The sequence below is a fragment of the Micromys minutus genome (assembly GCF_963924665.1).
Source record: "Micromys minutus genome assembly, chromosome: 4".
Lineage (NCBI taxonomy): Eukaryota > Metazoa > Chordata > Mammalia > Rodentia > Muridae > Micromys > Micromys minutus.
In genome coordinates, this window is record NC_137973.1 from 73,813,164 (window position 1) to 73,957,342 (window position 144,179).

The 144,179-nt window shown below is 37.5% G+C and overlaps 2 protein-coding genes across 2 annotated transcripts; both read right to left on the minus strand.

Moving 5' to 3' along the window:
• Positions 1-2,054: 2,054 nt before the first annotated feature.
• On the minus strand, positions 2,055-100,907 carry PKN2 (protein kinase N2). Its single transcript, XM_080915881.1, has 22 exons — positions 100,545-100,907; positions 61,450-61,750; positions 45,230-45,384; positions 34,679-34,796; positions 33,381-33,526; positions 33,076-33,289; positions 25,764-25,949; positions 24,796-24,905; positions 17,461-17,604; positions 17,107-17,182; positions 16,261-16,435; positions 15,923-16,049; positions 15,354-15,484; positions 15,189-15,264; positions 15,020-15,111; positions 9,714-9,890; positions 8,117-8,179; positions 7,183-7,259; positions 6,295-6,437; positions 2,655-2,762; positions 2,364-2,444; positions 2,055-2,276 (listed from the first exon to the last, which is right to left on the minus strand). The coding sequence occupies exons 1-22, from the start codon at positions 100,590-100,592 to the stop codon at positions 2,073-2,075; spliced, it is 2,952 nt and encodes a 983-aa protein (XP_080772007.1). The 5' UTR covers positions 100,593-100,907; the 3' UTR covers positions 2,055-2,072.
• Positions 100,908-123,059: 22,152 nt separating this feature from the next.
• LOC308420147 (NADH dehydrogenase [ubiquinone] iron-sulfur protein 5-like) lies at positions 123,060-123,422 on the minus strand (the record flags this gene model as incomplete). The annotated part of the gene is given in 3 exon segments (XM_080916053.1): positions 123,060-123,341; positions 123,345-123,347; positions 123,351-123,422. Coding segments are annotated over 3 exon segments (357 nt in total).
• Between the last annotated feature and the right edge of the window lie 20,757 nt (positions 123,423-144,179).

The window sequence follows — 144,179 nt, forward strand, 5'->3', positions numbered from 1 at the left end:
CACTCTTAAAAATTTAAATCTGGCTAAAATATATATATACATGTTTATATATATATATATATTTTAAACTACAGAAAAATGAGTGTTTTCAGCATAATTGTGTAACTATGCCCTGGCCACTAAATTTTTTAGTGATTGACTTCAATTAAAAAAACTTTTTGTACACTGTGTATATAACTCTATGTCAGTTTTTAATGCTAAAAGCCCATTTGAAACGTTGCTTTCTATGCATATTTCAGAACCAACAAAGGTGTGCAGACTGTACCTCAAAAGTAGTTAGTGTTTTATTTTCAGACTGTGTTAACACTGTTCAAATTAAAGCTAGACAATTGTTATTTTTTTCTATTGTTCTTTTCCAAGGCAATTACCTGGCATTTTAAAGCAACTTATAGCAACATATTGTTCCCTCTTTAGAAAATAATCTTCCAAAGGATCTTGGGAGAAAAATAATAATAGATGTGGAAGGTAATGTAGAGTATCTCTGGACAGTTTTACTTGTCCTCAGAGCACAACAACAGGCCAATGTATCCCAGAAAGGCTGCTTCACGCTCAACTCTTCACACATTCATGTGCTTTCCTGTTTCTCACTGACTCAGATTTGGACAACTGTAAGAGATGAGCTCACTGTGATTACATGGTTAATTCAAGTTAGCTACCAACTTGCTGTTCCTGAGGTATCACGGCCCTAACAGGGTAAGCACAGCCTTATCAATGATATTACTGAGCTGAGGGAGAACAATGGAGTGACAGGCTAGAGAAAAATAGTAAAAACAAACAAAAACCTAAAAAATTCCAGCCCAGTGAAGGTCATGATTTGCAAAAAGGCATATGGTAAGAGCGATAAAAAGCCACAAACGGATCCTCTGAGGATGTGTAGAGTATTTGATCAAATTATTTGTGAGACTTTTGAGGTACAGCTTTAGTGTTATAATAATTTTTTATAAAATATAGACTGTTTTATCAAAAATATTTATACATTCTGTTACAATATATTGCTTTTGCCCTCAGTAACTGCCAATATAAAATCTGGATCCAGCGGCCTAAAATGTACAAATGCACTTAATGAAAATGCTGGAGTTGGAGGTGTCAGCTTGGCCTCTGTACAAAAGTGATGATTTGGTGAAATTAAATAATATGCCTACAACACAGAATACATTACAACTTGTACATATACATGTTCACAGCATGTATACCATGATAATCTCTATGGTTTAACAAAGACAGAGTTCCCTTCTACAGCAGACACAAGAATAAGATGTCTAGGTTGAAATATGGGTTGATCAGGTTCACTGACGGTGGAAGGCCTGACTGAGCTGCATCCTCCACGGTGCCTCAACTTTGGGAGTGCACACAGTTAACATGGTGTCTTGGTTCCAGCTGCTCGGAAGTCCTCATTGTTAATGTGAAGTAAATGCTGTGCTCCTATCATTTTGCAGCCTTGTGTAATAAACAGCGCTTGTTTGGCAGGTAGCTCTGCTGGGAAGCTATGAGGCTCTGCTACATGGTTGGTAAAGTTAAGGCAATAAAGTGTTCTCACAAATATAGAAAATTCATCAAACTAGACATCAATACATTCCCATTCTTTTCTTTAAATCAAGCCACCAAAAGTGTACAAACGGCCACTTTTTTTCATATTATAGTGATTTCATTAAAAAATGCTTTAGTCAAACAGCATCGTACTATTTTATATGACCAGTAATAGCATCTGAAGCCCTAGTTTTTCTTTTGTAAAATACAGTTAAGTAATTAATCTTCCTTCCACTTAAGGCAGGCTAGGGCAATGATGGGGACTATAAAAGAGTGGTTCTTCTTCTTTTTAAAAATAGAGTATTGATGTAAAAGTATTTATTTCTAATGAATTTCCATGGCCAATGTTCACTCAGCCTAAACTCCACGAAACTGCTTTCAGTGTTCAGATTTACGCTGAAAACACTAGTCAGTAGAAAACAGTACTGTAAGCACGTCTTCATGTGCTTTATATAACCTCAGAAGCTCCTGGTGGCACAGAAAGCAAATGAAGGGCTGTGTTTTCAAGAGGTCTTCTTGTAGTCAGTCCACCTTGGTCCAGAAACTTAACACCAATCAGCAACGTAGTCAAAATCACGGAACATCTCCTGCTCCTCTTCCAAGAGTATCCTTGGTTCTCGAGGTGGAGTCAGAATAGGTGCTTCTGAGGTAAATTCATCATCAAAGTTACTAACATCTTCCCGTCCTCTAATGGTAGGTACAAATGGTGGCTTTACTTTCTTGTCCATTAGAGCACTCCAGTCGGTTAGCTAGATCACAAAACATAAACCAGCTAGTTCAGTTTACTGTTCCCAATCACTCACGTTTCATAAAAAACTTTGATCTTTTACACTTACCCGGAAAAATGGGTGCTTCTTTACATCCTCAGCATCTTTCTCACCAGCTCCCAGGCGCCGCTCAGGATTTCTCCTTAACAACTAGGAAGTTAAGATGAAACCAATAAGGAGTGACTCTCACTACTTAAAAAACTTAGAATCTTTTTTTAGATTTTTCTAAAGCATGCAACATCTATAAATTAAAAACAACTTCTAAAATTCAACTGGAAAATTCTCTTCAAGGAAAACCTTAAGTTTAAATAAAAATTAAAACAAAACAACAACAAAAACCTCTTGCTCCCAATTTCTTACCCTTCTCATTATGGAAATGGCTTCTGTAGATAAGAACCTTGGATACCTTACTTCGTCATTTACAATACTGTCAAAAACCTCTTCTTCATCATCACCAGGAAAGGGAGACTAGATGAAATAAGAAGATAATAATATATAAGAACTAAATATAAAAGCCCTAAGACAGTAAACTATCATATATTCAAAGTAGAGCCAAGATTCAGGCAATGAAATGAAACAAAATGGGACCTGGAGATGGGCTCAATTAGTGCCAGCCCAAAGTGTTGAAGCCTGGGTTCAATCTCCAGGAATAGTGTATAAGCCTACCATCCTAACACTTGAAAGAAAGAGGCAGAAAAAGGAGACGTTCAAGACTAGCCCCCACTACACAGTGTAAGTAGCTTGTGCTATCTCTGAGATACATGAGACCATGTTTCAAACAAACCAACACTAAGAAGTTGATTCCAAGCTGAGCATGGTGACTCATACCCATCATGCAAGCACTTGGGAGACTGAAGCAGGAGGAACACTGTTGAATCCAGGTCAACATGGGCTACAACGTGAGGCCCTATTTCAACCCTCCCCACAAGAAATGCAGACAATGACCCAATGGGACAAAAAAACAAAACAAAAATAAAAAAACAAAAGACCAAAACTAAACTAAACAAAGTTTAGCCAAACCATACTTTCAACAGTAAAACAAACAAAAACCAGAAACACACAAGAAAACCCTGCCCCTAGATGTACTGCAGGTGCAGGTATAGCTGCTGTTCACATGTGCTTCAAATGGTGGCTGAGAGGAGAGTTCTAACCCATGAAAATCTGAATGATCAGGAGTAGCCTTACATTCTCTGAAAAAAGTGAGCCTAAGACAACCACAGTCCTGTGCTGTGCGTTAGCCTGCCTTGAAGGCATGAACAGGAGAGCCAGAGGTCGGACCAGCCCAGATACCTCAAGCCAAGATCTAGGCTTTGAATTGGCCCAACCCAACATCTACCTTACTGCTGGAGTGCATGAAGGGACCAGTCCTGTAAATCTAAAACTATAGTATCTCCATGACACAGGGCAGTAACAGGATACAGAGAAGTTCAAGTGAGATTCCAGTATTGATAGAGTAGCGGGAGCCAGAGGCCTAGTATCAGTCAAATGAGTCATTTCAATGAACATTTGCCAGCAATGAAGTGTGGAGAAAAGGGTGTACTGTGGGACACACTGTAACATGCTACATAGATTCCACAGTAAGATTTTTTTTCCTCTGTAGGGGGGAGGTTGCAAGAATGGAGGGAGGGTTTAAGAGGAGGGGAGACGAGTTGGACTGGGGTGCATGATGTGAAATTCTCAAAGAACCAATAAAAAGTAAAAAAAAAAAAAAAAAACATTATCATTGAAGCTTCAATAATACTATAAAACTATAATGCAAACCAATAAATTTTAATTCCTTTCCTAATTATCTTCCTGTGGAGGCACTAGAAATAAGTGGAGTTAAAAGGCAACTATAATGGAATAGCAATACCTTCTGGGTGTGTTTAAAACTCAACCAATTAGAAGCCCTTTTAATAACTACGAAGCAGGAGCTTCCTCACCAGTTTGTTAACCTAGTAAAGTAGCTTGAACAGAAGAAGTAAAAAATCAACAGCCTATTAGTTCAACAAGATTTACAACAATACTTTCTGCGAAAGTCTTGGGGCATGAGGTGGGGTTTGAAACAGGGTCTCACTATATAGTACTGGCTGTTCTGATCGCGATGTAGACCAGATTGGCCTCAAATTCACAAAGATTCACCTGCTTTGGAGTGGTGAGAATAAAGGTATATACCACTATTCTAGACAGAGAGTAAATTATAAGAAAGTATATAATTTTGGATCAGAATTAAATCTTAGACTTACTTAAAAATAAGGTTTAAAAATATGGCAGAAGAATGGAGACTTAAGTACACCACAGCCTTCAGCAACAGTATCAGTTTTCTGACATCTTAGAAAGTAAGATCAATGTGTATATTAAGGCTAAATCAAGTTTTTCCATTCCAAATACCTATAGCAGCTTTTCTAAATAGAGGTGAAAAATTCAATCTGGAACTCATGTCTTAGAAAATTAACAAGGTTGGATGGAATTCATATCTGATCCTACAGCACAAAGTATATAGTTTAAAAACAGGTTCTAAAAATGTCAAGAGCAAAAAATCCCAACCCTACCTCACAAGTGCTCTGTGACATGTTATTAACCACTTTGTATCTATTAAAGACGATGCAAAATAAAAGAGGCTAATATTTACATAGATCTTTAATGAGTCGTTCTTTCCCTCCTTTTCTAGAGAATCTAGTCCAATTTGACCAACTGAAAGGGCTTTCCACTGGATGGAAGTGTTCATTATGGCTAAATGCCAGTAAGCAGCACACAGGCTAAAACTTCAGAACCATCTGACACTAAAGATGTCCATTCACTCATCCAGCTGCTAAATGATTCATGAGTTGGATGGATATACAAGGAAGGTGGCTGGCAATGGAAAACTCCAGAATATTCAATTGTTTCCAGGACTTTGTCTTATGTCGCAAAATAAATCCCTCTCAAGAAAGGTTTCAACTGCCTTGTCAAAAAATATACTCATTCTAAATCCCATTCTCATTATAATTCTTAGCAATTCAAAAAACATACGTTAGGCCCCTTATCATTTTCATTTACTTCCTGTTTCACAAATTGTAAAAAAAATTCTATAATTCAGTTTTCCCCCAAATAATTTTGTTAATATACAGAAAACAGGGAAAAGTGTTGATGGCTAATTCTGCTCTTGTTTAAAAAGTGAGTTGTAAACGTTTTTTTGGTTTTTTTTTTTTTTTTGTTTGTTTGTTTTTCAAGACATTTCTCTGTGTAACAGATTTATTTGACTTGGAATTACTTTTTAGGCCAAGCTGGCCTCAAAACCCAGATATTTTTTTGCCTCTGCCTTCCAAATGCTGGGAATAAAGGTATATGTCACCATGCCAGGTTTGTGAAAGTATTTTTAGTTATGTATGGGATAAGTGTACTTGAGCATAGATACCTGTGGAGTTACAGATGGTTATGAGCTCTCATAATAGGGTGTTGGGAGTTAAACTGGGGTTCACTGCAACCACAATATGGACTCTTAACTGCTGAGTCATTTCTTCAACACTGCAGTTGTTCTTGATAAACGTACAGTGGATTTTTCTTTATAGATTCATATTTATTTAACTGATTGACTGACTGTACATTAATTCAATGACAAGATGTTTTTGCAAGATTGGTCTCAAATTCATATTCCTCCTGCCTCAGTCCCCAAAAGTGGAAGGAATACACGTGTGTACCACTATAATACCTGCCTATAGGGTATATTTTTATTAGTCTCTTGTATTCAGAACAAAATATCAGTTATGTTCAAAATCACAAAATACAATCACCTCGCAACACTTAAATATAAGAAGCTATTTTAGTACATTCATAATTTAGTCCATTACATAAAAATCTAAACGAGGTTAGTAAAGATATTGTAGAAACACGCACGGCCAATCATTAGCACACTATGAGTATTTATAAAACTGAGTTCCTACTCATATATGAGACACATGTACATGTCTTTATAAAACTGATGTGCTTTATCCTTCCAATTATCTTCCACCTCTTCACTCTCCAATTTCCTGCTGCTTACCTCTCCGACAAGCATTTCATATATAAGTACGCCAAGGCCCCACCAATCTACAGCCCTTGTGTACGATGTTTCTGTTAATACTTCTGGGGCAAGAAATTCAGGAGTACCACAAAATGTGCTTGTCCTATCTCCATACCCCATTCCTGAAGAAGATAAATTCAAGTATTAGCAAACAAAACAAACCAACCTTGGCATGACAATTAGAAGGTATGCTTAGGGAAAAAACTGACATTGCTGCATGTGGTGATCCAACTTGAGTATACCAAGACTTAACATCAAACTACTGTTCCACTAAACACCCACTAATACTAACAGAGCTAAGAACTGTGTTTATGCAATATGGAAACAGAGATAATAATAAGCAATACAATAAAGCTACTAGTGTAGAGAGGAGGAAGCATATATTAGTCATAGCATTAAGTATAAAGAGGATATCTTATTCATAACGTGATCTTTATGCTTTCTCTTGTGATCTTTGATTTGAACTGTCTTATTTAATTCTCAATAAATAGAAAACAATCTTGAGATAGTTCCATCTATTTTTTTCTAATTCAAAATGTGACAGTTGTAAGCCTGGTGAAGTCCCTAGGCACAGGTACTTCATTCTGCACCGTCCCGATCAACAAGCTGGTGCTTAGTGCCTTCTTAATGTACTGCAGACTGTCAGCCATACAAAGAGAAGCTGAATCTCATACTGTAGTTTCTAGAGGTATTTATATCACAGGACAAAAACCTTAATGTGGTTACTGGTAAATATAAGCAATCCAAATGTTATAGTGGAAAAAAATTAAAATAAAAAAATACATTGTTTTCATACACAAATTTGAAAACTACAAAGTACAAAGAAACAACAATCTATTAGAAAAGGAATTTACAAAGCCCAATTACCTTCTTTGCAAAGACCAAAGTCAGCAATTTTCACAAAGCCTTCTGTATCTAGCAACAAGTTATCCAACTTCAAATCTCTGTTCAAGATGGAAACATGAAAATAAACCAGTAAACCAATAGTACAAAACATAATTTTTATTTTCCAGAAGAGCCCAACTTTTGTCTTTTAAGAGATGTTTTTTTAAGCTATAGCTTGGAATGCTCTCATTTTTCTTCCTTTTGTGTAGACTAAACATAGAATCAGTTTAAATACCTTTTATTCAAGTTTAAATTTTTATTTAGGGTAATTGGACTTAATCACAATTTGAAGTTTGTCTATAGACATGAAACTTTTTAATCTAATGTTTGTTTGTTTTTCGATACAGGGTTTTTCTACGTAGCCCTTAATGTCCTGAAATTCACTTTGTAGACTATGCTGGCCTCAATCTCAAGAGAGCCACCTTCTTTTGTTTCCCAAGTTCTGGGATTAAAGGCATGCACCACTATTCCTGGCCAAACCATCCCCAAAATGTATATAGGTGGATTGTCCAAAAGTAAAGGGGTGCAAGAACCATCCCATTATCTGAGAGCTTCTGTCATAAGAGCTGTTAATACTGGTGTATGGAACTGGGACAGGCTGGACCCAGCAGAGGAAGCAGCAGAATTGGATCCCCCTTCCCTTTCTGGGGTTTCCCCTCTTCGCCCGAACACACGAGCCCAGCAGGACCCAGCGGTGGAGGAAGCAAGAGCCACTCCTATCCCTGACCAGAGATCTCTGTGAGGGGCTTCCAGCACCCGCACCCAGCCTGGCCCAATCCCACATTGGGGTAGGATTCACTTATCACATGTAGGAGAAAACTAAAAAGTTGGTTAAGAATAAAATATCTTTGTTAGTTATCTAGACTTCTAATTCACATGTAGGTAAGTATTATATAAACAAGAAATAAATACTTACCTATAAACAATTTTGTGTTCATGTAAATATTGCAACCCAAGAACTACACATGCTGCATAAAATCTGTTGAAAGAATTAAATCAAATGTTTAATAAAATTCACTGCTCTTGAACCCTTTTTTATATACTTCAATGCATAATTTTGTGGTTAAGTCCTCAAATATTTATTTATTCCTACTATCTATAATATATTGTGCCATTGGAATAAATTTTAAAATTGAGAAAAGTGTAGCTATAGCACTGAATGGGATTCATTTGGTCCCAAGAGAGGATCTTGGCTTGGCTCTGTAGGAGGGACACAGTGTGCAATAGAGAAGGAGAAAACGGGCAGCAGGGCAAAGCTTTGTTAGCAAACGCAGCCCGTTCTTTCTGAGAGGAAAAAAACCACAGCGCGGATGCTGCTAGTTTGACAACTAGTATAGATAGAACCTGCTGTAGCCAATGCACATGATGGAGGTCAGGCAGCAGAGCAGGACATCAAGCTAAAACAAGCTTAAAAAAAATTCTTTAAAATGAAAACCAAACATACAAAAGTATTCCCAAATAAGTAAATATCTACTTAATATATTTTTATGTTTTTTTTATTTTGTATGTTTTATGGTATATTTTAATATGACTTTTTAAAATAAAGGTATTAACTATGTATTTCAGCCTGGCCTAAAGTCAAGATCCTCCTGTGACCATCTCCTGAAGAGAGGGTCTGACTTTGCTTTCCACCTTAAAAATTTTGATGTACTCAAAGAGATTCTTCTCCATCTTCTGCCTTTCTATGGGCACTACATGCACATAGTGCACAGACATACATGTGAGCACTCACACATAAAATAAAGGAAAATCTTCCAAGTATTAAATACTCAAAAAATGAATTATTAGTGACTTACTGCTACTGCTCAACTTGCTTTTAAAATACTTTCCTATGCATCAGAAGTAATTACTGCTTTCCTTTGTGAAAACTGAAAGCTGTGATCCCATCACTGTCTATACATGGCTAACGCTCACATGGAAAAGTCACACTGCCTACGAATGTCAGTTGATAGAATAAACAAGATAATTCAAAAGTGAAAATCAATCAAGACACTTTCATCTTTTTATTTTAATGACTTGGGACTATTCTGGAGAGAGCTGACTGGATTTCCTAAAGGTCTGTATGCTTTAGGAGAAGGAAAGAGAACAGAGAATGGCACTCTGCAGTCTGGCTTCAACAACAGAGACGACACGCTTGCTACTTAAGATGAAGAGGGCTGGAAGGGTAACAGTCCTGGGAAATAGCAGAGACACAGAGATGCTAGTTGAGATTTTTATGAGCTTCACAAGTGAAAAAACTGGTCCAGAGCTGGGTACCAGTGCTCAATAGCTGAGTGATTAGGGAAGCAACTGGAATAAAGATGTAATCTTGGTAAATCTTAGCATGCAGGATGTATATGGGAGAACTTTCCTAGGTTTCCTCTGTGTGAAAGGTATAAAATTAGAACAATAACATTTCTTACTGGAAAAGAAATTTCTTAGGGAAGAAGCAAAAATGTAAAATTCACAGGTTTGTTTTTTCTTCAGTCACAGAAAGGCAGGAGTTGTGAAGAGTGAGGACACCGAGTACTCACACAGCCCTGGGTTCAGAGAAGACGTCCGTGTGGATATGCATCATCAGGTCCCCACCTGCAGCATACTCCATCACAAAGCACACATGCTCTTTTGTTTGGAAACATGCAAAGAGGTTCACTAGGAAAGGGTGCCTGACGCTATTCACAGTCTCAAAGATTCTTTTTTCACACATAAGGCTGTAAAAAAAAAAAAAAACAAAACAAAACTTGAAATAAAATTTCTAAGTTTTATGAATTTAAAACGTATATAAATTTATAAATTATAAAAATGTCTTTTGAAGTATTTAAGAAATGTTCTATTTAGTATATAATGGTAACTGAAAATATAGTAATAAAAATAAAAGCATACATAGCAAAAATTAAGGATTATACAAATTACATGAATATATATACCTGGCACAAATGGAGCTAGTAATTATAGTTAATGTAAATTACATCACATTACTATAAATGTAAATTTAAATTAAGTAGAAATGCTAGTTATGATAGTTATAAAATAACTGGTATAACAGTTAAAATAACTTTTATTACCAGTTATTATAGTTATTTACTTATTGTAACCAAATAAGTAAATAGTTCTTGACTATGGTAATTTCAAAGACAGCATTTATAATTCATTGGCTAGAGTATTCAAGATTTTATCTCATAAAATGGAATGCTGAGACACTGATATACTTATAAAAATTTAATCTAGAAGAGTGACTAGAAAACAAAGAAAATTCTACATGTTTCAAATGGAAACCCTTTGAGAACCACACAATGCCATCAAAGAAATGTCTATAGCAACCCCTATAACTCCAGGATGGATTCTTAAACGAAATATGGCAAAACTCCCTGAATTTGGAACATTCAAGTTGCCTAAATATCAAAAGCAAAAGCAAAAGCAAAAAAAAAAAAAAAAAAATCCTTCCTTCTCCTGTAAGTATTTAATAAATTAATTTTACTTAAAACTCAAACCAAAAGAAAACTACTATATTACTCAAATGAAGACTGAATTGGCTTATTCATTTTTAGTGCCTGATCAAAATAAGAACTAATACAGAAACCCTGCTAAGAAACTATAAATTTCTATACTAAGCAAGCTTCATTTCTATTGAAACTTAGAATAAAAGAGTCAACATCTTTTTTAAAGCTTTAATAATTTTACTTTAAAATTAAGAAGTCAAAGCCAATGTGATTTCTCAGTGGCTAGCTACGTGAGTCCAATCCTTAGAACATGGCGGCTTAAGGCTGGAGGGTAAAAATTACTCCATGAACTTCTTTGACCTCCATGGGTATACCCACATATGATTATAATGATGATGATCATCATCCTAAAATATTTTAAATTGCTTACACTTTAACTTTTATTGTTCCATACAACACCGTGGCATTCCAAATGTCAAGGTAAACTAGTGATATTAGAAACATATAGTACTATTATTTCCTTTTGGGCATTTTTAAAAAGATGATAAAGTTGCCAGGTATGGTGACATATATCGCTAATTGTAGCACTTGGGATGCAGAGCCAGCCATATCTCTGTAAGCTGGAAGGCTACTTGGTTTATATAGTGAGTTATTTCCTGACAGCCATGGCAATGTGGAGAGACTTGTCTCAAAAAAAAAAAAAAAAAAAAAACCCAACCTGCCCCTCACAAAAGATGAAGTATTTTCTCTGAGTATCATTATACTATTAATGACTTGGAAACTTAAAATACACAACAATTCAATATTCCCACTTTAATATTTCTAATTACATTCACGGGTTTACTTTTTGTGCATTTGAGTATGTGTGCTGGTACATGTCCTACTGCATACATGCATATTGTCTTCAGAGGGCAACTTGTGAGAGCTGGTTGTCTCCTTCTGTAAATGTCCCAAGGATAAACTTGAGTTGTTAGTTGCTAGGTGTGCTGGCAAGAACTTTTACCCACTGAGCAACCTTGTCAGCTCCGCAGACTTTACATTCTGTATCCTTTCAACTGCTATAGAATAGTGTAAATCCAATTTCTCATTAAAACACACACACACACACACACACACACACACACACACACACACAGCCTACCCCTAGACCTATAAGCATATAATGATATTTTTCTAATAAACTGCTACTGTCTGTAATGTTTATTTTCAGGTTAAACTTATCTAGCCTTCTTTTTAGTGAAGAATGTCTTATTCCCTAAGTGACCAGTTTTGTCCAGAGTTTAGTTGCTAAAAAGATAGGAAAGAATAATGTATATATCAATTTTTAAAAGGTAGAAATCAAACTATTAATAAAACGAATGTTTTAGGATTGATTCCCATATAACCTAAAAAGTTTTGTCCCATAAGACAGACAGACAGACACATACACATGCACACACACCCAAAAAAACCCAAAACAATTTCTGGTTCTACTGTTATATTTAATAACAAGTGATAAGAGTGCGTGATGGGAAAGGTAAGTAAGTGTCAGAACAGTGGTGGGAAATTAAGTGTGAGACTGGGTGTGATGAATTTAATTTGGTTTTCATCTATAATTTATGTTAAAGAAACTGATTTGCAGTGTATTGTAATCAAATTGCAAAGTGGCACATTTCAAAGTAAAATAATATGAAAATAATATAATTTAGAGACACGTGATCAATGGAGTGGGGGTGGGCACACTCCTGCAGCCTCTACACAGGAAGGCAGAACAACTGCGAACTACAGGCCGGCCTAGGCCACATGGAGACTTTGTCTTTTGAAAACAGCAACAATAACAAAAAAGAGTAACATGGAATAACAAAGAACTTGATGGAATTATCACAAGGACAAATTACAAAGTAAAGGTAAAGAATTCTGCTTAGTTATTACTGGTTTGAGTTATTTTCTAGCCATACTTTCATTATCACTTAAAATATATACTGGCCTCTTTTTTTTTTTTTAAGATTTATTTATTTTACAGGCAATGGTGTTTTGCCCATATGTATGGCTGTGTGAGGGTGTGGGATCCCCTAGAAACTGAAGTAACAGACAGCTGTGAGCTACCATGTGAGTGCTGCCACTGAACCCACCTCCTCTGGAAGAGCAGCCAGTGCTTTTAACCACTGAGTCATCTCCCCAGCTCTAAGTGCTGTATTTTTTGAATGGATTCTTTTTCATGAGCTCTTCTAGACATGATAACATTTTAAAATTACTTTTTTAAAAATACTACCTTCCCTAAATTTCTCCAAGAATGTGCTTTATTTAGCATTTCTGAATCTCCTTTTTGGTTTTCATGTGAGATGTTTCCATGATATCTAAAACTAGAAATGTTTAAAACTGAAATAATCTGGGTCACTTGTCAATTTTTATTTAAAACTAGGTTCAATTTCACCAGGGCTGATGACCTAGAATCTGGCTCTGGTTCTAGCCTCTGACCTACTACACCTTTAGATTTGTGGTATTAAGATTATTCCCCTTGAGTTAATTAGGAAGCATCTTTTTACAATAATCTGGTTTAAAATAGTAACAATGTAGCAAAACCTATATATGCCATTAGGATAACACATGAGGATTGATTAAATACACTTTGTCAAGTGCTTGAGGCCAGAGCTATTTCTGATCACAGGTAATGAGATACAGCATAGTAATGGGTCTCAGTTCTCAATATAAAATTCATTTATGTTTTAAATGTATTGTGCATCAAAAATCTAAAGTAACTTTAGAATAATATTTTTAATAATTATGTGAATGAAATATCTGTAAACATTAAATAAGATTTTGGCATCACACCTTCGGTTAAAAAAATTTATATTTTGAACATTTCAGGTTTTAGATTTTTCTTTAGATTATGGATGCTCATAATATAAATAGTTTCTTATTGTTTTAGGAAACAAATGAGTTCTATTTTTTTAAAAAGATGCAGTTATTATTGTTTTTCAGCGTAGGTGTGAATTTCTGTGAGTTTACATGTGTGTTCAGAGTCTTGAAGCTCGTGTTACTGGCAGGACTGCTTGATGTAAGACTTGGCAACCAAACCTGGGTCCTCTGGAAGACAATCAAGTGTTTTTCATTCCTGAGTTATCTGTCTAGTCTCTGCAGAAGTACTTTCTACTAAATATCACAGGAAAGCCTTTCTGATAAACATGCCATGTTCATAAAATAACTCCACATATGTGTATGAATCATATTAAAATATATTCTTATATTTGAACCTTTTATTCCTAAAGTCCTTGTAGTTTAATAGCCAAATAAAGATGTATTCATAATTACCACTGTTAAACTCTTTGAAAGATAAGGTTGTGTGTGTGTGTGTGTGTGTGTGTGTGTGTGTGTGTGTGTGTGTGTGTGTGTGTGTATGATGTAAAAAACACAAAGTGGAGAACTGAAGAAATGGCTCAATCATTAAGAGCACTGGCTTTCTCACAAAGGACTCTGGTGCAATTTTTGTTACCCATGTCTGTAACTCATATTCCAAGGGATCCAACATCCCCTACTGCTGACCTTAGATTGCAGGCACATGATGTAGAAAAAACACTCACACACAACGAAAATAATAGTAATGATGATAGAATTTAAGCTGGGATTTAGGGTGTGCATCTTTGAACCTAGAACTAGTAGGACAGAGGCAGGTAGAGCTGTGAGTTCAAGGCCAGTCTGGTCTAATACAGTGGGTTCCAGGACAGAACTATGTACTGTCCTACTAACTGGGGGAAAAATGGATTTTAAGGAAAAAAAAAAAAAAAAAACCAAGATGTCTCAGCAGGAAAAGGTGCTTGCTGGGAAGGCTAACAACTTGAATTTGATCCTCAGGACTCACATGGTGATAAGTTGTCCTTGGTCTCTACATGTCTGCTATGTACCTCTGCATGTGTATACATATATAGAGTAAATAAGTATAGTTTTTTAATTTTAGTTTTTACTTACTCACTTTACATCCTGCTCCCTTCCCCCTCCCAGTTACCCCTTCCAACACTCCTTTCCCAGGTAACTATAATTTTTTTTATCACATAGAAGGGAAAATTCATAAAGATATATTTCAAAAAGCAGACTGTATTAACCATTGAGTTACTTGTGGATTATCAGGAAATAACATTTTATCAGTTTCACAGGCTAAAATGTGATTAGTTTTACTAAGTAAGTCACAAATCAGTAACAGCTCCATTTTAGTACTTTATAAACATTGTAACTTATTAGAGTTTAATGGGATTAGTTTAAACATTTTCCTGTCTTGGTATCAACAAACCTGGCTTAAGGGAAAGTGACTGAAAAGAAAACAGCATCTAATTTAGCATCATCAAATCTATCTAGGAACTCAGATTTATGCTGTCTGCTCTCTCAATCTTTACCCACAAGGGACAGGTTTATTTCTAAGAACTGACCTGTCTACTTCATCTCGTGCCACAATGTCCCCCTTCTTCAAGGCTTTTATTGCAAACATTTCGTTTGTGTGTTTATATTCTGCCAACAGCACCTGATATAAGAAGAAAATAATTGAGTTTTATTTGAATTTATAATCCTCTAAGTATTCCTAAAGTGCTGACAAATTACCTTTCCAAAGTGTCCTCTCCCCAAGACAGCACAGCACCTGAAGTCTTGTAGATTGAACTGAAACCTCTGCTGAGATCTGAAACAGTAATGATTAAAAATGAGGCGATCAACTCAACTACAGACAGCAGCCGAAGGCAGCGAAGCACTGAGCCCAGGCATCCCTACCTCTTCTCCTCAAGCTCCCCAACACCCCAGCAGCTTCGACCTGAGTCAGGAATGTTAAGCTCATATTCAGAGTTGGATTTTGAACGCATGTTATTTCTGTCATTCTCAATATCGAAAACAGTTTCTGAACCCTGTAAAATATCAAGTGTTCATTAAACTAGGACACTTCAGTAAACAAATTCTTTGATAAAAGTCAGAGTGATAATTCCAAAAGCATTTGAGAAAACATTTCTGATTGGCTCATTTGTTCTTATTGCTAAACAAACAAGCAAATGAACCCCCTGCCCCAGCCCATTATCTTCTTCTGATGTATGCAGCCCACTGCATTCCTTTTGGCCTATGGGAATACAGAGGCTAATGTTAACAGTGTTCCAACAGAAAGAAAGGGGCTATCTCCTATCAATTTCATCATGTGAGGAAACTGACTCATAAAATACAAACATAAAATAACCAAAAACATATAAATTCATACTTCATACTGATAATTTTAATTGAAATGTACACTTTAGCCACTATAATAGTGCTGTTTTAAGAAAAAAAATGTATAAGGAATGTTTAGAATGCCTTGCCTGTCCACATGTATCCAAAACTGTCAATTCAGAAGATTCATCTATCTCTCCAAGGGAAGAAGCACGTGGTGGGGCTGGAGGAGGTTCAGGTTCAAGATCAAAGTCCAATTTGGTTACTGTAGAATCACTTATAGAAGACAAAGCAATTTACCAAAACTGCAATGAAAGTCTTTATTTTTAACTAGCTGAAAAATAAAAGCAAACTAACGTCTTTTAAATAAGGTCAATAGTTTTGCAATTCTCCTTGGAACAGCTGGGACTAAACATAACAACTGTAACACACTAGACGCCACAGCAATGGCTATGTATGAGACGCTCGAGCCTTCTGAGACACGTACCTGGCCGGAGGTGCTAGTTCAGGAATGCGTGCATCAACCACTGGCACTGTAGTGGGCACAGGAGTCTGAGGGCTGAATGTGCCAGAATGATTTACTGTGGGAATAGCTCGTCTCACTAGCCTTCCCCAAGTGGCAATATTAATATTCATTTGAGGAGCTCTGAGAAAGGTTTTGCCTGTAGACATAGTGAATAATGAAAGCAGGATAAGTAATTTCTTTATGTATTACTGAAAGCAATAATTTTAAATATTCATAATTCATCAGATTACAATTTATGAAGAACAAATATAATTTGTATCTTAAAATCTAATGTTTCACTATTTTGTTTTCTATTAAAAGCTAGTGTGTAAGCAGAACAAATAGTTTTAAAAAATAGATCAATAGGTCAAATTTTTTTCCTAACTCTAGTATTATATGTGGGTAACATTTAAGTCATCAGTGAAAATGAACAGGACTTAGTGATGTATGAGTTTGCTTCAAATAAGCTCAGAGAGCAGAGTGGAGAGTCATGAGCTGGTTATCTCTGAGACTCAGTGAGGAAGTCAGGCACAGTGGTACATGCCCATAATCCAAGCACTTGGGAGACAGAGGCAGGGGCATCATTTTAAGGTCATCCTTAAAGAGAGCATAATCCGAGGTCACATAGGCTACTAAACTGTTGAAAGCGAAACAAAACAAACAGCATGGAATAATGGGTTCTATTATTCCACTAAAGGGTTGTTTAAATTCTCCTTTAAAAATTGTTAGAAATGAACAACAAAGAAGAAAAAGAAAACACAATTATTTTAAAGATGACAGCTGGGTTTTTCTATAAATAAAATACTGCACTTCATCTGTAGTAATTACCTTGTTGTTTGGAAAAAATTTTCTTTTGTCTTTGGAGTTTTGGTCGTCTTTCAATAACTGGATTAAAAAACGTAACCTGCAATAAATAAAATACAAATTGACATCAACACTGTAATGGGCTACGGGTGACAAAAGCTACTAGATTCCTAATCTGGAGAACTTAAAGGCATCTTAGCTACAATCGGTCCAACCCCTTCATTGTCCAGGCAAGAGCTCGAGTTTCCTTAAGGTCATGCCCTTATGCAGAAGAGCTGTCAGGAGCTCAACGCATCTGTGGCTCAGTCACATCTACATCATGATGTCAGCACACAATTTCTACTGTAGTTATGCACATTAAATAAAATACTGTATTACCTCTGCAAACAAAGTACCCTGTGGTTCCAAATAGAGACACATGCCATGCCGCTGGTTGTCTAAAAAATCTTCTAACCTCAGAAATTTTACAGCACACAGAGATCGCCAATCACGCCAATAAACTGAAATTTCCAGTTCACGTGACTAAGATAATTAAAAAAAAACAAACAAACAAACAGAAAAGACATCATTGGACACACACTTGAATAAAATATCACAAAATATATGAAATACAAATACAATAAACAAATTACACACCAAAATCACACTATTTAAAACAAAACTTTGTAATTTTTTTAAATTATGTATTACTTTTATCAAACTTATCAGTTTTAACTTAAACTTATATTCAGACAATCTCTAATACATTTCTAAAGGTCAAGGTCTGAACCCGCACTGAGAATACTCAATAATCGCAGAAGCTCCTCTTCCACTTAGAACCTCAATCTTTCAGCTTTCTCTTCTCCACATGCCATTGCCTGGGGTCCTGCTAAGATGTCTCACTCACTGTCTGCCTCAGAAAACCCACATCAAAAACCCATGACTTTGACACTCTTGGACCAGAGAGGGCATGAAACTGCCTTTCTTCCGCACTTCTGTTGCTACACACTGTATGTAACAGCCGAAAGCACATCAAGGCACTGAATTTTCACAAGATTACCAAGAGACAGTAACACAGCAGTCTATGTTAAATGGAGGTGGAAGTGTTTAACCCATGTTCTGTATAGAAAAATTTTGACTTACTATAGTTGTAAAAAGGTATATTTTAAAAAAGCAAATTAATAGTGGCTTGAATAACCAGACCATAAAGACAAGTTAAGTATATGATTTCATATCCATACATGAGAATATACTATGGTCATCAGAAATGTTTACATGAAAAACAAAATTTTAACAACTTACTACTAAATATACCTTAGACAATAGTTTATAAGTTGGAACCAAGTCATGAACTGATTTCTGCAATGTTATAATTTATGTACATTGTAATCAGAAAGCCCCAGACTCTTCTATTATTTTGTTTTTAGGAATTATGCAGATCACCCACAATACAATAGAAATGTATTTGCCTTTAGGTTCTACAGTAAATTATTTCTTTTATATAAAGATTTTCAATTTGTGAAAATAAGCATCTTATTATGTAAGTCCCTAGTAGGCATAATAGTGACTTTAAATTATTAAACTAGTTGATGAAAATGAAAACATTTATAAAACTGCAACATGAAATCAACATGAATCAAAGTGTCAGCCATCCCTAGCATCCCTGTTCAGTATGGTGACAGTATTGCTTCTGGAAAGTGGATGATGAAACGTCAGGAGGTAGGGCGTTGGTGGGAAAGTGGTCACTGGGGGTGTACAGCTGGAAGATACATTGGCATTCAGTCCTTTCTTTGCTCTGGCTGTCAGGAGGGAACAACCATCTTCTTTCATGTGCTTCCGTTATAATGTGTGTTTTCTTCTGAGTCTAAAATCAACTGGGACAAATGACTGTGAATTCTAAATGTGGGAACTATAAATTAAAGTAAAACTTCTTTTTTGAGATGATTTTTCTCATGTATTTTGTCATAGTGACAGTGTCTGGTTAATACAGACTCATTGTCACAAAAGAATCAGAAAACTTTTGATATACGATTGTAGGACTTCACCTCGTAATTAGTACGGCAAAAATACCTTGGAATTAAAACCATGAGAATATAAGTATTTTAAGATTACCAGTGGTATATTCATAATTGATTACTAATACTATTTAGATTCTATTCGTTAGAAGTTTAAGTATTTCAGGGGCTGGAGAGACGGTTCAGAGGGTAAGAGCCCATGCCCTGTGCCACAAAGAGCTGAGCTGTCAAGTGTTCCTGAGGGAGCTAGTGGGAGCTAGTAATTGCAGTGCTAAAGTTGGGACAAAGTAACAGGAAGATTGATGGGGCCCACGTGCCAGCCAGCCTAGCTAAAATATGATGAGCTCCACACTTAGTGACAAATCCTAGCTCCAAGGAATAGGTGGAACGTGATAGGTCAGGATCCATGTTTGCATGATATGCATAGGTCCACATACTTGTGAGCACCTGGACTCATGCACGCACACACATCTACAGAGTTGAAATGTCCTGAAGTACTTTTTAGAAATAAACTAAAAGAACACATCGAGGATTGGTAATGTAGATTTTGTTCTCGTTTTCAAATCAGAAGAAAGGAAGTCTACCGCCTTCTCTCCTCCTCCACTTTGTTGAGCAGGAAGTCTTAAGGATCAAGAAGATACACGAGGAAAAGGGTTATAGATGAAGCAGACTGAAGGGGCACAAAAGCCAGTGATGGAATCACGGACTGTGTAGAAGGCAGACCCAGCCACTTCAATTCTGCTCTCAAACTAACTTGCTAATTGAGCTCTCTTTCCCCCGCTTTTAGTCTGTATGTCAAGCTGAAAGGAATTAGAAATTGAGATACAGTATGGAATGTGAAATCACAGACCTAAGTCTCTTGGAGTTACACAAGGCTTTGGAGACAACAACCTTTACTTTTTGTTACTTTCTCCTGTTCCCTGTGAACACTCTTACCAAACTAAGGTTACCTATGACCCGGATATACTATCAGGATAATTTATGTCATGAATTGTCAGGTTTCTTTAACGTCTAACATCCAGTGTAATTTAAGAAAGTAGGCTAGAGGTAGAATGTGAGTTGCAAGGCACAATACAGAACAACAGCTTCTATATAAAGAGATGCCACCACTGTCTAGAATGTAAACTACAAAGCAAAGGCTTACAGAAAATTGTAAATGACAGAACAAATATAATCTGGATACAGTAAAAGTACAATTATAAGGGCTGGGCAATAAGATCTGAGTTAGGCATTAACTTCCAATACTGGCTGACTATATCAGCTAGTGCTTCATTTTGCTTTATCATGAATTTGAATTTAGAATCAAAGAAAACTGTAGGGTATGAATAAGGAACCTGTGTGGCTAGAACATAATTAAAAAACACAAGAGTCAGCTGTCTGGGTCGCTGAGGTAGAAGTGTGACGGACTTAGTGTACGTCACAATTTAATGACAGCAACCATGCACATCTGACATGAAGGGACTGCCATGACGAAGGACAGACTCCAGAATGATTGGCTAAGGATCCGGGTGTGCTTGGGAATGCCATTGCTTTTTAGAGAACACGACAGAAAGCTTCCAGATCTGATCTGCACAGTCCCCACTAGTACCTCTGTCGCCAGTGTGCTGCAGTGAAAGCTTTACTAAGCTTCCCCTCAACAACAGCAAAACTCAAAACATTTATGTGGAAGAAACGAGAGTCCATTTGATCCCAAACTTTGGAAAACTATATTCTGGACAATATACAGACATAACATTTATTATTTGTAATTAAATAAGAGCTAAACAAAAGCATTTAACACTTGTGCCCCTATACTTGTTTTCTAGGACATAAATATAAGTGCCAATTAATAGCTACTTGACTGTTCTGCATTTGAAGCAGCGCTTACTGTGCGCATCACAGGCTGCTCTAAAACTCTCCCTGGCCCCCCTTAAGTGTTGGTTTTACATGGATGCCTCACCTGGCACTTCCTGCTGAAGACAACTGTGGGAGAGTTGTTTATTTTTAGTTTTGGCCTATAGAGATACTATGAAAAAAAGTACTGGGACACAAAACTGGGAAAGTTTGAGTGCTTTGCTACACATTAAGGAAAATGAATTTCCACTACTAAAAAAAAAGTTTCATTTATGCTAAAGTTAAAAAATATTCAGTTTTGGAAAGTCATGACATAAGAAATAGTGGAATTTCCATCGGGGTGCAAGAAACAGTTATCTATTTATTGTTCTCTGGTGAATTTCTGAGGAAAACATGGGGTTTTTATTTCAAGCAAACAATTTGAGGTCAGTATTTATGAAGAGTCACCCTGTCCCAGGAAGGGTGGGATGAAGCGGGTCAATAAGGACAAGTAACTATTAAGTCTCTCAAGACTACAAGTCCCGTGTGCCTGTCAGTCCACACACTCACTCCCAGTCTCCCTCTCACTGCAGACGCACACGTCTCTCTGTCTTATGACTGTATACTTGTTGCTCCCACTTCTAACCCGAATCTATTTTCCAAACAAAACCAGTGGGTACGCTTTCCTTCTGGTTCTCCCCTCATAGTGGACTTAACATCCATTTGTCGTAATGGTGCTCCAACTGACTCCAGCCTTCTCTCTGCGTTTTAGATGTAGGTGTCTTACTCATTCTGCTAGAAACGTAAACTCTCCAATCTGAAGCTCATAATTTTAACTGACTCTAGAGAATTCAAACAGTGGCTTCCCTACATTCCTTCATTCTGAACTTAGTGTGTCGGCCTTCTTGTTCTGTCCATGTGTCTTGACCTCTTTGTCATCACTTTTTAAAGCTCTTTGTGTGTTATACTCCGTGTAACTTCTTTAGCTTTCACAGAGCCATTTAACTCATCCTCAATTTCAAACATTACATTCTCTGCTCTTTGGAAGTTCTATTACTTCTCCTTCCCGTGTACCTGAGCAATTAGTTCACCTACTGAGCAGTCAGACTTGAGGGCTTCCAGTCGTCTGTAATTTCATCCTTAACTTTCTCCTTCTGCGTCTCTGTTCTGCTGACCTAGCAGGATCATATCCTCATCTATTTTCAGAGCTCATGTTGAGCAGAATTCAGTTTTATGATCCCAAGGAAATCTGAAGTTTTCTATTTTGCCATAAATGATTTTTTAAAACCTGAAAAGAGACTTGTCTGAGAGAGCGAGAGGAATCGTCAAGTGTATAGATTCCCACCACTCAAACACCATTTTCCATTAGATTCAAATCAATGGCCTTCCCTCAAAGCCTTACTAAGGCTAAAGAAACATTCTAGTTAGGAGAAATTATACTGCTCGGAAACCTGAGGCAAGAAGACTACATGCTTCTTGAGATCAAACTGAGCTAAAAGTGAAACTCTGTCCAAACAAAGCAAAACTGAAAACCCAACAAGACAAAACAAAGACAGCAGCGACAAGAGGCTCTTTTAGTTTCTTCTACCTCTGCTGCCTATAACTAACTGGCAATAGGCCACCTCTCTGCCTGTTTGACTTCACACCACACCTCTACCTCACAGGGGTTGGCTGGTTTGTTTTGCTGACAACACATCCAGCTCCCCCCTGTGTTAGGGAGTTATTTGTTTCCCTTTTAGGGGATACTCTTTGGATGTCAGCAATCTGTCTTATTCCCACACCAGGTCCTCCGGTTAAGTGTAATTTCCTCTGTGGACAATGGTCTCTCACTTCTGATCCCTGGTTGTATAGGTCTTTTCAGTTACTTTTGATCCATAAAATACAGTCCTATTTCCTCACTTCTGTGCAGAATTTCAACTCTATTTACTATTTATCTTCTTTTTCTATAGGACTCTGTTTTGACCTATGCCAGTAACCAATGGAACAGAAGAGAATATCAAGTCAGTGACTATTGAGCCTGTGAGTTACACTGTAGCTGTGTATCTCTGTAACTATAGCTTATAAACTGCCTGCACATATACCCTAATCAGGATAAACACAAACAATGGTCTTGCAGATGGATGGGACTGACTTATGATCCCTAACCAGAGGAACTCTAGAACAAATCCTCCAAAATAATTATTGTCAAACTCTTGTGGTATCATTTTCTTTTCTATTTCCTTGCTGTAAATTTGGATCCACTTAGTTATTATAAGTTTTACTGATTTGCCTTTGATTTTTCACATACATTTTTTTCTATTGTTACTCCCATATTTTACTTCACGGCTCTCTACAGTTCTATCACTGGAACAGGTATCTATCAAGTACATGCACTTTGCCTCTTTTCCCTCACATTTATTCTTCACATAAAATCCTCAGGTCAGGTTTCTTTATATAAATTTTCCATGCTTGCTATCATGAACCACAGATATCCTAATCTAATCAAGTTATCTTCTAAGATGGAGTCACTGGGATAAAGATGTCTTAGAAACAAGGTAGTAGACTATTACAGATAGCTCTGTTGTAATAGTGAAGCCTGAAACTAATGAGGTAGCTACTGAAAAACCAATGAAGTGTAAATTTCTTCAGAGAACCTGAGAGATTTGTTTATGTTGTTCATTGGCAATTTGTACCGTAAGTCCTAGGATCCAACAATAATCAATAAATATTTGATTAAATACGAAGTATAATGACTGAATGACTCTGAACTGAGAATAAATTGTAGGATGGAAGCATTTGCTGAAGATCAGTCTGATGCTCGGGTATAGAGATTACTTAGATTAGTAAAATAATGCATATGTATATCCATAAAAGTTAACTGGCAGATATAATTTTGAGGCAAAGTCTGAACCAGGATTCTTACTTTGAAGATAAACAAGATAAATTAGAAAAACACCTTACAAACAGAAGCTAGGGGTAACTGGCAGCACTTCCACAGCTACCATACACGTTTTCATTGGTATATATAACTTCAAAATGATATCATAGATACCACTGATCTCCATATTAAATAGTAAAATTGATTTTAGCTCAAAATATAATAAAGGCTAAGTATTTTTCTCCTAGACTATGGATAGATTTAAATCTAAAATAAGGTTCTTGGCAGACTTTACTATGTTGCCTTCTGTGATATAGACATAGCCTATTTTCTAGTTATTTACATCACTCATGAGAGATTTCTGACTTACGGACAGCGAGGAAAATGAAGTGTAAGAGCTCCTCTCAAAGTCAAATGTACAAATTGTGAGAAGACAGAAGAATCACTGCAGTGAGTAGATTGTATATTATCCAATATACAATCAATACGCAATTCAACATGCGATATACAAAAAGATTATATATTATTCAATAGCTGCGCACAGCAGTGGCTTGGTGCTATAGTCACAGCACAGGATGAGAAAGGAACACTGGAGCAGCCAATTGAGGTACCGGGGGGGGGGGTGGGGATCCAGAACAGGGTCAAACCACATACATATATTGTAATATGTGCTTTTACCACCGAAGATATTTCTAGTTGACAAAAACTACATATTTAAAAATTATTGTACACAAGACCTATTTGCAGCAATCAGATATGTACCTATGTCTTAAAGACAAATTTATATACAATCCCTCAGGTGAGAAACATAAGAAATATGTGCAGGCTTCTGACTTTATAAACTTCTTGGGCTTGCTTTGGTGGCACATGCCTATAATCCCGCAGGGCCTCTGAGTTAGAGGTCAGCCTGGTCTGCACAGTGTGGTCCATGCTTGTCTGGGCATTTAGTAAGACCCTGTCTCAAAACACAAAATAAAATAACAAAACTTCTTAAAGGCTTCCAATAAATAAAAAATTACACTATTTTCAAGTTAGACGTCCTCATCTTACCCTGTCTAGTTCCAGTGTAAACTTCTGGTCCCACGACTGATTGGAAATGGGCTTCCAGCTAGTTTGACCAACCACAGTATTATCTAGCTTCAAAACAGCACAAACGTCATCTGTAATTACAATTGTAAAATTGGTTAAAGACTTTAAATTGTTAAAAGACAATTATCAATAATTTATAGCATGAAGAAACTTTTTTAATAATCAATACTGAACTGTCTGTATTTTAATTGGCTTTTTTTAGTATCAACTAAATTATCTTTTAGTTTTGATAAAAATATGCTCTAAGTGCTATTTTACACTTATACATTTAACTATTTTAACTTATACATTTAAGTTAAGAATGTATCAACTCCCCTCCGTACACATGTATCTAGATTAGTCATCTGATGTCTTCCACTATGTCTGTTATAGAGAACTTACTGCCTCACCTCAAATGATTATTTTTATTCCTCTCCCATTTTCCTCCAAACACAGGAGAGCTACTCTCTAGAATGTTCAGCTGTCCCCCGCCTTCCCTCCTAGCCTTTTCACTCTATACAGGAATGTCCTCAGCACACTGTTAAATCTCTTACTCTGGCCTTCCCAACACTAACTGCATCCCATCAAAGCTAATAACTCAGTCATTATCTATTCCAGCAAATAACTCACCCATTAGCTATGTACCAAAAGTCACCAAACCATTAAAATAACAAAGATGGACTCTACCAGGAGGAAGGCTCAATGTCTGTAGCCCTCCATTTTGATAAAAAGAGTGATTTTCAGTACTTCATTCTTTCAAATGTTTTCATATAGTCAAATTTATTTTTAATAGAGTAAAATGTGTTTTTCTTCCCTATCATAAATTAAAAAAATTTAAAATAATGGCAATTGAAATCTTTTGGTCCTATTTGGACACTTCCCATGTTTGCCCATCTCTAGCATAAGACCCTTTAGTCTGTGGCATGATTTAAAAAGCATGGTTACTGAACTGGACAAGTCATCGGTTTTCAGGAGGTTGCGACTACTTCCACTTTTACTTTTACTCGTTCTGCTCATAAAAGATGATCTGTTTTCACTTGGACTCCATCCAGGCAGTGCTACGGATGTGGCTTTTGATCGTCCCGGGACATTCTCTAGAATATCTTGGCACCCCATGAGACGAACTTCCAAAGTACCTGTTAATAAACAATTATGCAATAAGAACAATCATAATATACAAAGCCATGCCTGTTATCTGTTCAGAAAGAGCACAAAGAAAAGATTTGCTAAAATCACACAAACTCTTTTTACAGAAGATCTGTGAGGAATGTACCACCCTTCTTAACCTAAACAACCGAAAACCCTTATTTTATACAAGAAAAACCAGTAGCAGTCAGATTGGTAGGTTATAAGTTACTCTAGAACTTAGGAGGCCTTTGGGGATAGCTTATGATTCACAGAGCCTTCTATTACAGCCTGGGTATCACAAGAGACGAAAACAACAACAGAAGAACAATACTTACCAAAACTAATTCTAGGGTACAAAGTTACATAAAAACACATATAAGAATATTTCTTTCATAATCAAAGATTACATAATTATATGGCTAAAGAACATGAGGAGAAAATAAAAGTTAAATATTAGCATCCAGTTTAGATAAAAAGAATTCTTAGTGGGAATAACAGCTGTGCTCAACAGTTTTATAGTACTAGTTACACAGTACACAGAAAAGTACTGTGTTCTGTGCATAAACAAACCTTTCCTGTTCTATTTTATTTTTCCATTTGACAGGAGAGTCAAGTAATTATTGGTTATAGTGAAATAATAAAATAACCAACTTTCTAAGAAAAATAAATAATAAAGTTGTTCTAAACAAAAACAAGTAATTGTAACTAAAGCTATCTGGACACATGGCTTTATCATTGCTTGTACTAAACTTATAATTCAAAATATTGCCTCAGGGCTATTAAGAGATAGCCTATTGTTTTTTTCAGGGGGCCAAGATTCAATTCCAGCACTCACAACGCAGCAAACTGTTTGTAACTACAGTTCGGGAATATCTGATGCCCTCTCTTTCCTCCAAGTGAACAGCCTGCATGTAGTGCAAAGACATAAAAACACAACAACTAAAACACATAAAGATAGGGTTGCCATTCCACAGTCAAAAGCTCTGACCCAGGATTGTTCCTGTCTAAAGAAACTGCAAGGAGAAAAATGGAGAAGAACATGAGAGAAAGGAGGTCCAGTGACAGGCCCAAACTGGATCTAGCTCAGGGGGAGGCCCAGGGCCTATAGTGTGCTTGCAGACAGGAGCCTAGCATGGCTGGCTGCCATCTGAGAGGCCCAATGGCCCAACAAGCAGCTGAAAGAGTCAGATGCAGATACCAGCACCCAACCAATGGAAAGAAGTCAGGAACCCCTGTAGTTGAATTGGGGTCTAGAAAAAGCTAGAAGAAGTCGAGGAGGGCGACCCTATAAGAAGACCAGCTGTCTCAACAAACCTGAACTCCAGAGATCTCTCAGACACTGAGCCACCAACCAGGCGACATACACCAGCTCACATGAGGCCTCCGACACATTTACAGCAGAGGACTGCCTGGTCTGGCCTCAGTGAGAGAAGACGCACCTAATCCTTGAGAGATTTGAGGCCTCAGGAGTGGAGAGATCTGGTGGGGTGAGGTGGAAGGGTGGGGCACCCTTTTAGGAACAGGAATAGGAGGTATTGGGTGGTGAGCTGTCTGGGGCAGACCAGAAGGGGGATAAAGATAGGACTGTAAAAATGGATTAAAGAGTAATAATTTTTAAAAAAAGAGTACAAATAAATAATCTTTTTCAAAAATGTTGCTTTGCATACATTAGCTGGTCCAAGATGAGGCCACTGGCACATACAGAGTAGAGGACTGCCGGGTCTGGCCTCAGTGAGAGGAGAGGCACCTAACCCAAGAGACTTGAGTCCCCAGAGAGTAGAAAAGTCTGAAAAAAAAACTTTAATTTACAGCATACTATAGGGAATATTCAGAAAGATTTTTTTTGTCGTAATAGTAAAAGATCTCAAATGACATTCTTGTACACAGCAGACCCTAAAAATTATACAACAGACAAGATAAAACTCTTGCCATGAAGCTACATCCTAGAACAAAGCTTAAGAATGCTTACTAAGCAAGGCAAACTTTACAATGTCTGCTAGCCAAAGATCAGGTGACTTAGTTTTGTTTTGCTACATTAAAAATTAACACAGTGACACAAGAGACTTAAAATTAATGTTACAATTAGCAGACAAGGACATTAAAATAATTACATTTATATTCCATCTGTTCAAAGGTTGAACATGGAAGAAATAAAACAAAACAAAATAAAACTCCAAAGTACACAATTTCTAGAGACAAAAGGACATGTCTAAAATTAAAAACTGCACTGAATGGAACTGGTGGCTGACTAAGCACCACCACAGAAAAGGTTGGCTGAGTTAAAGACAACATCAGAAAGAATTAAGACGCCAGGGATAAGCACTGCTCATATGTGACTTATGATTTAACTTACAATCATGTAGAAAAGGAAACAAATAGGTATTTTTAAGAAGTGGCTTAAGGCTCTCAAAATTTTATAAAGCTCATGAATATCAAACCAAAGAATCGTAAAGTGTATGTTTTAATTTTTCAAAACATAATAAAAAGAAAACACTACAGGCAGCAAAAAAGAAAATAACACCACATTTAGAAGAACAGAGATTAGGATAACAGGAGCTTTCTCATTGGAAATAAGAGCAAACTACATCCAGTATACGTGACATTGTCCTAAGGGAGTACTGCTGATAATGGGACAGACTAAACTAAACAAGTCACATGCCCAAGTACGTGAGATGGATGAGTCCCACTGAACGAATGGGCAGAAACAAACTCATTAAGGTGGGAGGAGACCAGTTTGCACCTTTCCCCAAGCTTGTTAGGTAGTGGAGCAACAAGACAAGCTTGAACAGAGTGGCTACCCTTTCTCTCTTAGTTTTAAAGAAGCAACTTGTTGTGCTTGTGTTTTATTTATATTGTTGTAATTGCAAACTTCCCTAATTTCCAGTGTAAATACTCAGTAGTAAAGTTATCCTGGGGAAACTAAAAACATCTGGCTACTCCTTCAAATCCTGGTGGCTTATTAAATATTTTAGTAATTTCCATATTTCAGGGCATGACAATGCTCACCACCTGCTTTCATTTAGGGCAAAAAAAAAAAAAAAAAAAAAAAAAAAAAAAAAAAAAAAAATCCGGAGGGAGTTAAAATCTTTACTAAAATACCTAGAGGTTTCATTCTTTTATGAGATGGCATAATTACAATTGCTTATAACCACATTAGTAAAAGGGTAAAACTACATTCTTCACGTTCATAAACCGTAATATAAAAATGCAACACAAGTCAGTCTAAGAACTAAATATTTACAAGAAGTAGCTATGAATTCTATTACAACAAGTAAATGCTTCTTTTCTAATTCAGTATTGCAACAGCTATTGCTGTTTGAAAATGCGGTCTTCTATGTGTCCCAGCCTGATCTGGAGCCCTTGATCCACCTCTGTCAGCCTCTCAGGGTTGGGATTACCAGCACGCAGCACTATGCTGAGAGAAAATGTCAATAAATTCTGTAGAAAACAAAACTATAATGCAATAACAAAAACGATTCCCCATAAAAACAAAATCCAAAGCAGTCCTTCACCATGAAACCTGCTGAGAAGAGAAACTATGAAAAATTGTTTACATTTCCGTGAAAAGACACTAGCTAGAAGGATCAAAGAATGGGGGCCAAAGACAACAGTGAACAGTGGTGACACAAATGACACAGCACATACTAAGGCGAATACCAGGAGTTCCTGGTTTATAATTCCTTCTGAAACTTCTCTTGTGATGATTTAAAACAAATACCTAAGACCATCATAACCTCTAAATAAGCACATCATGTACAAACACATATTTTAAAACAGCAGAAAAAAAGGGGAAGTTGCACCTGTATAGAGTAGTTTTGTAGGGTATTAAAGACACGTAAAGATGCACACACTCACACAATTCATATACACAGGAGTGCACGCACATAAGCACACAGAAGTGCTCATGCACTCACAGCAATGCACCACTAAAGAGTCTACACATTTTATAATTCAAACAATGACATACTAGAAAAAGACAACCTGTAGAGCTGAGATTGGTGGTAAATGTCTACAGTCGCAGGACTTGGGAGAAGGAAGAGGAACAAAATCATTTTAAAAAAGGGGGAGGGGGTTGAGGGGCTGCCTGCCAGGGTTGTAGATTGGAGACCAGATAGGGACTGATAAGGGAAATCTAACAGCAGATGCCCACCATTACAGGATGCCTAACACCTGAGCAATGTGCAGACTGAGTGAGTTTTTATATACTACGGACCTCAGATCATAACCATGTCAGTGTAGACTCACCAATTATAAAAATCTGTGATTCACGCCATAACTCTACTACTCAAATGGATTACCATTAACTATAACTCAAGAATGCCATCTTGAGATATTAAGTGAGCAAGCATCAAAACATTACAACCTTAAAACACAAATGAGAAAATGACGGGGAAAAAAACCATCTGTGCCAGACTAGTTTAAGATGTTGATAGTAGGGTACCAGATGATGAATACATAGAAATTGGGCTTATGAAGAATACTCTATCTATTTCTTGTACAAATCCTGTATATGCCTATTATAATGTTTTTTCAAAAACCAGGTTGTTAATTAAAACTAATAAGCAAAAGACAAATGAGAGGATATGATTAGAAACATCTACAGAGGTCATATAGAAAAAATATCATTTGTAGAACAAATAGCAAAATGACAGATGCAAGTCTTTTGTTTAAAATAATTTTAAACTACATTAACTGACTGTTTGATCTTAGATACATGTATGTATGCATGCATGCATGTGAATTTGTATACCATATCACGCATGTGCTCAGAGGACATCTTGTGAAATAAATCATCTCACAGGCTCTCACCTATGTTCTGAGACATAATTGCACAGGCCAGCCTCATTCTCTATTAAGTAGCTTCGTTATATTCAAAAGGTTTTTACCCTTAGTTTATGGGAGGGAAATCTAAATCTTTGTTACTCATGGTGGTGCCTTAGACCACACTGGAGTTTATGCTAACATGGCGTCTCACAGAAGGTCTCTAGACAGCTTCATGAGGGAAGAAGACATTCCTAGAAAGACTAATCATAATAATAGGGGTTAGGACTTTTAGTCATCTAAGACTGATATCCTGACCTCCTAAGCAGGGCAATTTCCTTCACATGGTAATGATTCATTCAGTCACACCCATATAATAAAGTCCCAATAAACATGAGGACATCTAAAGCTCAAGAGAACTGCCTAGGCGGTGAAAGACACTGAAGTGCTAGTCAGGGCAACAGATCCTAAGAACCAGAGAGTGCTATGTTTAAGACCCTTTGAGCATTTTGCCTTTGGCTCATCTCACTCCCCCACCCCTCAGAATTAAGTTTGTAGGCTAGCACACTAACGAGCTTTCTCCTGACACTTTCAAACACATGTGTCACTATACTTCTCTCTCTCCCTTTCCCTTCCCTATGGGGCTTCCTGGCCCCTTTGGCTAGGTCCCTTCATGTCACCCTCTTCTGCTTTATTACATCTCTCTGTCTTCCTCTATCCTCTTTTAAGAGCTCTTTATCCAGTCTCATGATCCTTTTTCTGGCTTTATCTCATATACACATGCAACATACTCTGAAATCTATGTTCCCCATATAAGATAAAACATGTTATTTGTGAATCTAATTTGTATCCTTTATAATAAAGCTGTAATGGTTAAGTATAGTCCTTCATGAGCTTGGTAAATTATCTTAAGAGAATTGAGCCTAAGGCTCTGAGAATTTGCAGTCATCTGTCAGAAGTGCAGATGACCTGGAAACTCTTATATAATTAAAATGTCTGAAGTAAAGGCAAGCATATAAGATAGGCTTATAAAGGTTAACACAATTTCCAATAATTAGAATTAGAATTCAGTATATATTATGGGCCATTATTATAAATATAAATAGATGAAACTACATAGTTATAAGACACAGTTTAATGATATAAGGCATTAAAATGATCCAATTCCAACTTATCACAAAGACTCATATTATATCCAAATATACATTTCACCAAGATTGAATATGATACTTGCTTCAGACAGTAACCACAGAGAGACTGGTGATGTCTAACTTAAAATCAGACAAGCTAGACTTGACATCACTTTTTTAAAATAAAAGACAAAATAGAAGTCAATTCATGAGGAAGATATAACAATTATATGCATACATACAAAAGAGACAAAAACTTTGAAACAAACACATACAGAACTAAAAGAAGTAGAGACAGATCCAGAAACCAGAAATCTCTACCCCACTTTTAATAATGGCCCTACTAGCACAGCTAGAATAACTTGAAATCTAACAACAGCAAAGAAAATAACAAGTGCTTATCTCTAACAAGATGTAGAGAACCTTGGTATGCATTATTTTGGAGAATGTTACATTACATAACACCTGTCAAAATTTGATGACTGTTCAAATTTTAAATACAAAGAAGTCATATGAGCTAGCATGTGCATTCCTAGATATGTGTCCTTCCAGATTGAAAAGAGGTTTTCAAAACAACAACAACAACAAAACAAAACAAAAAAGGTACACAAATGTTCAGAGGTTCACAATATCCTGCTGGGTCAAAAAGAATCTAAATATCCTTATAAATGGAAAACACATGGTATAAAACTATATCATGGTCATCATTCAGTCAAAAGATGAGTAAGTATGCTCTGTGAAATAAGCCAGATAGGGAAGGCCCCGGGGTACAGAATCCCATTCTCATGAACTCTCCAGAGAAACCATTGAGACATGAAGCCAGTTAATGGTGCTGGGGCCTAGGAAGAAGAGTGGCATCAAATCAGCACTGGTTTTCTTTTGGGATGATGAGCATGTTCTAGAACTCCACAGTGGTAATAATGGTTATACTTATATTACAAGCCTCTTCTTTCTGTAAGAGCTTGAACCCTTGTGTATGCTAAGCAAGCACTCTTCCAGTGAATTATGTTCCCATCACTTCACTTTTATTTTTAGAGAGGCTTTTACTAAGCTGTCCAGGCAAGCCTTTAACTTGTAACCCTCCTGCTTCAGTATCCCAAGTAATTTACATACTGTGCCATCAGCCCATAGTATAGTATACTGTATGAACCTAAACTATAATTGAAGGACAATACATGCCTTTGACTCCAACTATTAATCCATAATCTGATATAGACAAAACAAAAGGTTACATGCTACGCACCGGTTAGCGCTGCTGGCTTGGACAGTGTGCTATATTGGTTCTGCGTGGACAGCATACTCTGTCGTGGACTCAGGGTTGGTGACGCAACAAGTGAAAGTTCTTCAATGACAACACTGCTTTTGGGGTGATTCTTGGGGAGCTCATTTAACCTTTGCTCTAGTGAATATTTTAAAAGGTCCAACTTCTGACTTGATTCATTAAATCTTGCTTGTGCCTTGTTAAAAAAAGAGAGATAGTGTTGTCATTTATGCCAGGATGTTTTTCAGATAACATATTAAACAGCTAAAAATTATTTTTAAAATTACTTCTGAAAGTGCTTTTCTGTCTGTTACTTTTCCTGTGCCAAGTAATTTCATGACATTCTTTGCACCTTCGGCTACTGCGAATTCTATCCTAAAATGATGTCTTAATTCTTCCATCCGAAGCTCAAGAGGGCTTATCACAGGTTTTGCTAGGAGAAAAAAAAAAAAAAAAAAAAAAAAAAAAAGAAAGAAAAATTATTTATTTATTGAATCATTAATCTAATGATTAAAGAAATCAGGAAAAATAAATTACTGACATTAACTTAGTTAAGTCAATAAGGACAATAGTAATAAAAAATAAAAGGTTGAAACATGGAATACTGTTTTAGCCAGCCAATATACATCTCAATCACACATCTAGCAAAAGGCTTTAGACCCGATGGCACTACGATATTTAACTTAATGTGGCAGCATTGTGGATTTCCACACTAGTAAGTTCCATAGTAGGGACTCAACCACCGCTGGCACAAAATGTCTGAGGGAAAAACCGAGTCTGCACTAATAATGTAAGACTTTTGCTCTTGTCAATATTTCCTAAACAATACAAATATTCACATTGTGTTGACACTGCACTAGTTATGATAAGCAATATGCAGATGACTTAAAAGCATATGAGAGGATACACAAATATTCTCTGCAGATACTATGATTTATTCCACTTACAACTTGAGCATCCATAAAACTGGGGATCCACTGGGGACTTGAAACCAATCTGCAGAGACTGAAAGAACCATAGCTTCTAGCTACTTCTAAAAACTAGCTCAAGAGTCCCATTGGAATTAATATAAATACACAAAGTGTTAAACAAAGGAATACTTTCAAATAGCAACCCGCTTCTTAAAGCATTAGTTAAAAAACATCTGATTGTTTATTGAAATGAAAAAAATGTTTTATACATGAAAAACAAATGGCAAATTTCTAAAAGTGACCATCCCAAGTAAAACAAAACCAACCTCCCAAACTGAAATCTCTCTTCCCCATAACCCTGAGTGTTTGCCTCTTTTCCCTTTTTAAAAGTTTTGTTTTATGTTTCAAAAGATTTGTTTTTCTATTTTATGTGCATGGTTTTTTTGGTTTTGGTTTTTTGCTTCTTTTGCTTGCATGAATGTATGTACACCATGGGAATGGCTGACGCCCACAGAGGTCAGAAAGGTTCTTGAATCTCTGGGATCAAACCCAGGCTCTCTGCAAGAGAAACAAGTGCTCTTAACTGGCAAGCTGATTCTCTAGCCCCAGTTGCATCTTTAATAATGACATTTATGCTTGTAAAAGACAACAAAAATTTAAGTGTACTCCATCACCATTATCAAAGGCCAGCTCATTGGTCTGGACGGCCTGAAGAATCTGCATTCGGATGACTTCTATTTTTGTCTTGCTATCCTGGAGCAGTTGCTGAGCTGTACCATGGAGCTTCCGATCCTATCAAAAATAAAAAGGCAAGCAGAGAGGAGGATAACTCTTTCTTATATTCTGAAGAGATCAACTGATAACCTAGCAATTAAAAGGGTTAAAAGAACTATGCACACTCTAATAATAATGATGTTTGTTTGTTTTGAGACAAATACTTACTATGAAGCCTTTGTTGGCCTAGAATTGAGACTCACCTGCTGCCTCTGCCTCCTGCAGTGGAGGAATTAAAGATATGTGCCATCACATCCAGTTTCTAATAAATAACCACACACACACACACACACACACACACACACACACACACACACACACACACAGAACATGCCATCAAGACTTTAAAGTGTTATAGAAAAACAACTTACTCGTTTAGATAACTTGAGAGAACATAAATGAATCTTACAGATTGACTGACTGATTACATTGCTGGAGACTGAATCCAGGGTCTTATGCATAATAGCTGAGTACTCTACCATTCACTTAGCTATGTCTTCAGCTACGGATCTGACAGGTACAAAGTGTCTGATTCATATATAAATATAGCAAAATGACCACTATAGACAGAGTGGTATATCTATAAACTTCTAGGTATGCTTTTAATGTATGTGTGTCCTAAAGGAACCTAAAAGCTATACCTCTATTATATTTTTCAATGCGCATTATTATTAATTCTGTGATGCTGAGCCTTATTCTGCACTGAGCTGAACCCAGTCTCACAGTATATAATATTAACTAGTTCTTAAGCTATACTTGACATCTCTATAGACCTATTCATCTGTTCTAAAAACCTGTAGTCCAGGACCCACTTCTTCCCATTTCTCCTCTCACCTTGTCCTAACACAAAGGTTCCATTTATTCAACTTTCTCTTCAAGGGTCCACATACAAATGAGATCACACAGCATTTTTCTTTCAGAACCTGGCAAATTTCACTTGACGTGAAGTTCTTCGGGTTTAGGTATATTTTTACAAATATAAAAATGTAACGTTTAAAATTAAAAATCATTTATTTATTCTGGTTTCTTGAGATAGTTTCTCTCTATAGGCCTAGCTGCTCTGGAACTTGATCTGTAGATCAGGTGGCTTCAAACTCAGAGATCTGCCTGACTCCGCCTCCCAAGTGCTGGGGTTAAACGTGTATATCATCATATCAAGTGAAATATTAAAATGTATTGTTGGTGGTGGTGGTTAAGTGTGTGTGTGTAGGCATGCATGTGGTGATCTAAGGACAACTTTTGGGAAGTAGAACTCTTGCTATCATGGGATCCTAACACTGTGCTCAGGTCATGGTTGCGCAGCTAGCACTTTCACCCACTGCGTCATTTTACGTGCTCCAGAATCTCCCTTTTAAAGGTCTCACAGTTCTGTGATCAGTGAGCTATGTGGTTTTGAATCGGATGTAGACCATTTGTGCTACTATATGAGGTAAACTTCTGCATGGCTCATAATTTTTAAAGTGTGCAGTTAATATTATGCATTGTTGCAGTAAATATTATAAAAGGAAATATATATATATATAATTTTTTAAATTAAAGAAAAAAGGTGATATGTGGATTGATGTTAAGATGATACATGATCAGACAGTAGAGAGGTAGGCAGGGAAAAGGTAGGAAAATGGAAGAGGAACAGAGATTGGGGGAGGTGATCAAGATGGAGCTGCAGAAACCAGACCTGGATCCTGGTGGGTTAGGTAGAATTGAATATTTTAAGAGATTCTATAGGTCTTATATCTTTTGTAGAAGGGCAGTTTGTATCTTTGTCTATTAGATGTAATAATATGGTATAGAGTATTTGTGGATTGAGAGTTTCATATATAAACTGTATGAAAAGCTACCAGGCAATAGAGTCATGTTTGTGCTGGGTGCTGAGGTAAAGAAACACGCCGGGGCAGAAACACCAGAATGGGATGAGCAAACCACCTGGGAAGGGAATCTCATGGAGAGTGTAGCCCGTAGACCAAGTGACAAGAGACCATGTGTTTGGCTCCAAACTAGAGTCAAATCCACTGGGTGAGACCATGGGGACTGATAAGAGATAAGCCAGTTCTTTTTAATATTTACTGCAACAATTCATGTTATTGTCCTATCTTCCATTCTTACCAGTATGTGCCCATTTGCAAAACAAAACACTAATGAACAGTAACAGTCCTACAAAAGATGTTGTATCTGTTTAGTCACTGACTGGTCTTGTTCTAACCTTAAAATTTTGTTATTATTGACCTCTGTTGCATTTATTCTAAACCCCCCAAAATTATCTAGCTGTTTGGAATATCAACATTACCCTGGTGTACTCACTGCAGCGTGCACTACTAGTTTTTGTTGCTGTCTTATGCCTTTATACTAGCAAAATATAAAATTCTGTAAAGAACCCCCCGCCCCCGGAGCAGGAAACAAATTGCTTGTTCTTGAGAAGTTTCCCATCAGGAATTTAGTAGAAGCAGGTATACTTCTATCATTTTGATGTTTTGTTACTGTTTCCAAACAATGTATTTTGAATCAGAATCACTTCTTACGTTTCATATACTTCCGATGCTCTTCATCACATTAGTGATCAGAAATGAGGTGTAACTCCCCAGCCCCTGCCCAAGAGCTTAGTAGGGTCTTACTGTAAGTTGAAGGGAGTTCTGCCCTAATTCATGGATTGTGAAGAATGAACTGCTGTGGGTCTGACTGACTGTTGATAGATTGTGGTGTGGTGTATCCAGAGGCTAATGAATGCAACTTACAATGCTTAATAAAAAAAATCTTTATTCTTTTAGTATAAATAAATAAACAAATAAAGGTAGCATAGTATTTCATTGCATGTTGAATGTATATCATACAGTTTATCCATTCATCAGGTAATTGACACTCTTTTTGAATACTTGTAATATTTTTAAAAATCCAAAATTGTTATTTTTCCCATCATTGTTTTAAACCAAAAATGATAAATGTTCCTTTATCATGATCGATAATAACTCTTAAAATCAAAAGCACAGTATCTAATATTTACCTTAGTAATAAAACTTCAAACAAATTTTAAAGCTTCTTCCTGTCTTACTAAATTTTAGTTAATGACAGGAGAGACTGCTTACAGAGAACAGGAGTTCGATGCCCAGCACCCATGTTGGGCTCATCACCACCTGTCACCCCAGTTCCAGGGCACCCTTTGCCTCCCTCTTGCTTGTTGGCTCCTGGACTCACATGCATACACCTGCACACATATCCATGTAATTAAAATAATAAATGTAATAAATCTTTAAATCTGAGTTACACGTTCAGAGAGTGTCAAGTACATGGGCAAATATTAATTAGACATAATACTGTGTTCCCTTAAATTAGACAAAAGAACAAGATACAGGAAAAACATTTTTTTTCTTCTGCTTAAGTGTTAAGAACGTTTGCTCTGAAACTCTTAATTTAATCTGACCTGGATCAAACTGTCTCATGTGTGAAAATGACTACTTTCTGAAAGCTGTTAGTTTCTTCCAGACTTTAAGGGAGATACTGCTCTCTGAATACAGCATTAGATAATACTAAAATTATACCGCCTACTAAGTAATTATAGTTAAAAATATTTTAAAGCAACAAAAGAATGGCTCAGTATTCAACTTTAAATTTAAAATTATCACTAGTAAGAAAACTATGTAATACTATGCTTTTCAATAAGGCCATTACCTTCATTATTTTACCACTATGATAGTTTGTTCTCTCTCTACCTCCCTTCTTCCTCTCACCATGTGAGGCAGCTTCTTATGTATCCAAGGCTGGCATCAAACACATTATGTAACTGAGGATGACCTTGAGCCTCTAACCTTGTCTCCACCATGCCTGGTTTATGCAGTGCTAGGGACTGAGAGAGGGTTATGTGCATGCCCAGAAAGCACTGTACCAACCAATCTATGTTCTCACCCCAGAGGCTCTGTAAACTATTTTAATACAGTACACGAGGAAAACACTTATACTTCATTTAAAAACCAAATGGACTCCTGCCCAGATTAATTTAGAAGAGCTACACAAATGTCACTTTGTGACAGAGCCTTTTAAAACTGACTTTGGGCACTACCTACCATCTTTAGGAGTGTACTTTTAGGCTTCCCAGTATTTAAAGTGAATACTAATAAGTACTTTATAATGCTTGATTAATTATTTTAAATGTGTATTTTATAATTACAAACAAAAATATCTATACACTTTATATTTCCAACTTACATATGTATACACTTTATATTTTCAACTTACACATTGTCCTTTTTTTTCTGTTATTGAAAATAGATTCTTCTCAAGAGGAGAAAGGATTGCAGCCTTTAAAGGGATAGGAACCCCACAGGAAGACCAACCACATCAACTTGGACCCCTGAGGCTCTCAAGAAACTGAACAACTAACCAAAGAACATATACAGGTTGGTCCTAGGCCTTCCCTTACATATGTAGCAGATGTGCACTTTGGTCTTCATGTGGGTCCCAAATGACTGGAATACAGATTATCCCAAAAGTTGCTGCCTGTTCATACTGGACTAATTGTCTGGCCTCAGTGGGAGAGTATGTGCCAAGCTTCATAGAGAGTTGATATGCCAAGGTGTGGGGATACCCAGGTGAGAGGAGAGGGGAAGGGGGATGGAGGATGATGGGGGAATTAGGGGAGAAGGTGACTGGGAGAGGGGCAGTGAGTGTGATGTAAAGTGAGTAAGTAAAAAACACATAAATAATAAAATTTTTATATACACACACACACACACACACACACACACACACACACACACACGGGGGGGGGGGGGGGCGGCAGATTCTTATCTCATAGTCTACATCCTGACCAGTTTCCCCTCCCTACATTCTTCCTAGTTCCCAAAGGTTACCTCCCCTCTCTCCCAGATCCATTCTCAGTTTCCTTTCAAAAAACCAAATACAACAAAACAAGGTATAATAAGACATGGCAAAAGCCCTCACATCAAGGTTTGAGAAGTATTCATTGTTCTCTACCTAATAAAAAACATGTCACAAGGCTTGATAGTGCATATCTTTAATCCCAACACTTAGGGAGTGAGACAAACAGATCTCCCTCCGTGAGTTCAAGGCCTGGACAACAAAGCAAGTTTCAGCTAGTCAGAACTACAGAGTGAGAAACTGCCTCGAATGGATGATGGATGGACGGACAGATGGATTAATAAAGTTTAAAAATACTGTTTTGATGAAGCCATGCTGCGATAACATGTATTATACAAATATATAACTGTCAAGTAATTTAAGCCTATTAATATCTTAACTTTTCTATCATATTTGTTGCTTACTTTTGTTTTGTTAAATATTACAAGATACATTTAAAATGTAAGATTTGGTCTTTCTGAATCCTAAAACCTTATAGTTTGAATGAGAGGCAAAGAGTTATTTTCCAATTAGGAAAAAGTATGATAAGGCTTGGGAATACAAGGGAGAGAGGAAATCATTGCAAAGAACCTTAGATTTAATCAATAGCTTTGTTATAATAAATATAAGAACTGGTACATCTCTTATATAAGTCTTACCAAAACCTTCAGAGATTGCTCTGAAAAAGTCTGTGATGCTACATGGAGCCACAAGTGCACAATTAGAAATGGTAAAAAAGTACTATTCCTTTGCCGATATCCTAAGATGAATGTACCTCATTCCCTGGGACTTTGTATTTATAATAAAAATATCTTAGTCATATAAATGATAAAGTAAAAATAACTATGGTATGCAAAGATCTGAAACCAGGAAAGAACAGTGGAAGGTAAGCAGTAACAAATGAGTGGCAGAGCAGCACTCAGTCCTGCAGAAAGTAGTAAGCTTTGTAATGGTCAGACAGTGTAATTGCTGGGAGCTCTACCAAGACATAAGAGCAGTGAAAGGCAAAGCACTGTCCTTGGCCTACATGACATTTGCATTCTAATGTTAAACACATGATAAAGAAACTGATCATATGGCATGCATGGCTGCACAAACCTGGAGGAACCCAACACTAGAAAGCAGGAGGCAGGAGCAGCACAAGCTCGATGCCAGTCTAACTATACAGTAAGTTCAAAGACGGCCTAGGCAGACAGGGATTTAAAAGAACACTGTGAAGGGAAGAAGAGATGGGGATCCAGGGGAAGAAGAAGCTATCTCAGGTTAGTGGCAATGTACTAAGGAAGACAACAGTTGGTATTTCAGTTGGGACAGTAATAAAGAGCTTGCTGTGACATGATAGCACCCGAGAAAAAAAGTTAAGGAAGTGAGGAAAAGGGAAAAAAAGCTATTTCGAAGAAGAAAATACCTAGACAAAGGTCCTGAGTAGAGTGTGTTAGCTATATATATATATATATATATATATATATATATATATATATACACAAAGGGTAAGGAAAGGTCAGTGAGGGTACAGGTCACATTGAACAAAAGTGTTTCTAGAACATTACACAGGGATAAATTTTATGGGATTACAGAATCAGAATAAGGACTTTGGATATTGTCTAAACTATGATGGAAAGTCATTCTGGGGTTTGACTGGGAGGTTGAAAATACCTGACCTAAATTTTCAAAGGGCAAGTCTAGATATACCACATATAGGAAATGGGGATTTTATTATACAGAGACCAATAACTGAACTGCTGAAGAGGACTGGGCTGTCAACCTTAAATTAATCATTCCTACTCCAAAATTGCTTATTTCCTCATGTAAATTTATTATCAATGTGAATAGTACGTTCAATTCAGTATTCATAACCATTTAACCGTCATCTTTGACTATGTTCTTTTCCATCCAGATACCAAGAGCTTGATTCTATCTCCTTTATTTTTCCTGCTGCTTTAAGACATAAGGAGTCATTTAACCTGACTTCTATAAAAGCAGACTACTTAAACTTCTGGCCTCCTCACATATACATATCCACTTGCATATGCACTTGAACATACATATGTACATCATACACTCAAAAAATGAACTCTATTTACTCTCAAATAAATTAGGTTAAAAAGTATGCTTCTAACAAGTTATACCCCTACCAACCACCACAGTGCCTTAACCAGGCTGCTCATACCGCCATGGGACACAGTAATTACCCTTGGTTTGGAGACAGTTTCATTACACAGTCCATGGTGGGTGGCATTATAGTTATGATCTTCCTGCCTCAGTGTCCCAAGTGTTGGAATTATAGGCATGGGCTACCATGGTTTGCTGAATTTAGGTTTTAAGTATCAAACTGCTTTTTAAATTCCTCTGTAAAGACATAAATGATTTGTTATGGCACTTCGGTGATTTTTCTTCAGGTCTTCAGAATCACTTGCACAAACCACTGTTATTATTTCCAATTATTTATACATGCTACTGCTTTTTAAAGACATGTTTCTAAAAGCTTATATCTCAGAACCTACCGTAAGTATTAAACTAGATCCTTTCAATACACTACATAATTTCAATTCAATATTATCTCTAATCTCATAAAAACATACTTTGATCCTTTGAGAAGTTAACAGTTAAGATCATGTCTAGACAGAAGAAACATGTTAAGACTGTCTTGGAGACTAAGCAGTTGTTAATAGGCTTTGGTCTTCTAAGTTCCATTAATTAAAGTGATTTCCTAATTAAAATCCAAAAGCTACTGGAATATTAAATATCTATCTTAGCACCATGCTCACAGATGTTTAGTTTGGACCTATGGTTTTTGTAACTTATCCATGCACTTCTTTGATTTTAGTATGTTCATAACACTTACATTTTTATCAGTCTCTTTAGTCTTAAAGGTCTCAAAGACAATAGTAGAAAACAATGGAACTGAAGGTCCCTTTATCCACACTTTAACTTTAAAGGTGTCTTAAACCCCTCAAATTAATCCATCATCTTGAAACTAAAAAAATCTTATGACTGACAGCACTAACTAGCTTAATTTAATTTTAAAATGCTTACCCTCATGTAATAGAACACTTCATAACTTTTGATAAAAATAAAAACTTTTCTATAGTAAAGGCCAAGAATAAAATCAAGCAAATGTCTATAATCCCAGTACTTGGGTAGGCCAAGGCAGGAGGATTGGAGTTTTGAGGCCAGAGTGTGATAGATAGCGAGACACCATATCAATGAAGTATTTTTCCTCTTTTTTTTTATTAGATACTCTGGATTTACATGTGAGATGTTATCCCTTTACCCCACCGTGCTCCCATTCCCCCTCCGCATCCAGTTGCCTTCACAAAGGTGCACTCCCTTCTGATCCCCCTCTCCACACCATTGTCTTGTCATTCCCCTACACTGGGAAAACGTGCCCTCTGTGGAACAAAAGCCTCCTCTCACAATCAATAAAGTATTAATCAGAGATGACTTGGTAAATGCAGAGATTTGTGGTTCCTAAAGATCCTGATAACAAGTGACAGCTTAGTGCTTATTCATAATTAAGACATCTGTTGTGGAGAGCGGCTGTGTGGTGGCAGTCCCAAGATAATGCTCTAGCACTAGCACCTGACTTCCTCCTGCCTGAGATTAGCAACTCCCACCATGTGAGCTGTGCAGGTGCACCCAAGACTAGAGATCAGGACAATAGGACCGCGCCTGGGGGCAGGGGAAGGAGAAAGAGAAACCCAAAGGGGAGCAAAAAGAGAAACAGAAAGTAAAACTAGGAGAGAAAGAGAGACAGATGGGAGACAAAAAGATTTTCATAAGCATGCTGTCGGTTCCTGAATAAACCGCTTTTGAAAAGAATGCTGTGTTGTTGCTCCTTGGCGGCGACAACCCGTATCACCAGAGAACACCATGGAAGAGTGGACAGAAATGTAATACCCCGAAGAGAGAGACGTGAATTATCATCTCTGAGGCAAGACACAGCCACTCCAAGCATCAACCCATATAAGTTTTGCTGGCTCTAACAAGATAGGCCTGTCAATAGACAGGTATGAATAAAGTGCTCATAGGAACCTCTCCTTGATGAACTAGCTATCTTTGAGAGAATTCGAAGCTCCCTATAATGGGAAGTTTCACCCAATGATTACATACATGGGTCTGGTTAGACTCATGGGGTCAAAAAATAAAACAAAAAGGCATGAATATGAGAAAGGGACTTGAAGGGAAGGCATTGCTAGGATAAAAAGAGGAAACTACAATATTCTCTCCCAATAACAAATGTTAAAGGTTAGTGAAGCAATATCCTACCAAATCAAAGCATATGCCACTAAATTTTTTTAAATGTTGTTAATCTAGCTAATTTTCATAATTAACCTTAAAACCTTACTTATTATACACACATTGCTTATTGGAAGGGTAGGCTGCAAGACATTAAGAAATGATCCTTTTCCCTCTGGCTTCACATTCTTTCCAAGCTGGAATAGAAATAAATACCAAACATCGTTTATTTTGAAATTCTAATATCTAATATATAGATACCTACATGCATCCATATATTATATATACATATAAATATATACAAACACACACAAATAAAAATATTGGGGCAAAGAGAGGGTGTGGTGTATAAGGATTCCTGCTTCCAAAACCTGATGATCTGAGTTTGATCCCTGAGAGTCACATGGTAGAGGGTAAGAGTACTGCTGTTACCTCCAAAGTCATGCTGTGGCATGCATGTCAGAACACATACATACCATACACAAAAATAACACACACAGCTAAGTTTTGAAAATGAAGAAACACTGATGTTCAGAGATACCAATGTTTAGAATAACTTGAGACTAGATAGAATTTGTAATAAATGCACTTCAGATTTTCAGAATCATAAAATCTATATAAACCCTTATGTCGGAATATGGCTCAAATGCCCCTCACATGTTGTTCCCCCGCCACAGTATATCTGCAAACACATGTTCTCATTATGAACTACTCCCTCAACACTGATTGCAAATGGTATTTATAGTAACAGTCTCACGAATATACAAGAGTAAGCCAGTGCAAGCAACGCTAGGATGTTAGCTTTCACCTGTCCTTTCCCAGAGCCTACTTAATTTGAAAACCTATTTTAGCCTATATGTGTGTGTGTATGCGCATGTATGTGTGTGTAATATATATTATATATATTAGTAAATTTTATATTATTATATAAATATATTAGTAAATTTTTTTTTGTTTTAGGTTTATAGAAAAGTTACAAATACTGAGAACTCCATGTTCCTTACCCATTAACTAGGTTGAGAGAATACATAATTTTTATATTCTTGTTTAAAAAACATTTCTATGTTTTGTCTATAGTTTCCAACTTTGCAGCTAAAATTGTCTCAGGATCACAAAAACTCTAAACTTACCAAGCAAAACCATCTGTAAACATGTACTAAATGAAAATGCCCCCTATCTACACCAGGAGAGCTTTGGAAGGCAGCAATCACCCACTGACATTAGCAAAGAGCTCGGATTACCAAACAAACTAAGTCTGAAGGTCTGAAAATGACAGTCAAATTACTCCTATTGTTGACCCTGGGGTAAAAAATGATATTTTAGGGGGTAGGCAAACTCATCTATATGGAACATACAGATTTACTTACCTTTGAAGAACCATTTGAGTACATCTGTATCATGTTCTCTGCACCTTGCTTTACTTTAAGTTCTATATCCAGCTGTTTCTGTAAGGCCGTCAATCTGTTGTTGCTAGTAGAACTACGAGAGTCACTATTTGGAGTATCTGGAGTCCTCGGACAATCTGTGTATAAAATATAACGTGACTGTTACTAGAATCAACTGTTGCTTATAACTAGAATGTCAGGGCGAATCTGACCAAAATAAGTTATCTGCATGTGTGAAATTGGCCTAATAAAACCCATTTTATATATACAATTGATATACATTATCACTGAAATCACGTGTAAGTTAATATATTCAAAGAATAACAGAGTTTGAAATGAATTTCAAGTCACTTAAATGAAATCTGCTTATGCTTACAGATAATAAAGAATTCAATCAGCTCAAGAAAGGAACTACTTGAGTGGCAGAACTACCTTAACTCAGCTTATTCCCTATAAAAGTGACCATTTGGGGGCTGGCACGGTATAATCCCTACCCATAGGAGGTTGAGGCCAAAGGATCATTACATGTTTAAGGTCAGTGTGGGCTATATGGTGAATTTGAACCCAGTCTTTTCATGAGTTCTGCCTACCCAAATTTTCCAAATACTACTACATTTAAATTAAACCATTACACAATTTGACTATTCTATTGAGTAATTAAATTCTCCCTTTGTCACATTATTGATAAGAGAATAAAATATCCAAACATTACACAAATTCTACCTTAATTCTCTGCAAACAGAACTTAATATGAGTTTTATAATTTATAATTTATAATGATATTAAGTGATCATGAATTAAGCATAAAAATGTCCACACCCTTTTATACTACAAGAGATTCAACTATAATAGAAATAAATTGTTCAAAGATATTGATTGACATCAAATTGGTTAGGGATAAAGAGACCAAATATTATGTCTACCATGTATTATACAGAATACTATGTTGCTAATATTTAAATAAAACAAAATACAAATGACTTCACAAGTGATTTTGTTGGACTTCTGAGTATGTGTATGTGTCTGAGTATGAGTATGTGTGCAATAATTCTTAAGTAACCCTTTAGACAGATGTTATTTACTCCAAAACTCAAAGTCACCAAATTATAATTTGACACTGTCTCTAAATGTTCATATTGAAAGTCATTAGTTTCTTATGTATCTATTAGTTGCCTAATTTAAAAATAGGCCAGCACAAACAATTAGACCAGACTTAGTAAGTCACACCTGTAACTAGCAGAGGATGAAAATAATAAGATCTTGAGTTCAAGGCTAGCTTGGGCTATGAAGCAAGACCCTGCCTCAGAAAACACAAACACACACACACACACACACACACACACACACACACACACACACACACACACACACACTTACTTCAGCAGGTAAGAGCACTTACTTTACAGCTGACAATCTCAGTTTGATGCCTAATAGCTGCATGATGGAAGGAAAGAACCAACTCCTACAAGTTGTCCTCTGACCTCCACATGCATGCTGAGATACACATGCCAACACCTATACACATGCCCAAAACACATCCAAATAAGTGTAATAAATATACATGGGTAAAGAAGCTCCAATGTCAACCTTCATAAGCAGCTCTGAACTACTACACTCATGTTACAAATAAGAAAACCAGAACACAAAAGATTTTATGAAACATGTCCCATGTCACACTGCTACAAAGTGGCCAAACCAGATTTGAACCTAATCAGTTCTGTTGTGACCTCTGCCTTACTAATTGCTGTGCTATATTATGTGCTTAGCACTTACTTAGTTATGCATATAAAAGACCTTTAAGCAACTATACTAAACTCTGTCTATGTATAAATATTTAAGAACACAACAGTATGATCATGTGTCACATGAGTATGTGCAATAATTCTTAAGTAACCCTTTAGACAGATATTATTTACTTCAAAACTCAGACAAGGCCACCAAATTATTAGCTAGAATTCACTTCAGGAAAGATTGCTATTTTAACTGAATTAACCAAAACCATTTTATATACATATGACACATTCTTATAGAAAGATGATATAAAATGTACCTAGGTTTTCCGATTACCTCACAGGAATCATTGACCATATCGAATAAAGAGGATAAGATCTAGCTAGGTGTGAGGGCATACACTTTTCTGTTTGTTTTGTTTTCTGAAACAGGGCTTCTATATAAAAGCCCTGGCTGGTCTGGAACTCACTGTTCGAGGTTGGCCCTAAACTCACAGAAATCTGCTTGTCTCTGCTTCTTGTTTTGCTGGGATTAAAGGTTTGAGTCACCATACCCAGTTTGGGAGCAGGCACACCTTTAGACCCATCCTGCAAGAGGCAGAGGCAGGTGGATTTCTGAGTTGGAAGTCAGCCTGGTCTACAGAGCAAGTTCCAGAAAAGTCAAGAGCTACCCAGAGAAACCCTGTCTCAAAGAAAATAAAAAGAAAAGAAAAAAATAAGAGTACTTAGATGTGCATTACATTAGATACTAAGATCCAGTTCAAACACTGTAACACTGGAAAGTTACTAAATGGCTGTGTCTCATGTTCTTCTTCTGTAATGAAAACAGCATGTGCCTCAAAGATTATTGTGAAGATTAAAAGAGCTATGTATAATGACTTGAGAAAAGGGTGTAGTACATAGTAAATATTTAATAACTATTAACTAGCCACAGTTACTGTAGAAAATAAACTCCACTGAGATTATAATGTTAAAATCTACAGTATAGTTCTAAAATATTTTTCCACTTCCCGTTTTATATAAGTGATACAAAGATTGTATAAAGACCCCAAATCACACAAATCTGGGACATAACTACCACAAAAACACATTTTGAAAAGAACTGAAGTATATAGAAATACAAAGCCCTCTGCTGAGGAAAGAACAGGAATGTGTTGTTTGTAAAACAGTGGATGGTGTTTAGCCTGGAATGAGGAGAGAAAAGATCCCTGTCTAAACATTTGTCTTTAAATGAAATGAAAGCTGTCCTCTTCCTGTTTCCACATGGGTCAGAGAATCAGTGGATAAAATGTGGTGGGGACTTAAGTTCTATCAGGAGATGAATTCCTGGTTGTTAGGGCTGTCTTAACAAAAAATATAGTTTGCCTGACAATGTAATAAAGTTCTTTGTCTCTAGAAACATGCATACAAAATTTTATTATGTTTTGGAAGAAATGCTGTAAACTAAATTCTTATCTATTATTGCAAGTCAACTATGACACTGAAATATTTACTGTATGTAAAGTTATAGAGGTAGCATACACTGTCTTCAATCTGAAGGAACACAGGAACACAGGAAAAAACAGTTGAGCCAGAGCTCTAGAGTCCATATGGTAGGGCTAACATTGTGGCTGTCAATTACTGGTGTGGTTTTGGCTCCAGACTTCAGACAACTGTGTTGCAGCTATTATTAAGAGCAATACTTAAAGACACTAAGGGTTTATGAATTCATTCAGAGGTCAGCTAAGAGCTGATAGTCATCTTCATCTCATCTTTACAGAAACTCTGAGAAGTACTTTGCAAAGTTCACAAATGCAAGCACTATCTTTTGATAACGCTTCAGAAGATGGATCTCCCTTCCTCTCTGCCCCCCACCCCCTCTTTCCACTTAGAAATAAAAGAAATAGCTAGGTACGGTTTCTTGTGCCTGACTTCCAGCACTGGAGCTGCTAAGGCAAGAAGATCACAGTGAAGCTGAGGTCAGCATGGGCTCGAGAGTCAGACTATACTTAAACAACACACTCACACACACACACACACACACACACACACACACACACAGAGAGAGAGAGAGAGAGAGAGAGAGAGAGAGAGAGAGAGAGATCACTTTCCTACTTGTCACTTTCTCATTTTGTCCTTAAAGATTACTGATAAGTCTTAACATCAGAAAACAGATTGTTTCCAGTGTACTTGTTAATAACTGTGTTTACAAAAAGTCTTCCTCAATGTTCACTTTGAGTTGGTGAGATGGTTCAATGAGTATAAGGTCCGTGTATTAGCTTGATGACCTCGAGGTTCAATGCCTAGGATCCACACACATGAAAGAAAGAAAACACAACTCTTGAAAGCTGTCCTCTCATCTACACATTCACACCCTCCTAAGGGTGTACACATAACATAAAGGAATGTAAAAACAAAATTTTAAAAGAAATAAAAAATACCTGCTTGAGATGAAAAAAATTTATTCTAAGACTACCTTTTAAGTTAAAAGAAAAAAAAAAAATGTTACCATAGTAGTTTGTTTGAAACAGAGTCTCACTAAGCCCTGGAACTCACTACATAGTCAGACCAACCTGAAACACCTAATTGGTAGTTTTTCAGGTACAGCACTATGCCTAATCTTAACATACACTCTGCCACTTAAAATTAGGCCCATTATTATGACGAAAGACAAATTTCCATTCATCAATTGTTAAACTTATCAAAAACTTAATAATTAAATAATATGGGGGCTATTATAAGAAATTATGCACATATCTAATCTTTTAAATGTCATTATGCTATTCTAAAATAGTATACAAAGTCAATAAATTTGGTTGAATGATTGTTCATCAAGATGCTTCACGTTTTTAAGTTATATAAAAAAACAGCAATAGACATAGCTCAATGAAATGTCTTTATGAACACTAATATAAATTGCTATGCTTTAAGATGGATTGTAGGCAGGACTTATTCTTCCACAGAAACATTTTTAAATGATTGCCTTCCAAGAAAATACTAAATCAGAAATGGGCTCTAAAATCTTGGCTGTGCAGCACCAAGCTAACCTGCCACTACTACTTTCCAGGCAAATGACACTAAGTTCAAAATTTCTGCTGCTTCTGAAAAATGAAACGCACTCTTTTATACTACTATTAGAATGAACATTACTTTTTCTAGGAAACATTCACCAATATCTCTCAGTCTAACTAGACACAAATATTCTTCCCTTGACTGAAATCTTGCACACTATTACAATCATGTTTTCAATTCAGTTTTTCCGCAGAGATTCCAAGCATCTTGGGTACTAGTACTTGGTCTTACCTACTACAGCAGATAAGATTAACAGCATATCAGATACATAAAAAATAGACTACCATTGAAAATACGGAGATAAAGTTTTTTAGAACCAGTGAGAGATAATACATAGATTCAGGATTGTCAATCAACTCAAAGTAGATACACATGGATGGAGAAGAAAGGTGAACAGGGACAGGTGATAATAATTACCAGGAAAGTATAAATGTTGTACCATCTACATAAATCAATAACTACAAAGTAATTGATTTCTAAGGGTGAGAAAAGCAAATGCTTAAAGAAGATATATATATACACATACATATATATGTATAACAGTAATTATTTAAATATAAATGATACAGTCAAATAGCAAAGAATTGACTGAAAAAAAATTAATAAAATCAAATCTGGACTGAGTAGACAGCTCTGCCAAGAAAGTACTTGCCTTCAAGCACAAGAGCATGAATTTGACCTCTAGGATCCAAATAAAAGGCCAGGTGTAAATGACACATGCTTATAATTCCAGCACATAAGAGGCAATGAATGGTTACAAATCACAAAACTTTCACCCTAAATCCACAGAATACAGATACGATACTTATTTTATTCCAATTCATCAGACATACAGATAAATATAGCCATAAAATAAAGTAAAAACTGATGAATATTGAAACCACATTTCAACAAGTATTAAGACAAAGCTCTAGCTGGTACAGTTAAAATCTGAAGTGGAGTAAAGTCACAAGTGAGAAAAAAAGTCTGTGGAATTAGCCTGGTAAAGACTTCACTTATTGATTTAAGTGTTCAGCTCTAAATGAGACATCTTCTTTAAAAGATTTGTTTTGAATTATATGCACATATGTGTGTCTGTATATGAATACGTGATTGACTGTGAATTCATGGCTGCAGAATTCAGAAGAGGATGATGCTATGTCCCCTGAAACTAGAATTACAGGCAGTTGTGAGCTACCTAACATGGGTTCTGGGAACCACACTCAGGTCCTTTGGAAAAGCAGAATGCTCTTAACCACTGAACCATCATCTCTCCAGCTCCTAAATGGGAAATCTTTACCAACTAAGTAAGGCCCACCCTACAAGACTTAGGGAACATCATACAAGAGAGGCCAGAAGAATATAAAAAGGCATGACAGAGCCTTGCTGGGAAAGTGCTGTTTTCTGCACAGAACATAGCTACAGCACTCATGAACTCACAGAAGAGCTGTAGTCACCTGCACAAGATTGAGACAACCAACATTCCAACAGAGATGGTGGACGCACTCCTGTGGCTCTGTCTCAACTGAGGATTACTGGCAGTTGGGAGACACTCATCCTTTGGTGTGGCATGCTCCCGTGGATGGTTTCACATGCATGAACACATAATAGGTAGCATTAATTATTCTCTCAGACGAAGAAGGAGAAGAAAGGAGGAAAAGGAGTAAGACGAGAAAGGAGAAGATAGAGGCAAAGAACACAAAGGAGGAGGGAAAGAGGAGGAGGAGGGGAGTGAACATTGCTATTATATTGGTTACATATGAATTCCCCAAGAAATACAATTTTAAGAAATTTCATGTGTGTTACATGCAATGTGAAATAAAAATAGCAAAAAACTGAAAAGTATCAGATAATTTAAAAATGCATAGGGCCAGCACAAGTCCAAATGAGATTGGGTCCCAGTACTGAGATGGGAAGTAGACTTGAGTTCCTAACTCTAACTGAGATGGGATCTCTAATTAACCATTCACAAAGGAAAACCATTTCTCTAAGGGAGTCTCACTGGGTATATAAAACCTCTGCACATAAACATGTATGCAAGTATAGGGAGGTAAAAGAGACAGGCAAACATAACTATTGTGGAAAAAATGGGATTTTGGATTATCGGCAGAAAGTGAAGTAACATGCAGATGCCAGGCCAATATAAAGGGACTCTTGGACATGTTATGAATTTGTACTATATACAAATGAAAACAGAGAAAGGATGGAGATCCACTAAAAACATGAAGTAAGAAAACAACTAACAGGATGGAATCAGTATCAGGAGATACTGTGAGATGAATTTATAATCCCAACACTCAGAAGTCCAAGGTCACTGTTAGCAACCAGCAAGTTTGAAGCCAGCCTGGGCTACAAGATCCTACCCCCTAAAACAAAAACAAAAACAAAAACCTTCAAGAAACCCAAAACTACAAGGATGCAAGCAAACAAGCCAAACCAACCAAATCAACAAAACCCAACCACCCAATGAAACTGGTTTAAAAATAAAGCTACTAGCAATGTTTAAGTTGAAATGAGAAAAAACTGGCTGTAAAGAAGATACAGACAATAGGTCTGTTACAAAACATAATCAGGCCTCTGTGTCCTGAATGGGAGAGTGGAGGTGGCCAGGATGATGCTCACACTAAAGGTTTAATTATCAGCCACTGGGGTAATGTCATTAACAGTATAGACAACACAGGCAAAGACTTTTCAACTTCAGACATGATAGAAGGGAAGGGCAAGAGGACACCCTCCTGTCCACAGACCATCAGGACAGTTCAGAGAAAACAGCCTGGCTAACAAATCTGGTTACTTTGGAAGTTACCAGAAAACGAATCATGGTTAAAAGATCCCTAAAGATGAAACTCCAAAGGTCAGAACATATACTCATCTGTTATCTCCTTCCTCACAACAATCTCTAGTCCCCAAGACTAGCCCCATCTATCTTGGGGATCTCCACTGTTCCCATCCCCAGCAACCGGTAATATCAAAACTCCTGAGGTTTCTGATTCATCAATCAGATTTATATTAATAAATTCCCACCCCACAAAACATCCACACAATAAACTCGGAGCCAATTGATATTGGTCTAAACCACCTACATGTCAAATTGTCCTATAATAATCCATCCCCATTGGGAAATGAATCATCTTCCTCCTCCACCTTGGCTTCTTCTCCTCCTTTCCCTTATCTCTCTGGCCTCTCATAAACTTTGTCCCTACCCTTCTTTTTCACCGTCCAATCACAGGCCATGCCTTATCTTGTGCCTGCTCACCTACATAACAACCACACAAAACAGTAACTCCGACATGCTTGGTGAGAAGATAGACTGTGATGCATGTATACAACTGACTACCCAGAAGAATTTTACAATTAGTGAGAGTTAAATCTTGGATGACTGTCAAAGGCAATAGGCTAACTTTAGTAAAGACTACATACTTTGTTTCTATTTTTATGACATTCTTAAAAGTAAAACTTCGAAAATAGTTACCATTGAATGTGGACTTAGGGAGAAAAATAATGGCAAGGCTTGGCAGTAGTGAAGTTTGGGGAGGCCATAAAGACATTCTTTTCTTCTACTCAAGAAGTGCCACAGGAAATCCATCTTTTCCTTTTTTCTTACCACATCAAGTAAGGCACTAAAACCATGCCCTCACAGACATGCCCACAGGCCAACTGACTCAGTGACTCTCCTGAGACTTCGTTCTCAGTAAGTCTAGGTTATGGTTTGTCCACAATATCTTAACTATCAGGATGGTACAGAAAAACAAAACAAAACAAAGAACAAACAAACAAAGTAAATCCCCCAAACAAGCATTTACTATATTAGTATTTTTTTGAAAGTATATCAAAAAATTGAAGTAATGGAGCTGGAGAGATGACTCAGCAGTTAAGAACATTTGCTGCTTCTTGCAGAAGACCCAGATTCAGTTCCCAGGAATCAAATGGAAGTTCACTGTTACCTGTAACACTCTATGTCCCTTTCTGTCCTCCTTAGGCACAAGGCATGCACATGGTGCACATATGCATTAAATAAGAAATAAAAATAAATTTTAACAAGAACTCAGACATTAAGGATCTACAGACCACTTAGTTGTAGGCTTATGGCGAACAGGAAATAAATCCAGGGACAGAAAAAAGTGATTTGCTACTAGTCACACAGTTACCCTCAGTGAGCTTACAATTCAGAGTTTGCTCAAGAGTAAGGAATTCATTAGATAGTAGGAATGCTAAGCAATTATATAACAAAACATTTGATAAATTCAACCTTTATAGTATACTAAATATAAAATTCAGTTTTAATTTTCATCCCACATTTATGATAGCAGAACTAAATTAATAATACTTCTATTGATCCAAAGATCGTTTAATAAAAAAAGCTAAGATTAAGTTTCTCCTGGTAAAAAACAAATACAAACCCATTTTTTTACTTGCTTACAAAAAACAAAAATCCTCATATATATTCTAGATACTAAAGAAAATAATCACTGGATTAATCATTTACTTACTGTATTTTGAGGGTGTGAGAAGATAAAAAATGACTTTAGATGGAAAATGTGGGTCAGGGAGATAGCTCAGTGAATAAGGCACTTGCTGTTAAGCTTAATCAGAGATCAATCCCTATCACCCCAAGATCCCCCCCCACACACACATACACACAACACAATAAGAAAAGAATTTTAACAGATGAAACAGGGAACTTAAAACATGTTTGTTTGTTTGTTTGTTTTTGAGACAGGGCCCAGGATTCCTAAGTGCTAGAATTAAGGCTTATAACACCATGGCTGATACATGCTGTAGGGTTTGGTGTGTGTTTGAGACAGAGCTTCACTGTGTAGCACTAGCTGGTCTACAACCCACTATGTAGCCTAACCCAGGCTGGCCTGAACCCCTGATCTGCCTGCCTCAGGTATCTAAAGGGGCACCAGAAAGCCTGGCACAATTTTCTTAGTCTCTTTTTTAAGAATGTTTCACTTAAGAAGCCAAGACTCAGAAGTGTTAAATCAGGTGCTAATTCTTAACTGTGGCTCCATCCTATAGAGATCCATAACCTTTCATTTAAGGTACATTTAGTCTCAACTAACCATACACTCCCAGTCTCTGTGTGTGCTAAAAATAACATTCATGAGATTATTCTCTTTGTAAAAAGAGATTTCTCCTTTAAAAAAGTGTTATTATACTTTTAATTGGTGAATAATTATTGTGTACAATGTAATCTTCCATATATATACTAGAAATGTCCAAATTAGGCTAATTAAACAGCTCCTTGTGTTCTATTTCTGGGTTGATGTTTTTAAGTTACTTATGCAAATAATCTGATATAGTACTTGTCTCCTCTTTTTGGCTCACTGTACTGTAATGCCTGCTAGATTAATCTGTTTCAAATGACAGTTCCCAGCTATTTAATGGCTTACTGGTATTCCCCACACATATAAAACCATGAGGGAGTGGTGGTACTGAGGATTGAATTTGAAGCCTTGTGCTTAGAAGGAAAGAGCTCTACTAAGTGAACTATATTCCTAGATTGAAATCCTATTTTTAATAATTTGTCAATTGGTGGACACTTCAATTGTTTCTACAGCACAGCTATGGTAAAATATACTGCAAGGAACATGTTGGTATGTACACCATCTCTTTCACGTGATGATTTCAATTCCTTTGCACAAATACGCAGAAGTAAGACTACTGAATCATATGGCAATTGTTTTGCTTGTGTTTGTAGTGGTACAGATGGAATGGGGGCCTCCCACACTTTTACTACAGAGTGGCTTTTCTATCTTTTATTTAACCTTCATATTATTTCCCACATTAGTCCTACTGACTTGCAATAGCATTAAGAACACCTGGATTTCCTCCTCTCCACATCCTTGCCAACACGTACCCTTCAACTTCTAGATACATAAGTAAGTAAATAAACAACCCATCTAGAGGTGGGAAGAAAAATCTCCCCATGTTTTTCAGTTACAGTTCTCTAATGATTAAGTATTAAACACTTCAATTTCCATTTCTTCTACGAAATGCTTATATTTAGAGTTTTGTTGTTTTGGGGGGATCTTGGGTTTTTTTGTTTTGTTTTGTTTTTTAGTCTCCTGCCCATATTTGTGGTGCTAAATAGAGCTCAGAGTCTTACACTATCAATGAACCACACCTACAGGTCTATGGGACAGGAAGTGCCTAGCCTCACAGAGACTTGAGGTGTTGGGGTTGGGGGATACCCAAAAGTTCCCCCACCCACTAAGAGGAGAAGAGGAGAGGGGAATGGGAGGCAGTGAACAGGAGGGGAGCAAAGAGCAGGATGTAAAGTGAATAAGTAATTAATTAATTAACACCCCCCAAAAAAAAAACCAGGGTAATGTTTTCTTTATTGGTAGTCTGTAGTCTGAGTTTCTTGAATAATATCTTAATATATAATTTGCACATAATTTCTGTAACCTGTATGTTATCTCTTCAATTTGTTGTTTCCTTTGTCATGCAAAAACTTTTAAAATATATTGTAATCCCATTTATCTATTTTTCAAGAAGGTCCTGCTCAGACTAAGGACATGAATATTCTCTCCTAGTTTGCCTCTTGTAGTTTATGGCTTCAAATCTTACATTTAAGTCTTTAATCCATTTTCAACTGATTCAGTGTAAGGGTACATTATGGGTCTATTTTTATTTTTCCACATATGAATATCCAGTTTTCTAAACAGTATTTATTAAAGAGGCCTTCTCTGCTGTATATTTTATTCCTAATACTTCTGCCAACATTGACAATGAATGTATGGACTTATTTCTAGGCCAGCTTACTTTATTAGTTGATGTCTGTTTTATGACAACATCATGCTGTTTTAATTAATATAGCTTTAAAATATGTTTTGAAAACCAACCATACGATATTTCTGGTTGTTCTTTTTTTACTAAATGGCTCCAGTCACTCAGTCTTTTGTTTTATGAGTATTTTTTCTATTAATATCTATATGAAGATAACTTATGGTAGATGGAGAGAACTATTCTTGGAACTGTCTTCTGATCTGTATACATGTGACTCACACACACATACATATACATAAGTATGTACACCCCACTCTCTAATAAAAGAATATTGATCTTGTGTCAGAGACTCCATTACTATTTTATACCTCCTAAAGACTCAAGCATGCTAGGCAAAGCCTTTACCACTGTGTTATACCCTGGATCCTCTAGATTGCATGTTCAGACATGACCTTACTAACTTATCTGGACAGGCCTTAAATTCAGTTTGTTGACCAGGTAGACCTTGAACTTGCAATCCTCTTGTCCCAGTCTTTTAAGTTAGTAGAGTTTTCAGGCCTGCGCTATCTTGGTTACAATACTAATTATTCTACCCATGAACATAATACATTTTCCCACTGGTTTATGACATTTAAATTTCTTATAGCCAATATTTAACAATTTGTATTGTATGGTTTGTTAATCTTGATTAAGTCTGAAATATGTGAAATTTTATAATATTAATAGGTAGGAGATTTTTTATTTCATTTTCATTAATTGTACTATTAATGTAAGGAAATGCTACCATTTTTGTATTCCAAAACTTTACTAAATTTTATTATCAGTTTCAAAAGTATTTTGAGGAAAATTTTGGGGAGCTAGATGGAAGTCTCTACAAAATAATGTGGTCAGCAAACAGAGAGAGATAATCCATTTCTTCTTTATTGTCTAGATGCACTTTATTTCCTTTCCTTCTAAATTGCTCTGGCTAGGACTTCTAGAACTTGAGAACTGTGGGTGGTTATCCTGTCTTGTTTCTGACCTTCTAGGAAAAGCTTTCAACTATTTACCATTAATGTGATAGAAACTGTGAGAAGACTATCTTTCACATATGCACATGCATGTGTGTGTTCTGTTCAGTACAATTTGTTCAATTCTTATCATGAAAGATGTTGAATTTTGACAATTGCTTTTATCCAACTACTGGGATATCGGACCCCCCCCCCCGTATTTTAAAGTATATGGAAAACAAATGAAAGATTAAGAGAATTCTGGGTGTGAATAGTAAATATTTACTTCATGTGACTTAGAACAGCAAATGAACACTTTAATTTTTAATACCAGACCTTTATAATAAACAATATTTCAGCGTTATAAAATTAAAAATTTGATCTGATAAAAATCCTTATTTTTCAAATAGATAGAACTGTTTACACTGCAGTAAACAATAAAAGATCCTGTACTAAGTAAGGTTAAAGGCAAAGATTGGCACACAAAAATGTTTCTTCTGGCCTCCATGTATGTACCCTGAAATGTGTGTAACCAATGAGTTAAGAACTATTTCAGAGGTAAATTACGAACAAGCATCTAGGCTGAGGAGAAAGCTCAGTGTGCAAGTCTGACAACTAGAATTCAGATACCCAGGACCACATAAAAGTCAGACACGGTAATGCAAACATCTGCAACCCCAGTATTCTTCCTAATAAGGACACAGGAGGCATAGACAGGAGAAATCTCGGAAGTTTGCTGACCAGTTAGCTGGGTGTACATGTACAGCAACAAACAATACAAGATCCTAGACAAAGAAAGGTAAGGGGCAAGGACTGACACACAAGGTTGTCTCTTCCAGCCTCCATGTATGTACCATGAAATGTGGGTACACCTGTGCTAAGTGAACACATACACACACACACACACACACACACACACACACACACACACACACACACACACAATGTAGATTTTAACAAAATTAGAAAGTTTTGTTCCAACATAGTAAAGTAATAAGCAATCAAAGCACAAACTGGCATTTTATTCATTTGGTTTCCAATTGTCTATAAAGTAAATATTAAACATCATCATTTTAAAAAAGCTAACCAAACAAACAAAACATCTATCAGTAGAAAATGGTTTTGGTTTTATCCTAAAACTTAATTTTAGGCTTATCCCCTACCTTATTTAATGCTTAAAGTTGAATAACAAAATATACTTTTATAATAGTTATAAAAATGAAGGTATAATTTTTATTTGCTGGGTTTTAAATATTTTTAATAGTCACAATTATATACTGCTATGTCTCCATTCCTATAATAACTCTGGAGAACATGAGGAGATGTGTGAGCCTTCATTGGGCACACAATTTAGTGAGGCATTAACGTGGATGGAAATAAATTACAACACAACAGTGAATGAATAAAGCAGGAGAGAGGAAAGGAACAGACATCAGGGAAGGCTTCACAATGCTATCAACTTGGTTTCTGAGGGAGCTCAGGAATTTTACAGTAGAGTTTAAAGGTCTTTTCATTTTTTTTTTCCCTCTTCACCCCACTGCCTTGGCATTCCCCTACATTGGGAAAATGTTCCCTCCCTGGACCAAAGGCCTTTTCTCACACTGACACCAAACATTGCTATCTTCTGCTACATACTCAACTGGATCAATAGGTCTTTCAATGTGTGCACAAAGGTTGTTTTAATCCATGGGAGTTTTGGAGGGTTTGGTTGGTTGATAATGTTCTTCCCATGAGGTTGCAACCCCTTCAGCTCCTTCAGTCCTTTCTATAGCTCCTTCATTGGGGTCCCTGTGTTCAGCCTGATGGTTATCTGCAATTTTTTTTAATAATGTCTAAAGAAATGGGCAATACTCTAAACTATTGAGTGTTATGTGAAGAAAGTATCCTAGTGACTTCTAGGGCTGAGGACTGGGTGGGAACTGACTGGGGCGGTAAGGAATGAAATCACTGAAGTGATGGGGCCTTCTAAGTAGACCTAATGATGTCTCCCTAGATACATCATATATTCATTTGTTAAAAAACATCAAATCGTATAATTCAACATATATGTAAATCACTCACACATTTATCATATTGTGATATGGGGTTTTTATTTGACTAAAATTAATTTTTAAAGGAGACTAGAGTAACCAAATGGGCCACATCTTGTGTTACTAAAACATTCACATTTGAATGAATCACAAGGCAGTTCTCAGCATTCTATGAAGAAAAAAAAAATGCTTTCTCTAAATAGAGTTTAATGCTTTAGCAGTTTCTTATTTTAGAATTCTAAAGACGCAATAGGCAAGACATGTAGAACTTGGCAGAGATCCAAACACAACAGACTATCTTAGTTTATAAAATCTACTACTAAAAACAGAATTTTCATAATGCATGTTTCCATTTATAATATAATTACGAAATTTATGGGTAAGAGACTGCTAGCTGAAAAGTAGAAATACAAAGTGTTGTGTAACTACTTTGACTATTTTGAGCAAATTAATTCACACCTTTGGGACCATTCAGTTGTGAAACAAAGACTGGTTTCCTATTATTTATGTGATTTTAAACATTAAGTTTTTGCACATGGTTGAAATTTATATACAAATATAAGATCTAAGTCCCACATGTAGATAGCAATTAAGTAAATGAAAAACACTAAATACTGTATTTTCTAACTTTCTAGACCACTAATCTTACATTTATTGTATCTTACTAGCTAATGACATGTTTGTCTAAAATCTCTGATACTAGTGTTTTACCTTTCATAAGTGACTTTTTCTTTATTTTCTTTCTGCAAATGAAAGGATTACAGAGCTGAATTTACTTACATTATTCTTGAAAAGTGATACAACAAAAAGCAATGCTGCCTTTAGCTTTAGTCTGAAGGAGGCAGGCAGGTTTCCTAACTTCACTTCTTGTACTACTGAAAAAATGTCTCATACCTTGTACTACTGAAAAAAATATCTGTTTTTTTTTTTTTTTTTAAAGAAATGGAGCTTGGGGGGAGGGGTGACATGGCACATGCCTTAAATCTCAGCACTCTGGAGGCACAGACTATGATTTTGATACCAGCTAGGATAGCCAGGGTTACACAGAGAAATTCTGTCTCAACCCCCACCCCAACTCAAAAAAAAAAAAAAAAAAAAAAGGTCGTAGATTGGAACCATGAGTTACATTTCCCTCTCAATGTTTATACTTACAGAAAAGTAAGAGGTAATATTTGGGATGTAGTTTTGTTTTAACTTTTGCTCTTCTTATTAAAGCAATGTGCCTGAGAATTCAGCTGCTGAATTCAGGTTCATAGTGTACGAAGTACCAAAGTGATAAATTTGATTAATGGCTAAAAAAAATTTAGTATAGATTTTTATAGAACACATCTTTCTTTTATGTTTACTTATTTGGAAGGGGGTAAATGAAATCAGAAGAAAATCAGTACTTCCGTTGTGTGGGTACTGGGAATTAAAAGGTCTCAAAGCCTTCAGGCTCCAGTACTCAGACTGAGGAACAGGCACCCCTTCCTCTCTAAGCCATCTTGACGGCCCCATGGAAAGAATTTTTCACTTTTGAAAGTCATCTGGCACACTCTGCTACTGATCATAAGGTTATGATCATGTGGTTGACTCAGTACAAAAGAATACTAGAAAATAACTCCAAGTCCTGTCCTACTTGCTAAGGATAAATACAACAGTTACTTTTCTATTAAGTAAATGCAGAAACAGCAAACACAGTACAATACCTGTAGAGTCCTCTGGATCTGATACAACGATGTGTGCATTTAATTCTTGTAGCTTGTGATGTAATTCTTCTAATTTTTTATTTGACTTTTTCAAAATGTTGTCTACATAAGCCAAATTTTTCTTATCTGTTGTAACTTTCCTCAGGTTTTCAGCTCCTTCTTTGATTTTCAGTTCTTTCCTTATTTCTCTCTTTATTCGATCCTTGATGTCATCCAGTTTCTGTTGCACCATTGTATCTGAAAAGTCTAATTTCTGAACAGCACTCACATTCTCAGAAAATGCAAGAGTCCGGGAATCTCCCTATAATAAATAAATAAGTAAATTAAAACTAAGTCACACAATAATAAAGTCTAGAGAAGCAAATGTGCAACCTTAAGGATAAGTATATCTTCAAGAGATTTTTTTATTCAGTGAATTACATTTAACTTTCTCCTTAGTAGGAAACACCCCTTATTTCCCTGTGTTAAAACCACATGTAATCATAACTTCAAATACTCTATCCACTCACTAAGTAATATTATTTGTCAAATACATTGAAAGTAAGCTAGGCATGATGCTTCATATCTTTAATACCAAAGGGAAGCTGAAACAGGAGGATTGCAAAATTCAGGGCCAGTTTGGGATATACAGCAAGACTGTATCTTTAAAAAACAAATCTAGGTAAATACATAAATTCCAGCACATCTACATGCAAAGGCATTACAGGGTTGTGTAAAGATGGCTAAATTCTCACTCCCAAATTATAAACTCTGGGCAAGTTTTTAATCTTTAAGAAGTCGATTTATTTATCTACAAAATCAAACTAACAGCATTAGTAGCCTTTCAGAAATATTTGGTAATTCAAGACATTCTAAGAGAAACTTCAAGTATAATTTTGACTCATTAATCACTTAATAAAAATATTACTAAATTCTAAAGGTGAATAATGTCCTCTATAAAAATCACATAAAAATAAACTAGCAAAACAAAGCAAGTACCTTTCTGGCCACTTTTTAATCATATTACATATGTATTAGGCTTGTGAAGATGATAATCAGAATTATATATTTAAAGTGTGTGTGTGTGTGTGTGTGTGTGTGTGTGTGTTGTTCATGGTTAACTATCTTATCAGAGAAGATTAGTTGCCAATAAAAAAACATTAACAGAAAATGTCTTTAAATTGTGTCTTAAAAAAACAGAGCCCATATAATTATTCTTTTTAAAATAGAACATCAGTTAAATAAACCCAAACTACATAAAAATCAACCAAAGTTACAGTTTAGCCATTTTTTATTCTAATTAGACTAATGATAATTGTTATGAGTTTAACATCATTGCTTTAAATACTCTTAAATTCTGAGGGCAATAAATATAGCAGTTCCCTTTGAGAAGAGCTGGGCTTGTGAATGAGATGAAGAAGATTATTTCACTGTTTACATACCTCTGCAAATACACATTACATGTGTATATATACGTACATCCTACTTAGATATTTGGTATATGACACTTTACGTCCAATCTCTAACCTCTAATAAAATTATGGAGCATGTGAAGTTGAGAAAGAAGAGTTTGTGGTAGCATCTTATAAAAAGATGAGGGGGCTGACTTCTATTAATTTGTTTCTAACGTTCTTAAATCTAAGATCTCCTTGGCACTCTGATCAAACAAAACATGCTATCAAAAACAAAACAGAAAACCTTCACATGCATGTCTATACTATATTTATTCTATACTTCATGCATCTTTCCTAAGCTAATTTGTGAAATATGCATAGTAAGTTTTTTATTTTTATCTAAGTATATTTAGGATGATCACCCTGAACTAAAATCCTGTTAAGTTTTTCAGTATTTATTTGTCCACTCACTTGTCCATTCTTTCATTTGTTCATTCACTCATTCACTCACTTACATAGTGAGTACTGGTAATAAAATTCAAGTTGCTTCACACGCTAACCAAGAACTCTACCACTTTGCCACATCTCCAGTTCCTTCAACATTTATCATCCACTGTGAGTCTCATCATTTTAGCTTTCAGTTCACCTTAGGTTGGGTACTGAACGCACCATCCATATGACAACTGCTGAGGAACAAGAAATTCCCACTGTGCAGTCTTATATAAGTCTTATGTAGACTGAGACAAAAAAATTAAAAAAAAAAAAACTTTAGACAAAAAAAGACTTCAAATTAATCCAACTCCACAGGTATTTTTATTTCAAAGCTCACCAGAAAATATCACAGAAATTACTTTAATATGTTCTTGGATTAATATTATGCAATAAGTGACAAGTCCTTTAAAATTTCTGGGTTCACTGTATCCTTATCATTTCAATATTTTATTTCCTCATTCTTGGCAGGCCAAAAAACAAAAACAAAAATGCTTAATAATTCTATTCAGTCCAATTATCTTGTGTTTTAACAACTTAATCATGGTATACAGTAGCAATATAAGTTGAAACAAAGGGTCTGAAGACATGGCTCAGTGGTTTAGAGCTCTGACTGCCCTTCCAGTCCTGAGTTCAAATCCCAGCAACCACATCGTGGCTCACAACCATCTGTAATGGGATCCGATGCCCTCTTCTGGTGTGTCTGAAGACAGCAATGGTGTTCTCATAAAATAAATCTTAAAAAAAATTGAAACAAAAACACAACACTTACGTAAGAACTTTAAAGGCTATTAAAATAAAAACATCTCACATCTGATGTTGATTCTTTGAAGACTTTTACTACTTCAATAACGATTATTATTACTACTTCAATAATTATTTCTTTTCAAATTATTCTCCAAACTACAACATTAACAGGTTATGGGAAATTACTTTGAGAGACCATTTTCTTGGCTCCATCACCATGCACATTATACCTTTGGGATATATCACCTCTCTGCCTTTAACTATTTCTTCCAAGTTCCTTCTTAGCCTGGCTAACTTTTTGTTTCAAAGTTTCTGACAACCTTCCTGGGAAAGAATTTCCTGCCAATGTAAGATCTTGTTTAAATAATTATCCCTTTTGTTATCTGATCACTCCATAGGCTAAGAGGTGTTTGAGGGCAGGCTTATATTTGGCATATAAAACTTTTTTTAAAAAACAATTTTAAAAGATTTGTTACTTAAAATAACTTGTCCTCCCCCCCAAAGAATGAATGCTTCTGTCTTTCTGATAAAAGTATTCCAGCTTGGAAAGTCAAGTCAGGCATGAACTGGGACTGATAGCAGCTTGGCTCTCTCCTTCCATAAAACTGACTTTTAGTAACTGTATTTTTAGTCAAGTATCTTTAGGACAAGAACAAGCAGTGTACATAAGGCAGTCAACTTAAGACAAACAAATATCCCAGACCCGACCCCCACTCCTACTAACACTGTGTAGCCCTGGTTAGCTTTTGTAGGCAGCCTGACCTCATAGCAATCTTCTTACGTCTGCCCCCAGCATGTGCCACTATCCTAACTGAAAATTTATTTAAAACAAAACATCATTTTCTTGCATTTATAATAACCAAAATAAGGTATGTAATCAGCTAAATTGTGATACTATCCCCCAAACCCAAAAATCAATAATTCCAGGCACCATTACTAGAAAATAAAATAATACACTTTTTAAAAAGAATTCATTAATGATATTTATTTTTATTGGATATTCTCTGTATTTACATTTCAAATGTTATCCCCCTTTCCCCCATTCCCCTCTTCCCCCTTTGTTTCCATGAAGGTGCTCCCTCTCCCAACCACCCTCTCCACCTCAGCACCTTTGTATTCCCCTACACTGGGAAAACAGGCCTTCACTGGACCAAAAGCCTCTTCTCCCATTGATGCCAGACAATGGTATCCTCTGTCTGCTACATATGCAGCTGGAGCCATGGGTCTCTCAATGTGTGCTCATTGGTTGGTGTTTTAGTCCATGGGAGCTCTGGAGGGTTTGTTTGGTTGATAATGTTGTTCTTCCCATGGGGTTGCAAACCCTTGGAGCTCCTTCAGTCCTTTCTCTAGCTCCTTCATTGGGGTGCCTGTGTTCAGTCTGATGGGTAGCTGCAAGCATCCTCAACTGTAGCTGTATGACTCTGGCAGAGCCTCTGTGGGGGGATTCATATCTGGCTCTTGCCAGTAAGCACTTCTTAGAATCAGCAATAGTGCTTGGGTTTGGTGGCTGCATATGTATGGGGTGAATCCCCATAAATAATCATCTTAACCTAAATAAACTACATTAGCTACTGAAAAATAGTACAAAACCAGTAGAAACTAGTTAGTGTAACTTCTGCTTAGTATTTTCTATTTAGGGAGAACTGACTGACTGTACCTACCTTAATTATTAGCTTCCTGCTTTTATTATCCACTAGGTCAGAACTATTTTTAACTGTATAAGATGTCATGCTGCCTTCCAAAGTTGATACGTGTTCTATCTTTCTACAGAAAGTGCATTGTAGTGGCATACACCTATTATCCCAGGACTTGGAAGGCAAAGAGAAAAAAACTGAGACTAACTGGGCTACCAGCAGTTCAAGGTCTGCCTGAGTTACATGATGAAAAACAAAGGGGCAGGGAGTTGTGTAGCATGTCCTAGATCCTTGATTTGATTCTTACCACCATACTATAAAATAAGAACAAAAACAAAGTTGGGTCCAACTCCAAATTACAAAGTCCCTTTTTATATACATTAATATGCTCTGAAAGTATTAGAAGTAGAGAAAAAACGGAGTCCATGAGCTAATTTTATAGATTCAGCTTTTATCTGTAAGGCCAAGGACACTGTCAAAAGGACAAAATGGCAACCAACAGATTGGGAAAAGATCTTTACCAATCCTACATCTGACAGAGGGCTAGTATCCAACATATACAAAGAACTCAAGAAGTTAAACTCTAGAGAATCAAAAATTCCTATTAAAAAATGGGGTACAGAAGTACAGAGACTTCTCAGAGGAATATTGAATGGCTGAGAAGCACCTAAGTCATCAGAGAAATGCAAATCAAAGCCACCCTAAGATTCCACCTCATACCAGTCAGAATGGCTAAGATCAAAAACTCAGGTGACAGCAGATGCTGGTGAGGATGTAGAGAAAGAGGAACACTCCTCCACTGTTGGTGGGATTTGTAAACTGGTACAACCACTCTGGAAATCAGTCTGGAGGGTTCCTCAGAAAATTGAATATAGTGCTTGCTACCTGAGGACCCAGCTATACCACTCCTGGGCATATACCCAAAAGTAGCTCCAACATTTAACACATGCTCAACAATGTTCATAGCAGCCTTATTTATAAGAGCCAGAAGCTGGAGAGAACCCAGATGTTTCTCAATAGAGGAATAGATACAGAAATTGTAGTACATATACACAATGGCGTACTACTCAGCTATAAAAAACAAGTTCATGAAATTCCTAGGCAAATGGATGGAACTTGAAGCTATCGTCCTGAGTGAGGTAACCCAGTCACAAAAGAACACTCATGGTATGCACTCACTTATAAGTGGATACTAGCTCCCCCCCCAAAAAAATCCCTCAGAATACCCAAGAAATCATCCACAGAACTTATGAAGCTCAAAAAGAAGAAAGACCAGAATGTGGATGCCTCAGTCCTTCTTAGAAGGGAGAACAAAACAGGGGAGGAAATACAAGGTCAAATAGAGGAGCAGGGAGTGAAGAAAAGATCTACAGAGACTGCCTCACCTGGAGAACCACCCCATATACAGCCACCAAACCCAAGCACTACTGATGCCAAGAAGTGTTTACTGGCAGGAAGCAGACATGGATGTCTCCTCAGAGGCTCTCCCAGAGTCATACAGATACAGAGGAGGATGATTGCGCTAAACATCAGACTGAACATGGAGACCCCAATGAAAGAGCTGAAAGAGCTGAAGAAGGGTTTGCACCCTCATGGGAAGAACAACACCATCAACAGTCAAGGCACTGAGGTGGGGAGAGTGATTGGGAGAAGGAGCACCTTCATGGAAGCAAGTTGAGGGGGAGGAGGAAGGGGAGTGGGGGGAGGCTATAATATTTGAAATGTAAATGCAGAGAATATCCAATAAAATTGAAAAAAATTCACCTTTTTATTACTGAAATTGCATAAATTGTAGAAATATAACAAGAAAATAAATAGTAATTAGTGCTAGCTAAAAATACCACAACTATAAAAGAATTTATCTTCAGCAGTAAAAACCAATCACGATGCCACTTAAGTGTCATATCAAATGCTTACAGAATAAACATATTTCTCTTATTTGTGGCTTCCATTAATCCACTCACAACAGTATACCTAACTCAGTATATTGCTAAGTATGCACAGTTTTATTTCAAATATTATGTTTAGCATACAAAAAGAAAGATATTAAAATAGTCAATATTATCATTGGGTCAAAATAGTAATTGTTTTAGTCTGTTATCCAAATTTTACATATTCTCTCTAGCCTTTGGAAATCATTTTTTTTCTATTCTTTTAGCCTGCCTAATAAGAACAATATTTAGAAAAAATCAAAAGTTACATTTGTTTTATTGCAATTTGGACAAATTTATGTTTATAATGGTAATACCAAGAAGTATTTGCTACTTAAGCTTTTTATATTCAACACACTTCTACTCTAAGAGATGAAACTATGCATTCTTCCTTATGTAAGCTATAACATATGCCAGTCAGGTATTTCAAGTGAAAAAAAAATGTGGCTTTTTTTAAAGCTATATTTACCAAATACATACCTTATGAAACAACAACAAAAAGTATGGCTTTAACCTAAAACATAAAATGACAGTTTCAATTTACTATACGTCAACAAATTTGCAATAGTTAAAAAACAAAACAAAAAAATAAAAAAAAAAACACTGAAAAAAGAACAGGACCAGATCTGAAAATCAAAATGAAGACTAAGACCAAGTTGTGACCAAGTAGTTCATTTAAGAGGAGACAGGAAAGGATGTTTACTCCTCACTGGCAAAGTTCCCAGAGAAGTGAAAGTGAAAAGCTGTTACATTTTCTGTATTTCAGAAATATGAAACACTCTGACTTGACAAATGTCAAGAAATGTTAGAATACCCATGAAAACACTGAGCACCATGACTTACATACTGTCTTGGCTCCAAGAATTTAAAAAAAGACCATGTGGTCTAATCTAGACTGGAGTTTGAGGAAATCCTGACTGGGTTCATCACACACTAGTCCTCCGACTTCAGTGCTCTTTTCTTTTGTAACTTGGTTAAGGACTGACTGGCCCTTTGGAATACTAATTTACTATACCTGAACTAAGCCTTAACCTAACTGATTTCCATTACAACTTCTAATCAGGGACACTAGCAAACATAGGACTTCTCTTATTTCACTCTCGCCTGCACGATCTCAACTATGAATCCAACATCTGAATCCAACATCCATTCAAATGGTAATTCCATCAGGGGCTATCAAACAAACATGGTATCTCACAACCTTCCCTCTTCCTAGTTTGCTCCTATAGAAAATAAGGGTTTGGTTTTCTTATATTTTAGGTTTTAACTACTTATTAAAAAACAGTACTCAAAGGTGAAAGTATAAAGATAAAATTGACACTTTAAGTGTTCAATTTATTTAAGAAGAAACACAAAAGAACCAGCTTCAAACCCTTCCCACAAGTGCAGGTTACATGGTTATTTAACAGAAGCCCAAGTTAGAATTTAACACAATGAAAAGAGTGATGCGAATGCTACAGAGCAGAGGGAGTGAGGAGGCTGCGTCTGGCTCCGGCTCTCACAGCCATTGTAGTACAATGAGCTCCATAGAGACAGCGCCAGGGCAAGCGAGAGCCGGGGAAGGGCGCTGGGCGACTCTGTGCCTCACGGAGTAAAATCAACTAAACATGGGCAAGTGAGATCCTAAGAAGCCGAGAGGTAAAATGTCCTCATATGCATTTTTTTGTGCAAACCTGCTGGGAGGAGCACAAACCTACACCTCCCCCCCAAAGGGGAGACCAAGAAGAAGTTCAAGAACCCCAATGCACCCAAGAGGCCTCCTTCGGCCTTCTTGCTTTGTTCTGGGTACCGCCCAAAAATCAAAGGCAGGCATCCTGGCGTATCCATTGGTGATGTAAAAAAAACTAGGGGAGATGTGGAACAACACTGCCGCTCATGACAAGCGGCCCTGTGAGAAGGCCACCAAACTGAAGGAGAAGTACAAAAAGGATATTGCTGCCTACAGAGATAAAGGAAAACCTGATGCATCGAAAAAGGGGGTGGTCAAGGCTGAAAAGGGCAAGGGAAAGAAGGCAGAGGAAGATGAGGAGGAGGAGGATGAAGAGGATAAGGAAAAGGAGAAAGAAGATGATGATGATGAATAAGTTGGTTCTAGCGCAATTTTTCTTTCTTGTCTATAAAGCATTTAACCCGTGTATACAACTTACTCCTTTTAAAGACAAAAATTGAAATGTAAGGCTGTGTAAGATTTGTTTTTAAACTGTACAGTGTCTTTTTTTTTGTATAGTTAACACATTACCAAATGTGTCTTTAGACAGCCCTGTCCTGGTGGTGTTTTCAATAGCCACTAGCCTTACCTGGTACAGTCTGGGGGGTTGTAAATTGGCATGGAAATTTAAAGCAGGTTCTTCTTGGTACATAGCACAAATTAGTTATATATGGGAACAGTAGTTTCATTGTTTATTTTTTCTTTCTTTTTTTTGTTTTTTTTTCCATTTTGTTTTCTTTTAGTTTTTTGTTTTATTTTTTTCCATCTTCAGTTGTCTCTGATACAGCTTATACGAAGATAACTGTTATTCTGTTAACTGAATACCACTCAGTAATTGCAAAAAAAAAAAAAAAAAAAAAAAAAAAAGTGGCTGTTTTGTTGACATTTTGAATGCTTCTAAGTAAATATATTTTTTAAAAATTTAAAACAAAGTGATGCATTCAGAATCAGAATGGTCATGTGTAAATTCTACTATTCTAATCACACTAAAGCTTCAATGTCTTCAATTTTATCATCACCATCACCTTAATATACTGTTTCTCAGGTTATGCCCAGGACTAAGAAATGTGCTTCTCACAGTAACCATACCATTCCTAGTACACAGCACTGAACAAAGCAGACAGCGCTGAGTACTAGGTTCCTTCATAACACCTACCCCCATTATCTTTACTAAGACAATACTCAATTTAGATTAGATGTGTCCAGGTGTAAAGATAAGATTCTCACTTTACTAACCTTTCTTTCACCTACAGCCACACAGATAATTCTTGTAAAAGAGAACTAACCCCTTCTTGGGGGTGGTATTCATAGCTTCTTTTCTTTTGCCTGCAATACAGACCCAAGAACTGAAAATGTAGCAACTATTTGTAACAATTAAGTACAAACAAGACAAAAGCCAAATTACCATGAATGACAGAGCTGAAAAAGGCTTAGTTTGAGATATCCTAATTAGTCTGGTACAAAACTTCTACACTGTCTACCCTTAGCCTCTATTCCTTTCCTCTTTTAAATAATCCCTCCTCTATTTTCCTGTCTTATGCATTTGGTATGTATGTGTACATATGTGCTTCTTTTATCTAGATTACATAGTATGAGAAAAGACACATTAGTCTTTCTGAGTGTGCCTTATTTCACTCAACATGAGAATCTCTTCTATCCACTTTCTTACAAATAATATAATTTAATTCTTCTTTGCAGCTTGAGTAAAACCCTACTATGTATATGTTCTGTATTTTCTTTGTCCGTGTATCTATTTACAAACATCTGTGCTGACTGCATAAGTTGGCTATTGTGAAGAGCGCTGCAACAAAGACGATGTCCAAGTTCTCTGCTGTATGTCGACCTGCAGTCCTTCAGCGAGCTGTAAGTACTCAGAGGTACACCTGCATCATATAGTTATTCTACTCTCAATATTCATATTGACTGGCATAGCAAATTTATTGATTTCCCTCCTTCCACACAAATAATTTAGATGGTGGTTTCTTTTCTTCAGAATCATAAATACTGATTTGACTATAGGAAAACACACAGGAATACCTTATCTACCAATTTAAGTCTTTAGCTTTTACTATGATTAAATTAAAATTCTGAGAAGAATTTGGCAACAAAAATGACAGAGCTATGTTGAGAAAAATCACAGAAAAGCCATTATGAAGAGATAGTACACTAATACAAATGGCACTGAATTACTCCTTCCCTTCATGCTGTCTCTGAGCTAGCCTTTGACTTACTCTTTCTAAAGGTATATGGTAGAAGCAACAGCAATATGGTATTCAGGAAAATTTCAAGGTTTGCCTTAAGAAGACTCAAAGCTGTTTATGATTAAAATTGTGATTATTAAATGTTACATAAAACCTAAGCTCTTCTGCTAGCAAGAGCAGGGAGCCCTGGAAAGTGGGAAGTGACACGTGGACCTGTCCAGAGTCCACTTAGAAAAGAACAAAGTACCCCAGTTGTCCCAGCTATTTTAACTGAGATGCCAGACATTGACCCCACAGTGGACATTCCAGCTTGCTACCAGCTGACTACAGCTGCATGAGTGAACTCAGCTCAGGCTAGCAGAACAAACACCTAATGTTCTCTCAGAATCACAGGATGTTTGTATGCAGGGAAAAAAAAGACCTATGAGAGTGAAGCTATGACTGATCCAGGTTCTAAGTAGTCTCTTTAATTATAACTAGTTACTCTTTGTGGGACCTCAATGGAAGTATCATCATTTAATTTGAGAAAAGAAATGTTAATATTACTATAACAGAAAAATTAACAGCTACTGCTTCAGTGTCATAAATATCTCCATGCCTTCAACATGATGATAACAGCGCATACCTCTGAAACTGTAGGCAAGCCTCCAATTAAATACCTCCTTTTATAAATGTTGCCATGGTCACTGTGTCATCACAGCAATAGAACACCGACTAGGGCTATGGTTTTCTAACATTTTAGAATTGTTAGAATTTTGAGAAGTTCATTTCAGGCCACTTCTAAGGAATTCTTATTAGATCACTTTCATTAGATCATCTTCAGGCAAACTGTCCCTAATTATTTGATATTTATACATTCTGGCTAAATTATCTAATAGCATGGTTCAATACTATCCAATGTACATTCACCATCCTGATTCCTAGAATCAGTTTCTCATCTCTAGCTGCCTACATACTCCTCATTACATAAGGTGTCTTATGGATTTTTAACTCAGCATGCCTCAAAATAAACACCTCAACAATCTTTCCAAATCTCCTTATTTCTGTTAATGATGGCAAAGTTCTCAGTCATCTATTGCCAATCTTTTAGAATCAGTCTTTAATATTTTCTTTCCTTTGAACTTCAATATCCAATCCAAATACATTATCCACTTTTCACTCCCTCTGCAAGAACTCTTTATACATTCTTATAGCCAAAAGAGTAATGTGCAAAAGAAAAAAAAAAAAAAAAAAAAAAAAGCTTCCTAAGATGTATCACTGTTCAACTTAAAACCTAGGTTAATTTTTTTACACCAACTTAAGGAAAAAAATATGTAGTCAAATAAATCATAAATTTAAGTCTCAACATAATGTTCATACCCAGTCAAATGTTCATATAAACCTGTATCACTTCTACTCTCAGGGACATGTTTAGAATGGTATGAATATTCCCAACATCCTTTCTCATTTTGTTAAAAAACTTACATCATGGTGTTTTGAAACCAGAAATCAATGTTTTTATTTCTTTAGTGGCAATGTGGACTGCATGCCTACTTTTCCCCCTTCACTATCTTACTTCAAGCAGCTCTTAAAAGTGTGGTCCATGGTTGCCTTCAAGTCCCACCATCCTTGCCTAATCATTTAATTACTCAACAATAATCTGTCATATTTTAATCTTCATGAGGAAAGAAAAAATACCGATTACTATTAAATATGTTGCTAATTATTATATAATCAAGTCTCAGAATAATACTTTGAATACAGCTGTTTATAGGTATTGCTTAAATAAATGCAGAAATGGTTACATAAAATTAACATATTTAGAAGTAACAAGAAAGAAAAGGAATCACACTAGCCTATAAACTTTTCAATAAGCCGTAATCAAAAGAAGTCATGCATGAGCTATAATATACTGTACCATTAAACAAAATAAAGTTTCAAACAAGACACATTCCACTGTAGGTGAAGCTGAACAAGAAAAACCTATAGAGAACCTGCTAATACCCACAACTAGATTCCTTATTCTTATTCATATAATACAAGAAGTACAGGTTTAACAGGTTCAACCACACAAACTGAGTTAGAGAATAACTGGTAGGCCACTACTCTGTATGTACAGAATAAGTAGACCTTAAGTGTGAGGTGGGAACTGAAAACCAGGGCTAATGTAGCTCTGCAGTAGGCTGTTTACCTAGAATAAACACAACCTTTGATTCAGTCTCCAGCACACACAAGGAAACACACATACACAACACACTTGGGAAGAGGGTAGAATAATAAATATTACATCCAATAAGCTACGGAACATTTGTAAGGTTTCCTTCAAACACAAAAGAGCAGTACAGCAACAATGACAGACACCCCAAGAACATTTCTACTTTAAATTACACAGATTACTTTTGTCATTATCTATAGTTCTGACATAAATGTAAGATTAAAAATTGCCTTCCCTAAATATTTTGGCTAGGAAAATATAACCATGTAACTCACACAAAAATAATTCAGAATAGGCTCTAAGTGAATGAAAAAACAATTCTCTGTAATAATCAGGGAGATACAATTAACAGCAAATCCTTTCATCCAAATAATTGGAAACCTTTGAAGTACAACCCTGTAAAAAAGAAACTATAGTACTGAGAACAGCTTGGCAGGAACAATGAGATTAACTTGACAGTATTTAGCTGTATAGAACCTGCAATTCCATCAGATATATAATAAACTGAAAATGAAAACATATAGGACTGAGAGAAGTTGGCTCAACAGTACAGCACTTGCCTATCAGACAGACACAAAGGTCCTGAGTTGTGTGTGTGTGTGTGTGTGTGTGCGCGCGAGAGAGAGAGAGAGCACATGCACACATGCTATGTGCAGATGTGCATGTGTATGAGCTGAGAGGAGAAAGGGAGAATATATGCAAAACACAAAAGATGTTGGTCATGTCATAATTTGTAGCAGGAAAAATACTATAGCCAATTTATATAACCATATCATAAAAATGAAGATTTATAATATAGGTATAAATGAGTTAAGAACTATATTACCGCTAAGTGCTTTAAATAAACATGCATTTCCTTAGATAAATACTGAAAACAGTGTCACTTTGATTTTAACACAATAAATTACACATAAAAAGCCTGTATTACTATCCCAAATCTACCTAATTATACTGCCTACTAACAGTGAGATAAATGAATTCCAGCACAATCCACACAATGAAATCTTACTCAACAAAAAGTAAATTATTAATACATTAAAAAACATGTATATTCTTAAAATCAGTAGCTGCATAAATTCCAGACCCTAACAAAGCACATATTACATTGGTTTTTTTTTTTTCACAGAAAAAAATCTAGAAAATACAAAAAATGGATAAAGACAGAAAAACAGAAAGAAGTTGCCAGAAGCCGAGGGAAAGAAAATACTGATGAGAACATAGGATTACAAATGATTACACAAAAATTCTTTACAGTACAGAACATTTTCATTATTTTGATTACAGTGATATTTTCACAAGCATGAAAGTACGTCAAAAAGTCTAACTACATATTTAAACATATATGGTTTGCTGGTTATCAATTATATATAAATAAAGCATTTTTAAACCATTTCAATTATTTTAGTCACTTATTGTAGATCGTAATATTTTCTCCATATTAATAAGGTGTTGAGGCTGGACAGATGGCTCAATAGTTAAGTGCTCTGGCTCTTCTTCCAGAGGAACTGGGTGCAGTTTCTAAAACCTACATGGCAGCTCATAGCTCTCTGTAACTCCAGTTTTAAGGCATCTGCTAACCTCATACAAACATGCATGTAGGCAAAACACCACTGCACATAAATTTAAATAAAATAAAGATATTCTAGTGCTACTTACTGTTCTTTGGGTATGGTGATGCTGTGGTTTGGCTAAGTATCTGTTAAAGTGTCAAAGGCAGACGTACCTAGAAGAAAGGTCTTTTGGTAACTGATAGCATGCCCTGCTCTGCACTGAGGACCCTAGTTTCCTTCCATTTCTTCCATAGTTTCCTAAACACAAGGCCAGTAGTTTATTTTGTTACATGCTCCCTGCAATTGTCATCCTGCAGATCTTAGCCTAGAACTTCCCAAATAGCCAAATATTCACCTCTTCTAAATTATGTCAAATATTGTTATATAAAAATGAAACAAGCCCCATGGACAGATCATTGAGCCTCTCCATGTCTCATTCTGCTGACTATAAAATGACACTAAGCTAAATTGACATTTTTCTCAAATGCCATGGGCCTATACACTAATACTCCATGCTTTCTAGAACTCTACAAATCACACTAAGATGGAAAAAAAAAATACTGCAAAATATGCAAACTCCCATTATCATTTAAAATATATAATAACAGAACAAATATTAAACCCTCAGATGGATGTAATGCCTGACAAACAGGTGGGTGCTGAAGATCCACCCTAATCACAAACACCGGAGCACACTCAGATGCTCTACTGTCTTTAAATAGGGTTCTTAGTCCCTGGAGGCAGGTGAGTGGCTCTCCTCTGATCAGCACTTCTTTAATCTCAGTACTTCAGAAGGACAGGCAGGAATATCTCTGAGTTCAAGGCCAGCCTGGTCTACAAAGTAAGTTTCAGGACAGCCAAGGCTACACAAAAACACTGTCTTGAAACAAGCAAACAAACAAACATCCCAAAACAAATAAAAAACAAAACAAAATTCCAACCAACAATTCAACCAAATGAGCAACAATAGTAAGAAAAAACTCACAAATAGCAATATATTTGTGTAATAGAGCTTAAAGAGTCTCTCATTCTTGACTTAACTGAAACACTACAGTTCTAATTAATATCTTGTAACATTATATAATTATTCTGCCATCATTCCCCAAAATAAACAAATAAATGACATGGAAGGTTATGTCACAAGAATCAGCCTGTCAGACATGAGATATTCCAACCTGAGTATCAGTTTACACAGAACTATTTCTATATTCCAATTGGGCTAGCTTATCATGTAATAAGGGCATATAACTTCACCCCTCTGTGCCTCATTATAAAAATCAGTATAGATGCATGATACACAAAAGTCCTAACTAAAATAATTCTTAATAAAAGCAGTTAATCTTGATCTTTAAATCACGAAACTTTTTCATGCCTTAGGTTTTGTAGTATTACACGAAAGTAACTGTCATATCATCAATTAAAAGATAACTACTGACTTTATAAAGAATTATTCAGCAGTTCTCTATGAATGAGGACTGTCGGTCAAGTGTGGTGGTTTGAATGAGAATAGCCCCCATAGGCTCATATATTTGAACTCTTGGTCTACAGTTAGTAGAACTGTTTGAGAAAGATTGGGAGGTACAGCCTTGTTGAAGGTGGTGTCACCTAGGGATGGGCTCTGTAGTTTCCAAAGTCCATACAATTGCTAGTTGGCTCTCCTCATGCTTGTGGATAAAGATATAAATCTCAGTTATCATTGCAGTCCCATGATGCCTGCAAATGTGCCCCCTACCACCATATGGTCATGACTTCCCCCTCTGAAACTGTAAGCCCCTAATAAATTCTTTTTCTTCTAACAGTAGCCTTGGTCATGGTATCTTAACACCGCTATAAAAAAGTAAGACAGAAACAATAGTTAGAGTGTTTATTAAGGTCAATTACATAAAATAAATAATGCTACATTTCATTTCATCTGTAAACTAACAAGGCAGAAGGAAGACAGAAATCATATAATTATTTTTGTATTTTTGGTCATGAGCCTAGCCTTTAACAACTGAGGTGTCTCTCCAGCTCAATATATGTCTCTCTCTCTCTCTCTCTCTGTGTATCTATACACATATATATTTTAAAAAATCAGTGACAGAAATTAACAAATACCTTACTTTTATTGTAAATTAAAATTGATATATGCATACGTGGTGTTCAGTAAGTGGTAATTAAAATAGCTACTCATAAGAAAGCAATGATTTAAACCATGAAACTTTTACATGCCATAGAAACTATATAAACACATGAAAGTAATTATCCTTTTATTTTTATAGATGATCAAATAAATGCTCTCCCATAGACATCTTAATAACAAATTCATCTTTAATAAATCCATTTTTACACAGAGTAACACTGGATCATTAGCCAGACTTACTAATTCAAGATTTTTTTTCCAGGACATGGTTTCTGTTTTGTTCTGGAACTTGTTCTGTAGACCAGGATGGCCTGGAACTCAGAAACCCACCTTCCAAGTGTTGGGATTAAAGGCACGTACCACCATACCCAGCCTCACTTTTAAAAAGATATATGGATACTTAAAAGGACAGAGCTTTTATTCCTAAGAACAAAATATTTCAACTTGCAAAAACAATGCTATAGAATGAAACATAATCTGAAGAACAAAACCAGCAATTACTGAATAGATCCCCATCCAGTGGGAACTAAAAGAACAAAACCAAAAACATACATGAAAGCCATGCTGCTGAGTTTTCAATCGCCTTTCTTTGTAGCTGCTCAACTTAAGCTGTCATCCCAGTGGGGAGTAGTGGTAAGATTTGGTGGTCTACCAGAGTAAGCAAGAGCATAAAATAAAGCACAGTTGCTCTTTAAACATGTATATTCCTTATAGCTTTGTTGTTGTTTGCCTCAAAGAAAGAAATACAGCCCCCCTTTTTCATTTCCTGCTTTCATGTACTAGGTTCTCAACCCATCCCCTTGGACTTACTGCTCCTCAGATATGTAACTTAAATGTTTTAAATTTATGAGTATGTGTATGTGCATGCAGTGTCCACAGAGGGCAGAAAATGGCAACAGATCCTCAGAAACTAGAGTGGCAGGCAGTGTGAGCCACCTGACGGTGATGCTAAGGACCACATTTATATCCTTCGCAAGAGCAGCAAGTGCTCTTAACCACTTAAAGCATCACTCCAACCCATTGTTTAAATCTTAACCAGTAGTTTTTCATGACTCAGCAAGTAAACTTAGAATCTAGAGTGCCACTGTCTAAGTCAGTAGCGTTAATCACATGTCTGTCTATGCAATTTAACTTTAAATTTAAAAAATCATTCCCTCAGTCACACTTGGCCTTAATAAAGGTGTGGCTAACAAGTGTGATTAGTAGTTATCAAGCACAACAAGCTTTACTGCTGAGCAATGCAGTTCTTCTAAATGGTTAATGTCCAGGTCCAATGTTTCTTTCAGCAGATCATAGTTCTTAACAGCATACCTGACAATGGTAAGTACTAAAAAGTATTTGAATTTGTTTTTTCCTTTGAGACTGTTTTACTACAGTACCCTGGCAGTTCTGAAGCTCAAAGCAAGCCTCCACCTCAGCCTCCCAAATGCAGGAATGACAGGTGTGAGTCTCTGTGCCTTGTCTACTTGATTTGATAACTACTAATCACTATAATGGTAAGGTAGTTCTACCAACACATCTTATTTGCTTAACAGTCTTGAAAAGCAGTAACAAGGAAACAAATGACCATGGTTCAAGAGTGGCACAACTCCCTGATTTTTTATTCACTTACCCAGTTCCTTAGTCACTGTCATCCCCATAAAGCATCCATTAAATTTACCTTCAGCTGATGAATTGCCTATAGTCTCTGACTTCAGCTCTACACTGTATGGACATTTACACATTAGTTATTAAATAATTGGGTTGATTTAGATCAGTTTTCTGAGCCATAAATGGTGTGCTTTATGGCTCCATTTTGATATGTATTTTCTTTTTAACAATGTGAGCACTTAATTGGTCTTTTTTTATTTAAATAAAAATCTTGAATAAAAAACTTTCACTTGGTGTTTAGTTTGCATTGCCTGGGCAAGAAGTGAGTCACCCAAATGTACAAGTCCTAACAATACTACTTTGGATAATAGCAGCAGTTTCTCTCGGGACAACTGAAATGATAATAGGTCTACTTTAATTTGATAACACTTCATTTCACTTGTTCATAACTGAGTGCAAAGGTAGAGGGCATGTATTCTAAATTACTAAGTAAGTGAATTGTACTCTTGCTTACATAGAGATAAAAAGCTGGAGCAAGCATAATCGGATAAAATGCTAATATTCAAATAGCCAACTATGAAATTCTGGTTTAGAAACATTCTAATGAATCCAGCATTTGTTGTTTCAATTATTTCTATAGTTAAAAAACTGGACTGTGAACTGGTATTCTTAGTGTATCTACTAATATTAAACCAAAGAGATCCCCTGAAGAGAAGATTACAGAAAGATATAGACAGATACACACACACATACCAACAAGATAAAGATACAGGAAAACAAAAGCTTAATTTCCTATTCCTGTCTCTACTTCTCTAAATTTTTCTTAAATTGATAACCCTTTATGCATGTAGTTTTTCAATGTAGGATAATGAGGACAAGATAGTCTTAAAAACATGTATTTTGCTTATTAAAATTGTTCTCAGAAGGGATGGCAAAATAGCTCACTATTAGATTGTTTCCAGTATGTGTAAGACTGGGGTTCAATCTCTATAAAAAAACAAACAAATCACTCATAGTTGGCATATGTTCATATAGACCCAAAGTCAGTCTCTTATGTTAAAATATGGGAAAACTCATCAGAGACAAAAACTGAGATTGGTCCAACTTCTTCATATTTACTATTAAAAAAAAAAAAATAAAACAAACCAAAAACCCAAAATATTTCTCACACACATACAGATTTGTTCATTTTCTTTTGTATGTTCAGCCTGCACCCATGTCTGTATACCGCATTGGTGGCTGGTGCCTTTTATCCCCTGGAACTGGAGTTACAGATGTTTGTGAACTACCAAGTTGGTGCTGGGAACCTAACCCAGGTCCTCTGCAAGAACAAGTGTTCTTACCATTGAGCCATCTCTTCACCTCCAAAATAAGACTTTTTAAAAAGCTTTTAAAAATATAACCAACAAAATTTTCTATACTATCCATACTATTTTTAAAAACAAAAGAATCCAGGAGTTTAAATCTTAATATACTAAAACTCAAATATATCTATTATTTACTACTTCTCATCTGAAAGTATTATGTTGACATTTATATAATACTCAGCTAGATGATGCCTTTAGTCCCAGTGCTCAGGAGGCAGAGGCAGGCAGATCTCTGAGTCCAAGGTCAGCATGGTCTATCAGTAGAGTTCCAGGATACCTAGGGCTACAAAGAGAAACCTCATCTTGAAAAACACAAATACCAAAACAACAGAATAATAAACTAACTGTTAATATTGACATTTCTCAGCTACACTGTAAATAGCAACATAAGGACCCAGTCTAGGAAAGTATATTGTGTTTATTGTGTTTTGTTTTGTTTTCCAACAAGGTTTCAGTGTAGCACTGGCTGTCCAGACAAGCTTTAGACCAGGCTGGCCTTAGACTCACAAAGATCAGCATGTCTCTCCCTTCCTTCTGAGTATTGTCATTAAAGGTGTGTGCTTCTACCACATGGCTTAAAAGCATTTTTAAACTGAAAAACTTATTTTCAAGCAATACTAATATATTACTTCAAGTGTAAGCAGAAGTATAGGGACATTTCATCTCATCTAAATTGACAACACTGAAATAAATCAATTCTTTTCTAGAACAGATATATAAATTTCTATGATAAAATACTGTTAAGCAGAATTGATGTTATCCAATAACAGCAACTGGCCAAATGTGGCTATTGAGTATTTTTATTAAATTCCACTAATTTAAATTTTAATAGCTACATATTAGCTATAATCTACCAGTAAAAAATAAAATAAAAAATTAGCTACCAAACCGCCTCAAACAGGTCACAAGACCTCAGATAACAGCTCTACGTGCTGTAGAGGTAGAAAATAGTTATATTAATAATTTTCGCCCTACAACCCTTGACTATATTAGTGTCCCAGTGAACAAAAACGTTACTACTAAAGTATAAAGATAAAAAGTAAATTTGTTTTGAAAAAAAAAACCTTATAGAATAAATATATGTGTTTTTGTACAAATATACACAGTGGGTTTTCTGGGTGTTTGGTTTTTTTGAGAAAGTCTCACACTATACCCCTGGTTGGCCTGGAACTCCCCACATAGACCAAGTTGGCTTCAAACTCACCAAGTTGCCTACCTGGGCCTCCTGGGTGCTGGGATTAAAAGCACAGAACATTTGGCCATTATTTGTTTTTAAGGCAAGTGCTATTACAGAACACAAACTTTTTGTAAAAAAATTCAAGGTTAGAAAATATAAAATCTAAAAAGCCACATTAATTATTTAAAAAGTGTACTGTTGCACCAATTCAAAGATGTTTGTTTTCAGCATCTATAAAATCTTCAGCAGCGCACAATAATGTCTTGAGCCTCACATTTAGCCATTACCCACTCAGGGGCTCACCTGGGTTCCTAATTTGACAAAGTACTTCTGACAGAATATGTATCAAAAGTCTAGAGTCACCAAAGGAAATGAAGTGCTATTCATGGATAGAAATGTCCAATGCATTAGAAAAATACAAACACACAGTTGTAGAAGTTTAATCAGGTTATACACCATCAAGTGCCAGGCTCAGCTGGACAGAAGAGTGGGATTTTTTAGGAGGTCTAGGTCTAGGTAACATAAAAATCAAAGCTGAATTGCAGGAGTTCCTACTGCTTGGTTATTTTTTGTTTTGTTGGTTTTTAGGCAATGGCAATAGGGCATGTCACATATTGAGCAACAGGAATAACAAAAAACAAAAATGAAATTGCATACAGTAGCCTTCCTTCCTTAGAAACAATTCTAGTGGAAAGGCATAGCAAAAAGCATGGCTCTCAGATTTAAAGATGATAGAAGGGAAAAGCTGAGGGTAAGGACGTAAATAACGCCATTAAGAAAAAGACTGCATCTGCCAGGATAAAATTAACATAGACAAGAAAATAACATAGAGCAACCGTTTCCTTATTATTCTGTACTTAATATTGAAATGCTAGAATCACTGAGAGTTAAGATATTTCTAAAAGAAAAACAATGACTTACAAATTGGAAGAGGGGCACATTGGGAGATATTTGGGATGCTGGAGGGGAAAATAGAGGATGGATATGATATTTCATTGCACATTTATATAAAATTCTCAAGATTTAAGATTATTTTTGGGAGATCCAGGGACGCAGGCCTGGTGAGACTGCTCTGCGAGTAGCCAGGGCGCATATAGGTCTGGGAGGAGCACACTGAAAGCGCACCCCACCCACAATAGGTTCAGGGGAGCAGGAACTCTGCCATAGGGACTTGGTTTCCACCGGGAAGGCGGGACGTGCAGACCAAACATGCATGCATGCGGCAGCACAAGGAACAGCAGAAATCCAGGGACACAGGCAAGGTACACTGGAAAGACAGGAACCAATCACTGACAAGACCACATATAATCACAGACAACAAGATGGCAAGAGGAAAGCAAAAGAACTTACCCAATGGAAACCAAGACAACATGGCAAAAACAGAACCCAGTTCTCCCTTCACAGCAAACAGCTGAATGCCAAACACTCCAGAAAAAGAAGACTCAGACCCAAATTCATACCTTAAGATGATAGAGATCCTTAAACTAGAACAGGAGGAAAAGCATAAAGAAATACAAGCTTTTAAAGAGGAACCAAGAATAACACTTAAAGAACTCAAAGAGCTAGAAGAAAACAGAACCAAAGAGATGAAGGAATTGAAGAAAGAATTTACAATGGAAATGGAAACAATAAAGAAAACACTAAGAGAAACAACCCTGGAGGTAGAAAACCTCAAAAAGAAATCATTAGTCACAGATGCAAGCATCTCCAAGAGACTACAAGAGATGGAAGAGAGGATCTCAAGGGCCGAAAACAACATGGAAAACATAGACAAAACAGTCAGAGAAGATGTAAAACCCAAAAATGTTCCTAACCCAAAATATCCAGGAGATCCAGGACACAATGAGAAGACCAAACATAAAGATGATAGAAATAAAAGAGGACGAAGAATATCAACTAAGAGGCAAAGTAAATATCTTCAAAATAATCGTAGAAGAAAACTTCCCTACCCTTAAAAAGGAAATGACCATGAGCATAAAACAAGCGTACAGAACTCCAAAGAGTGGACCAGAAAAGAAATTCTACCCAACACATAATAGTCAAAATGCCAAGTGCCCAAAGCAAAGAAAATACTAAAAGCAGTAAAGAGAAAAGATCATGTAACATATAAAGGCAGACCAATCAGAATCACACCTGACATCTCAACAGAGACCATGAAAGCTAGAAGATCCTGGACAGATGTCATTCAGACCCTAAGAGAACACAGGTGCCAGCCCAAGCTGCTATACCCAGCAAAACGCTCAATCACTATAGATGGAAACACCAACATATTCCAGGACAAAACTAAATTTACACAATATCTGACCACAAACTTAGCACTACAACGAATTATAGTTGGAAAACCAAATACAAGTAGGGAAACTACATCCTAGTAAAAACAAGAAAATACCTAAGCAAAAAACCAAAACAAGAAAGACACACAGGCACACTTCTACCTCTAAAAGCAAAAACAGCAGGAAACAGCAACCACTGTTCTGTTCCTTAATATCTGTTAACATAAATGGACTCAATTCCCAATAAAAAGACATAGGCTATCAGACTGGATACATAAACAGAACCCAGCATTTTGCTGCATATAGGAAACTCATCTCAGAGACAAAGACAGACACTATCTCAGAGTAAAAGGTTGGGAAAACACCTTCCAAGCAAACAGCCCCCAAAAGAGAGCTAAAGTGGCCATTCTAATATCGAATAAAGTAGATTGTCAACCAAAATTTATCAAAAGAGATAAGGAAAAACACTTTTTACTATTTACAGGGAAAATTTGTCAGGAGGAACTCTCTCAATCCTTAACATACATGCTAAAACACAAGAGCACCCATATTCATAAAAGAATCTCTATTAAAGCTCAAAAATTACATTGCACTCCACACAATAATAGTGGGAGACGTCAATAACCCAATCTCACCAATGGACAGATCATGGAAACAGAAACAGAACAAAGACACAGTGAAACTAGCAGAGGTTATCAACCAATTGGAATTAATAGACATCTACAGAACATTTCACCCTAAAACAAAAGAATATACTTTCTTCTCAGCACCTCATAGCACGATCTCCAAAATTGACTCTATAATCAGTCACAAAACAAGACTCAATAGATATAAGAATTTTGAAATTCTCCTTTGCATCCTATCAGATCACCATGGTCTAAGGCTGGTCTTTAATAAGAACAAAGCCAACAAAAAGCCCATAAACACATGGAAACTAAACAATGCTCTATTAAACGGTAGCAGGGTCAAAGAAGAAATGAAGAAAGAAATTCAGGATTTTCTAAAATTTAATGAAAATGAAACCACGACATACCCAAGCCTATGGGATGCAATGAAAGCAGTAATGACAGGAAAACTCATAGCTCTGAGTGCTTCCAAAAAGAAACTGGAGAGAGCATATACTAGCAACTTGACAGCACAGTTGAAAGCTCTAGAACAAAAGGAAGCAAATACACCCAAGAGGACAAGAGGGCAAGAAATAATCAAACTCAGAGCAGAAATTGACCAAATAGAAACAAAAAGAACCATTCAAAGAATCAACAAAACCAAGAGCTGGTTCTTTGAGAAAATTAACAAGATTGATAAACCCTTAGCCAGACTAAGTAGAGGGCAAAGAGAGAGTATCCAAATTAACAAAATCAGAAAGGTAAGTGGAGATATAACAACTGAAACTGAGGAAATTCAAGAAATCATCAGATCCTACTACTAAAGCCTATACTCAACAAAGCTGGAAAATCTGGAGGAAGTGGATGAATTCCTAGACAGATACCAGATACTAAAGTTAAACCAGGACAGGGTAATCCATCTAAATAATCCCATAACACCTAAAGAAATAGAAGCAGTCATCAAAAGCATCCCAACCAAAAAAAAAAGCCAAGGTCCAGATGGGTTCAGTGCAGAATTCTATCACATATTTAATGACAACCTAATAGCAACACTCCCCAAACTATTCCACAAAATAGTCAGATGGAACACTACCTAACTGATTTTTTTGAGACCACAAAAACCCTTGTTCCCAAATCACACAAAGACCCTACAAGGAAAGAGAACTTCAGACCAATCTCACATATGAATATGGAGGCAAAAATACTCAACAAAATCCTTGAAAACCGAATCCAAGAACACATCAAACCGATCATTCACCATGATCAAGGAGGCTTCATCCCTGGGATGCAGAGATGGTTTAATATACTGAAATCCATCAACGTAATCCACTATATAAGCAAAATCAAAGAAAAACCACATGGTCATCTCACTAGATGCTGAGAAAGCATTTAACAAAATTCAACACCCCTTCATGTTAAAAGTCTTGGAAAGAACAGGAATCCAAGGCCCATACCTAAACATAATAAAAGCAATATACAGCAAACCAATAGCCAACATCAAACTTAACAGTGAGAAACTTGAAGCAATCCCACTAAAATCAGGGACTAGACAAGGCTGCCCACTCTCCCCCTACCTATTCAATATAGTACTGGAAGTCCTGGCTATAGCAATTAGACAGCAAAAGGAAATCAAAGGGATACAAATTGGAAAGAATGAAGTAAAAACATCACTGTTTGAAGATGACATGATAGTATACGTAAGTGACCCCAAAAATTCCACCAGAGAATTTTTACAACTGATAAGTTCAGCAAAGTGGCTGGATATAAAATTAACTCAAACAAATCAGTAGCCTTCCTCTACTCAAAGGACAAACGTGGAGAAAGAAATTAGGGACAAGATACCCCTTACAATAGTCACAAACAATATGAAATACCTTGGTGTGACTCTAACTAAGCAAGTAAAGTACCTATATAACAAGAACTTCAAAACTCTTAAGAAGGAAATCGAGGAAGATCTCAGAAAATGGAAAGATCTCCTATGTTTATGGATTGGAAGGACAACATTGTAAAAATAACCATCTTATCAAAAACAATCTACAGATTCAATGTAATCCCCATCAAAATTCCAACCCAATTCTTCATAGAGTTGGAAAGAGCAATGTGCAATTTCATCTGGATTAAGAAAAAACCTAGAATAGTGAAACCTATCCTCAACAACAAGAAAACATCTGCGGGAATCACCATCCCGGACCTCAAGCTATATTACAAGGCAATTGTGTTAAAAACTGCATTGTACTGGTACAGAGATCGGCACGTGGATCAGTGGAATAGAATAGAAGATCTAGAAATGAACCCTCACATATATCATCACTTGATTTTTGACAAATGAGCTGTAAACACTCAATGGAAAAACAATAGCCTCTTCAACAAATGCTGTTGGTCCAACTGACACTCAGCATGCAGAAGAATAAAAATAGACCCTTTCTTATCATCTTGTACAAAGCTCAAGTGCAAGTGGATCAAAGATCTCCACATTAAAACAGATACACTGAAACTAATTGAAGAGAAAGTAGGGAAAACCTTAGAACACATAGGCACAGGGGAAAATTTCCTGAACAGAACACTAGTAGCTCGTGCTCTAATGTCAAAGATTGAAAGATGGGACTTAATGAGATTGCAAAATTTCTGTGAGGCTAAGGACACTGTCAAGAAAACAAAATGGCAGCCAACAGATTAGGAAAAGATCTTTACCAACCCCAAGTCTAATAGAGGTCTAATATCTAAGTTATACAAAGAACTCAAGAAGTTAGACACCAGAGAATCAAATAATCCTAGTAAAAAATGTGGTACAGAGCTAATCAAAAAGTTCTCAATTGAGGAATATCAAATGGGGGAGAAGAATCTAAGGATGTGTTCTACATCCTTAGCCATCAGGGAAATGCAAATCAAAACAACCCTGAGATTCCACCTCATACTAGTCAGAATGGCTAAGATTAAAAATTCAGATGGCAGCAGATGCTGGCGAGAATGGGGAGAAAGAGGAACACTTCTCCACTGTTGGTGGGGTCGTAAACTGGTACAACCACTCTGGAAATCAGTCTGGCGGTTCCTCAGAAAATTGGACATAGTACTACCTGAGGACCCAGTTATTCCACTTCTGGGCATATATCCAAGAGACACTCCAACATTCAACAAAGACACATGCACCACAATGTTCATAGCAGCCCTATTTATAATAGCCAGAAGCTGGAAAGAACCCAGATGTCCTTCAGTAGATGAATGGATACAAAAATTGTGGTATATTTACACAATGGAGTACTACTCAGCTATCAAAAACAATGACTTTATGAAATTCCTAAGAAAATGGATGCATCTAGAGAATATCATTCTGAGTGAGATAACCCAGACACAAAAGAACAGACATAATATGCATTCACTGATAATTGGATACTAACCCCAGAAAGCTCTGAATACCCCAGAAACAACTTACAGACTATATGAAGTTCAAGAAAAACAAATGCCAAAAGAAAAAGAGAAAAATCATTATGCTTAATCTTTACACACCAAGAAAACTTTGACTATTTCCAGTTACATCTTGTTTTACATGTACTTTATGCTCATTCTAACTAGTAAGATTTTAAGGCATACTATCAAACCTTTAAAAAAAATCAAGTACTGACAAAAATGTATTTATATACTTTATGCAAAAATGCTTTTAAAATCTGTACATTTATCTTTGTTTTTTAAAATAAAGTTGTTCAATTAAAAAATATTTTTAAATGTTTTAGAAAAGTGAATTGCTAGATGCCAATTGCAAATGAATTTACACTTGGACTTTAAAATACTTTTTAAAATTTAAAACAGTTTATCACTGAAAGATATTTGTCCCTGCTATTGTTTAAACTGTCTCTCAAATGTTCGTGTACTCGAAATAAGGCCTAGTGGGTAGTGTTGGGGTGGCTATAAGAGGGTAAACAAGGTCATGAAGAGTGCATTTTCTGTGTCCTGTGACTTATGAGATGATGGTTATTGTAAAACTACTCCAGTCCAAATATGCTCCTCCTTCTGCAGGCTCCCAGGTTCCCTTTCCGCTTTTTACCATCACAACTGATCTGTGACATAGTCTGAGGACCACCAGTTATGACACTGGAATTGTCTCATACAAACCCAACAGATACCAGAATTATGAACTAAATAAAATGCTTTGCAAATCTGTGTAACAGATATGGCCTCTTTTAATATACATATAATTTAATTTGCAAAAGTAGAAGATATCTTCTAATTTCATTTGTAATAGCTTCTTCAAATGATTTTTAAGTTTTATATAAACTCAAAATAAAGATAATATAATTTTAATGTTGATATTAACGATGACAAGGACTTCAGTACTATCATGACTAGTGGCAAATTACAGATGCCATCTTATACTCATTTTCAGCTTGCCTCAAAAAAGGATAATTTTTTACAATAATTTTTAGTATCTTTAAATTTTTTAAACGTTTTGAGTATTTTGAAAAGCTCTAAAAAATAACAAGACTAGAATATATAGCCATGAAAATTCTGGGGTTTTACAGATTGACTAAAAACATAAAGCAAAAACTCTACACTGTGATACATAATATTAGAATTATATAGAAAACTGTAATGAAAGAGAGGCGGCAGAAGATGAAGATTCAGGTTAAAGGTGACACTGACTAAATTAATACAAACCTGCAGATTGAGCCTAATTAACTCTTAACTCTAACAAAAGACAGTTTAAGAGTACAGCCAGTGGCTCACTCTTGTAACCCAAACACTTAGAAGACTAAGGCAAGAGAACCGATACAAGTTCAAGACCTGCCTGGGCTACATAATGAATTCCAACATAATCTACACAAAGACCTGTCGTCAAAAATAACAATGATCAGGTGAAAAACTGCATGTAATAATACTTTGTAATTCAAGAACATTCTACATGTCATTATAAATACAACATATTACTATTAAGATTTTCCAGATAATTTTCTTCATTTTGCATATGATAAACTTTATAAGCAAACCCAGTGGTTATTTATAATAACTGTAGTATAATTAACACAATAAAACAAAGACCTACCACTGTGCCAGCCTTAATGAGTCCATCATTTTAGCAACTGGAAAAAGCAAAGTGCATGCTTTAAATGTAATATTTAAGAGCCTTCATTAGGTAGAAGACAATTCACTGTTTACTTTACAAATTTATTTATGAGTATTTTGCTTGTATGTATATACGTGTGTGTGTGTGTGTGTGTGTGTGTGTGTGTGTGTACATTTGCATGTATGTGGACCAACTGGGTATCTGGTGAAACTGAAATTATGAGCCATAATGTGAGTAGTATTAACAAATGAGCTTAACTGCTGAGCCATCTCTCCAGCCCCTACAAGAAAATATTTAAAAAGAGCAAACCAACCCTACGTATAGAAATTCTGTGCATAGTTCCTATGAGGTTTTAACACAGTAAAAACTTAAACTAAAAAAAAAAAAAAAATTAATGAACATTCTTTTGATGTTGAAGTGCAAAGATAGGGTTTATGCAGAAACAAAATGGAAATTCAATTATGAGAAACAAGAAACCAACTGGGCACTTAATAGAATTTGCACAACAAAGATCAAATATATTCAGTTACAGAGTTCATATTATTTAGTAATTTAGAATACTGCCACCAAACTTTTTCTGTAGTACAAAAATATACAGGCCCTTTCATACTTTGTAGCTGTGATGGTTTGCATAAACTTGGCCCAGGGAGTGCCACTATTAGGTGTGGCCTTGCTCTGTGGGTGGGCTTGGAGAAACTCCTCCTAGCTGTCTGAGGATGCTCAGTCTGTTCCTGGCTTCCTTTGGATGAAGATATAGAACTCTTAGCTCCTCCTGCACCATGCCTGCCTGGTGTTCTTAGAGATCTGCTTGAAAAAAAGCAAGTTGAGAAAGAAAAAATACAAAATATATGGTTCCAGTATTAAAGGGACACCAGAAAGTGAAATGGAGCTAAATCCTGTGTTCAAGAATTTTAAATTGAATTAAGGAAGTAAGGACCTTGGGGCAAGACCCCACCCAGCTAAATTAGCTCCAGGCGACTTAGTACAAACCTCTAATCCCAGGAGTCAAAGAGGAGCAGATTTCTAAATTCAAGACCAGCCCAGAACAGAGCAAGCTCTGAGTGAAGAAAAGCTTAAATCCAGGTGTGGTGGTACACACCTTTAATCCCAGGAAACTGGCATACAGATCTCTCAATTCAAGGTTAATCGACAGAGAAAGATCCAGGACAGCCAAGCTTAGGCAGTGAAGGAGTTAGAAAAGAGGAATCTAGTGATAATGTAATAGAACGGGGGGGGGGGGGGGGGGGGGGGGTGTCCCAGAACTTGGCAGCTTCATCCATGTGGCTCTGGCCTTATATTTAAGAGGAGGAGACCACTGGGACAACTGATGCTGGTTAGCTGGAGCTAAGAAATTAGTGGTGATTAAGAAGAGACCAGCATCACTGAGGTGAAATATTCTGGGAAGTGTTTTCTGAGAGGACGAAAAACTGTGTTGCAGAGATAGCCAAGATTGTACCTCATGCTGCAGCTGTACTTGGTAATGTGTAAGAATCACCCAGGTGGTACTGGTTTTGAAGGCATGGAGGCGTCATGAAGAACAGCTGAGGGTTGGGACTGAGAGGCCATGGAAGGCCACTGGTGAAAGTGCAGCCTCAGTTGTAGTTGACAATCCAGGATTGAAGGGGTCATGAAAAGGATTTGAAGCTTGGCACGATGAAGGGAGATTATGAGAGACTATTGGTGAATCCTAGTTGCAATGGAAGACCCCAGTATATTAGAGATGCCAGTACCATGGGATGATCAGCAAGAACAACAGCAAAGGTGTAGTGGATCAACCTGAGCTTGAAGTGCTACAGAGGGCAGAGCTGGAGAATTGAAGACAGCCTTGGAAGAGCTCAGAAGATCATGTGTGGTTCCCAAATATTGAAATGAGGAGCTGTAACATTGAAATTGCCTTGGAGACCCAAAGATGTTAAAGATGCCAGAGCAGCGAGATACCGAACCAGCCCAGGAGAAGTAAGTTTGTTGCAGTCAAATAAGATGAAAATGGAGTTGAAGATCTGAAGACTACTTTGACATCAGGCATAGAGATGGCAGAATTTGGAGTTTGCCCAGCTGGTTGCCTGACTTAATTCAAGGATTACAGTTAAGTGATTGGATGGATCTCAGAAGAGACTTTGGACTTTTAACATTGTTGATACTGCTACAGACTATGGGGACTTTGGAAGTTGGACTAAATGTACTTTTTATTATGCTATATTTAGGTATGGCCCCCACAGACTCATGTGTTTGAACAAACCTATGGGGGCCAGGGAGTGGAATGTGATGGTTTGCATGTGCTTGGCCCAAAGAGTGGCACTATTCGAAGGTGTGGCCATGTTGGAGGAAGTGTGTCACTCTGGGGGTAGGCTTGGAGACACTCCTCCTAGCTAAGGATGCTTAGTCTGTTCCTGGCTTCCTTTGGATAAAGATGTAAAATTCTTAGCTGCTCCTGCACAATGCCTGCCTGGATGCTGCCATGCTCCTGCCTTGATACTGGACTGAACCTCTGAACTTCTCTAAGCCTGCCCCAATTAAATGTTGTTATTTATAAGACTTGCCTTGGTCATGGTACCTGCTCACAGCAATAAAATCCTAAGACAGTAGCTATAGACAATCTTACTTCAAATTGATAAAATATCTCAAAGTCTCTGGGAAACAAAAAAATCAGGCTATGAATTTACTTAATCAGATCCATGGAGCCTGCAAGTGGTGGTACAGTTCAATGCACAAATAAATTAAGCATCTTAAATTTTTTAATGAATGCTCCATCCTAAAAATTCATCATGTAACGCAATTTCAATCATCCATGCACACAAACTCAGCACACTGCTATTTTAGATTAAGATCTTCATGGAACTATCTACATGTTAAAACAGCTATTTTCACTATCCTCTCCCTCTATAAGACAAAAGAGGAGTAATTAATCTACGAAGTATGATCAATTATCTAGATATTAGGCCAGTATGTAACATAAGGTCCCACTATCCTGAGCTTTTCCTCAAATCCCAATACCCTTGCTATACCTGTAAGTGTTGGGATTAGAGAATGTGCCACCATGCTCTGCAAAATGAAACTAACTTAAAACTTACACCTGATGAAGGAAGAATTACATCCACTATATATCAGGTACCTTATGAGTAGCTAAAGAAGTAAAAGGGTGAAAGTAGAATATCAAGACAATGGTAAAGTAAATGATTTCAAAACTGTGTTAATAAAGAGTCAATGTTAGAGGCTAAGATAGTAATAAAAAAGACCAGATATCTAGCACAGCCAACAAGGAGAGTAGGTTTTAAAAATTTAGAGAAGTATGGTGGATTGGTAAGAAGACTAAAAATTATTACATTACTTATTTCAAGCACGTATGGAGCATAAGTAGAACATCAAGCGTGTAAAGTGGTAGTGACATGTCATTTGACAATATATTAAGTGATATATATTCAATGACAGGAGGTGTCAAATTGGAAATAACATTTTGTTAATGGTTATAAAGGTTAAATGGCTAATTCACTACATTTACTAATTTATAAAAGGCATCATAATATGGTCATGCATTCCTGGAAACGCAGTACTTGGGAAGTTGAGGTAAAAGCATGAACTGGGGCTCCAAAATAAGACCCATTCAAACAAAGACAAAATGGAGGAGGAAAAGTGGGAAGACTAAACTTGATTCTACATTAATATAAGTCTTTTCTAGTAGAGATAGAGGACTGCCCAATTTAGCAAATACTCATTCATGAAGATAGACACTATTAGTGTTCTCAAAATTAGAAGCATCATATACAAAAGTACAAAAAAAGATGTGATTCACACATCTGCAAATACTTTAATATGCCCTAGCTTAAGTTTACAGGGGCTAGAAAATGGAAGATCCCTTTGTTCTATAATCAAAAGAAAGTTACTGAGGTTTAAACATATGTATTTTTCTCTACCTCACACTCCCTTCTCGGAAAATAACCACCATCTCCAAAATAATCCCATTCCCCAAGTGCTATAGCTGAAGGGATCAAGCTGAATAAAGCCAATCAGACTTTCTCAGTCAAATTGGAAACCAGTATACCATATATACTAGTCAGTTAGCCATGAGCTTGTTGGGCATTTGAGTTGTAAGGTTAAAGAGATTAAAAAAGAAAAAAAAAAAAGAAAGAAAGAAAGAAAAGAAAAACACAGTATTAGTATTCTGGGAACTTGGACACACACACACACACACACACCAGTTAGCCATAGGCTTGTGTAGGCTATAGAAAATGACAAAGAACAGTAAGGCAAAACCATTTCTCCTTAAGATGTGGTAGGGATGGGGTGCAAGGAGAGAAGGACTCTCAAGGTTTAAAAAGAAAAGTTGAGTAGGTTTGCAATGTGGCGCACTACAAATCACTCAGTAGAGACAATGACAAGATAGAAATTTCTTTATTACAAAGGAGCAGGAATGGGTTGGGCTTAAGAGAAAATGTAAAGCTTGAACTATAAATGGTGAATATTGTGAAAGTCAATAAACAAGTCTTTAGGTAATAAAATGACAAAATGCAAACTAATATTACAAGGAATATGCAAGCTACAAGTAAGGATAACTTCAGGAATAATTCTTACATACTATTCTAGGCTCCTTAGGGAGACTGTCTCAAAAATAACTTCTTACTAGGAAACACATATAAGTGTCCTTTAAACCCAGGAGTTGGGTTTAAGAAAGAATTTCTTAGAAGTGTATAAGGCAATAATAATAAAAGAAAAATAAATTTAACTTTGTTAAAAATTAAAATTTTTTACCATCGACGATACAACTCTAGGTTTGAAAATAATAGTTAAGTTGTGATAATGAATAATAATTTTGTTTTATATCCAATTTAAATCTGACCAACTCCAGAAGTAAACTGGTTGTTATGTGATGTGAATAACTGATTCAAAATTATATACTTCAGGTATACTGTCTACTAAACATAAGAATTAAATATAAATGATGACAAATAACAGTATTAAATAATTTAAGAGAAATTGATTGAGAAAATGAGTTGATAAACTACTCACATAAATAATTTTATTTGTTTCTACATTTACTCTAAGTCAACTAACATTTAAGTGCCTAGCATATGTGACATATACAATATTTTATACAACTGCCTAGGGCGTTTCATTTGGAGAGTTAACAAATCTACAGACATAAACTATACTATTACTCTTTTTATGCCAAATCTACAACAGATAATAACCACAAGCTTGTTCATCATAATGATTCTTAATATTTCCCAAAATGGTAAAAATGTTCCTTCTAAACAATCCCCTAAACTGAAAGTAACAATTTAAAAACTGAGAAGATATTTACAATATGTAAATATTTAGCATAAAGACATCAAATAACTCTTACAAATCAATAGAAAAAATGGGAAAGAGAAGAAAAGGAATTCAACTAAAGAAAAAATAGAAAAGGCTTAATAACAAAAAAAAAAATCTTCCACGGGTGCTGAAGCGATGGCTCAGTGGTTAAGAACACTTGCTGCTCTTTCCGAGGTCCTGAGTTTGGTTCCTAACATCCAAGTCAGAAGGCTGACAACCATCTCTAACTCCAACTCCAGGGGATCCAAATGCTTCTCTCTGGACTTTGTGGGCACTTGCATTCAAATGCCCATACCCACATCAAACACACACACCTATGCATGATTAAAAATAATAAAGATAAGTTTTAAAAGGGAAATACTCTATAGCATGAGAATCAGAAACAACAAGAGACAATGTATTACAGCCTTTTGACTTGTAAACGTGTTGAAAAGGACCTTTAGTCGCATGTATTTGTCAGCATGTGAGCATGAGTATAAATTCATATAACCCCATTGGAAGTTCAGTATCACCTCTTAATGCCAAAAGCCCTCACCTACCCTGTAAAGCAGCAACTGAGCCTCTACATATACTTTTAGCTCTTTCATAGACATACATGGAAAACATGTACATACAGTCCATAATTTCTTTACTCAAAATTATGAAAAACAAAAAAAATTACTAATAAGAGTTAAATACTCAAATAGTCAACAATGGGAGATACCCACTCAACTAAACACACAGCAGTTGTTACACACAAAGAAGAGACTAACCCACATTATTCTCAGTGATTCTGGGTCGAATAGGAGGTAAAGTTGGGGATTAAGAACAGAAAAAAACAATGCATAGATATTGGAGGAGGAAAAGAGGTGGTCCTTGAGACCTTATTACAACAGATAAAAGAAGAAAAACAATTACATGCAATTTATTCAGTGGAAACTCTGAAACAGCCAAAATAATCATCCCTTTCGTAAGTACAGGGCTGGAAAAAAAAAAGCTAATGTGTAAAACTACATGCTACCTAGCACACATTAACATGTGGATGGCAAATCTTCTAGAAACAAGAATAACTTCCAAAGTCTACCATAATTATTTTCCAGTAAGTTAAAATGCATATGTGTCCAGGCGGTAAACCTTTAGTTAATAGGGCAAAGGAAGTATTGCAAATCTTTTAAATGAATATATTTTACTATCAATTCTTGTATATCAGTTCATCTTTATAATGCAGCAGGTTAGCAAGTATGTATTGGGCATTATAAACAATCTACAGGTGACTGAAGGCAAAAGGGAAGATTGTAGGTTATATGCAGATACTATGCCATTTCACATACAAAACTTAAGCATCTAAGAATTCTGAGATCTACAAGTGACAAGGAATAAATTTTCTATTGGTTTCAAGGAACAATTGTATTTGTAATATCATTTACACACTTCCTTTAGTAAAATGCAAATGTTTCTGTTTGGGGAATGACAAGAAAAAAAGGTTTCTGTACAGATGCAGTTGATTTTTTTAAAAATTATTTATTTATTTTGATTTTGACTTTATGTGCATTGGTGTTTTGTCTGCATATATGTATGAAAGTGTCAAACCTTTGGAGGTAGAAGTGGAGTTAGAGGTATCTGTGAGCTGCCATGTAGATGCTGGGAATTGAACCTGGGTCCTTTGGAAAAGCAGCCAGTGCTCCTAACTACTGAGCCATCTCTCTATTTCTCCACACAGACTCACAGACACTCATACAGACACACACACACACACACACACACACACACACACACACACACTGCCACCTTCCCCTCCTTCACACCCTTTTGAGACTAATAAGTTTCTAAGTAGTTCTAGCTTTCCCCAGAACTTTATGTATACCAGGTTGACCTCAAACTCAGAGATCCCATCACTTAGGAGGCAGAGGCATTTGGCTGAATCAATGAATGAAGAACCCAAGGATACAAACATTAATTGTAATTGCATTTGATAACTACTAAAATTTCTCATAAAATGATCAAGACAGTCCTTATTATAGGTAACAAACAGAACCTTCCTATTAATAGTTCGAGCACCTTCTAACTGCCAACATTGAACTAGGTTGTGAACAAACTTAAAATTTAAACTGTGAATAGTCACTTGAGAAATCAACCCATCAACACATCAGAAACACTCACTGTGAAGCAAAGAAAGCCTGAAGGTGGTTTATACTGTTACTTTGTAGAATAGTACCTCTGTGAAATTAATAAATCATAGCTACCATACACTATCAAATAAAGACTATTACTCCCGATTCTAGTGGGATTTTAAAGTTTACATCAAAGTTAACACTGATCAACATTTGGACCAAGTTTTAGAAACTGACATACAACAATGGAATATACACCATTTGAGATCACAGAACTGACACAACTTACTGATGGAAACACATAGATCAGAGTTCAAATTCAGATTTAACACTGTAACCATGGGAAATTTATTTAGCATTCTTGCTTGTTGGTTGGTTATTTTCTTGTTTTTTGTTTTTGAAGCAGCATCTCACTATTTAGCTCTGGCTAGCATGGAACTAACTATATAGACCAGGCAGCCCTTGAACTCAGCACTCTTTCTGTTTCTCCCTCTGAGTGCTGGAATTAATGACATGTGCCACCATGCCCCACAACTTAACACTCTTAAGGTTAGTTTCCTAATTCATAAAAGTAACATATCTTACCCTACTAGATCTTTGTAAATATCAAGTATGTATAAAAGATACCTAAGAACAATGTCTGATGTGCAGCAAATAATGCTATTTGTACTTTCATAAAATGCTCTACCAGTACAAATATTATTTGTGCTATTCTAGAAAGTAAAAATCATCCTGTCATGTTTAGATCCTTCAGCCGTTTTGGAAGATATTCAATTGACATTAACATCTGTAATTTAAGGGTGACTACCTACTGTAACTTTTCTCTTGAGTAAATTTCCTTTACCTAAGCAAACTCTTGAGGAACTTTGATAAAGGAGATGAATCACCAATATCAACAAAATTATTTTAAATACTTTCCTCTACTCAATATTTGGTTCTGTGTTCTCTAAAATTACTGCAATAGCCATTGGAGATTCTTGATAAGTTTCCTTAGATATAAAATTTAGGGTTTTTCTTTTTTTTTTTCTTTTTTTTTTTTTTTTGTCTCATAAAATAGGTTTCCTGCTATGATTCAAATAAAAAATTAAGAATACTGTGATATAAAAGCTAGAAACTTTAAATTTTTAAACAGCCTGTTTTTGTTTTTATAATAACAAATATTCTTTCTTAAACCTTCAAGTCTCTGGCTAACAAATGTAATTTGCACTCTATTAATGCTGTCTTGTTTAATAAGCCTCCATGTTCTTAGCGAGAGTTTAAAATGTTACTCACAGACATATTACAGTAAGGATGAAGACAAAATAATGTGTTTCAGAGTTACAAATGTGCCTTTCTAGAAGCAAAGGTTATTAACAAGCCAATTCCAGTTCTAGCAAAGTTTTCAAATTCTGCAGTATGGTTAAAAATGAAACTAAATGTGTGTTTATAAATAAATATTTCATTGAATTTATAATCAGTATCTAGAGTGAAGCAGTATTCTTAAGACAAGATATGGTGAAGTAACAGTGGTCAGCCATTAAACACATCTTAAAATTGGTTACATACTAAATTCTTATTGTGTTTGTCAGAAAATCATTAAGAAACTAACTTTCAAGTCTAAATAAGTTCAAACAATTTAGAAGCTTAAAAAAATGGCTCTTTGAATAAACTTTTGGCAAATATTAAGTCAATGTACATTTTCATGACTAAATGAACTAAGTGTTTGAATAGGTGAGGTGTAAATTTATGTACATGAATATTAAGTGATGATAGAGAACAATATAAATATTTTAGTAAACATAATAAACTTTAAATCCAAGAACTTTTACAAGAACTGAGAGTACAATAAACAACAAAAAGTGTCCTTGATATATAATGACAACATAAAAGTTATTAAAGTACCACTTAATAAAAAATATTTTTAGAGGAAGACATACTGTATTATAAAACTAAACTGCAGTGGGTGTTCCTTTGTTTCCACTTTTTAAATTGTCATATTTAAAGGGTTTTTTTTCCCCTTCTTTAACTTGCTTGTTAATGCTAAAATTGACCTTACCAACAAAAAGTTCCTAAATATAACTTAACAATAAAAAATGCTTTCGGTTACAACGCCAAAATAAGTGCCATTTATGCCAACCCCAGAAAATACAAGGATGTCATACACTTTATAATTCTAACACCATTGATAAGAAAAAAAGCTGCCATTTTAAAGGTATTTTCTTCTATCAAAAATCAATGTATGCTTTTCATATTTCAAAACGCAATATATGCTATTTCTAAAATAATTTAAGACCTAAAGTACATGCTTATTCTTAGAAGCATGTAAATTTTTAAAAAGAATCTATTCAGTATGCAAATGTGTACTGTGAAGAGTTGCTTACTAAAGCTATTGTTATTAAAAGGTTATATAGTGTCATTTTCAAATGACAGGAAAATCAACTTTAGGTTTCCAAAAGAGTCCACAAGTGCAGCAGTTTATCAGTGTACCCTGATGATGTCTCTAATTTTTATTTAAGATATAACAAAGATCATAGCAATGCGTTTAAACTTACATCTGATTGCTCAAATACCAGGCTTATAATGGGATCTAGAAAGAAATGCATTTCAAAAAAATTCACACATTGAAGCAATTAGTAATTTTGTCATCCTAAAAAAAAAAAAAAAAAAACCCTCAAATGCACTTGTTTAAAAAAAAAAAAAAAAAAAAAAAAAAAAAAAAAAAAGAGCTGCCGAACTTTCCCAAAAGAAATGCAAGTGTCTCCGTTCTCACCCCTAATCTTTGAGTAGCCAAAATATGAATACACTAAAACAAAACAAACCCAGTTTAAGGACAAAATTTTAATCCAGATATAAACATCTCTTGAATACTCCAAAGTAATGAAAACTAACCAACGGAGTAAACTTAAGTCCCCTACTCTATAGAGATCTCAAAAGAAAAACCGTGCTTACTTCAACAAATATTTAGGTGGAAATAGGAAAGAATAATACTGCTTCGACACGGACTGCACTAGTTACGGGATCTATTTTGTTATCTTCTGCGGACAAGTGCCGCCTAACGTTTTCACTTAATGAACTGTTCTCTGGTTTGTAAACAACTTCGGTAGCTTTCTCTCTCTGGTGTGCAAACCGGAGGGAAAATGAAAGTCTGGGGGCTGGGGGGGGCATCAATATCTGAACTTCCGGATGTGAGCAGGGGGAGTCATCGGAGGGACCACCTAGCTCTCACGGAGTTAAAAAGGAAAAGTTAGGAGAAAGAAGCGGCTCGCAGATCGCACTGCAGGCTCTCGGTCACCTGAAGGCGGCTGGCAGCGCAAGGCCACCCCTTCCGAGCGAGTCCTCGGGGGGCTGAAGTTCTGGGGGCGCTCTTTGTGCTGTCTGAGGGGAAGGGGAGGGAACCGCCCACAGCCTGGTAGTCATTCAAAGGAGTTAGGGAGCGGGGCTGGGGGGGAGGGCGGGGCGGTGACACCGGGAGGGGACCCGAGTGAGCACACGGCCCCGCCCGCGGGGACGGGGTCCCTCCGCCCGGTGGCCTCCGAGAGCGCGCGGGAGACCCGGTCCCGGAGCGGAGAAGCGGCTCCGGCCTGACACGCCGCGAGTTTCCACACCTAGAGGACCAGGGGCGCCCTGCGCAGCGTCCCCGACCCCGCCGTCCCCCCCGGTGTTCCCCGGGCGGCGCTCCCGCAGGGCCGCGGCCCTTACCTGCAGCTCGGTGAGGAGGATCTCCCCCCGGTCGGGGTTGGACGCCATGGCGCTCCGCTCGGGACTCCGCTCCTGGAGGCGGCCAGCGGCGCGGCCGAGGGAGAAGGCGGGACGGGAGCCGGGCGGGGGGTGAGGACCGGAGAGAAAGCAGCAGCTAGGGAGTCAAGGAGGCGCGGCCCGGCTGCAGGCGAGGCTCAGGCGGCCCGGCTCATGGAGAGCGGCGGGGAGCGAGGGCCCTCGGCGCGGCTCCCCTCGCCGCCCGCCGCCGCCCGCCGGACTCTGTTCCCTCAGCCGCTCCCTCAGGGCGACGCCGGGAGCCGCCTCAGAGCTCTCGGTGCGGGGCGCAGCGGCCGCGGCGGCAGCTCCTCCTGTCGCACCATTTGGCTGTCACCGCGTCGCAAAAGCGGCCTCACTTGGCGGCTGCCGGCGCACGTGACGGCCGCGGCCACCGCCCCCCGGCTGGGCGGGCTCTGGGAAGACGGGGTTGGCGGGGACCCCGGGGCCAGGCGCGCGGGGCGGAGCGGACTCTGGGCGGGCCGGGGTGACACTGAGGCGAAAGGCCCCGGCTCGCGTCGCCCGGAGGCGGGAAGGGCGAGCAGGCCACACCCACCTCCGGCCGCGCTTAACGGCTCTGGGCGAACGCTAGGTCTGGCCTCCGGCCGCAGGTTGGGCCTACCTTCGGCCCGCCCTTCTGGGGGAGCCGCGTCCGGACGCTCGCTCTCCCGGCCCGTGCTGCCCCTTCCTCCCTCCCCCACCTGCGTGTCACCCTCTTGCCTTTCGGACGCCGCCGCCAGTAAGGTGCACCGCGAGCCAAACCGGCGGAAGAGGCACTTTGGAGAAGTGGGAGTGGTCAGAGCGCCGACGACTTTTCAGGGCAATCCCCCCCCCCACTGGCTGCCTTTTCCTCGAGCGCTACCCTGAACTGTGTGCTTGGGGGCTGGAAAACTACTGAGCTCAAAGTTGAACTAGTTCATTCGTTGATTTTTTTTTTTTTTCTTTTTAAACTAAGTTTAATGGGAAGAGATGAGGCGGAATCAAGGTCGGGAAGGAACCAAAGCCGACTTTGCTTGGGGAGGTATAAATGGGAACTAATTACTCAGTAGCATGCCATAATAGCTTAGTCTACTTAGTAACATGGTGTAACTTAGACGAGTGTTAAGTCCTTGAGGCTTCTACAAGTAACACTATGTGTCACAAGTATCAACAGAGACTCTAAGCTGTAACTTCTGTCTAATAGTGAGTGGACGTTCCCTGCGTACGCTTCACTTGGGATTCTGAAGATTAAGTGCATATAGCCGGTGAAAAGCAATGTAAGGAAGGTGGTGAGTATGAGGCGTTAAATGGCAGGCTCCAGATGGGCAGTTACAAGTCTGAGAAGTACTTTTACCTTTCATGTGCTACTTATGCAGGTTTATCCAGATTTGTCTCCGAGAATCTCACTGAAGTCGGAAATCATTGAAAAACCAGAGTCCTGGAACTCCAGCTCGCAGTATATATATATATTGGTGTGTACTATCGGTACTTCAAAAGTTTTACTAATTATATGTTTAATGAATTGCCTTGGTTGAAAACGATAAAAGCAACAAGTGGGCTAATTATTAAGTTACATAATCAACTTTAAAATGGGTTTACTGGCTGAAACACTGTTACATCACCAAATCTTGTCTTGGAAATACTGTTTCTAGATTCTGACTATAACTTAAGTGAAATACTTATTTATACACATAGGTCTAGTTTCACCATACTGCAGAATTTAAAGTACTTTGCTAGAGCCGGAATTGACTTATTATTAACTCTTGCTTCAAGAATAGTAGATCTATAAATCTGAGACACATTACTTTTCTTCATACTGTAAAGTATGTTTTTAATATTGTAGAGTAACGTTTTTAATTCTTACTAATAATATAGAGGCTTATTAACAAGGAAACAACAAGAAACTAACAACATTTGAAAAGCCAAGGTATATAATTACCTTCCCTAGTAACTAATAGTCAGAGAGAGTTAGACCCTGGAGTTATAAGTAGGATTAATAAAGAGTCTATAACAAGTGAGTGGGGTATCCTTTGAGGAAGCAGTATTGTGTCCAAAACACTATACTGCAATGTTAAATAGTAGATACAAAGTGTTAGGGGGCAGTTGATGCTAGTATGTGTTTATTTTAAAGTATATGTAACAAAACTTACCATTTAAAGTGTTTAATTTAGGGTCACTAGATTCCCAATGATATGCCTCATATATGTTATACATACATACATACATACATACATATATAAAACCTTTCTCCAATAAAAATGTGAGGAACTCCATATATATGTAACAAGGACAGGTGGTTAACTATTAGGAATTATTCATGCAGTGCCAGGTGTGATGGTCCATACACTCCTTTAATCTCAGCAGTTGGCAGCAGAAGCTGGCAGAAGTCTGAGGTTTTGGCCAGCCTGGTTTACATAATGTATTTCAGACTAGCAAGGGCTACATAGATGCTAGACAAATGGAAACACATACAATGAGATTTCTTTAGAAAAACAAATTTAGATCTAAAGAGAAAATGTTCACATTTCAGGAGCATGGAATTTTAAACATGTAGCACAACTCTTACAGTAAGTACAAAATAATAAACCTAGTTTAGCTAATTGGGAAGAAAATAGTAGTTTTACTGATACAGGAAAAGAATGAAGTCTTAGCACTGGCCACCTGGGCTGGTTTTAATCTGCACTTTGCTTTAAAATAGAATCCTCATAAACTGAATTCAGAGAGCATTATGACCCTCAGATAGTTACCATAGGAAAAGACTCCAGTCTTTCATAGTCCTGCTGTTAAAACCAGTATAACTTTAATCTTACAGATCACATGGAACTGTAAACAACAACTGCACAGATTTTTAAAGTTCTAGGAATTATTTCTAAAGTTAGTTGTGCTGAAGAAACTAGAACAACCCAAAGAGGAGGCAGAAAACCTGCAGGATTATAGTTTGAAAAGCAAGTTAACTTAGGCTAAAAGCTACCACCAAGATCATATAGTCTTTGTGTGGGGGATGGGAGGAATAATCAAAAGTCAATCATACTTATCAGAGTGGTGCATGCTTAAAAACATTGTAATGGAAATGTTTATCACTTTGATTCAGAAGTGTTGTGTTCTGGTGTGTTTCAGCCTTGCTTAATTGTAATCTAATTTTTATTTAACAAAAACAAAAAGGTGACAGGAAGTTAAGTTTCTCTTAAAGTCATTAAAATACCTAGTTGGTGTCACTCATACGGCAGCTTTTAATTTTTTCACGGATATTATAAAGGTCTTTAAATAGAGATGAACACACACATACACACTCAGAGTTTCAGTTGCTGACTATATGGTATCTCTGTCTTCCTCTTTTTGATGTCCTTTCCGTAAGAGAATTTATTAGGGAAAATTGTGGTAGAATTAATATTGTGCTTTTCAGTCCTGTTGAAACAGCTATTCAGACGAACTGTCTGTCCAGTGTCTAGAGAGTATATAGTAGTGACAAGGAGAATCCTAAAGCTCAGGAAGACAGAGTGAGAGCTCCCTGGCCAGCCAGGAAGATAGCTCAGTCACTGGTGTTTGCTCTATACGTGTAAGAAACCTGTATCCCCCAGATCCCAGGTTAAAAAAATGCCAGACACAGTACTACACACTTATCATGGTAATGCTGAGTTGGAGTTGCCTGCCAGAGGAAACAGGCAAATCTCTGTCACTCATTGGCTAGCCAAGCTTTGTCAACTTGGAGTGAGAAACTGTGTTTCAAAAAGCAAGGAGTATGGCAGCTGAAGAAAGATTAACCTTTAACCTCCGTCCTTTACACACGTGTGTTTTTAACTAAACAAGTGTATGTACACACAAATACACAGTTTTTTTAAGAATATCTTGTCATTGCCTTTCCTTCCTTAAAAACACCTTTACTGAAACCATTTGATTGTACACCCTCTGAGAATAACTGAGAAAATGTTTGAGGTTAAGGACATAGAAGAGTTTAGTCAGGTGTAGTGACTGTGGCAGACAGGTTCAGGGAATTCAGCCCTCAGCCCCTACGTTTGAAATCTTCCCCACTGAGAAGCCATGATGACAGAGCTTAGTTTAGTTCTTCCAGTATCCTGGCTGGAGTACTGAGAGAGCTTGCAGGTCCATATACAGTTGAATCTGCATGGGAATTTGAAGATGCTAGACTAGGGAGAAAGTATGAGGGCTGGGGTAGCATTTTCTGCATTGTAATTCTAAAGCTTATCTAATCTCTGTCTTCATGGAACTTGCTGTTTTGTGAAACGAATAATGAGAAGTTAAATCCAGGCTTATTTTATTTCTCTTTTTGTGGTTCCTAGGGTTGGCCCAGGGCCTTGCCAGTATTAGACAAGTATTGTACCCTAAGATACCCTGAACTTGCAGGTCTCTTGCCTCAGTTTCCTGAGTTCTAGGAATACAGTCCTTTGCCACAGTGCCTTTTTGCTCAGGTTACTTTACACAGAGGTTAAGCAATCCTCTTCTGGATTCTTAGTACTTCAGCTAGGATCTCCCTGGTGGATAAATGTGGGCAAAAGAAGAAATACTAAAACAAACTCCAAGGAGACAACAGAACCAAGTTTCTGATTACTGAAAGGCCAGTTCAGCTATAACAAAGAGTTGGAGCAGTATGTGAGCCCATAGACTATGTACCTTAGTCAGAACAGGCCGGGCTATAGGAAGGCCTGTGTCCTGCTGTATGCTCTCATGGCTATGTTCCTTGTCATCTTCAGTTTGAACCCAGGCTAACAGAAGCAAGGGACAGGGTTCATAATCCTCAGAGAGGAACACCACACCAAGGAGCCAAATGCAGGTGAGTAATCAGTTCCATGCCACATTAAGATTTATCTTAACGGCAGCAGGAATTTCCCATTTTAATAAACAGGCTGGAACAGGGTGAGGAAAACACAGTTTGGAAGCAAGAGAATTAAGTTTGAGAAAGAAAACTAGGTCAATTTAGTTTTCTACCTCTAAAGTTGTATAGGGTCATGGCAGGGAGAGATGCTGAAAAATGCCCATTTTATTGATTGATATGAGGGTCTGGCTTAGTGGTACATGCCTTTAATACTCACAGGGTGATACAGGCAGTGGCAGGCAAAGCACTGTGAGTTCAGGCTAGCCAGGGCTACATAGTAAGACCTTGCCTCAAACAAGCAGCAGCAACAAATAAATAAATAAAATCATAAAATGATGTGCAAGGGGAAGCAGATGAATCTGTGTTATCAGGAAGGGAAGGAAGCACAAAACTTACCTGCCAGTCTTCAAGAAAGTCCCACTGCTATATTTTGTTGGGGGTTCTTTGAATCTTTCAAGATGAGCATGTGTGCATACATGTGTATGTGTGTATGTTTGTGTAGTGTGTGTATATGTGTTCCCATAGCGACTAACTGGATTGTCAAGGGCATAACCACCAGTGAAAGAGGGACCACAGTTGTGACTAGAAGCAGGGAAGCACAGCAACAGGTTATCTGATGCAGGCGTTGCTACTGAAGGCTCCTTTAACTGTCAGGTACTTGTTCCCAAATGATCCAGGCCCAAGCACATGGACAGATTATAAAGAATAATTACATCTTATGCCTGATGGAGCCTTGCCACATACTTTGTTTTCCCATTTTATAGGCATTTACCATGTATATAATATAGCTCTTCTATTGGGCTTTAATCACTAGAAAGGGATGCATGCTTTATATAGCCCAATATAGTATTTCACAAGTAGTAAATAACTGGGTTTTTTCTGTTTCTGAATGTATAACAATCCTAGCCAGGAACTCACTAGCCAGAGGATGAAATAATCTTGCCTTGGATGTTCAGTGTCAGAGCCTCTAACGTTACACATTTTTCTTCCACTCCTGTTTTCAGCGTTCTCTGGCCAGCTGTTTTTACATGCTTGCTACTTTTCTTTCCACGTATATTTCCACAGCTCCGCACTGCCTGTGTGTCTTGATAGTGCCTACATTATTGTGGACCAGAAACTCAATCTTTGGCCTCAACCCACTTCTCCAGCATCTCCAGAGTTAACTATGTACAAAGGTCACACTATGGGCTCTGATGCCTTTCACTTCCACACTGAGTTTGCCTCTTTTCCTACCATCCAGAAACAAGTGAATCTTGCTCCTTTTCCTGTTACAGTATCTCGGTTGTTATCCCCAATAAAATTATTTGGAAATTTCTTCCAGGTATATAAAAAGTTCTCCACAGAGATATCAGAAAATTCTACTTTCTTCTTTGATACATGGTCACTGAAGTGTAAACTACTGAAAAGGGTTTAAATCACAATTGGAAAATTAAAGTTTTGTTTTTACAGATTTTTTTTTCTTTTATTGAAAGTAAATTTTATTTGAAAATAGTTTTGGTTTTTGTTGTTGTTTTGTTTTTACCATATAATAACATCCAGATTATGGTTCCCCCAACCCTCGACTCCCCCAGTTCCTCCTCACCTTCCTTCCCACCCAGATCAACCCTTTTCTGCCATTAGAAAACAAACTAGTTTCACAAGAATAATGTTAAAAGATAAGACAATATCTAACCCATTGCAAATGGACAAAATAAGAAGGAAAGGAGCCCAAATAAAGCAGGGGCAATCAGGCCCTTCTTTTTCTTCCTTTAAATTGCCACTAGAAGGTGTGGCCAAGATTAAGATGGATCTTCCCACCTGTCTTAGTCACTGCTTTGGTGCTGTGAAGTGACATCACAATCAAGGCAACTCTTGGAAAAGAAGGCATTTAATTGAGGGCTTGCTTATAGTTTCATCATGGCAAGGAACATGGCAGCATGAAGGTATTGTGCCAGAGAAGTCAGTGAGAACTACATCCTGATCCACGGGCAGATCAAGAAACTGGAGACTTTTGAAACCTCCAACCCACAGCAGCACACCACCTCCAACAAGGCCACACTTCACCAACTGATTACTAAGCATGCAAATATATAACCCAACAGGGCCATTTTCTTTAAACTGCTACACTGCCTCACAGGATTTGAATTTGAGGTAGGTCTTGCCACTGCAAATGATTTAATTAAGGGAAAACGCTTCACAAGAGTACTCGGCTACTTGGGGTTTTGTTACTCAAGTTGTGATTAGGCTGACAAGCAAGACTTGGCATCACTGTCCTCCATGAGGCAGTGTAGCCAAGAAGTGACCCCCATTACATAGGTCAGGCTATTTGGACTTCAAGCCTCAAGAACTGTGAGCTTAATTTTCTTTTAATTAAACACTTTTCTTCATAAGTAACCTAATAGGAATTTTGTTACTATAGTGAAACTTTAGTGATATGTGCGCATTGGACTGCACAGAACAGCAGGAGTGGTCAGGCTCACTCTGACCTGGAAAGACTGAGGGACTTTAGTCTTCTTGCCCCACCAGTAATTACAGCATTCTTTGCAGTTGCATATTTGAAAGCAGGGCAGGGAATTCCATGACCTACTTTCTGAGAAGAAAAATAATGATGAGGGTAATAATGTTCTATGTCTTGAGGCTAAGACTCAAAAATAGACACTCCTAGTCACATTTCATTGCGAGAAGGTAGTCACTTGATCATATCACATTACAGATGAGGCTGAGGAATGTCTCTGAGCAATGTCAGGGGCCTCTCCAGAGCTCCTCAAGAAAGCAAGGTGGATTTTGTGGACAATTAAGAGTACCCACTACATATTGGCAGTTTTTGCTAGCAGCAAAAGCATTCTACTTTTCAAGTCCAAATCAATAGCCATGGGATTCTCTAGGACCTAGAATAAACTAGTTCTGGCAGTTAAAAACTGTTCTAAGTGCTTGGAACATGTTCTCGTATCTGGAACTTCTTAGAATCTAGGAACCGTTCTGTAAGAACATGAAGCCCCGAGGAGAGACCATGTACAGATGCTGTGGTCAGTAGTAATAGCTGAGCCAAGCCTTTAAACCTGTCATTAATGGATCTCTGTTCTCATCATATCTGGCTCTGGGGTGTTTAAATCATCCAATCTGAGGCTATAAACATCAAGGAAAGAGACAAACAATTCTTCCTATGCCCTGCTGAAATTCCCAAACCATGTAATTTTTAAGCATAGTAAAAAGGTTCTCTTAGTTTATTTGATTTTGAAAGGATTGGAGGACAGCGTGTACAGTTAATCTTTAGGGAGTAGTCTCAGTTGCATATTTAAACAACCCCCTTCTCAAACCTGCCCTTGATAGAATTTTTCTGAAATATTTAAATTCCCTACCCAATTAAAATTTACTTTTATAGTTTATTCACTCATTTTATATTTGATGAATACTACATTTTGGTGCAGTTGCATTATAAATTACACCTACAGAAGCCAGTTGTGTTGACTGTTGAGTGTAGTAGACTTACAGCTTCTTGGATGAAAAAATTACCATTAGACTTTGTATCCAAGAGCATTCAATATAACCAGAGGCTGCTGATAAGTATCACATGCTTATAAAACCTTGTTTAATTGATATTTTTAATTTACAATAAACTAGGTTATAAGTATCCACACTCTTCATGTGCACAAATCTCCTGAATTTGGGTGTGGCTAGAAAGACATTTTTCTATTTAAAAATAAGAACCACTAGTTATGTGTACTTCTAAAATATGAAACAACCTAAAGTATCACTTTATAAAATTTCTTATGAAAGGTGCCCTATTAAAGATGCTATTTTGGAATAGTATATTACAGTCATTTACATATTTATTTTTATATGCTGATAATTCACATGATCTGTATATTGCTTTAGCAGTTTAAATAAGCTTGTCACCAAATGAAGCTTTATTTTAAGGTATCTAAATACATACACATATGCAAGCAGTTTGAAACCCAGACTCAGCTGTGTTGCTGTGTTTGCCATCACAGGAAAACCTCAAAAAGTCCTCCTTTAGAGAAATATGTAGAGGATTCAAATACTGTCCTTCATCACTAGGATAAGGCTTCTAAGAAAGATCTCAGCAAGATGTATTTCAAAACATGTTTCAAACTGCTGAAAAGCATTCTGCTAACAACCTCCAAAGCAGTTTAGAAAGCTTCAGCTTAGCTGCAAGCCATGTGAGCACCTAGTCGCTTGACTTGGAATTGGGGCTGCAGACAAGAGACTGAAGATTTTCCTCATGAGTTCACTTGCTAAAGGCACTTCCTATTTCTTTTATGTGCTAAGAATGGGAAACTAAGAGCTATTTTTAAACAAAGAATGAAAATGATTTATAAATTGAGTTTTTACAAAATCTGTTGTATTGTAGACACTATTCCATTGGCAGTAGGAACATGTTAAAGGATTTTACACGGAATTTGACATGCTTTTGGTTTTACTCTGTGTTACATTGGTCATACTATAAAGTCTCAGAACTATAGCTTCCTTGCTTGCCTCTAACATTTCCCCCATGCTAACAAAAAGTCTGTATTTAGAATGACTCCCTAAAAATTCATGTCATCTTAACTTGATCTACATAAAGCATAATGTCTAACAGTTAATAAAATTATTATGTCAATAAATTGTCTTATGATCTCTGATGTCAAATCATATTGAGCTTTGAATTTCACTAGATTTAGTAATAAAAAGGGAAAAGATGAAGATGTTTGTCATAGCAAAAACTGCATTTTTTAAGTCTGCTGTTGGCAAAAACGTTATTTACATTGAGTCTGTAATTTCAAAACTCACTATGTAGGTGCCATTTACATACAACTATGGATGTTAAAAGTCAGTTATATTTGCCTATACAGCACTGATTAGCAGGTTTTCCCAGTTTTGACTTCTTGGTTGGACATGATGTGACCATAGTAATTAGAATAATGAATTAAACAATTTCTTCTAACCTATTAAGGTTTTAGGTCACTTCTATTTTTCACTTTTGAATCATATTTCTAAACCCATTAACATTCAACTGTTTTTTAATCCTACTGATTCATGATGTAGTCTAACATCTCTGAATGAATCATTTTTCATTAGCACATGCTTAACTTGACCTAGGTACCATGCCAAAAGTTGATCTCAAGTCTGCTTTTCCTATCACTTCACTGCCAAAGGAATTTAAATCCCCCAGTATAATGATGCATACGTTTAACTCACTTGTTTTTCTTTGAAAGTTAAATGAAGCCAGTGGCTATAAAGACTTATAAAAACTAAAGCTCATTCAAAGTGTTAAAGATTTGATATCTTATCTGCATGCAGTTCAGAAAGAACATCCTTGGCCTAAGGCAGTATTAATAGATGAAAGATAAGAGAGATTTGAAGTGTGGTAGGCAGGACTTTCTCAGTACTTGTTCCTGCTGCATTTGCTGTAGTGCTGATGTTGTTGTAGACAAACTAGGAGTTACTGCTGTAAGTGGCAAGATGTTTTCCTCAGTATAGCATTATGTCGATCTTCCGCCCTTCCCTGCTCTACACCTTCTCTACCCAGCATGGCTACAGATGACCTGAAATGGACTGAAGACATAGAGGATGAAGACAGCATTCATGGCATCCATTTGTTTCAGAGTGTGTATATTTTTTTCTCTATCTCTACTTACTTCCTAATTTGTTTGGTAATATGGGGTTGAATATGTTGCCCAACTTCCCTCAAGTGGAAACTTAATCACAAAGTTAGTGATTATATAGATAGAATATTTTTTTAATTATTTTGTGGTATGGGTATTTTGCCTACATGTACATGTATGTATACTTCATGCACACCTGTCCCCATGGATCCCCTGTAACTGTATAACTATAGATACAAACAGTTGTAAGATGCCATGTGGGTGCTGGGAATTGAAGGTGGGTCTTGAAGAGCAGTCAGTGCTTTTAACTGCTGAGTTATCTATTTAGTCCCCCAATGCTTAGAATTTCTTTAGGTCATCAGGATGTGCCCTCCACATGATGGAACTGATTCCTTACTGAAAAGAGAAAAGACCTTAGTGTACACACACACACACACACACACACACACACACACACACACGCATGCATGCATGCACACACCATTTCTCAGTCTCACCAGAGCCCCTCTGTCATGCCAGTTGTTAAAAGCATCATACCCATGGTCTTTTGATGTTTACAAGTTAACTAAACCTGTGTTCATTACAAGTCACTGAGTCTCAAGTACTTGGCTATAACAATAGAAAATGGACTGAGACACAGTTTGTCCCTCAGCCATCTAAAGACAACCCTAATATTCAATATTCCCTTTAATCCGTATATTTCTGGTTAATTACAGCCTTGAAACTTCCTTTAGTCAAGTCTGTGCAGCTTTTATTCATAAATTTTGTCAGTTCTTTACTCTCAACTTGGAAAATAGAACTATGGTCCACTCTTCACATCTAATAATCTGATTGTGCAGTAACTGGGCCTGAAAATAATAAAACTTTTCAGTATACGTATGCATTAGATTTAGTTTAATTGAATGACTTACTCAAATATCCGTCCAGCAACTCGTGTTTCCATATGATCTGGTTTAGTTTTCTTCAATAAGAAGGGATTGTGCTAGAGATCTCTCTGGTTTTCATTTGAATTACAGTGTGGATCAGCCAAAATAAAAGCAAGAGAATTCCCTCACTTCTGTTTCAGACACAATTTAAGATTCCAAGGCTAGCAATACTTCCAACCATCCATCCAATTTAGGTGTCACTGGTTTTACCTGCATGCATCACTCTTTAAGTTTCTCGGTTTGTTTTGTTTTGTTTTGTTTTCTGTGTTGACTTAAGCCACAAACAGAAAAAATAGCCAAGGACAAAGATAAAGACAGTGGTAGGCTGAAAAACACACCAGAACCTGGAAGTTACATGAGATTCAGTTTTATCTGCTTTCTAGGAAAGCCTTTACTACCTTTACGTTCTTTTGTCAAGACTTATTTGGTTTTATTTTGTGTATGATTGTTTTTTTTAATTTCATGAACATATGTGTGTCACGTGCATGTAATGCCAACCCCCCCCCCCCCCGCCCAAAAAGGGCATCTAAACCAATGGAACTGGAAACCAATGAAGCTGGATCTGTAACCAGCCATGTGGTGCTCATAACTGAACCCGAGTCCTTTGTAAGAACAACAAAGTTAAATGTTCTTAACCACTCAGACATCTCTTCAGCCCCATCTCCAGATTAGAACTTCAGCTGCTTGATACAAATAAAGATTCATTTTTTGTCTCCCCGAAAGCCAACATACCTTTTGGTGGTTTAGTGCATATTTAATCTCTAATGGGGTTACCACCATGCCTTTGATCATTCACTTCCCAGATAAAAGCCACACAAGTTTCATATTTATAATAATCATTTAATGTACTATGTCTGGGTAAGTATCTACCCTTTATGCTATTATGTCTACTTCCCTATCAATAACCCATGTTATAACTTGCTATGTTCCATCTGGGCTGCTCTTAACTCTGGGTGGCTAGCCCTCATGGCCATGTTTTCATGACTCATCGACCTCATGGTGATTTCTCCTCTCACTACCTTTTCTCTATCCTCATGGTCCTTTGGCCACAAACACAGGAACCCCCAACTCTGCCTATATCTCTTCTGCCCAGCTATAGGCTATAAGCATCTTTATTCACCAAATAAGGGATTACTTGGGGGGAGAGGCAAAGTTACATACCTTTGTGTATGTGCAGATTCTCTTGTTCCTGGATCAACATGGCCTTGGGTGCCTGGACTTAGCATGACAATACAGAGCAAAACACCAAACAAACATTCCATGGCCAATCATCACAGACATCAAAAAATAATGTGTATCCTGTGTATGTTACTTGAATTGATCATGTGCATGTCTTAGCCAATAATGAGACTACAACCAGTAACTACCAATTAGGAGAACTTAATAATGTTAAGTCCTCTACGTATTAAATGACTTATAAATCTAATTCTCTGAATTGTTAAATTTTCCACTGTGGTTGTAGAATTGTACATTATTCCCTGTAATTCTGTCAATTTTTATTTCATGTATTTTGAGGTTCTATTAAGCATCTATACAATTATCATGGTCTAATCTTCCAATAAGCTTTTTCTTTAGCTATCGTAAGATACACATTTGTCTTGGTTACTGTTAGATTGCTGTGAAAAGACATGATTAAGGTAACTCTTACAAAAGGAAGTCTTTGGGGACTTTGTTAGTTTCAGAGGGTGAGTCTATTATCTTGGCAGGAAGCAGACAGTTGCAGTGCAGGAACAGTGGCAGAGACCTTTACTGTCTGATCCCCAGGTAGGAATGAGGAGACTGGGTTTGGCATAGGCTCTTGAAACCCCTGTGACACACCTCTTCTAACAAGGCCACACCTCCTAATCTTTCTCAAGCAATTCCACTAGATGGGGACTAAACCTTCAAACACATAAGCCAACTGGAGTCCTTCACATTCAAACCACTGTAATTGGTGTGCCCAGTTTTATGAAACAAAAAAACCTATGAAGGATAGATTCAAATATTATGATAGTGACTTCAACAACCTGCCCATCAACAGATGAATCTTTCAAATTAATAAAACAATCAACAAATGAGCTTGTGAATTAAACTAAACAGTAGTAAGGGAATTCTGAGGGTGAATATACTCAAAGTGAAATATATGCAGGTATGCAACTCAGAACAATAAAATAAAAGCCTGAAGAACAGGTCAAGTGGACAACAAACATATCTAAATTTGTAGCATGTTCTATTCAGCTGCTGGGAAATACACATTCTTCTTCCCAGCTCTCTGAACTTCCTCCAACACTGATAACATTTTAATCCAGTAAACAAGTCTTAACAAATACAAAAAAAGAGAGTAATAAATTCTTGAATCTTATCAGATCATGATAGCATAGTATTACAATTCAATTACAAGAGAAACTAAAAAAAAAAAAAAAAAACCCACCTGTATAAACATACTGAGATTGAACAATATATAAGTTTGAATGATCAGTCATTGAAACCATTCAGGCGGAAATTTAGAAAGATATCTAATAGAGTCAATAAATAAAATCCTAATACAAATATTGTCCGGAGTTTTACTGCTGTGAACAGACACCATGATCAAGGCAATTCATAAAGGATAACTTGGGCTGGCTTCCAGGTTCTGAAATTCAGTTCATTATCATATATGTAGGAGCATGGCAACATCCAGGCAGGCATGGCGCAGTAGGAGCTGACAGTTCTAATCTTAATCTGAAGGCTGCTAGTAGAAGATACTATCTTCCAGGCAGGTAGGAGGAGGTTCTCAAAATCTACCTCCACAGTGACACACTGTCTCCAACAAGGCCACACCTCCAAATAGTGTCACTTCCTGGGCCAAGCATATTCAAACCACCCCAAATATCTACAGACAAGTAGATGCACAAAACAGAATGAATTGCTCAGGAAGAAGCTCCCAGCTACAGCCCTCTCGTTTTTTACAAAAGTGGCAAAGATGTTATGTTGGAGAAAAGGCAATCTCTACAACAAATGTTTTTTAAAAGTGTTTGTGGGGCTGGATGGTACAGTAGTTAAGAGCACTTACTGCTCTTCCAGTGGATTTGGGTTCCGTTTCTAGCACCAATATGGCAGCTTATAACTGTAACACCATCACACAGACATACATGCAGGCAAAACACCAATGCATGTAAAATAAAAATAAAATTTTAAAATGTATTTGTACATATAATACTAAAACCAATCCCCTGTTCTCTCATCCTGTGCTAAAGTAGATTCAAAATGGTTCAAAGTCAACACAAGTCCTGAATCTTTAAGACTACTAACAGGAAAGTAGAGGAAATGCCTCATGATCTCAGCATAGGCTTTGGCTTTGTGCAGGGGACTTCAGTAACTCAGGTAATAAGAGCAAGTATTGGCAGATACATGTCAAACTAAAAACTTCTCTACAGCAAAGAGCATAATTTTTTCAACTGAAGAATGAGCCTGCAGAATGAGAAATGCCAAACACACCTGAAACAAGAAATTAATATCTAGAACATTTAAAGAAACCCATACACCAAATATCCCAAATTACCCAATCAGTAATTGGATTAATGTATCAAGTAGACACAGTTCTCAAAGGAGAAATACAAATAAAAACATACATTTGAACAAGCATTGAATGTCCTTATCCAAGACTTGAGTTTCCATCTTACTCCAGTCAGAATGGCTGCACCAAGGAAAGAACAAATTCTGAGGTTACAGGGAGAAATGTGCCTTTTTATACTCTTGGTGGGACTGGGACTTGTGTAGCCACTATGGAAAATCAGAATAGAAGTTGCTGAAAAAACAAAAATAGCTGTACTAAATGCCGAATGACCCAATAACCACAACATTCCCAGCGTACATCCAAAGGACTGCAAGACACTGCGTAATCGTGGCTGCTAACGCGCGCTTGCTGCAGCGCAATACGTAATAGCCAAGTTATGGAGCCAGGCACGTGACCCTTGCTAGATAAATGGATAGAACAATTTAGACACACATAAAGATGATGATAGACTTGATGTGTTTGCTAGAAAATGTCTTTATAAGATCAATTATGTTGTATACCTATACAATAATTTAAAAAAGTTACCGCCAAACGTGACTGTCACTTTTGTGCTCTTTTGTGCTTTCTTTTAGAATCTTATTACTTGTGTCCTATTCCTTTTTAAGTGCCCGAGGTGACCTGTGAAGATGCTTTGCTACCCATGGACCCAGAAACCCCTACTAAATCATGTAAATCAAGAGGTTCAAACCTTTGTATTCATTTTAAAAAGAAAAAAAAGAAAAAAGAAAACGCAGGCCACGAAGAGTGTGCATATCTGGAAAGCCATCTAGTATCTGAAGGATGTGACTTTGAAGAAGCCATGCGTGCTGTTTTGGTGGTATAATGGAGGAGTCTGCAGGTGCACCTAGGCCAAACGGTGCGATTGGACAGAGAGTCAGTGGCCCAAAATGAACGCTGAATGTATGTGGCACATGCTTAAAAATACAGCAAGTAATCCTGAAGTTGGGGGTTTAAATGTAGATTCCCTGGCACTGAACATATCCAGTGAATAAAGTCCCTATGATGTGCCCATGAACTTACAAAGCTCATGTCTGGATTAGTCTGTACATGAGGTCCCCCTGTCACATCGAGGTGATCTTTCTTGAAAAAGAACAAATTGTCCCGGCATCAGAAGAGGAGGTCACAGAGAAAAAAAAATAGTACCCCGGAAGAAACTAAACTTATTGCACAGGGATAAATTCAGCATAAAATAAATGCCGGTAAAATTTAAAATAAATAAATGAAACCCTACCACTTTTACTAGTGCAAAATATCTAAAATCAGCTAGAAACTTGTTATGAAACCACTGATGCTGGATGGGCATACTGAAAAACATCAATGATTAATCTTGGGCTGAGTATCCCCGGGCCTAATAGGAGCGTTTATAAAATCCACTCAGCTGACTCTTGTGAGACTCATTCTCCTACAAGACTTTTGGAAACCTTTCATTTTATGTGTATGGAGTTTTCCTGCTTGTGTGTCCCTGTACTATGTGCATGCAGTGCTTACACAGGCTGAACAGGGTGTCAGATCCTCCGGGGCTGGAGTTACACCTGATTGTTAACTCCCCAGTGGGTGCTGGGAACCAAGCCTGTGCCCTCTGGAAGAGCGGCCAGACCTCGGAGCTGCTGAGCCACCTCTCCAGCTCCCCATATAACTTTCTGCTGTCCCTTCCCCTCTGAGACCCAGGCTTTCCCAGCTCAAATGCAGTTTGGACTTGGTGTCTGTTGTCCTCCAGCCATTTGCTACTAAGAGTCAGGAAATCAGAAGCACAACCTTGAGGCCCCTGGCTCAAGCATGCAAGTGAATTCACTGCTGCTGGAGTTCAGCCACCCATTCAAAGATGAGCAAAACCCCCACCGTTCTGGCATGGGTCTAGCTTTCTTTGTTTTTCATCTCATAAATTCAACTGAGCTCCTTTGATAAAGAGACTATTTCCTTCCAGGTTTAGATGGCTACAGATATACAGCTTCCCAACATCAATTTAAAATCTATTTTGTCTCAGCATACAACCACCCCCCTTCTCTTTTGGTTATAATTTGCACTAATATAAAATGAATGCTGTAGACAGTCATACTTGGGCTATGCTTCTCCTACATTCTGCTGGTCTCTGTCTGAGAAGATATACTGTAGAGTTCTAAGATTGCTAACGAAAAGTTTCCCTTTGTCATTTTGTTTTTTGCTTTCTATGTGTCTTCTTGCTGTGCTCTCTCAATCCTGTATTATCTATCCATATAGTTGACTTTTTTTTTTGTTTCTTTCTCACCTATATATGTTTACGGTTGTTTGAGAATCTCATGCACACACAGCGCGTTTTGATGAAATCCACCCTCGACTCCACTCCTCTCTTACCTAACTCCCTCCATGTTTTTCTTCCAACTTCATGGCTCTTCTTTTTCTTCAAACCCATTGAGTATACTTAATGATGTTTGCTTATGCATTGTAGATCAAGTGTCCTTGAGGTATAGTGGAGGAGATCATTTTTAAAATGTTCAACATCCTTAGCCACGAGGAAGATGGCAACTAAAACTACTTTAAGATTTCACCTTACCCCAGTCAGAATTTCTAAGGATTAAAACGAGGCATGGGATATGAGGAAATGAGCTAGCAGATATGTTGCTCTACTTGTTCTTCAAGTACCATGAAAGGTAATGAATTCATGAAAAGAACTTACCTTGGGTCACAGTTTAGAAGGATTTATTTCATGATCATATGAGCCTATGATGAAAACAACATATGGTGAAAGCAAGTCCACTCTCCTCATGGCCAGAGAGAGAGAGACAGAGACAGAGACACAGAGAGACAGACAGAGACAAAGAGACAGAGAGACACACAGAGAGAGAGAACATGGTGAAAGTGCCCCCTCTCTCCTTGTGGCCAGAGACCAGTAAAGAAGAGAGAGAGAAGATGGTGAGAGTAACTCCACTCTCCTCATGGCCAGGGATCAAGAAAGAGAGAACAAGAACTAGGTTTCTCAAACCTTCTTCACACATATAATTCCGTTGACCTACAGATTCCCACTTTAGGGTCACTTCTTCAAGTGTTACTACCTCCCAACAGTATCACAGATTTTATAAAGTATTCTTGAGTAGTCTTTCACCAATTCTGAAACAATTATGTGGACATTTCTTATCTTTTTATTTATTCCTTACCACTTTAGTTTTTAAAAAAGAGGGATACATTTACAGATTTTTAAAGGCATTTTGGCATAACATTATATGAATAATTTTGTCAGTACTTAATTCTTTTAGAGGTTTGATAGCATACATAGAAATCCCACTAGTTACCATAAGCATGAAGTACATGTAGGACAGAATGTAACATGAAAACAGATGTCTTGTTGGGTATAGATTAAGCACAGTTATCTGTGAATAACAAAAATTGCCACAAGGCTATTATCTTAGCTCTTGGATTATTAATGATTTGAGGTCCAGGTGTACCACACTCTGAGAGGGTGCTATACATTTTTTTCCCCTAAAAAGGACTGAGGCTTTCTTTTTTTTCTTCTTTTTTTCTTTTTTTTGGCCTTTGGGTTTTTTTTTTTTTTTTTTTTTTTTTTTTTTTTTTGAGCTTCATATAGTCTGTGAGTTGTTTCTGGGGTGTTCAGAGCTTTCTGGGGTTAGTATCCAATTATCAGTGACTGCATTTTATGTCTGTTCTTTTGTGACTGGGGTACCTTGCTAAGGATGATATTCTCTAGATGCATCCATTTTCTTAGGAATTTCATAAAGACATTGTTTCTGATAGCTGAGTAGTACTCCATTGTGTAAATATACCACAATTTTTGTATCCATTCATCTACTGAAGGACATCTGGGTTCTTTCCAGCATCTGGCCATTATAAAAAGGGCTGCGATGACCATTGTGGTGCATGTGTCTTTATTGTATGTTGGAGCTTCTCTGGGGTATATGCCCAGAAGTGTGATAACTGGATCTTCAGGTAGGACGATGTCCAATTTTCGGGAAAAACCGCCAAAATGATTTCCAGAATGGTTGTACCAGTTTACGACCCCACCAGCAGTGGAGGAGTGTTCCTATTTCTCCACATTCTAGCCAGCATCTGCTGTCATCTGAATTTTTGATCTTGGCCATTCTGACTGGTGTGAGGTGGAATCTCAGGGTTGTTTTGATTTGCATTTCCCTGATGGCTAAGGATGCCCAAGCACTTCCTTAGATGCTTCTCAGCCATTCGATATTCCTCAATTGAGAACTTTTTGTTTAGCTCTGTACCACATTGATTAATAGGATTGTTTGATTCTCTGGTGTCTAACTTCTTGAGTTCTTTGTATACCTATCAGCTGTGGGGTTGGTAAAGATCTTTTCCCACTCTGTTGGCTGCCATTTTGTTTTCTTGACAGTGTCCTTAGCCTTACAGAAACTTTGCAATCTCATTAAGTCCCATTTGTCAATCATTGACCTTAGAGCAGGAGTCACTGGTGTTCTGTTCAGGAAAATTTCCCCTGACCTACGTGTTCTAAGGTTTTCCCTACTTTCTCTTCTAATAGTTTCAGTGTACCTGGTTTAATGTAGAGATCTTTGATCCACTTGCACTTGAGCTTTGTACAAGAAGATAAGAAAGGGTCTATTTTCATTTTTCTGCATGCTGAGTGCCAATTGAACCAACACCATTTGTTGAATAGGCTGTCCTTTTTCCATTGAATGTCTACAGCTCCTTTGTCAGAAATCAAGTGACCATATATGTGAGGGCTCATTTCTCGATCTTCTATTCTATTCCATTGATCCATGGGCCTATCTCTGTACAAGTACTATGCAGTTTTTAACACAATTGCCTTGTAATATAGCTTGAGGTCCGGGATGGTGATTCCCACAGATGTTTTCTTGTTGTTGAGGATAGGTTTCACTATTCTAGGTTTTTTCTTAATCCAGATGAAATTGCACATTGTTCTTTCCAACTCTATGAAGAATTGGGTTGAAATTTTGATGGGGATTGCATTGAATCTGTAGATTGTTTTTGGTAAGATGGTCATTTTTACAATGTTGATCCTTCCAATCCATGAGCATGGGAGATCTTTCCATTTTCTGAGATCTTCCTCAATTTCCTTTTTTAGAGGTTTGAAGTTTTTGGCATACAGGTCCTTCAGTTGCTTAGTTAGAGTCACACCAAGGTATTTCATATATTTTGTGAATATTATGAAGTGTATCTTTTCCCTAATTTCTTTCTCCACATGTTTGTCCTTTGAGTAGAGGAAGGCTACTGATTTGTTTGAGTTAATTTTATATCTAGCCACTTTGCTGAACTTGTTTATCAGCTGTAGAAGTTCTCTGGTGGAATTTTGGGGGTCACTTACGTACACTATCATGTCATCTGCAAACAGTGATGTTTTTACTTCTTCCTTTCCAACTTGTATCCCTTTGATTTCCTTTTGCTGTCTAATTGCTCAGGCCAGGACTTCCAGTACTATGTTGAATTGGTAGGGGGAGTGTAGGCAGCCTTGTCTAGTCCCTGATTTTAGTGGGATTGCTTCAAGTTTCTCAATGTTAAGTTTGATGTTGGTTATTGGTTTGCTGTATATTGCTTTTATTATGTTTAGGTATGGGCCTTGGATTCTTGTTTTTTCCAAGACTATTTTATTAACATGAAGGGGTGTTGACTTTTGTCAAATGCTTTCTCAGCATCTAGTGAGATGATCATGTGGTTTTATTCTTTGAGTTTGTTTATATGGTGGATTATGTTGATGGATTTCCTTATATTAAACCATCCCTGCATCCCAGGGATGAAGCCTACTTGATCATGGTGAATGATCATTTTGATGTGTTCTTGGATTTGGTTTTCAAGGATTTTGTTGAGTATTTTTGCGTCAATGTTCATAAGTGAGATTGGTCTGAAGTTCTCTTTCCTTGTAGGGTCTTTGTGTGGCTTAGGAAGGAGGGTAATTTTGACCTCAAAAAATGAGTTAGGTAGTGTTCCATCTGACTTTATTTTGTGGAATAGTTTGGAGAGTATTGGTATTAGATTGTCAATAAATGTCTGATAGAATTCTGCACTGAACCCATCTGGACTTGAGCTTTTTTTGGTTGGGAGGCTTTTGATGACTGCTTCTATTTCTTTAGGTGTTATGGGATTATTTAAATGGTTTACCTGGTCCTAGTTTAACTTTAGTATCTGGTATCTGTCTAGGAATTCATCCATTTCCTCCAGATTTTCCAGCTTTGTTGAGTATAGGCTTTTGTAGTACGATCTGATTATTTCTTGAATTTCCTCAGTTTCAGTTGTTATGTCTCTACTTACCTTTCTGATTTTGTTAATTTGGATACTCTCTCTTTGCCCTTTAGTTAGTCTGGCTAAGGGTTTATCAATCTTGTTAATTTTCTCAAAGAACCAGCTCTTGGTTTTGTTGATTCTTTGAATGGTTCTTTTTGTTTCTATTTGGTCAATTTCTGCTCTGAGTTTGATTATTTCTTGCCCTCTTGTCCTCTTGGGTGTATTTGCTTCCTTTTGTTCTAGAGCTTTCAACTGTGCTGTCAAGTTGCTAGTGTGTGCTCTCTCCAGTTTCTTTTTAGAAGCATTCAGAGCTATGAGGTTTCCTGTCAGTACTGCTTTCATTGTGTCCCATAGGTTTTCATGTTGTGTTTTTATTTTCATTAAATTCTAGAAAATCCTTAATTTCTTTCTTTATTTCTTCTTTGACCCTGCTACCGCTTAATAGAGCATTGTTTAGTTTCCATGTGTATATGGGTTTTTTGTTGTCTTTGTTGTTATTAAAACCAGCCTTAGATCATTGTGATCTGATAGGATGCATAGGAGTATTTCAAACTTCTTATATCTATTGAGTCTTGTTTTGTGACTAATTACATGGTCATATTTGGAGAAGGTGCCGTGAGGTGCTGAGAAGGTGTATTCTTTTGTTTTAGGATGAAACGTTCTGTAGATGTCTATTAATTTCACTTGGTTCATAAGCTCTGTTAGTTTCACTGTGTCCTTGTTCAGTTTCTGTTTCCATGATCTGTCCATTGATGAGAGTGGGTTGTTGGGGCCTTCCAATATTATTGTGTAGGTGCAATGTATTTTTTGAGCTTTAGAAGGCTTTCTTTTATGAACATCGGTGCTCTTTTATTTAGAGCATATATGTTAAGGATTGAGAGTTCCTCCTGATAAATTTTCCCTGTAAAGAGTAAAAAAGTGTCTTTCCTTATCTTTTTTTGATAACTTTTTGTTGAAAATCTACTTTATTTGATATTAGAACGGCTACTCCAGCTTGTTTCTTGGGGTTGTTTGATTGGAAGGTTTTTTCCCAAACTTTTACTCTGAGATAGTGTTTGTCTTTGTCTCTGAGATGAGTTTTCTGTATCCAGCAAAATGCTGGATTCTGTTTATGTATCCTGTCTGATAACCTATATCTTTTTATTGGGGCATTGAGTACATTTATGTTAACAGATATTAAGGAATAGTGGTTGCTGTTTCCTGCTATTTTTGGTTTTAGAGGTAGAATTGTGCCTATGTGTCTTTCTTCTTTTGGTTTTCTTGCTTAGGATTTTCTTGTTTTTACCTCGGTGTAGTTTTCCTCCTTGAATTGGGTTTTCCACCTTTTTTTTTTTTTTTTTTTTTTTTAAAGATTGAGTAATTCTTTATTTTCTCATACTTGGTGAAGGAGCTTAAACATTCTCTTTAGTTGAAAACAGCATGAAAAGCAGCTTCCAGCTGCTCTGCTTGAGGCCTGGGCTCCCCCTTGCCCAAATGGTGAGGTGGAGAGGTGTATTTCTTCTCTTTCATTAGCTTTTCTTGCTGTTGCTTGATTTCACGCACTAGCTTCATCATTTTAAACCAAAGAAAGTATTCTTCAAAATCCTCATATTCTATCTTGCACTCTTTTTTAGCCCGGGTAGCACCAATCCCATGTGAACATTCTATCCACTCTTTTTCAAAAGCATGGCATTGAGCAGCATTCTTTTAGGGCTATTCAGCACTGAGGAATATAAAGTGATGGTCTAGGCTAATGCCCAGCCTTTTCTGCACATCAAGGAAAGGCATGGCTGGGTCACCCACAAGGAGAGAAAATTTGTCAAGAAACAATCCCTAGCAAAACTTCTTGGACACAGCAGGGCCTACTGCACTTCAGCAGTGCCCTTGTCAGGTCCCTGGGAACCTATAGGGACATTTCTGAATCAATATTATTAACCCTTTCTCTAGTGACAATTATGGACTTTTGGTTTCTTTAAAAACAATCGCATAAATAGTATAAAAATGTTCTTTCATTTGAATCCTAGTTGTGGGGATGTGGGGGCTGCCTTGGACTGTCCAAAGAAGCTGACTATGATTTGCCTCATGCTCTATCAGAGGCATAATTTTGCCAGATGCACATTCTTTCTCTGTTTGTGTTATGTTTAGAATTCTGGAAACATCTCAGAGGGTACACAAATGCTAGGACCTGGAGAGGTGGGGTAGGTAGCTCTTGGCCATTCAGAGGTGTTGGTTGTAGTTCATTAGTAGTCATGTTCGAGAAAAAATTAAAAGAGGGCTAGAGACATGGCTCAGCAGTTAAGAACACTGACTGTTTTTCCAGGGTTCCTGAGTTCAATTCCCAGCAACCATGTGATGGTTTACAACCATCTATAATGGAATCTGGTGCTCTCTTTGGATGTGTCTGAAGACAGTGACTCACATATATAAAATAAATAAATATTTTTTAAAAAGAAAAAATAAAAGGAAAGAACTTATAGACCTCTTTTCTATATAGTTCTTTTTCACCTATCTAATGATAGAGGGTGAAACCGGGAGGGAGGAGCATAAAGGGTGGGAAGAAAAAACCTCACAAAATAGCAAAGACTAGCTATGCCATTCAGTTCGACGGAGTAGGCAAAACAATCCCCAAAGAATGAGCAGGTAAGGGCCAGAGCCAGCCCGCTACCATAGGCCTGCTTGCAGATTGCTGAGTACCAGAGAAGCCTTAGGAGCACTCTTCCTCCTGAGCCCACAGGTGAGCCCCGACATTCTTATCAGTGACTATTCAGGAACAGACTGCCTGGGACACTCAAGGCACTGATAGCATGGTGATGCCTGGAAAAAGACTGTTTCGGCCCAGACCCAGAGCTGACTTAGCGCCATCAGGACTCACAGCCTGCCCACAGACAGCTGAGCACCCAGAAGCAATCTCCTTCCTGAGCCCATGGGCCTACAGACCCACAGAGGAGACAAGCTCCAGACAGGAGCCTCAAGAAACACAAATGCCAGGCCAGGTAACTATATCTGGCAAAATTCTCAATTAACATAGATGGAGAAACCAAGATATTCCAGGACTAGACCAAATTTACACAATATCTGTCCATAAACACATCAGTACAAAGAAAAATAGATGGAAAAATTCAACACAAGGAGGGAAACCACTCCCTAGGAAAAGCAAGAAAATAATCTTCTTGCAACAAACCCAAAGTAAGAAAACCATACAAACATAATTCTACCTCTAATAACAAAAATAACAGGAAACAACAATCACTATTTCTTAATATCTCTTAACATCAATGGACTCAATTCCACATTAAAGTAACATAGACAATCACACTGGATACGTAAATAGGACCCAGCATTTGCTGCATACAGAAAACACATCTCAGTGAAAAGACAGACACTACTTCAGAGTAAAAGGCTTGGAAAAAAACTTTCCAAGCAAATGGGTCCCAAGAAACAAACTGGAGTATTCTAATATCTAATAAAATAGATTTTTGACCAAAGTTATTCAAAAAGACAAGGGAGGACACTTTTTACACATCAAAGGAAAAATCTATCAAGGTGAACTCTCAATCCTGAACATACATGCTTGAAATACAAGGGCACCGACATTAATAAAAGAAACTACTAAATCTCAAAGCGTATATTGCACCAAACACAATAATAGTGGGAGATTTCAATACACCACTCTCATCATTGGACAGATCATGGAGGCAGAAACTGAACAGAGACACAGTGAAACTAACAGAAGTTGTGAATCAAATGGATTTAATAGACTAGTATTTCGTCTAGAAAAAAAAAACAAAAAAGAATTTCCTCTTCTCAGCACCTCATGGTACTTTCTTTAATATTGACCATATAGTCAGTCACAGAACAGGCCTCAACAGATAAAGAACATAGAAATAATCCCATGCATCCTATCAGATAACCATGGAATAAGGCTGGTCTTCAATAACAACAAAAACAACAAAAAGCCCACATATACACGGAAACAACAATACTCTATTCAACGATAACTTGCTCAAAAAAGAAATAAAGAAATGAAAGATTTTTAAAAATAATTTAACTAAATGAAGGCACAACATACCCAAATTTATGGGATGTAATGAGAGCAGTGCTAAGAGGAAAACTCATAGCTCTGAGTGCCTCCAAAAAGAAACTGAAGAGAGCATACACTAACAACTTGATAGCACACCTAAAAGCTCTAGAACAAAAAGAAGCAGATACACCCAAGAGGAGTAGATGACAGGAAATAATCAAACTCACAGCTGAAACTAACCAAGTAGAAATACAAAGAATCAACAAAACCAGGAGCTTTTGGTTCTTTGAGAAAATCAACAAGATTGATAAACCTTTAGCCAGACTAACTAGAGGGCAAAGAGAAAGTATCCAAATTAACAAAATCAGAAACGAAAGAGGAGACATCACAACAAAAACTGAGGAAATTTAAGAAATCATCATACCCTACTTAAAAAAAAAAAAAAACCCTATATTCAACAAGATTGAAAAATCTAGAGGAAATGGAAAGTATTTTAGACAGATACCAGGTACCAAAGTTAAATCAGGATCAGATAAATCATCTAAATAGCCTCATAACCCCTGAAGAAATAGAAGAAGTCATAAAAAGCCTTCCAAACAAAAAAAAGTACAGGAGCAGATGGGTCCAGTGCAGAATTCTATCAGACTTTCAAAGAAGACCTAATACCAATACTCTCCAAACTATTCCACAAAATAGAAACAGAAGGAAAACCCCCCAATTTGTTCTTCAAAGCCATAATTACACTCATGCCCAAACCACACAAAGACCCTACAAAGAAACAGAACTTCAGACCAATTTCCCTCATGAACATCAATGCAAAAATACTCAATAAAATTCTTGCAAACAGAATCCAAGAACACATCAAAATGATAATCCACCATGGCTAAGTAGGCTTCATCCCAGAGATGCAGGGATGATTCAACACATGGAAATCCACCAATGTAATCCACTTTTTTGAGTATAAACAAACTCAAAGAAAAACAGCGCAAGATCATCTCATTAGATGCTGAGAGAAGATTTGATAAAATTCAACACCCTTTCATATTAAACGTCTTGGAAAGATCAGGAATTCAAGGCCCACACCTAAACATAATAAAGGCAATTTACATCAAACTAGTAGCCAACATCAAAATAAATAGAAATTTTAAGCAAACCCACTAAAACCAGGGACTAGACAAGGCTGACCACTTTCCCCCTACCTATTGAATTTACTACTAGAAGTCCTAACCAGAGCAATCAGACAGCAAAAGAAAGTCAAAGGGGTACAAATTGGAAAGGAAGAAGTCAAGATACTGCTATTTTAAGATAATATGATAGAATACTCCCAAATCTCTACCAGAGAATTCCTACAGCTGATAAAAACAAACAAACTAACTAACTTCAGCAAAGTGGATGGATATAACATTAACTCAAATCAGTAGCCTTCCTCTACTCAAAGGATAAACATGCTGAGAGAGAAATTAGGGAAAAGACACCCTTTACAATAGTCACAAATAATATAAAATAACTTGGTGTGACCCTGACTAAGTAAGTGAAAGATTTGTATGACAAGAACTTCAAATCTCTGAAGAAGAGAATTGAAGAAGATCTCAGAAGATGAAAAAAACTCCATTCTCATGGCTTGGAAGGATCAGCATAGTAAAAATGGCCATCTTGCCAAACACAATCTACAGATTCGATGCAATCCCCATCAAAATTCCAACTTAATTCTTGATGGAGTTTGTACTAACTGGTTTTGTGTCAACTTGACACAAGATGGAGTTATCACAGAGAAAGGAGTGGAGCCTCAGTTGGGGAAATGCTTCCATGAAATCCAGCTATTAGGCATTTTATCAACTAGTTATCAAGGGGGAAGGGCCCAGCCCATTGTGGGTGGAGCCATCCCTGGGCTGGTAGACCTGGGTTCTATAAGAAAGCAGGCTAAGTAAGCAAGCTAGGGGAAGCAATCCAGTAACATCCCTCCATGACCTCTGCATCAGCTCCTGCTTCCTGACCTGCTTGAGTTCCAGTCTTGACTTCCTCTGGTGATGAACAGCGATATGGGAAGTGTAAGCTGAACAAATCCTTTCCTACCCAACTTGCTTCTTGATTATGATGTTTGTGCAGGAATAGAAACCCTGACTAAGACATAGTGAAAGAGCAATTTGCAAATGAAAACTATTCTCAACAATAAAATAACGTCTAGAGGAATCATCATCCCTGACCTCAAGTTGTATTACAGAGCAATTGTGATAAAAAAAAAAACAAAAAACTGCGTGGTATTGGTACAGAGACAGGCAGGTAGATCAGTGGAATAGAATTGAAGACCCAGAAATGAAGCCACACACCTATGGTCACTTGATCTTCAACAAAGAAGCTACAAACACTCAATGGAAAAAGGACAGCTTCTTTAACAAATGATGGTGGTTCAACTGGCAGTCAGCATGCAGAAGAATGAAAATTGATCCTTTCTTATCTCCTTGTACAAAGCTCATGTCCAAGTGGATCAAAGACCTCCACATAAAACCAGGTACACTGAAACTAATAGAAGAGAAAGTGGGGAAGAGCTTGGAACACATAGGCAAAGGGGAAATTTTTCTGAACAGAACACCAATGGCTTATGCTCTAAGATCAAGAATTGACAAATGGAACCTCATAAAGTTGCAAAGTTTCCATAAGGCAAAGGACACTGTCAAAAAGATAAAACGGCAACCAACAGCTTGGGAGAGGATCATTACCAATCCTACATTGGATAGAAGGCTAATATCCAATACATACAAAGAACTCAAGAACTTAGACTTCAGAGAATCAAATAATCCTATTAAAAAATGAAGTTCGGAGCTAAACAAAGAGTTCTCAGTTGAGGAATACCGAATGGCTGAGACACACCTAAAGAAATGTTCAACATCCCTAGTCATCAGGGAATGCAAATCAAAACAACCCTAAGATTCCACCTCACACCAGTCAGAATGGCTAAGATCAAAAACTCAAGTGACAACAGATACTGGTGAGGATGTGGAGAAAGAGGAACACTCCTCCACTGTTGGTGGGATTGCAGGCTGGTACAACCACTCTGGAACTCATCTGGAACCTCAGAAAATTGGATATAGTACTACCTGATGACCCAGCTATACCAATCCTGGGCATATGCCCAAAAAAGACACTTCAACATATAACAAGAACACATGCTCACCCATGTTAATAGCAGCCTTATTTATAATAGTCAGAAGCTGGAAAGAACCCAGAGGTCCTTTAACAGAGGAATGAATACAGAAGTTGTGGTACATTTACACAATAAAGTACTACTCAGCTATTAGAAACAATGAGTTCATAAAATTCCTAGGCAAATGGATGGAACTAGATAATATCATCCTGAGTGTGGTAACCCAGTCACAAACAACACACCTGGTATGCACTCACTGATAAGCCAATACTAGTCCAAAAATCTCAGAATCTCAAACAATTCACAGACCTTATGAAGCTCAAAAAGAAGGAAGGCCAGAATGTGGATGCCTCAGTCCTTCTTAGAAGGGAGAATAAAACACTCATGGGAAGAAATACAGGGACAAATAGAGGATCATGGATTGGAGAAAACATCATTCAGAGACTGCCTCACCTAAAGACCCACCTCATATGCAGCCACCAAACTCAAGCACTATTGTTGATGCCAAGAAGTGCTTACTGGCAGGAGCCAGATATGAATCCCCCCACAGAGGTTCTGCCAGAGTCACACAGCTACAGTTCAGGATGATTTCAGCTAACCATCAGACTGAATATGGGGATCCCAATGAAGGAGCTAGAGAAAGGACTGAAGGAGCTCCAAGGGTTTGCAACCTCATGGGAAGAACAAAATTATCAACCAACCAAACCCTCCAGAACTCCCATGGATTAAAACACCAACCAATGAGCACACATGGAGAGACCCATGGCTCCAGTTGCATATGTAGCAGAGGATAGCAGTGTCTGGCATCAATGGGAGAAGAGACCTTTGGTCCATTGAAGGTGCATTTTCCCAGTGTAGGGGAATGCCAAGGCACTGAGGGTGGTTGGGAGAGGGAGCACCTTCAAGGAAGCAAGTGGAGGGGGAAGGAGGAGGGAGTGGGGAGTGAAGGGGATAACATTTGAAATGTAAATACAGAGAATACCCAATGGGGGGGGAGAACAAACAGATGGAGAAAAATATTGTTCCTAAAATTCCCCATATATCCTGCATTACACTAGTCTTTGGTTCTCCATCTTCTGTATTGCTTTATAATATCCTTGAGTGTGAAGAATTTGCTTTATTAGTTTTATGCTTGCCCACCCACCCAAGGACATCCCCTGGCAAAGAATCAGCCTTTAACAATTATCTGTTGAGGAATGAAATGAGCAAGTAAAAGCCATCAATGAATGTCAAGTAAACTGTGTTAGGAAGTTAGGACAGAACTCTAAATGACAGATGACAGGTGCCTCTATAGTGGAGGAGATTGTGAGCACTAAGCTGTTCTAGGTTTGGACATTTTACATAGTTCTGCTGCAGATAGAAACTTAATGCAGTATGGTCAGTGTGTGTTACAAACGTAAGTAATCATATGTTGCATAGGCAAGCAAATACTTTTGACAGGCATTTCTCAAAATGTCTATTATATTTTATTGTTTAATCATCTTTAAATCTGTAAGATTCATTTGAAAACATGGCTCAATATGCTTTGTAGAAATCCCAATCACCATCAGAGAAATCAGATAGACTGACACATTAGATTTAGTGGCTACAGTATCATGAAATAATTTCTTACGGCTCAGGTTTATGAGCTCCTTCTCAAAGCAGAAACTTGAAGAGGATGACATAGTTCAATATGAGAAGTATACCTAGAAAAGATAAAAATAAAAACTAACATGATTAAAGCTCAAAACTGACTTCTTTGGGAAAAAGATATGAGATTGCAGGAGTGGGAGGGAGGTGGTTAGGACCGCCTCATTCCAGTTTAACTGTGCATAGAGAAATGAGAAGCATTCTCTTCTGAAGCTATAGGACTGCATTTAAAGAAAGATACCAGATGGGATTTCACTGTTACTTGTCTGAGGAGGAAATCATTTGTTTAAGAGGTAAACAGAATTTTAAAAAAAGTCATGAAGTGATAGTGGAAAAATGGAAGATTTTCTTCAAGTGGCTCATTTTACACTCAAATTTTGACTATCATCTCTACAAGATATAGTCTATCCCCATGTTTCTCACACTAATATAACCTCTGACCCAATTCTTGCCTACTTGATCTATTTTAAAGATTTAGCAAGTTAAGATGTACTGAGCTTATTTATGCACTGGACGTTAACAAAGACCTGTCAGATATGAGGGCAAAAAGTACCCCACTGTACCCCACTGTACCCCACTGTACCCATGTCTGCCTCCCTAGCACCGAGGAGAGTTCGAAACCCACAGCGGGCACTCTGTGCTCATTGAATGAAACCTCTCTTAAAGTTACGGATCTTTACAATTTTCAAAGTAGTTTTAGACACACAGTTTCATATAATCCCATAGTAGTCTTTTGATGTACTTATAATACATTTATCAGATGAAAAAAATAGATTCAAAACGGGGAAATGGCTTCTAAGTCACAAAAATTTTGAATTAGGCTTAATTCAGTCTAATGATAGGACCGCCTCTCAATAATAAAGTATGTATGTGTGCTTGTGTTGGATGTGTGTGCATGTGTGTGTGCGCGTGTGTGTGTGTGAGCGCACGCACGCGCACGTGCACACAGTCCCGTGTGTGAATGCAACACACAGATGTCACAGTGGCGGTATGGACGTTAGAGGGTAACCTGACAACCTCATCGGTCCTCACAGTTTACCTTATTTGAGTCAGAGTCTCATTTTTCTGTTGTCTAGGCTAACTAGCTTCTCAGAATCCTCCTGTTTCTCCCTCCTATTTCTCTGTAGGGGTGTGCTGAGATCACGGATGCTCATGCTATGAATTCAGTTTCTATGTAGGTCCTGAAATTTCAGCTTCAAATCTTGCATGTGGCCTGCACTTTAACCACCAAGCCATCCCCCATCCTCAATAAAGTGAAATATATTTTAAATCGCCACCGATGCAGCAGAAGACAATCAGTTGAGTTAGCAATTGATTTGCCATAGGTTTGTCCTTCCAGTTCCAGAATTCCTTGTTTTGTTTGAGACAGGGCTATACCGCTCTATATCTCGGACTAGCCTCAGACAACAACCCCAGAGTGCTAGGAATGCAGACATACACTGCCGTGCCTGGGGGGCTTTTACAAAAGATTGTATTTGATTATTTTGAGAAAGGGTCTCACTACGTAGTCCAGGCTGTCCTCAAACTCACAGAAATCTGCCTGCCTGTGCCTCCTCAAGTGCTGGAATTAAAGGCATTCAATACCATATCCTGCATACCAAGCCTCTTTAGAGAAACCAAATCCAGGAACTCACAGAGAATTCTATCCCGTCAGTCCCTGCGGTAGGAGAGTGGAGCAGTTCTAGTCAATCATGGCACCCTACTTGGAATGCTTGTCTGAAGTGAGGATCTGCTCAGCACTTTTCTGGGACTTTTAAACTTAGAAGTAGAAAAGAGCAATCGACCTTTGAAGGCACAGAGCTTTGAAGTATGCACAGGTGGGTCTGCTTGTGGCCCTGGAGAGACCAGAGAGAGATAGGAGGAAAAACTGAAGGAGCCAACTGACAGACTGTTCATAGATCAAGTATGGCTAATGGGCCATTCCTACTATACAGACATTGAACCACAGGAATTCGCCATTTCCGGTGGGTTAGATGACTAAACCTGCTTCCTTGTCTCAACACAAATGAAGAGGCCACACATTAATCTTACCTAAACTCTAAAGATATTTTTTCTCTTCTTCTTCTTCTTTTTCTTCTTCTCCTTCTTCTTCTTCTTCTTCTTCTTCTTCTTCTTCTTCTTCTTCTTCTTCTTCTTCTTCTTCTTCTTCTTCTTCTTCTTCTTCTTCTTCTTCTTCTTTCTTCTTTGTATGGAATAGAGTCTATTCAGGGCATGGGGTGGGGAGTTAAGAGGGAGGTAGAGGCAGAAGAGAGAAGAGTAGAGAGGTAGAGGAAGAGAGGAGGAGAGACTGGCCATGAGCATGGTGGGGGGATGGAGAAAGAAGGGACAGGAAGGCAAGAGCAAGAGCAATGGAGCAAGAGTAAGAGCAAGATTTTCTTACCCTAATCCTGTCTTGAAAAAAAAAAAAAGGGAAATCAGAAGCCTAGAGATGTGAAAGCACTAGAAGGATTGGCCGTGTAGCTCAGTGGTGGGATGCTCACCTAGTGCAAGGCATTGGGTTCAATCCATAGTACAGAAAGGATAAGGCCTCGCCCAATGTCAATGCTGATGTCATACAGTGTAGGATTTCTGATGGTCAATTTAGGCTTTTCTCTAAAATGCGTGATGACTAAACTTTTAAAATTGATCATTTGTACCACTGATGGTTTTGTCATTAGCTTTCACTGTTCTTGTCTTTCCTATTAAGCCTGGGAACAAATATATTATAAACTGTTCTGGAGAAATAATTTCTAGGTTTAAATTTTAAGCTAAAAGAAAATATTCTGAGAGAAGCTTAACATCACCATTGTGAAAGCAAGGTTCACAGTGCAAAATTCTAACTCTGTTTGGGTCCTTCCTTTTAATTATGTTTTCTAAAAGAACTCCACAAAACTTGGGGGCTAGAGAGATGGCCTAGTAGTTAAATGTGCTTGCTGCTCTTCAGAGGACCTGAGTTCTGTTCAGCTTAGCATGGCTTTAAAGTCCAGCTCCAGGAGATCCAATGCCCTCTTCTAACCTCTGTGGACAACACACACACACACACACACACACACACACACACACACACACACACACACACACCACAATATTAAGAAAGAACTTTATGGACTTCATTGTGTATAACAAGCATCTGAAGTTGTGTTTTGTTTTGTTTTCCCCTCCTCCTCCTACTTTTTGAACCGAGGCTTTACTGTGGGGTCTAGACGGCTGGTTTCAAAACTCACCCTTGCCTCCCTTGCACTAGGCTCCCAGTCAGACACCCACCACAGCCAGGTTGCAGATGCTCTCTAAACATGCCTATTCCTGAACACTATGGCAAACCATTGAATCAGACTCTTCGGGAGTGGGCCGCGTCTCTTCATCCTAGTAAGCTTACTGAGTGTCCTTCGAAAAGTTTAACCACTGGTGTCATTCTCAGGCAGTGTGTCCCATAATGAAATATGTAAGCACCAATTAAGCATCCTGATTAAAAAACAAATCACTGGATGCCATAGTTACCAGTGGACCTTTATGACTTCTTTTGGAACCTGGTTTAGAAGTGACATTTCACGAAAATGTTCATTCATCAGTTTCCACTGTTTAGGCTATCACCCATGGATGTACCTCCTGGTGAATCTTGGCCCTTGAAACAACATTTCTGATGAACAACTGAATATTTCTACTTCAAATCTCAAATGTCTTTAACTAATGTCATTATTGTTTGCCCGACACTACTTTTTATTCTATACTGTTTTTGTCAATGGCCTGATAACAGCTAATACAGCCAAATGCTTTCTATATAGAGGACTAATCTGACCTTCATGGGCCTACACACACGAGAGGTACACTTATACAGATCTTACTATATAGACCACGCTGGTCTTGAACTCATAGAGATCCTCCTGCCTCTGCCTCCTAAGCACTGGAAACACTCAGGCCTGTACCACCACACCCAGTTCATTCTTCTTCTTTTCACGTATTTATTTATTTATTTATTTATTTTCACTTTTTTTTTCACTTTTATTGTTTACTTTATTTATTTGCATTTCAAATGCTATCCCTCGTCCCAGTTTCCTCCTTATTTTTCAAGATAAATTTTTAAGTTATGTGTTTACATGTGTGCAAGTATGGGGGAATATATATGTACATGAGAAGGTTCAGATTCACAAGGCCGGAGTTACAGACAGTGTGAGCCTTCCAGTATGTATGCTGGGAGCAAAATTAGGATCCTTTGAAAGAGCAGTGTGTACTCTTAACCCCTGAGCTGTTGCTCCAGCGACACATCCTTTTCCTTTAAGGCATCCTCCTATGTGCACATGCATGTGCCCGCTGCATCTCCTGGAGCTGGAGTAATAGGTGGTTGTGAGACAGGTTATGTGGATGTTGGCTTGGTTCTCTGGACGTGGTTAAGAGAGTGCGTTAATTACTGAGCCACCTCTCTAGATGTCTTAACCCATTGTTAGTGCCCCCCCATCCCCTGCAATCTGCTTTGCTAATCTTAAATAAATGTACCTTGATTTCAAACATCTTCAAGTGAACTTACTCCCCTATGTGAACATCAGTTGAAAATTCTGGAGGCTCATTTATCAGCTGTTGGACTTCTTCCTGCGATTCCATGAGCTAGTTAAGAGACAACTTTGTTTTTGATTCAACATTGTTATGCTTTCTTTCCAGATTGCTTCTACCCTTTAAGAGATACAGTAAGCACACAGACATGAATATAAACACAGCGGATAGTTCCCAGTTATAAACATAGCAGATCCCTCTTTCACTGTGCGCCTAAGTAACATTCTAATCTTGTCTAGCTATTCATCCGTTCTACCTCAAAGTCCTTTGCTTTGCATTTTGGAGTAAGGTGAATTCCTTAATTTTTCTCTGCTGTGAATAACTTAGGTCTCTAACACCTTAAAACTTTGTCCAAGTAGTTAGAGAGACGCCCCAGTAGCTAAGAGTGCTTTGCTCTCCCAGAGGACTTGTGTTCTGCCCTTAGCACCTGGGATATGATGTACTAATCTGACCCCCATGGGCATACACACATGGGAATACATTTACACAGAGCTTACACACATAGATAATGAAACTAAGTTTAAAAATTTTAAAAATGCTTGTTGTCAATATTAATAAAACCCGAAAGCATGTTTCAAAAGAATAAATTATACCTTCAGAACAGGAAATTGGACATCCATCCTCACAGCTAACTCATTCTAATGGTTAATAAACCTGCTGTGTGCCAATGGCTGGACTCCACAGAGCAGGCCAAGTCGGAGTCATCCTGGTTTGTGACTGATATTCTGTGTACTGTTGGCTCTTTCTCCATCATCACCCTTCCTATAAGCCTGTCAGCTAATCTTTCTCAAAACAAAACAAAGCCACCATCTTTATCTTTATGACTCTTGCTTTGTCTATGTTTGAAGCCTCCATGTTTCTCTTAAGGTGGTGGTTGTTAGACTTGAGGGATGCCGTGGTGGGGTATCAGAAGCACAGAAAACAAAACAAAACAAAACAAAACAAAAACAGAGAAGCAATCCTATGGTCTTTACACTCTGTTTCTTCATTTTCTGGACCAGAAAAACCTCCCAGCTCCTCCCTAACCTCCAGTAGTTCTTGTTGACCTCAGATTCTCCAGCTGATACCAGCCGGAGTTGCTGCAATCCCTCCCATCGCTCCCTCTTGATAACCTCTGTTGTTGTTTGAAGTCATTCCTGTAGGGCTCAGGGCAGCACTCCTCCTTGCTCCTCACTCCTTGGTTTCTGTGATAGTCTGAGGTCGTGGGAAATTCCTCTCCTGCTTGACAGTTAATGGTTACCCATGGTCAAGAATGCCACTTTTGTCTTCTCATTGAGGTCGACCCAGGGAATACTACTCACCAGGCCCGGATCATTTACTTTTGCTCCACAGGTATCTGAGAGAAAATCTAAGGGAGAACTTTTCACCCAAATACAAACAAACTACAAACATCTAACCTGGTCCCCAAAGAAAAACACCACGAGAAGAAAGGTAGGACCGTACAAAGAAAATCAGAGCTGGGTAACTATTTCCATAGCTTTGTAGCAGAGGCTTAACAGCCATCCAGAAGTGTTAAAGTGTGTGAGCGAATCAATAACACCTGCAGCCAGAGCTGAGTGCCAGGGGAGGACCCACTGCTAGCCACAGCCACTTTGTGACTTCTGACTTTAGAAACATTCAGATCACACTTGGTTACAAAAGGAACACTGCTTGCACTGAGCATTTGGCCATGTAGCAGTGTTTCTTGTAGGTATGGGTGTGGGTGAGACCTCATCTTATTTATGAGAAAATAAAAACCGTTTGTTCACTAATTTATAACTATTGTGATCTTACAGGTGAGTGTTCCCAGAAACACTGGATACTTTCATTTTTATTTTAAGATGGAGTCTCATTATCTAGACATCAGCTAGTTTATATCCCAATTCCTATGTAGGCCAGGCTGGCCTTGAACCCACAGACATCTGCCTGCCTTAGTCTCTATTGAAGACCAGTGCTATCACGCCCAGCTTCTTCCCCTTCTCTTTCCCTCCTTTCTCCTCCCTTCCTCCCTTCATTGGCCCCTCCCACCTTCCCCCCCTCCTTTCTCTATCTGCCCTCTCCTTCCTTCCTGCCTTCTTTCTTTTTCTTCTGCTTTGACAGGGTCCTATTTCGTAGCTTCAAGTAGACTGAAAATATAGCCCAGGCTGGCCTTGTACTTGCAACAATTTTCCTGCCTCTTCTACCTGGGTGCTGAGATAACAGGGGTGTGTGTGAGTGTGAGTTGAGTGTGTGTGTGTGTGTGTGAGTGTGTGTGTGTGTGTGTGTGTGTATGTGTGAGTGTGTGTATGAGTGTGTGTGTGAGTGTGTGTGAGTGAGTGTGTGTGAGTGTGTGTGTGTGAGTGTTTGTGTGAGTGTGTGTATGAGTGAGTGTGTGTGTGAGTGTGTGTGAGTGTGAGTGAGTGTGTGTGTGAGTGTGTGTGTGAATGTGTGTGAGTGTGTGTGTATATCTGTACTACTAGTTGATGGTTAAAATTTAAATTTTATGTATAGAATTGGTCACGAGCTTTATTGTAGTTAACTGTAGAACATGCATTACCACCACTTAACTCCTTTTAATAGATAGAAAAGCTGAGGCTTCCAGTACACTGGGCAATCAAAAATAAGTTTGTTTTTCTTTAAGTAGTGCCTTTTCCTCTATTAGTTCAAAAACATTGCAGAATGAAACTATTCTTTTTTTCTTGAGGTGACAGTTTTTTCTTGAGGCTGTTATATATCAACCTTCCTCTGAACATAATAACATTCGAAGCACAACTTAAACTTTCATTTGATGTCATGGGTTCAGAGGAACAGAGAGAGTCAGGAGGTTGCCATGCAAACTCTGCCTCTGCCATTTAACAGCTGTGCACTCTGGGCAAGACAATAAATCTCTCTGGGCCTTGGATGACATTCAACCTAAACTACCCTCTCTGAGAGACTGTTGAAAATACACGAGGGAGAAAAATTAGAGCCTGGATTATACACTATTAAAAATAGAAACATTGCTGCAAATTAGTTTGTGATTCAAACGAGAAAGAGAAGTAACATTCTTGGGTGATGGTTACACATCAAGTGTGTGCCATGTATAACTTCTTTTAATATTCATAATAACCTTGTGCACTGTTATAGTATTTTATCATTAGGATTGGTCATTATTCCAGTTTCACACCGAAACAGTAAAGTGAACTTACTCTTCATGATACAAAGAGAACTGAGTCGGCCATTTTGTAAATGGAAAGTTGTCAAGATCTAGAGGTTCGGACCCCTCTGCTCCCCTGTGTTTCCAGATGGCGTGAAACTAAGGTACCAACACAGCCTTCTCATTGTTACTACTTGGGGATCTGGATTTATTTTTGTTTGTCTGCTTTTTAGTTATTGGTACCAATCAAAGAAGTATTTGACTTGCTGTTTGTTAGAATTCATAGAGTATTCACTTCAATTCATGTGGTAGCTCATGAATGTTACTTTTAAGGTCTTTGTTGTTTAGTTCAGAGGCCATTTTTATTTTAGCTTTGTTATGATTTGCTATTTAGTTAGAATCTCAATATATAGTCCAGGATGGATTATATATTGGACCGGGATCTGTTGGGTGCTGTGGTTAGAGATGTGTACCACCACATCTGGCTTAAAAGCTCTTTCGTTTAGAGTTAAACTCTAGAATATTTATGAACAAAGAGTTATAATGCCTAAAATCTGTTTCTGGGATAACTGGAGGTGAAAGGGATTGGGTTACTTTCCGGGTTTTGATGAAACAAGATTCAGAAGGACCAAGACATTTTGAATCTAGGAGCCAACATTCTATTTTAAGTCCCTTTGATTGCAAGACTGATACACTGTGCGTGATCAGGTGAGACATTCAAACGTCACAACTGGCAATGCAGGTACTGCGCTTTCTCTGCTGGACCTGAGAGCAGGCTTGCCCTGTGGATAGTGCTACAGCTCTGCTCTTTCTCACTACTTCCTGGAAGCATCCAGATTCATGCAGTTCCTCCTTTATTTTTCAGGTATAGACACTGAAGCCCAGCTGAAGCCTCTGAATCACCATTGGTGTTCTGTTGCTCAATTTTCTGAGTCTGGTGGTGATTTCCAGTCTTCCACCAACCACTAACAGGAGTAGTCTCTGTCGGTGATTGCCTCGTCACCCTCACAGAATTACCCTTTACTGAGCTTTCTCCTGGTTCTCCAACCTGCACTGGAGCTGATATGAAGTTATTTTGGGTGATTTTCTGTGCCCCTCTCTTTCTCTATCTGGGCTTCTTCCACAGCTTCAGCTCTACTGTGGATTCAAAATGTTTGAGGCTGGAGAGATGATTCGCTGGGTGAGGTGGTTGCTGCTTAAGCACAAGGACATGAGTTGGGATTCTCCTGTCCTACGTAAAAGCTGGGCATGCTTGTGACTCCAGAACTGGGCAGGGAGGGCAGAGACAGGGGAATCCTTGGAGGGAGGAGACAGGGGAAATCCTGGCATTGTCTGGTCAGGCAACCTGGTGGAAACAGTGAGCTTCAGAAACTCTGAGGGACTCAGTCTCCAAAACGTAAGGTAGAAAGTACCAAAGGAAGGTATAAATGCTGACTTCAATGAGCACACACAAGAGGCAGTTGCATATACATACGAATGCACACAGAATAAATGTCTAAAAAGAAATGAAGGAATGAATGAACAAAGAAAGGAAGGAAGGAAAAGAGGAAGGAAGGAGGAACTGAAAAGAAGGCTCAGTGGTTAAGAGCAGTCAGTGCTCTTCCAGAGGTCCTAAGTTCAAATCCCAGCAACCACATAGTGGCTCACAATCATCTGTAATAAGATCTGATGCCCTCTTCTGTTGTGTCTGAAGACAGCTACAGTGTACTTATAATGCATAAATAAATAAATATTTTTTAAAAGAGGAGGGAAGGAAAAAAGGAAGGAAGATAAAATATTTTATTTTACTTCCTGTCAAGAAAATTGGAAATGCCCTAGTTTTTATAGACTTTATACTTTCCATATTTAACTGCAGCCCTAAAATATGGGACTAATATGTCAGGATGGTAACATACTATGTCATTATAGTTGATTTTGATATGTAGATATGTACAGCCCAGGCTTGCTTTGAACTTTAAGCAATCCTGTCTCAGCCTCCTGACGGCTTGTAATTTGTTGTGATGAATATTTGATTTTTATTCTATTTACATTCATAATTACAATTTTTCTTAAATGGCACCCTTAAAATTGATTAGCTTCAAGTATCTTAAAAAACCGGAACCCAGGCTTATCCCAGCTCTGCTCCCTGGGTACCATTTTCAGACTGAACTGTTCGAGTCTTCCTCTCATGAGTGTGTCCAACTTTTTCACATTGTGACACAGAATTATCATCGATTCAGTTGGTGCTCAGGAAATATACATTTGAGTTATGAGAAAGTTGACTGGAAAAGTCTCATAAATGTTTGAAGTACGTAGAATGTTTTGTGGATGGCTACACTCATTGTTCTCTTCAGCTGCATGTCACCTACAGGTTGGAGGTTTGTCGAGAGCCTATAAAACCTTCTCATGCTTCTCATTCTTTCTCGTTCTTTTAAGGAGAGGTGACATGAGCTTCCAAGAGTTAGCTCAGGATGCTGATGTCCACAGAGCCAGCTGACAGAGCAGCAATGTCAGCTCTTAGGCAGAGCCATATGGTCACAGCTTTTGCTTTTCTCATCTTCAACACACAGCAGCCTCTACATGACATGGCTGGCTATGAGAACCAGCTCATGCATGCCATAGGCACACCAGTGTCCAAAACTCTACTGCTGGTGTGTGGAGAACATGCTCTGCTACTTTTATGTCTGCTCTTTGAGCCTACTCCTTAGCTGAGACCACCTGAGTGAACGTTTTCTATGCCAGACTTCCGTTAGTAGACACCAGGATGCTCTCTCGTATTAGGAGCTCTAATGGCCCTTGGGGTCTTGGAGCCTATGACCTTACCCAGCAAGACAAATGTGCATTCTCAGCAGACACTTGGTTTTCTCAGCTCATCATAACCACTGATAGGCTGTTCTCTCAGGACTCCACCATTAGGATACAATAACTTTATTTTATGAATTGGAAAGTAGGGAAAATCATTGGGCAAAACTATATTCCAACAAGGGTATTAGAAACACATATTTGATACCTGGAATAGCTTGAAAAAAATCTGGAAAGTAGGTAATTAGAGGGACTTTTTGAGACTTTCTAACATGTTGTGAGCTTTAACTGCTTCTAGCTGCTTCACACTGCAAACCTTCCTCAGTCAGATTACCTACAGTTCCTTTCTTTGCTGCTCTGTAGCAAAGCTAGCAGACTTGAGCATGAGTCTGGAGCAAGGATGCTTGGTTAGGGATCTCAGATGTGCCATTTCAGATGGGTAGCCTCTGCAAGACATTTAACTTCCTGTTCTTTGGTGCCCTTAAAAGGCTACATAAAAATAGTGCCTATCTCATGAAGTTCCCTTGAAGACTAAGTTGTTCCTTCTATCAACTCAACATAGCTAGAGTTATCTGAGAACAGGGAGTCTCACCTGAAAAATACCTTCTGTGGGGCATTTTCCTGATTAATGACTGATGTGGGGTGGCAGTGCCCATTGTGGGTGGTACCATCCTTGGACTGGTATTCTTGGAATTTATAAGAAAGCCAGTAAGTAGCATTCCTCCATGACTTCTGCTTCAGTTCCTGCTTCCAGGTTCCTGCCTTGAGTTCCTGTTTTAACTTCCTTCCTTGGAATGTGACCCGGGATATGAAAACCAATCATAGCTTTCTCCACACACTAGTTGCTTTTGGTCCTGGTGTTTTATCACTGCAATGGAAAATCAAACTAAGATGCTAAGTGAAATATAAATGCTTAAATCAGTGCATCAAGATGTAAGGTTCTGGGGCTCCAAGGATGGTCAGTCTGTAAAGTGCTTACCTAATTTCAGATTCACAGCATCCATAGGAAAAGCTGGATAGAAAGATGGGGAGGGGCTCAAAAGTCCCTCCCAGCCAAGGAGCTAGTGACTGTGACTGTTCGTGGCCCCTGGAGAAGGAAAAATCATTTTTGTTTTGTTTTGTTTTAGTACATCAATCACACCCCAGTAAATGACCACGTGACCACGAGGTATGGGCAGTCTAAGCTGGATTGGTGGGATATAAAAAAAGAAAGGGACAGGAAGTTGGGAGCAGTGGAGAGTATGGGAGATCTGAAAGGACTTCAGAGGAAGAGTGAAGAAAGTTGAATACCATAAGAATACATTGTATGCGGGTATGACATTCTCAAACATCAATACAAATGTAGTTTTTAAAAGAAAGCTATGTATAAAAACATATATCTGTTACCTCAGCACTGAAGAGGTGGAGACCAGAAAATCCCTGGGACTTGCTGGCCGGCCAGTCTAGCTAAATCTGTAAGCTCCAGATTTCATGAGAGACTTTGTCTCAAAAAAAAAAAAAAAGGATGATTACTTCTGTGTATGACACTTTTTCTCTTTTGTTACTCTGGCCATCTTAAAAACCTGACAATCAAGTTTATTCAGACTCTAGAAAAGATGAAATCAGGTGATCTTTGAGCCAGAAAGCCTGCTGGGGAAGGAGCAGACTGAGCATTCGTTCAGGAAAAGGCTTTGGTGAGGCAGTGGTCTCTTCCAAAGGATGCTTACCTCATGTCTTCTCATTCACGGGGCCTTGACTCTCGTTATCAGTCTAGTCAGAGAGTTTGAATCTTATAAAAACAGCTCTTTAAATCTAGTCTTTAGGGTAGCAGAGGAAATCGGCTCGGCCTGGACATAGACATTTAACTGATGAGCAGCTACGTTAGACTCAGTGGTGTTCAGGATACTTTTTCAGAAACGTTCTGTAGGGTTATGGTGGGGATGGCTACCACTTGCTGTCCAGGAGCTGGTGTCATGGCTAGTCGGTGTTGAGGAAGTCCTGTCCTCTTTCAGTGTAGCCTCTCTTCTTCCATTTCATCAAATTCAGCTCTATGAATTCTGGCTGTCCTTCCTCCCCTTTGTCCACAGCAGACACGTGGAATGGTGAACCTTTCAGGGATTGATTGGTCTGGTCTAATTCTGAGCCGTATATGCACAAACTCTGTGGTACTTGCTCTGGCAGGTCAGGGGTCACTTTTACTTGGTTTGACTGGATAGGCAACATTGTAAGGTGATAGATTAAGGTGGTAGAGAAGATGGTATCATTGTTTTTAAGGTGAGGGTTTTTACTTGCTTACAGTTTTGAGCTCTACTTCCTCTCTGATTCTTTTTTTTTTTTTTTTTTTTTTTTAAAGTTCTCATCTTGCAAAGCTTTAAGCTCATGGGCATCAATGTACAAATTGATGCTATTTTTATTATATTTTTCTACTAGGAATTTTGAATCCTTCCAAGCATCTCATAAAGAAACAAAAGGGACTGTAAAAACACAAGCAAGTAACCTAAAATCAGAATGAAATTCCAAGTTTTGCTGTGAGTGGGGAAAAAAAAAAATTAAATTTAGTTGCTCCATCTAGTGGTAAACCATTATATGATTTTAGCTTTTTCATGTTAAAGATTTTATTTTTACTAAGTAGAAAAAAGGTATTTAACAGATGTATTGTGTCTCTTAATTTAACAGACAATTACTCCCATGTAAATGGAAATGTCACTACTGAGTGAATTTAAATAGACTTAAGGATATATTTGTACAAACTCAAATTTGAAATAACTGTTTTCCTCCTGAATCTGGGAATAAGTACCAAAGTGATATCTATAGTGTGCATGTGTGTATTTGTCTGTACATGTCTGTGCATGTGTGTATTCTATATACACTTACATGTCATACTAAAAACAGGAAAGTTTGGGGCTTTCCTACATAACACGGATGAAATGAAATGCTGATAGAGAGGTCAGATCTTCTGCATTTCTTTTTACCCAGTCTTTAATAACTATAAAAAAAGGCTCAGAGTTTCATATTAAATATCTGTCATAGAAAGATATTTACAAATAGAGATTATCCACTTAACTAAATATAGTAAACTATTGTTAGTAGCCAAGGCTACTTGAATGTAAATCCTGCTTAGCACCTTTTAGCTGCTTCCTGTGTGTGTTGGCAACTCCCAGAGCGGTGGAGCTGGGTTAGATGCTGAAGGAAGAACAGTCGAGAGTGGCACAGATGGGTGTCTGTCACATCCACCACTGACTTAGTTCATGTGCACCTTTTTTTGGTGTTAATTGGATAAATAATTGGAGAAGGAGTCAGAAGTCTATTAGGAAGCCACTGGAGAGCTCTTACTTCCCTCAGTGAAGCACTCTTATTCTGGAAGATTCTTCAGGA

Bases quoted from the DNA above. Each gene is read 5' to 3' on its own strand.
- PKN2 (XM_080915881.1), bottom strand. From the start codon at position 100,592: ATGGCGTCCAACCCCGACCGGGGGGAGATCCTCCTCACCGAGCTGCAG. The intron at 25,950-33,075 runs GTGCGTAGCATG...GTTTATTAACAG, and splicing joins CAAGCCAGCAGCGCTAACCG to GTACTTTGGAAGTTCGTCTC. The intron at 7,260-8,116 runs GTAAGTATTTAT...CATCTTGAACAG, and splicing joins GAACACAAAATTGTTTATAG to AGATTTGAAGTTGGATAACT.